Source organism: Grampus griseus, assembly GCF_964374135.1.
Source record: "Grampus griseus genome assembly, chromosome: 2".
Lineage (NCBI taxonomy): Eukaryota > Metazoa > Chordata > Mammalia > Artiodactyla > Delphinidae > Grampus > Grampus griseus.
Window position 1 is genome coordinate 90,549,057 of NC_139018.1, and position 144,179 is coordinate 90,693,235.

Here is a 144,179-nt window from a genome sequence, read left to right on the forward strand (position 1 = left end):
GGATTCAAGATTTAGTTAGAGGGTTCAGCTTTAGACTGTGGGAGAAACACCTCTTTCATTATATCAGGAGAGAAGCAGGTGAGGATGGGTGAAGACACAGCAAATGCCTAGGTGAAGAAAGGGAGGAGGAGGTCAGTATAGAAGTTTCAGCCTGTTGGGAGAGTTCCCATGTATTGGCTTCTAGTGTCTCTCAGTCTGGAGAAGCAAGGTTATCTGCTGACACTGATAAGAAATATGATAGGAGAGAGAACTTTGGGAGAATGACATTTTGAAAGAGCCACAGTGGAGAACAGGAAAGAAAGCTGCATACGATCAACACACTCCAAAAGACCCCAACACCTTTTCAGATAAACTCTGCAGCGGTAGGAGTGAAATCCAGGGGGGAGCAGTTGTCTCCTGCTGTCCATGGCATTCTTGGCGACATTTTCTGAGTTTTCCAGCCCTAACAGAAGTCTCTAACATGAACTAGATATTATTTCTGAAATCAAGGTAATGGGAGCTAGAAAGATATGGTCATTGTTTCATAAGTACATTTCATTAAAAATCAGTATCTTGGGCTTCCCTGGTGGTGCAGTGGTTGAGAGTCCGCCTACCGATGCAGGGGACACAGGTTCGCGCCCCGGTCCAGGAAGATCTCACATGCCGCGGAGCAGCTGGGCCCGTGAGCCATGGCCACTGAGTCTGCGTGTCCGGAACCTGTGCTCCGCAACGGGAGAGGCCACAACAGTGAGAGGCCTGCGTACCACAAGAAAAAATAATAAAATAATAAAATAAAATAAAAAGTCACTTCCCCCCCCAAAAAAAAAAATCAGTATCTTTTTATTTGGTAGGCCATAAGAGAAGGGTTAGTGGGGAAGAAAAATGTTTTGAAATAGAGTTCAAGCATCTCATCCAGACATACTTCCAGAATGTCTTACCCTGTTGCTGTGGATGAATTCTCCCCATCTTTCTTCATTTTACTCAGCTGTACTTGGAGTGGGAAATCAAGACCTACTGTATGAAATTTTCTGGCTCAGACAGCACAGGTTAACTGTATCTCATCTCAAAATTGTGGTCACGTTTGGGACATTTTTCTGTGATTGACTTCCTGGGTGTGGGTGAGAGGCAGATCCATTTTTCTTTGTGTTAATTTCAGCTGTAAGTGTGACCATTTTTGTCAATGACCATGGAGTGAGTTTCTGTGATTAGTCATTTAACTGTATGATAATTGCAAGCTAAATAGAGTGTTTACAGCAAACCTCTTGCTTAGGAGACAGAGACTATGTCAAATTACAACCTATGAAAACGACATAAATAAAAATTTGCATCTAGAATAGGGCTCTTCATAAAAATTATGAAAAGATTGTGGAATTTTTTATTTGCATTGTATAGTGGCTCCATCATTGACAAATTGTAACTATAGTCCATAATATTTTACATCCAACAATTATTCATCATAACTGCATCTATATCGCTTGATTCATTCTGAAAAGTAACAATCTTGGCAATCACATTGTTTCCCTTATCTTATTAGTGACAAAGTACCATAATGAGCATAACCTTCCAGAATGGATTCACTGATCGAATAAACAAAGCTAGGTCTTGGCACAGGACAGACCATGAAACGATTGGCTTGCCCTTCTGCCTCTTCCTGAGAGCCATAACCATACCACTTCTCTCTGCTGAATGTCCTTGATTCTAACTTGGTTTGGAATTTCAGAAGCATTCATTACTCTTTGTCCCATCATTAGGCAAGAAAAGATCTCTGCCTTTAATCCAAACAGGGAATTCCATGAGAAATTCTCAAAATGAGCATTTTAATTTAAGCTCTTGTGTGTAGGCAATTGCCTGGAAAGATTTTACTTTTTAAATAATCAGAGGAAAAGCTTCACACATCAGGACATTCTCCCTTCTTTTAAAAATCGAAGGGAAAGATTTCAGGGTGCAGTGGCGTCATAGTCAACTATGCCTGCGGGAATTTAAATTTGTCAGTGTACAGACAACATAATTCACCATCTCAAGCTCAGCAAGAGGGACAGGTGCCATTAAGTCTTACAAACTTGGAAGGATAATATTTGTTTCTCTGTAGAGCTGCAATCACTGTTACAGGACTTGTTCTGCCCAATTTCCCCACATGCAAACACATTCCTTGCTTTGAGTGTAGAAATTTCACATCTTTTGCCCTGATCTCAGGGTTTTTCTCATTTCCCTCCTCCCTCTTCTTTTGCTCTTTAAAGGCCAATACTTATTCTGAAAACACTATCCCATTTCTGAATTTAGCAGATTCAATATATCACTAACAACTAAGATGCTTCCATGTGTGTTTCTCAGGGACACCCACAGGTATATTACAATCATAACATCCTTGAGAGAATTCACAGAAAACATTAATGCATTCATGCTTTAAATTAGCCATTATTGGGTACCAATCGAACACGGACACTGTGCTGGGCCCTAGGCCTCAGGATATGAACTTCTGGGCACAAAGTGGGCATTTAATGTTTACTGAATAAGTAGCAGTGCCTGCTTCCAAGAAACTCCCCATCTAATCTGGGAGGCAGATTTGTACACAGAAAATTAAAATACAATATGATGAGTATTCTAGAATAAGTAGGAATAGCTACAATGGGAGCAGAAGGGAGCGAGTAACCAAGCATGGGGAAGTGGAGAAAGGCCCCGCAGAAGTGATGTGTAGATTAGATTTTGAAAGATGAGCAGGTGTTTATCAGGTGAAAAAGAAGATTGTGTCTGAGGGCATGTGTGTGAGTGTGAGTGTGTGTGTGTGTAGAGGAGGGTGAACACAGACATTTCAAGCAAGGGGAACAGCATGTGTAAAAACGTGCGGGTGGAAGTGGTGTGGTAAATTCTGGAAATGGTGTTTACTGCAGCTGGGATCCCGAAGATGTCCAGGTGAGGGGTTGAGGGATAATTAAGAAGAAAGATAGGTGCAAGATATTGAAAGACTCTGTGACCTTCATTTTGGCTTTGCAGGGGAATCAGATGATGGTCTAGTAAGAAAGAGACAACAAATCACATTTTTCAAAAGATAGCTCTGCTAGTTAGGTGGGATGGACTAAGTTGAAGAGAATCAGTGGGCATGACAGAGTTCTTTAGAAGACAGTTACAGCCGTCTGGGTGGAGTTGATGATGGCTGAAGAGCTCAGAGCAGGAACCTGGTTTAGAAAACGTTTCCTGAGGAACAGAGCACAGGAGTTGGGACTGAACACATGTGGTAGCAAGTCATTTGGGATCACGAGTGTAAGAGAAACATCCTAAGGTGTAGTGAGTGAAGCATCAAGAGAGAAGGAGCCTGGGTTCCTAAAAGACCCCTTGGAGCAGAGTCCCCATTCCAGCCTTCGACCAGCTCCCTCTGAGCAGTGTTTCTGAAAGTTTAGAAACTGGAAGTTCTGACAGCACCTGGAGGGCTGGGTGAGCCTCTGACTCAGTAGATGTGAGGATATTCTCAAGAATTTGCATTTCTTTAAAAAAAAAACAAAAACAAAATAATGCCATTTGCAGTGACATGGATGGATCTAGAGATTGTCATACTGTGTGAAGTAAGTTAGAGAAAGACAAATATATGATATCGCTTATATGTGGAATCTAAAAAATGGTACAAATGAACTTATTTACAAAACAGAAATAGAGTCAATAGATGCAGAAAACAAACATGGTTACCAGGGGGAAAGGGGATGGGAGGGATAAATTGGGAGGTTGGATTGACATATACACACCACTATATATAAAATAGATAACTAAGAAGGACCTACTGTACAGCACAGGGAACTCTACTCAATACTCTGTAATGACCTATATGGGCAAAGAATCTAAAAAAGAGTGGATATAGGTATATGTATAACTGACCCTCTTTGCTGTTCAGCAGAAACTAATGCAACATTGTAAATCTATACTCCAATAAAAATTAATTTAAAAAATGAAAAAAAAAAACTACAACAAAAAAGAATTTGCATTCCTGACAACGTCCCAGGTGGTGCGGATACTGCTGCCCTGGAGGTGCACTTTGAGAACCACTGCTCAGGACTATTATGTATTATGTTAGTCATTATGTATATGAGAGAAAAATCAAAGTTATCTTGTTTATGCCATTGTTATTCGGCTGTTATACCAGCCGAACCTGCCAAAGTGACCCGGAAGAGAGAGGGCCTAGGAGACATGAGTTTCTCTGACGGTCATGGGAGGACACCATCTCCCTCATGAAGACCAAGCCTTCCTCTCCCCAGGGCTTTATTCTGAACTGGCCTGCAAGTCTTGAGCTCACTTTCAGTCCACTTAACTAATATTTCTTGAGTGTATGTCAAAGCTTCCCCTAGAGTTACCATTGGGAAGTGGGGGAAGGGTGGGCCTGTTAACTATAATTGGCAGGTCAGGGTGTGGAGCCGATTAGGGAAGATTACAGACGCTCTCTGACAGTGTGCTATGCAGAATACTAGTTTTGCAGAATGTGAATAGGTACGATGTGCAAAAAATGTTTCCTGGGGTAAATAATAGTTTAAAAATCATAGATGAGATAAAGTTAACATTTCATTTATTTCAAGAGAACTCTGTATATATTATTCTCCAAGAATCTCTAAAAGGGGATTGTGCTGTGAAGCACCCACCACCGCCTCGCCCTTTGGTTCTAAAACCAGGAAACCCTTTATTTAGAAGCATCTCAGGGGATGAGTGTTGTGTCAGATAAACGTAGGGAAATGCTGCCTCTGAGTTCTTTGTAGAAGAAATTTACAGCAGTGGCTCCCAAAGAGTAGGTCATTGATTGGCACTGGGTCCGTGACAGAGTTATTTGTGAATCTGTAGCAATATGGAAAACATAAGGACACTGTCGCACTTTACAAAGTTAATGTTTTTTTCAAATTAAAAGTTATCTTTATTTTGAAACTATGTGCTTCCTATGCTTTGGGGGTTAAAATTTTCCTGTTCAGTGAAATGATGGTGGTGGGAGAGATGATCTCTTCTAAAATATTTTTATATGTTTGAAATTAAAATTGGCATCTTTATACCAGACCTTTTGTTTTAGCTTGATTGTATCATACTGTTCGATTCTTAGATATCATCTAATCCAAGCCCAACATTTACAGATGAAGAAAGTGAAGTCCTGAGGCTGATACAAAGAAAATGATAATATGTTTATTATAATTTATGCAAACGCTGTGTGTATTGGAAATGGCCATCCCACCCTCAAGGACTTCATGGCACGTATTTGGGCACTTTGATACCTTTCATAACATTAATTATAATAGGAAGTTGAAAGGTTTGTGCTGTCACAAGCAAAGCATGAAATGTTTAATGAATTGTTGGAAAATTAGAACCAGCAGGGTGCCATGTGTCCATTGCAGTATTTTAGTTCTAGGCAAATCCGAGACACATGATTGATTATGATTAATTGTATTTACTTACATAGTTCTTTTTGCGTATATTTCCATCTGCACTGAGAAGGGGTAAAAATTAAGCAGATACCTGGCGATTATTCAAGATCATAGCTAAAATTTTCCATTAATCTTTCAGATCACCCCCATTTATAAAATAATCCTAAAGTTAATCTCTGCATGAAAGCTTCTTTACCTAGAAAAATGAAAGGATTGGACTAATTTTTCTTCTGAAATCCTTCCAGCTATAAATTTCAAGGATTCTATGATTTAACTGGAGTTAAACAATAAATAAGGGCCATGTTAATTAGAGTCTATAGTACCTAAACTTCCTCCTTTTTCAGTGATTTATAGGTTACCACGGGAAAATAATGCTTAAGGCAGGTCAGTTATCTATTTTGAAATCATAAAGGAGAAGGAAAAACGTTTGCAAGTAAAGAACACATTGTACTTATATATTGTATACTAGTTTTCAAACTTAAAACATTTATTATGTATTCTGAGATGGGGTATCCATATAATAGACTTACCCACCCAAAGCTTGGCACTTGGCACAGACTGAGATGACTTTTCCTATCTTCCTAAGTCTGTGTTTCTCCGAATGACCATCTGATCAAAGTCACCTGGAAAGTTACTGAAAATAAACATTCCTGGGCACTAACCCTTTAGAGATTCAGATTTAGTAGAGCTGGGTTAGAGCTCAGGAATCTGCATTTTTAATAAGCTCCGCTAAGGGACGCTCATGCACACTTAAATTTAAAAACCACTTTCCCTACAATATAACTTATTGTGCCAGGGACATGATACTTCCAGATGCCCAAACAATAAATAGTAGAACAGGGTCAGAGTAAAAGGGGATTCATGTGACTAAGTCCTGAGAGTTCTTCTTACTTTATTCTAGCCAGTGGCAAGGAATTAGCTGCTGCTCTGTTTCACCCCCTGTCTTATCTGAAAGGTCAACAGATTTTCCACTGGAAGAAGCCTCTTCCTGAAAGTAGCTTTGAAGTCAGTATGGAAGTGAGGGTGGAGGGAAGCAGCAGAGGTTGTGGATTTATTGGGGAAGTACCTTGATTTTTTTTTTTCTCAAAAAAAAATTGAAGGAAACTAAGGGAAACTTAGGGAAACTAAGGTGATAGTATAAACTATACAGATGAATTTAGATGTCATCATGTAAGTACATTTCCAATGAAGATAAAGCACCAGTACACACTTGACAATCCAGTACAACTTAAAACATATACATAAGATTTTAAATAGATAGGAATTTCAATATGCTTTCAGACCTTGCTTTTTCTCTTTTCTTCCATTTTTGAAGTTCACTGTATTCTTGAATGTTGACTTTCTTTTCTTGTTTAAATCCAGTCCACTACTGTGTACAAAGTGCTGTTTCTGCCCTAAGGCTAAGAATGTTCTAGGTGAACTAATCAATCAATTTTTGCCCATTAAGAAAGAGCACTAAAATAAAAAGAATGCTAACCTTTTGATTGATTTGGTACCTGTTTGCTAAATACTTTTTTTTTTAGTGGTACAACACCAACAGGAGAAGCAGTCTCCTACCTTAAGGAGAGGAAAACTCCCAGGCCCCAGGGAACTGTGTGACATTTGGGGAAAATTTTTCAGATCCTGAAGTATTGATTAACCTTAACGTAACTTGGTGGTAGGGGTGTTATTTTTAATTAGGTCTTTCTAGCCCAAGTTGGAAGATACACATATTTAAAATGTAAAATAAATGTTTCTGCAAAGCAAACTGAGAAAAAGACGTGTTGTTCAGCTTAACTGAACACCTAACTCAGCGACAACTTTTGTACAATGCTGTTCAAAATACCTTCCTTCCATTTTCAGACTCTTAGGCTTGTAGAATTGATGGAGTAACTGATTTATTGTGTAGGCTGTGAAGCATCCAACTTGTTATTTCCAGGTTTGGGGTGTTATATGGCTGAACCTGTTGGTAGTGTGTTCTTTTCTAGCGTAACCGTTAAATTAGAGCAGTTCATGAAGAAAAATGACATACGATGTTGAATTTCATGAAATAGGATGTCTCAGCACAAAGAAAATTTTTTCTCATCTGTGGAGTGAGATAAAATAAGACATAGCAGACCAGAGGTCTTCAAGTTGTCAGAAGTTTAAAAAGAGTTTCAAACTACAATGTGTAGCCTGCCACAGTTTTCTTCAAGTATGCCGATGGATGTTTTTCCTCAGCTGAACGTATTCCAGACTTAAGAGTGGAATTAAATAGAGAAACTGGATTCAGGTTAAAATCCAGCTTGGCTTAAACCATTCTGTTACTTCCAGCAAGAGAAAAATGACATGTGGATTTACTAAAGTAATAAGCATACCACAGCTGTGTTTAATGCAGTATCATGGTGGCAAGGTCAGAAGTAACAAGAAATTAATCCTTTTTTCTTTTTTCAGGTTTTTGGCCATACAAACCAACCTTCCCCAAGGTAAACGACATTACATTTTTCTGTAATTTGTTGGGAAAATCCAGCATAATTTTATTGGCTTTGAATACATTTTTACTGTTTGGTGTCTCAAAGTCATGAGTGTGACATTCAAATGGTGCCCAGAATTAGGTTTTTATTGGTGGTGTTAGTAATGAAAGCATCCTACGAAAATGGCTTGATGGCTTGACTAAGCAGTGAACCACACACACACAGAGAGAGAGAGAGAGAGAGAGAGAGAGAGAGAGTCTTTTTCTTGCTTGGTCAGACCTTTTATGAGACAGCAGATTCTTCATATCTGTCTCTGATGTTCAAAGACAGAAGGTTTCTTTGTGAGTGACTGTGGAAGAGCCTGCACTGCTCCTAGAACCTACTTTGGAAGAATTCAAAAGCAGAGCTCCCCTGAGCATGGTCCCAGCTCTTTACTTGGCCTCACCCAAGTAAAGAGCTGGGACCACGCTCAGGGGAGCAGGTCCAGCAGGACAGCATTTGCCAAGTTGTTCAACTTTCCAGGAGTATCTATCAAAACCAGCAATTGAAGATGCATTCATCTTGTGAAAGAACGCCATAAGAACCCTTTTTTATTTCATTAGAAAATCAGGATGCATTTGATGTGCACCATCTGGTTTATGAATACAGGAATAAGTTTTTCAAAAAGGCACATTTCCAAGTTCTATGTTTCATATGCTTGGGAAGGAAAAACTCATAAGCAGCTCTATTTTTAATGAGAGCAATGCTAAAGCTAATAAGATTGAGGTGGATTTCCAGTATGTGCCATTTCTCCTAAACTACTACATGTGTTTGTAGTATGTTTGGCAGACTTGTCCTGTTTAGAGGATGGGCTTCCAATTGAAACATTTTAAGTTCTCCATGTGTTAATTGAAAAATAGAAAGAGGCAACATTGTAGCAAAGCAGCTGGCTTCTTAGGTATTAATTATGGTTCTATCCTAAAGTCTATTTTAAATGTATCTCCATTATTTATTATGTTACTTTCAGAAACGGTAAGTTTTCAAATCATAGCGAAAAATCAAGTTAAACTGTACTGTGTATTGAATGCTTTTAAAAAATGGTTTTTTGTATGTAATCACTGTTAATAAACAATAAGCAGTAACTAGACAAGAAAATACAGATTTGCTATTGGTACTCTCTGTTGAGTCCTTAAAATATTTTTTTTATTTAAATAAAAACTAGAGCTCTGGACTGTAGCCATCTCACTAATAGAGTATAGCTCTATATAGGAATGTTTTTGGACCAGAAAAGCTGCTTTAGAGGTATAATGCCTTCAGCTTCATACATAATTTTTAAAATCCTATACAGTAACAAACATGATTTGTGAGGCAATACGTTACACTCCTTAACCTCTCAGTAACTGGAGGCATCTTCTGTATGTATTCCACAAGTCCAGCTCACACACTGATGAAGGAAGCATAATTACATTACAGGCAATCTCATCTAAGGTCATTGCAGTTGTCGCCATCAATCCAATTAAAGAGGATAACCAGCTCTACTGAGTCAGAGCCACAAAGCTTTCTAACTAAGGCCAGGCTCTGGGATATGGGTGTGATTGAGGATTTTGAAAATTTTTATTTGTGAAAAACTTTTGCTTATGAAAATAGCTAACAATGTTGAGAGAGGGGTATAGTCAGGAGAGGTTGAATATTGGTAGAATTTTTTTCCGTTTGCTAATAAACTTCTTATTTCTAAACACATAAATCAGTGTAGATTCTCAACTTCAGAGCTTTAGGCCACATAAGATCTTTATGGAAAGGTTAACAAAGCATTACAGCATCATAATGGTCCACTGTACCCATCTGGCATCTCCTTCTAAATTGGCCCTCCATCCCATTATTTCTTCAGAGACCTTCTGTGTTGTTCCCCTTAAAGATACAGTGCACTATTTCCTGTCTTTGCACTCCATGGAAGGAAGTGAGCTTGAGTAGCACCTCCCTGGAAGCTCTTGCACTGGTTTATGTGGGGTCAGTGTGAGTGCCAATATGGTGTATCAGTAAGAATTACAGAGGCATAATGGCACGTGAAGATGATGCACATCTAAAAGACTTCACCTGTCTGTATGGTCCAGACCAGAATACAGGCATACCTCATTTTATCGTACTTTGCTTTATTGCACTTCACAGATATTGCATTTTTTACAGATTGAAGATTTATGGCAACCCTATGTCCAGCAAGTCTATCACTGTCATTTTTCCAACAGCATTTGCTCACTTCATATCTCTGTGTCACGTTTTGGTAACTCTCACAATATTTCAAACTTTTTCATTCTTATTATATTTGTTATAGAGATCTGTGATCAGTGATCTTGGATGTTATTATTGAAATTGTTTCAGGGCACCAAGAACTGCGCCCATATAAGAGAGCAAACTTAATCGACAAATGTTGTGTGTGTTCTGACTGCCCCACTGACTGGCTTACCCCAGTCTCTCTCCCTTTCCTCCAGCCTCCCTATTCCCTGAGACACACATTGTTGAAATTAGGCCAGTTGATAACCCTACAATGGCCTCTAAGTGTTCAAGTGAAAGGAAGAGTTGCACATCTTTCCCTTTAAATCAAAAGCTAGAAATGATTAAGCTTAGTGAAGAAAGCGTGTCAAAAGCAGAGCTAGGCCAAAAGCGAGGCCTCTGATGCCTAACAGTTAGCCAAGTTATTAATGCAAAGGAAAAGTTCTTGAAGGAAATTAAAAGTGCTACTCCAGTGAATGATAAGAAAGTAAAACAGCCTCACTGCTGATATGGAGAAAGTTTTAGTGGTCTCGGTAGAAGATCAAACCAGCCACAACATTCCCTTAAGCCGAAACCTAATCTAGAGCAAGGCCCTAACTCTCTTCAATTCTATGAAGACTGAGAGGTGAAGAAGGTGCAGCAGGAAAGTTTGAAGCTAGCAGAGGTTGGTTCATGAGGCTTAAGGTAAGAGGCCATCTTCATAACATTCAAACAAGGTGACGCAGCAAGTGCTGATGTAAAAGCTGCAGCAAGTTAATCCAGAAGATCTAATTGAGATCATTAATGAAGGTGGTACACTAAGCAACCAACTTTCAATGTAGATAAACATCCTTATATCGGAAGAAGGTGCGATCTGGGACTTTCATAGCTAGAGAGGAGAAGTCAGCGCTTGGCTTCAAAGCTTCAAAAGACAGGCTGACTCTCTTGTTAGGGCTAATATGTGGCTGGTGACTTTAGTTGAAGTCGGTGCTCGTTTACCATTCGGAAAATCCTAGGGCCCTTAAGAATTATGCTAAATCTGCTCTGCCTGTGCTGTGTAAATGGAACAAAGCCTAGGTAAAAACACATTTGTTTACAACATGGTTTACTGAATATTTTAGGCCCACTGTTGAGGCTACTGCTCAGCAGAAAAGATTCCTTTCAAAATATTACTGCTCATTGACAACGCATCCAGTCACCCAGAGCTCTAACGGAGATGTACCACGAGATTCATGTTGTTCTTATGCCTGCTAACACAACATTCATTCTGCAGCCCATGGATCAAGGAGTAATTCTGACTTTCAAGCCTTATTCTTTAATAAAAACATTTTGTAAGGCTATAACTGCAAGAGATAGTGATTCCTCTGATGAATCTGGGCAAAGTAAATTGAAAACCTCCTGGAAAGGATTCACTATTCTAAATTCCATTAAGAACATTCATGATTCATGGGAAGAGGTCAAAATACGCACATTAACAGGAGTTTGGAAGAAATTGATTCCAACCCACATGGATGACTTTGAAGGGTTCAAGACTTCAGTGGAGGAAGTAACTACAAATGTGGTGGAAATATCAAGAGAACAAGCATTAGAAGTGGAGCCTGAAGCTGTAAATGAATTGTTGCAATCTCGTGATAAAACTTCAACAGATGAGGATTTGCTTCCTATGGATGAAGAAATAAAGTGGCTTCTTGAGATGGAATCTACCCCTAGAGAAGATTCTGTGAAGACTGTTGAAATGACAACAAAGGATTTAGAATATTACATAAACTTAGTTGATAAAGCAATGACAGGGTTTGAGAGGATTGACTCCAATGTTGGAAAAAGTTCTGTGGTGGGTAAAATGCTATCAGACAACATTGCATGCAACAGAGAAATTGCTCATGAAAAGAAGAATCAATTGATACTACAAACTTCATTGTCTTATTTCAAGAAATTGCTGCAGCGTCCCCCCCCCCCCAGCCTTCAGCCACCACCTCCCTGATCAGTCAGTAGCCATCAACACCAAGGCAAGAGCCTCACCAGCAAAAAGATATGGCTTGCTAAAGGCTCAGGTGATAGAATTTTTTATCAATAAAGTATTTTTAAATGAAGGTACGTACATTTTTTTATACATAATACTATTGCACACTTAAGAGACTACAGTATAATATAAACACAACTTTTACATCACTGAGAAACCCAAAAATTCATGTGACTCACTCTGCTGCAGTATCTACCTGATTGCAGTGGTCTCGATCTGAACTGGCAACATCTCCATGGTATGCCTGTGTGAGCCTTGGGTTTAGGGTTTAGAGAACCGGAAATGAGAATGATGTCACTCACTGTGTCTAAGATTGAGAAAGGGCCCAAAGAGGGATTGTATATGCCTGAATTGGATGATGTACTACTAGGTCAAGATACTGGTGCTTTCTGGGTGGTTATTTATGTATGAAGAGAACGTAGGAGATAAACTTCTGAGTCAGGGGTGGAAGGGGAACATTTGCTGTCTAATATCAATGGCCCGCTTAGTCACCACTCAGCATTCTTTTCCACACCCTGGCTTTTCTCTTCTATATGTGGAACCTTCCACCTGCCTTGATTATTCCCTTCTCATGTGTTTTTCATGTTCTCCCTCAGCTACCCACACTCCTTATCACACTTGGATGCCTCTTCTCTTTGTCCATGTAGGTGCTTCCAATCCTACTTTAGAACTTAACCTTTTTCAGAGAACCAATTCACCTAGAAGAGGAAGAGGGGGCAGAGAAAGGACTTGGTAGAAGGGGAGCTGGGCCTAGTTTTATATTCCACTCCCAACCAGCCCTGTGATACTGAACAAGTCACCAAAGCTAGCTGAGGCCCAGTTTCCTCATCTGTAAAATGAAGTTGTTAACTTGTATCCTACTGACCTCACTGTAAAGAGTATCTCAAACAAAATTATAAATGTGGAAAAAGCTCTTCATAATATATAAAATTCCACACATATATGAGGGATTGTATATGCATAGATTTGCTGTTATTAAACCCAGTCCATTCCCTTCTGTGGATTCCCCCAGCTCTTGCAATTTAAATGGTACTTCTTACAGTAACCTGCTTTTATCCCTTAGTATGTTGTTTCTGCATTTCTGTTTCCTATTGAGTGTTTAAGAAGCCTGAAGGCTGCCACCTTGTTGCTTGCTTCTTTTCTTTCGTTTAATTTGTTCTCTGACTCCCTGCCACAGGATGATCTGTTGAGGGATTGTGTAGTGTTTGTTCTCTCCTTAGTTTTTCTCCCACCACTGCAAGCATATCACCCAGCTTGGTCTGGAAGAAAACATGCTGCAGTAACAAAATAAGCACATAAAGGACCAGTGTCGGAACGGAGGGCCAGAGGCCCTCCCTGATGCTTTGGCAATGATTAAGACCATGGCCAGATGCTGGGAGATGAGGGAGGAGGAAGCCTCGATACCAACTGAGATTGGATTTCTTATCTGTCTGGTAAAATGGAAATCAGGAACCAAATTAACTTGATTCTTTTTAAATGAAGAAATAGGATATTTCTTGCCCATCTGAGCTTGTGGACTAAAGCTTTACATAAAGAACTGCTCAACATATAATTATTATTAAAGAACATAATTTCTGGGGCTTCCCTGGTGGCGCAGTGGTTGAGAGTCCGCCTGCCGATGCAGGGGACACGGGTTCATGCCCCGATCCGGGAAGATCCCACATGCTGCGGAGCGGCTGGGCCTGTGAGCCCCGCAATGGGAGAGGCCACAACAGTGAGAGGCCCGCGTACCGCAAAAAAAAAAAAAAAAAAAAAAAAGAACGTAATTTCTAAAAAGATTCTAGAACCCATCTGGTTGGGGAAAAAAGTAAAGCATTGAGAAAAAAATAGAGCCTAGAAAGTCTTGATCTACTTAATTTCTTAGGCATAGAGGTGGATACCCTTTCCACTGTTTGTTTAAAGATAACTAAACAAGAACGCTAATAATTTCAATGAAAACAATAGAAGAAAATAGTCTTGGAGAGCTACTGAAACTTGAAATTTGGTTGTAGTGAATTAGCTGTTACGAGTATTTGTGATTTCTGCTGACAAATAATATACATTAAACTTAGAATGTATGTTTGTTTTATTTGAAAATCTGAGGGTAATTTGTTGGATTCTTTCTTTTTTTCAGACTCTAGGATCCACCCTTGGTGGATTTTATGACAGGGACCTTAAAATGGAGTAGATATAAGGAAACATGGACTGTAATAATCATCTATTGCTGTGTAACAAATTACCCAGACACTTAGCAGCTTACAGCAACATGCACATATTATCTCACATAGTTTCTGAGGGCTGGGAGTCTAGAAGCAGCTTGGATCAAGGTCTCACAAGGCTGCAGTCAAGGTGTGAGTCCTGCAGTCACTTCCACAGTGGCTCATTAACATGGCTGCTGGCCCCGGGGCCTCAATCCCTCATTACTAGGACGGTCCATAGATTACTTGAGTATCCTCGAGACTTTGCAGCTGACTTCCCCCAGAGTGAGTGATCTGAGATAAAGAGAAAGTGAGAGAAAAAGAACGAAAGAAGCCCGAGAGGTATTTTTTCTCGTACCATCCAATTGGGTATCCAGCAATTCAATTCAATTCCGACAGCAACTCCTGGAGTTAGTGAAAGCTTCATAGTTATAGGACTCAGTCCCACAAGACTGTCTCCACTTCAGATGTCCGGCTATCCATATTTCTGCCCATCCAGCTGTAAATTCAGTGGTTCCCATGATCCCCCCCTCAGGTTCAGTCATTTGCTAGAATGACTCACAGAACTCAAGAAGGTGCTTTACTTACTATTACTCATTTATTAGAAAGGATACAACTCAGGAATAGCCTAGTGGAAGAGACGCATTAGGAGAAAATACCCTGGGAGGGAGTGGCAGGGTATGGAACTTCCACACCCTTTCCAGGCACACCACCCTTGAAGCACACCAGTATACTCACAAACCCCATTGTTTATGGGTTTTTAGGGAGATTTCATTTAGTCGGCATGATTGGTTAACTTAACTTAATCATCAGCAATTAACTTAATCTCCATTCCCTCTCTCCTGGAGGTTGGGGCTTGGGGCTGAAAGTTCTAAGCTTCTAATGAAGCCTTGTTCCTTCTCATGACCAGCCCCCATCCTGAAGCTATCTAGGGTCTGCCAAAGAGTCATCTCCCTGGAACAAAAGACACTTCAGTCACCCATATCACTCAGGAAATTCTAAGGGTTTTAGAAGCTTTGTGCCAGGAACCAGGGACAAAAACCAAATACCTTTTATGATCTAGTTTCAGAAGTAACATACCATCACTTGTGCTGTTTTCTATTGGTCACACACACCAACTGACAGAGCATGCAGGGAACTACACAGGGGCCTGGGTACCAAGAGGCAGGGATTTGGAAACCTTGCTGGAGTCTAACATCACATCTGCTGCGATTTTTCTTCCTTTAGCTACAGATGTGTCAAGGAAATATGGTGTCCCCTTGACTGTGGTTTGAATTCGATCGATAATGTGATTTCTTACCTAGAGATGATATAGTATCCATTCATTTTACTAACCTCTTGGTGGCCCTTGAACATGCGAGCTGTTGAAATAAGTCTTCTTGTGATCCTCACTAGAATTCTCAAGGCCTAACAATGGTCCGTGTGTCCAGCTCAAGCTTCTGAGGGTCGCATCTGGCAATGGAAAGGTCACTAGGCACAAAACTTGGGATCTGGGCTCTGGTACTATTCTTGCTACTGAGTTGTGCCTTGACCTCAGTTTTTCCATCTCTAAAATCTAAGAGTCAAGGGATGGCCTACATTGCACCATCTAGTGCTAAAATGTATGCATTTCTAAGAAGGCTCGAAGAAAATTGCTTAAATCAAGTGATAAGGATTGCATCAGATGAGGTCAAGGGCATTGGAATATGTTTTGTTGATTTGAGGGGAATAAGATCTTATATTTCTTTTTCTAAAAGTATATTAAAATCATATATGACTCCCCCTGTCAGTCAATCACATCCTCTGACCCTCCAAATGGTATCTCTAGCATGACATTTTGGAATTGGCTGGTGTGGATGGATCACAGATCATCAAACAACCTTATACATTTGTCACAACCTTTCCTACACTCTCAACTTAAAGCTCTAGGAACTGAGGCCCAGAAAGGTTAAGACACTGCCGTAGGGCTGCAAAGCAAGATATTGACCGCAGCAGATTGCGTTAGAGAACACCTAAATCCTTGTCTCTTTCTACATATTAACTATACTGAGCAGTTGGAGTATTTTTCCTCTATTACCAGAAGTAAATATCTGTTTATCTTTTATTTAAAACAAACACACATGTCAAGAAGTAGAGCATTATTCGTTTCAAAGGGAAAGTGCCAATGTGTTTAAAAACATATTTTCATTGAACAGTACAGACTTAATTAAGAAGTAGTTCCGGATTTTGTAAATCTTGCAAATGAGAACTCTTGTTCTTATGAGAAGCAGTTTCTTTGGAGAATCATGCAATATGGCCTTATAGTCTATTTATCTTGTTGTGTTTGGTGTTGATGAAGCACTGGCAGGGGTTCTCTGGCATTTCTTAGACGAGAGAGGAGATGGTGCTGGATGAGGAGTGAACGCAGTCAGGCAGAAGGCCTGGGGGAGAGGCCAGGCTTATGCTGGGCTTCTACGAAGCATTCCTCTGGTCACTTTGTTTTCCTGTCTCTTCTCTTTGTTCCTTTCTTATCCCTTTTCAGGACTCTGTACTGTCTTTGTTATAACTGAGGTCATAATTTGGCCTCAGAGTGTAGTATACTCTCAGTTCTCAAGATTATTATTTAAAAGTTTCCAGCTGGGCTTCCCTGGTGGTGCAGTGGTTGAGAGTCCGCCTGCCAACGCGGGGGACGCGGGTTCGTGCCCCAGTCCGGGAAGATCCCACATGCCGCGGAGCGGCTGGGCCCGTGAGCCATGGCCGCTGAGCCTGCGCGTCCAGAGCCTGTGCTCCGCAACGGGAGAGGCCCCAACAGTGAGAGGCCCCCGTACCGCAAAAGAAAAAAAAAAGTTTCCAGCTTACATATAAACAAAAATGCTCCTCTTTTTGCAGTCAAGATAATATTATTCTGGAATGGCTCATTTGGGTGCCAGATGGGCGTAGACTTGGATTCTCGGCCATTTCCTTAAACGGGCATTATGGCAATTTACTTAGATGATTTAAAGGATGTCAAACTCTTCATTCCATAGATTATTGATTCATAAACTTCTCTTCCTGATGCTCTGTCACTAGCCATTATCTTTCCTAGATTAATCTAATTACCTGATAATGACCAAGAACTAGACTAACTATATATATTAGGGCTGGTTTTACTTGTAGAGGAATTTTCAGCTGTAAATTTTAGCAATAGAATACGAACTTCCCCCTTACCGCTTTTGGAAAGAGAAAACAGTTCTACAATACCTGATTTGCTAGATTTCTATTAAAATTGCAGAGTTACCAACTATTGTCTAGAAGGAAGGAGGCCACTTTTTTGTTTTCTCTCCATTACTCTCTTAATAATGTATTTTCCCATAGTTAAATAACAGTGTGTCAAGAACTTATAAGCATCAAATAACTTCCTATATTTTGGTATGAACATCCATATTATTATTACCTATAAATGTATATTATTTACAAAGTAGAGATGTATAACTCTTATGTCAGATTTTCTTTGGATCCACACTCAACAAAATATATCCTGCAAAAATCAATATTTCACTTACCTGACGTATGTATATTTAAACCATACTTTCAGCACCTTGTGTGTTTCTGGTACAATTAAAGGAACATTCATATGTTGCATTGTTTTCCCTTTGAAATCCATGGTAATCTCTAATAATTTCCTAAAGGAAAAACTATAAATTGATGAAAATAATGATAAACACATTTACTCCTAGAATTATTACAAACACTCTGCTTTTGTTTAGCCTGTATTCATATAGTTTATTGTGGTTCACGCTTTCAAAAGAAAATTAGGCAAATAGTGAAGGATTTGATGTGTTCTTCCTATCGTCAGTAAAGGCCCATAAACACTAAATGCAACAGTTTAAAATTGTATTGTGAATTTTCACTGACGTTAGACTTGAAGTGTTTAAGTGCCTGCACTAGTTGTTCTGCTGATTTGGATTGTGTAACACAGAGAAGAACAGAGTAGCCATAAGATTAGTGACTGTCCCTTATGCATCTATGTTATCTGCACAATCCATCACATAGAGCTTAAAAAGTAAAACTTTAAATAAACAAAATAAAAAGGCATAGAGGGAGGGAGGGTGAGCGTATACCATACTGCAGCAGGAAAAACCATGTTGAGATACATATTTGGGGCATAATTCACTAGTTTATTGTTACCATCATATTCCTGTGTATACAGAGCTTGATCTAAAGTACAAATACCAGCTTAAAAACAAAACGCAGAAGCCCTTTTCAGAGCCCATTTTATCAGTCTCTTCCTATTTGAGTATGCATTAGCATAGCTGCCCCTCTGTTGACTAATGACTCTTAAATACTTGAAGGTAAATATGCAGGTCTTAATTGACCCCAAAGGAGGTCTTTGAAGTTCACTGCTTCTAAAATGTATTTAAAATTGAAGTCTTTCTGCACTAAAATGGCATAGGTATGTGATATGTAAATCATAGGACTTAACTAAATCTTAACACCCATAGCCCCATTAACCTGGCTCAGCCCCCTACAGGAACTCTGGTATGCTGTAAATTTCCGCCTTCCCCAGTCCTGCTGGGAGTTCCCAGGCAGTACCTCACGTGTGCTCAGGAACACCTTTCACAGCACATGTATTTACTTGAAGCTCCACCAGGGATGACCCCACCTCCCACTACCTGCTGCTGCCCCTACTGTTCTCATGGTCCCAACTGCCTTTTACAATAGACATTGTACATATGTTGTGTTCTGCCTAATGGCCTTGTCTTTCTTGCTGCCCTGTCTGACCTGATCATTGTCTCCTGGTGGCTACTTTGAAAATATCCAGACTGTCCCATAGCTCACCGTTCAGTAAGAAGAATGGATTTCCTCTGTAGTTAAGAGAGGTCCTAAAGAAGTGCGGCTTGAACCCCAGTGACTTAGTTTAGATTCTTTCCATTTTAGCTTCCAGTCCCCACTTTCCCCAGGACCTGGCTATGTTTCCAGGATTCTGGGTCAGAGACTGATTGGAGTCAGAGACCCCACACCGTGGGCAGACTCCCTGCTTCTCACCAATACCCAAGACTTTTACATGAGTAAGAGCATCTCAACTGAGTCCCTCCTCCATTAGGATGGGTTCTTTCCAGGAAAAAATTTAGTGTCACTGCCAGCCTACCCCTACTAGACTTATACCGGGTCACCATGTAAGTTCAGCACCCATTCCGACAGTGGGTTCACCTTTAACCACATCCCCCATCCCAAGAAAAACTTTGGGTTCCACATGAACTAATGTTTCTTGTATCTTCACTTACAGCGTGATAAAGATTTGCAGACATGTCTGAACCTTAGCAGTGGGGAGTAACAGGCTGGGGCTCAAGCTACATCCCCTCCACAATGTACACTTACAGTTTTTACTGTTTTGAAAAATTTCCATAATCTGCTTCCTTCCTAGATTTATTATCTTATTCATAGTACAATAATTTATTCTTGGTACAATTTTTCTTTGAATCTTAATAGCAATTCCCTGTGCTGAAATATTAAAAAGGAAAGTTTTTCAGCATTTACTTATTTTTCTACGGCTAAAGAATATAGTTAATAAACTACAGAAATGCCTGATATGATTGTTTCCAATGTAGGGCGCAGAATGAAAGAAAGCAGGATGGGGAAAGGAAACAGATACACATATAGCTCACTTCAAAGTGGATTAAGTTATTTAAGGAATGACTTTATGTTATATGGCAGCTACAAAGATCTTAAAACAGCTAGATGTGTTCAGAACATATGTCTTTATATGGCAAATGGCACACAGATGACTGAGGTTCTGTCGTCATTCCTTATGTATGCGGTACCTGAGTGAAAGCATATAAACCCCATCATAATGGAAGCAACAGCAAAGGCACCTGTGTCAAGGTTGCATATGATTGATTCACCTACCCACCACAGCCTTCCTACACACACACACACACAAATGCACGCACACACATACGCACAGAGAAGAGTACAGAACTTTGCTTCAGAATTTAAGATACCACAGTCTTTGCACTACTCTACATTTCAGCTGCAAGATAACTTCCCTTTTTTACATCCTAAATATCTAACAGTAAAAAAATGATTCCGCAATGACAATGGTATGTTTTTATGGCAAAATTATATGTGTTAAATTATTTCAATAAGTTTTTAATGACATGGGAAAATATTCAAGCTCAAACATTGAAAAACCAAATTACAAAACTTTATATACAATACAATGAACGTGTGTGTGTGCATGCATGTTTATACATATGAAATACATGACATGCTTATCATTAGGCTGATGTCATTACAGGAGATTTTTAAAGTGTATTTTTCCTGTATGGTCTGTATTTTCTGTAGTGAGCATATATTAGATAAAAGAAAAATGGGACGCTATATAGGAAACTAACTCTTATAATAGAACAGTGTTTACAGATAGTTAAGATGCATAGGTTATTGCAAAAGCCACAGTCCTGGAGTGCTAGGAAACGCATTAAATAGTTTCTGAGGAAGGAAAGTTCATCCAATAAGAGCCACTAAGGTGAAAGTTCAGAAATCAATAGTCAAAATGTTATGTTTTCAGAAGAGGCTGTGGTGTGGATTAAGCTCAGGTAAAGTAGCCACCTTTCAGGGGAGCCAGAGCAAGAAGGGGCATATATGTAAGAGCTGCTTGCTAGTGGCGTGAGGAAAGGGGGCAAGAATAAAGACGTAGGATGAAAGCAGAGCGTGAGCGAACAAAGAGGAAACGAGGGGGAATTGGAAGCAGGGATGGGAGTTTCTGCCCTTAGCCTTGTCCTCGGTTTAGGTAATCTTGTCTGTGGACCTGGAATTAGCTGGCTGAGAGTTGAAGCTGATTGTTAAGCATTGGAATGCAATGTTCTTGAGAGAATGTTACACCGAGTACCAATTTTATAACAAAACACTTCCCTTTATGCTGTCCTTGTGGCCGTATCATTGTCCCTTTGCATGTTTGGATTGGTAATAGACTCCTCTAAAGAACTGAAAGCGAATTGAATTATGGTGACCAAACCTCAAGGCTCACAGTGACTAAGACAGACCTTTCTACTGAGAAAATAAGCATTTTTGAAAATAAAATACATAAACAATGCGATCATCAGGTCTTGCCTACCTAAACAGAAGAAATTCAATGTATTTCTTCCTTTGGGGCAAAGTTAACACAATAAACGTTCACGTCGGAGAGTAATGCCCTTAAACATTGGTGCGGTGTGAAAAGCTCTTGTCCAGAATGATTCCAGGAGGGCTACGCTTGTGGACACCTTGTATTCCTTTCCATGGCTATTACTTCTTTTCTTTAATTTCCTGGCTCTCTGCTGCCCTTTCTCACTGTCTCCAAGCCCCCAAGCCCTCCTCATTTGCCCTTTGCATTGTGCCTGGTTTGGAAACTGCTGGTCAGCACTGTGTCACAGAACATGGGCCCTGGAGCTGTTGCGGGTAAAAGGCATGGGCTTTAGCACTCAGACTTTTATAAAGACTGTTTTGACAACACAGAGGCTTTTTGCTTTTTTTTTTTTTTTTTTTTTTTTTTTTTTTTTTTTGCGGTATGCGGGCCTCTCACTGTTGTGGCCTCTCCCGTTGCGGAGCACAGGCTCCGGACACGCAGGCTCAGCGGCCATGGCTCACGGGCCCAGCCGCTCCGCGGCATGTGGCATCTTCCCAGACCGGGGCATGAACCTGCGTCCCCTGCATCGGCAGGCGGACTCTCAACCACTGTGCCACCAGGGAAGCCCTCCTTTTTGCTTATTTTTTACTTTTCTCTTTTGTTGTGCAGAATTGAGATTGACAAATATGTGGCTTCTTGTAAGTGAAGGGATGCTCAAACCATTGTTCTCTCAGCAACTTGCTACAAATCTGGAACTTCTACAACTTCTTTTCTGGAACTTGGAGTTATAAAAACCTCAAAATGCTAACAGAGAGTGTACAATGCAAAACACATTGTAGAGCTGATGCAAGTGTGTTTATGAGACACATAGATAATGTTGTTTCATGGCAGTGAATTGTAAGCTATATGGAGCCTAAAACTACAGATTATTTCTTTTTCCATTATTTTAGGGAGAAAGAATGCCACCGACTATTCTAAAATCTAAGGAACATAGAAAATGTACATCTATGTAAAACAGAGCTAGATAACTGGCTATAAGCATAGCACTGAGGAAGCTCTACCCCACCACTCCACCCCTCACCCTCACCCCACCTCACACCACCACCAGCACACACACTTGGCATAATAAGCAGATTGCATCCCATCTAGCTCTGGCCTACTCCTTCAGTTGTTGGGGGTGGAAGGAGGTCTTTGAGCCTCATTTATTCATTCATTAGGAAATGTTTTAAGTTTCTACTATATTTTATCACTGTTTTAATTAATATGTCATTCATTCATCATCAAATATTTATTGAGCTCTTCTATGTGTCAGGCACCCCTCCAGGTGCTGGGCATACAGCAGTGAACAAGACAGACAAGGTCTTTTCTCTCAGGAGCTTAAATCTATTGGGGGAAGACAGCAAAACAAAAATACATTCATAATACAAAAATGCTAGGTAGTGCTCAGTTTGGATGGGTAACACCTGGCCTTTACCATTGTGGTGCTTACAGGATATGTTGTATGAAAGAAGATGCTATGAATGCAATATATCTGGACCATTAAGAGTCCCCTCTTTTTTTAAATGAATGTTATTATTTGGGGGAATATCTGAAATTAGTACAACTTAGTACAGTTAGTACTCTACAGCAATTAAGGCTTTTTATATCTAGTTTTAATTCCTTTAAAAACTTCAGCTAGTTTGCAGGTAGAGACCTGAAAGACCCCTTTGTAGAAATGTAAACAAACACACGAAGATTGAATTGGGGAAAGAAACAAACAAAAAATCCTGCATCATGACATGACTACAGAGTGTGTTCCAAACCACTTCATTGGTACCCTTCTGGATGATCAAGAAGCGGTGCATCTTTGTTTGTGAGCACCTCATGCAGCAGAGTTGTAAGTTTTCACCACGTTCCAGTCATGGCAGGCAATAGGTAACAATTCAGATGGGTCAAGTGGGTCAGCATTGCTATGGTTTGTCCTACCAAGTGCCAAACCCATTCCTTAAGTGGACAACCTGGTTTAATTCTTTGCAGCTCAAATCCCTTTTCCCCTCCAGCCTCTGGGTTTCCTCTGAGAGAGCAGAGCTTCCTATGTCGAGTTACTTGGATACTGCATGAGCCAGAAGACCTAAGTAGCCCACCAACAAGTCGCTCCACCCTGCCCCACTGTCTCCTACACACCTGTCTTCATAGCCCTCCTGATGGTGCTAAGTACCTTTGTACGCATATCAACTCCCCAGTACGATGCGAGCTCCCAAGAGTTCCCACCCTACAGTCTGTGTGGATCCAGAATCTAGAACAGGGCAGGACATACGGTAACTGAAATACAAGGTTTAGGAATCAGACCACCTGGGTTTGAATTCAGACTCTGCTGTTTAGGATGTGTGACCTTAACACTTTACTGAATCCTTAGAGCCTTGGTCTTCTCATGTATCAAATGGGATTAATAATAGTATCTTGCTTATGGGTTTGAGTTAATGATAAAATGAGGTACTATCACCATGTTTGCCAGTATTTGGCCACTGTTTTTAATTAGTATTTTCTCAATCCATTCAAGAGATACTTTATTCAAGGCCCTGGTATATGCCAACCACAACTTATTAAAGAATAAACCTGAAACGATTTGAACTCCGGGTGAATCTCAGGATCATTCTGAGGACGTTCCCTTGAATCCAAAACATGCCAACTTTCATGACTCTACCATAGGACAGCTTCCTCATAGTTATAACTGTAAAAATTAAACTTCATTTACACACACACAAACTGAGTGTCTAAAAAAAAAGTTCTCATGTGTTTAGCTTGCAAAATGGGGACATTTTAGCTTTTTTCCACCTATTCAGAAAAATATCCTTATCAAAGAAAACAAATAAGGAAGATCGAAGGGGTATGAATTCTAATATATTTGAGTACTTGGTTTCAAAATCTTTTATGACCACATCAATCCAAACGATGATAATAAAAGGAAAGGGAAGTGTGTCATACATACAAAAGAAGGGAATCCTATTTTTATTTAACACTCAGCAAGGCCTGGACAGAAAATTTCTCTTGTGAAAGCATTTGCATTAATAAAGCAAAAAGATGAAAACCATTTCAGATGGGATGTTAAAAATCTGAGATATACACAAGTTTTGCATTTTAAATCAAAATATATACAATGTCATGCAATAGCCAATTACTAACGAGTGCATTTCTCTTCTGATTGTCTAGTAATGTCCTAACACGTTTGAAGGCCCAATTCAGATATTCACATATATCACCTCCTTCCTGAAGCCTTCCCATAGATTAGCGGTATCCATTTGCAGGCACCTTTATTCCTCTGCGCACACTCAAATATGAGTATTTCATATTTGAATTAGTCAATTACTGATCTCTCCCTCTCTTTCAAGTGTGATCTCCTTTTTGACAAAAACATCTATTTCCAACGCTCCACCTGGCTGTGGCACAATGTGGATGCTTTAAAAAAAAAAGAGAGAGTATGTGAACTGTGGACTGCATGCCATTGCTCTCCAAAGAGCTAAGCCTGAAGACAAAACTGTAGATGAGCCTGGACAGTGAGTTATTTAATTGTATACATAGGTATGTGGTTAAATGATGCATGCATGAGAGGTTTGGGTAAGATGGCTTGGATGTATGCTTTCTTTGTGCTGGAACTCCTGGTATCCGAGATGGAAAAATAGATGTCAAAAATGAAAGACTGTACACTTTTCTTCCTTAACTCCTTCCTTAGCTCCCTTCCCCCCTTTACGGAATTCAAGCCCCAGCCTTCCCATCTTCTCTCAACCATTCTATGACTTTTAGACAGCGCTACACATCTGTTGAGAAGTATTTTAGATTCCCTCAGCTGCTTCAGCTCAACAGCTAAGAAACAGCTGATTTTGGCACGCGTGCTTTTTTACGCCTTAATTTCTAGTCACATTAGCCCAGGGCGAAGACTTGCAGCAGCAAACTTAGCTCCCAGGTGTGAACATTGGTAAGCGTGAACTATTGCCTTCAATGAGCTCAGCAGTGAGTTGCCTGCCAAAGCCATCACTCCACCTTGATCTCTTTGTTAGTTGAGTTCAGGGTTTCTCTCAGAAGCTGGAGCCTCATTACTGTTTCTCCAGTGTCTCCTCCAAGGTTACCTAGAGTCTGTGGCAGAGGATAAGAAGAATTCATCATCTTTCAGACTCCAGTCTGTTGCTTGAAAGCTTATAAGAAACTGACTGAGAAAATCACTGTTGTTAGTAGTTGATTATGGGACAATGAAAACTAAAGGCTCTAATGGGACCATGAAAAACAGTCACTAATGGAACAAGTTTTGCTGTGTATTGTATGATGAAAGTCACCCTCTTTGTTATCTCTTTAGGAGTCAGTTAATTTTTATATTATTTTTCAGAGCTGCTGTAGACAAGTTTTTATTTGCTTTGACTGTGACGCTGTAACAGAAAAAAGCTTCAAGGAAAAGAGAAAATAGCCAGGTTTATACATTTGGTTTGGTTTGGTTTTTCTGTATTTTTTATTCCACTTTAAAACATAAAGAAATATTTTAGAACATTCTTTCTTTGAGAAGCATTTAGCACAGCACCTAAGCATATCCTGCAGGGTTAAATTACTTGGTTTAGAGTCCAGACCTGTTGCCCTAGGGTAAAATTAGCCTGGGCAAGACTCAGTTTTTCACCTGAGTGAAATGGGATGGTACCTGACTCTTAAGGCTGAACTAGGGATTAACTGAGTTAGTCTGTGTGAACACTTAGAATGGTGCCTGGAACAAAGTAAAGGCTAGGTGCAATGTAACTATTAGGTACTCTTAACATCTCCCTCTCCTTTGAGTTCATTTCCTCCAGTTGAGATTTCACTAGGTATCCATTTGGTGTGGTCCTGATAAGATGTCTCTTCCAATTCCTCTCTGTTCTTTCTTAATTGAGTTGATTCTCAAGGTTAATGCATCTTCATTGATTTATCCCTGTAAATGCGGAAGACAGTTCAGAGAATATTCAAACTGGGAGAAACAATTTGGCCCCAATCTAGCTTGCTGACCTAACCCTCTCTGGGATTTAACATCCTGTAAGGTGGTGATAACTCTATTGGTCCTCTTTCAGTGCTTGGATTGCTAACCAAAAAAAGGAGCATAGTGATTTGTAAACGTAAAGAATCAATAGGTACGTAATATTTGAAATGACTGTCCTGAAAGACAAGCCCACTTGTTAGAAAAGTGATCCATTCCAAGGAGAGGTGCTCAGATCCTGACCTAGGCAAGCAGACCTCTGACCGAGTCTCTAAAAGGACTGCCTGGGGAACCAGAGGACTCTGGACTAGCAAACCAATTGGCTGTTGCCATGGTAACCCTTTCAGATGAGACTTGCCTGTGGCTATGTCTACACAACCCTCTGAAAAGTAAAACATTCAATCAATGAGTTGTATTGTCCACTTGACTCTTCAGCCGATCAATGTGGCTGATCTCCTCACTGAATTAATTTGGTCGCTTTTCTGTGATGTCGCTATAGGGATTTAGGGTGTTTTTCCTATTATAGAAATAGTAGAGATAATCTCCTCTCTTTATTTAGCTTCACGTTTGACCTTTGCCACCTCTCTGTGTTGGAAAGGGTAGAAAGAGAAACATAACTGAATGAGAATAATCTCAAAAATAAGTGTATGGTGCAGCCACGGTAGAATGACTGCTGTGACACAGAAAACTTTCTGGATAACACTGAAGAAGTTTGCTGGGTGTAAATATTTGTTTCTTCATCTAAAAAATGGAGCTAATAAGAACTTTTTCCTAGGATAGGTTTGAAGATGTGTGTAAGCATGCTTTACAAATAAGATAGTCTGATAGAATATAAATAACTCTCTCTGTTCATCTGGGTCACTTCCTGGATGGAAGTAAAGGTGGCGTTTCTAGAGTTGGACCTGGGCCAGAAGAGCTGTGAGCTGGTGTCCTTCTGAGTAAAGGTGGATCAAGGGAGAACTCAGCTGATAACTGCACTTGCTGCAGGACTCAGCCACAGGCAGTTCTGCAGACTAGGTGGTTTCCAAGGCAATAAAACTCCGGCAGAAACAGGCAAACCACTAAAGGAAGACCTATATTAGTCACCATTTAGTCTAGACAAACACTGCTACCCTCTCTCTAGAGCCTTCCCTCCTTATATTCACTTCTCCTCTTTGGAGGGAATTAAGCTACTAACAACGAGTATGTCAGGTGGGTAGTGAAGGAGACCATTATATCCACCTTCAAACCTTTAATTAAAGCCATGCAACAGAGGATGGGATTGTTCAAACCCACGGATGGCATATGCTTTGATGTGCAAGTAGAAAGGATGTGGCATCTGGTGAAAAGTTACACTTGGTCAGTGGGTCTGCAGACCTGAACCCATGTTTGAGAAAGTGTTTCTTGGCTCTGGACAAAATAAGTATAAGTACAAGGTGGTGAGTTCCAACCAAGCTAATTCTACTTTCTTTACAGCAATGTTCCCACAGACCAGCAGAATCAGCATGACCTGGGAACTTGTTAGAAATGTAGAATTCAGGCCCCCAAAGCTATAAATCAGCATCTCTTGTCCTGGTGATTCAGATGCTCTCTAAAATCTGAGAAACTCTGGGTTGAAGGACTGCTCTTTAGGCTGAATTCAGGGCATTCAAAGGCCTTTCTTTAAAATGAAATGATGATAGAAGTAAGTGGAGTTTTGTCTGTGTTTATTATAGCATCCTTACTAGGAAATATATAAGATTAGCAACCCTACCTCACTTTTGTTGGCCTGGGAAATCTAAAGGTCAAAGAACTTCCAGTGCTCAGATTTTATTATTTTAATTTATTTTGCCTCCCAGTTCATGCTACAACTGTCGATCGATACAGGATGTGAGGGAACAACATGTCTTAGAAAAGGGGTGACAGTGAAACTACGGGGTTAAAATACGGCACCCAGATCTGAACTCAGCTCTTGAGACATAGTTCTAGCAGGTCACAGCTGAGTGACACTCTCATCTCCTTCACCTGGACCCTAAGCATCTATGAATGCAACCTAAGGCTGCACTCACTTCACAGTGAGCAGTCTCACAAGGTTGGTGCCTAGTGTGCACCCACCCTGGGCCCGTGCAGCGGGTGTTTTTGAACTCTTTAAACGGGCATGTTCTTTTGCAAGGCTTCTGACCACCTTGTGTGGTGTGCCGGGGAGGGAGGGTCCGTGATGGGCGGGGGCAGGCTGAGGAGAGACAGCATCCACTTCAGCGTGTCAGCACTGAGCTCATTTTGTTCTCCATATCGAGGTAATGGAGACCCTTATAATTTCAGGACACAGGGGAAAGAATAACCAATATTTAAAGTTTAGAAACTAAGGCGAACATGCAGCCTCTGGTCACTTATTGATCCACTCCTGGGGGTTTTTTGTTGTTGTTGTTGTTGTTTTGTGGTATGCGGGCCTCTCACTGCTGTGGCCTCTCCCGTTGCGGAGCACAGGCTCCGGACCCGCAGGCTCAGCGGCCACGGCTCGCGGGCCCAGCTGCTCCGCGGCATGTGGGATCTTCCCGGACCGGGGCACGAACCCGTGTCCCCTGCATCGGCAGGCGGACTCTCAACCACTGCACCACCAGGGAAGCCCCCTGGGTTATTTTTAAAAAGCAAATCAGCCAGCTGTGCTGACACTCAGTGTGTTCATCTTCCCTACTTGATCATACTGTCAGCACGCCATGATCTAGTGGAAACTAAAAGCAATAAATTCGGGGGGGGAGGTTGTGGTTGAGTGGCTGTGCTTACCTCTTTTTTAAAATTATCTTATGTTTGTGCAAATACTGTTTCATTGTGGGTGTGTTTTTAACCTTGGGAGTGGAGGGGTTCAGGGGAATATATCTTAGCTACCCACTCTCCAATGTGGCAAGGGGAAGCTAGGCAGACCAAACTCTAACCTGACCCCCGGCTGTCTGACTAGTGACCATTGCTGGAAAGAGCTACCCAGCCTGAGTGTCCTGCTCTATGCCATCCTGTGTGCCAGCTCTTGACAGCATAGATCCCGAGTGTGTATAATAGGAGGGACCTAATGGAAGGCGCAGAAGGACACTAGGCAACACAGGGTTGTATGAAAAGACACTTGTGTGGTACACACGATGGGGTATAAACTCACATAGATGGGATCTTATACCCTTGTTAGTTTACAGTCAGTGGTGAGAAAATATCCTGGAACTAACCTAGCCTGTTCCAGTCTAGATTGTCAGCACTTTCTCAAACCTCCCCTGGGTGCAACCACTACACCAACAGGTGAGGACCCCACCAGCTAAAATCTGCACTGCTCACTGGCATCATAGACACTTGCCCCTAACTTTTTTTTATTGGAGTAAAATTGCTTTACAATGTTGTGTTAGTTTCTGCTGTACAATGAAGTGAATCAGCTCTATGTACACATATGTCCCCTCCCTCTTGGACCTTCCTCCCACCCCCCCCCCACCCCATCCCACCCATCTAGGTCATCACAGACGATGGCCAAATGTCATAAAGCACAGCCACACCCAGAAATAGAAAGGTGGGAATTATAAGCTCTACATGTCCAAACTCTTCTCCCAGAACAGAATCTTTATTTTAGCTGAATTAGATAAATACCTAAGCCCATGAATCAACAGTCATGACTCACTTTAAATCTTCCTTGACAAGGAAGTCTAGACGTATGCAAAGAGAGCATTTGGGTCGGATAGAGCCAGTTTGGGGCTTTGGGCAATTTCTGGAAACCCAGGAGTGTCTGAGCTCACAGCCATAATTTATCTCACTTCCACATGCTGCTCCTGGATGCTCAGGGTCCTGGAGAATGGAGAAGTGGTTAAGGTCTCTTCCACACTCTCCAGCCCCACCCCCTCTGCACAGAGCATACAATATGGAGACCCTGGTTCGATTCAACTCTGAGCTCCACATCTTCCCTTTCTGTGGCTCTCAGGACCTCACTTGACCTTTCTTTGCCTCAGTTTTCTCACTTGTTAAATGGACACAATTCAATCTATTCGCCATATGGAAGCACACTGCATCATGAAAAGCTTATGAAAACTAAGAAATTATTAGTCTTCAAGCATGACACTTTAACCCCACCTCTGATTTCCAGACTAGGAAAGCTGGAGCTGCTGCTCCTTGACAGGTGGGGTAGTAACATGGAAGGTTCTGTTAATGAGGTAGAAGTTCCTAGTGGCACCACTGAGAGTGATGATTCAACAGGACCAAAAACTCACCCAGGAGTCATCAGAGTAGATTACTGGTGGTTGAGCTTATAAATGACTTCCTGATCAAAACCTTTTGTGGTTTAACCAGTGAGCCTCTTGGATCTGTGCAGGTCAAACCCAGCCACTGAAAATATGGGAGGGATTGCTGATTCAGCTACCCTCATTCACAAGGAATCTCAAAACTTGAGAATAAGAGTAACTGAAGTTCAACTTCCTTGTCTCCAAACAAGGCTGAATTTCTGCTTGCTTTCCATGAGGTTCATTCTATGTTGCTTCTGTCCTCAACATGAAAGAGGAACATACTAGAGCTGGGAAACTCAACCTATCCAAAGCAACCATCCCAGAAACTGCTAGAGACTCAGTCCAGGACTAGAGGAACTGAGGTTGTCTTTAGTGCCCTTGGCCTTTGAACATCTCTCTCCAACTCTCCATCTCCTTGCTCCCAGCACCCATCTAGGAGGTTCTGCAGAAGTGGACCCTGAAACAAGAACTTGAGTGTGGGTGATTTACTGTGGAAGAGTTCCAGGAGAAACCAGTAGGGAGAAGGAAAGCAGGAAAGGGAAGGAGAAGTCAATCAAGTGTATGAGTTCAGGCAAAGTCCCAGCCCCAGCCTGACCCCATGGGGAGCTCTGAGCATAAATGACACCTTAGGGTTTGTTCCACGGAAGGCTCTGAAGCTAAGCTTCCTTAGGCCTGTACAGTCTACAGTCGGCCATTGGGAAAGTCCCATGGAGGTCGTGAACTCTCAGGCGCTTCTGGTGCTCTGCAACTGCAGACCCAGGGCCTCCAGTAGCCCTTGGACAGCCCTTCGAAGAGAGCTGCAGGCTTTTAGAAGTTAAAGAACATAGAAGCTGGGGAAAGGGTACATGGAAACAGTAGAAAGGGACACAAGGGGATCTGGACAGGGCTCAGTTAAAGTCCTCTACCCACTCTAGTGTCAGCTCTTTGCTCCAAAACTACCCTTCTCTTGCCTTCTCCCCTTTCTGACAGCTGTTTTTAAGTCAAAAGGAGAGTTATGTCAAGTCATGTTTCTGTCTGCTTGAATGGCATCAGTAGGTTTACTTGCAGGGTCTCATCCAAGCTCCATATCATAGTATATGAGCGCTCCCTGACATGGCCGGGCCAACCTCTGAAGGCTCATCTGTTGCCCTGCCCAGGCTCAGTCTTATGTATTGGTTGAATCTTCTGTTTTCTGTAGCTAAAATAATTATAATAATCACAACACAATACTCAGCATTTACTGAGTGCTTCTTTCTGCTAGGCACTAGTTTATGCACTTTCCTCACATTAACTAATTTAATCCTCACAATTATTCCATTATATAGGTAAAATTATCATCCTTATTTTACAGATAAAGCACCCAAAGCAAAATAATGTTTTCTGATAACCAGCATACCCTAACTGATATTCCAGCCAATAGAACAGTCATTCTTAGGAATATACTAGGGTGTATCATCAAGTGAATAATTAGCAATGGCTTAGAAAATGAAAGCTGCTTTGATACCAGCAGTATCTTGTGAAGAGCATGTAGTTTAATTTTCTCTTATAATAGACTGGTAGCCATGATCAACAAGGGAGAAGGTACAGATGTGATGTATCTTCTTTCATGTGCTCAATAAAATATTTTCAAGGGCTTATGCCAGGTGATGAAAGGGAAACAGAACTATGTCCCGTTTCAGAGTACTTGTAGCCCAGAAGGGAAGAGAAGACATCCATATAGATAGCTGTAATATTCCCCTGCTTCACATCTTGCCATCTCTATAACCCATTCTTCACACTGAAAGGAGATTCATTTTTAATTTTTCTATAAAACAATCTGTGGGTGTCAGGATCCTGCTTTAATAGTCCTTCAGGGCTTCCCTGGTGGTGCAGTGGTTGAGAGTCCGCCTGCCGATGCAGGGGACATGGGTTCGTGCCCCAGTCCGGGAAGATCCCACATGCCGCGGAGCGGCTGGGCCCGTGAGCCATGGCCGCTGAGCCTGCACGTCCCGAGCCTGTGCTCCGAAGCGGGAGAGGCCACAACAGTGAGAGGCCCGCGTACTGCAAAAAAAAAAAAAAAAAAAAGTCTTTTAGTGTCTCTCCAGTGACCTCAAAGTCCAGACTCCTTACTCTGGCTGACAAGGCCTCTCATGAAATAGACCTGCCAATCTCTCCAACCTCAACTCTCACCAGTACCCTGAATCCCCTGTGTCATACAGAACTGCTTTCAGTACCTGGAAGAAATATGATCTGTCTCTCATCTTCAGATCTTTCTACCTATTGTCTTGTCCCTTTTTACCTGTCTCAGTGTAGATGTTACATGTTCTTGGAAGACTTCCTTGATCTCCCAAGACTGTGTTAGGAACCATACCTGCATGCTTCCATAGTTCCAGGTATTTACCAATATTATTGCACTTATTCACTGCTTTGCACATTTCTTTTAGCCTAAGAAAAGAAGATAAAAGGAGTTATTAGTGATATTGACCTTGGAAGCTCTAGCAAACACTTTCTGGTAGGGAACATGTCATTTTTTATCACCTCTATGAAAAACTTACAAATATATTCATCAAATTTGTACATAATATTAAATAAGATGGGGTTACCAGAATTCTAGGGTGAGGAAAATAGAAAGTGTTCTTGAAAGATTAGAAAATGATTTCATCAACAAAGCTGAAATGCAATATGGCAAACGCCAGGTCATCTTCCAAAGAACACAAATCCAGTAGCACAAATATAGGATGGCTAAGCACAAATATAGTGGGGAAACACTTAGAATGCATAACTGACCATGAGATAAATGTGAGTCAGCAATGAAATGCTGCTACAGAAAGAAAATGCAGGACACATTCAGATTTCCCAGATGCATTAACTGAGGTTTGAGGTATTTGGCTGGGAAGGGATTTTACCTCCACCGTGGCTTCAGCAAAGTGGGGCATCCATTTTCAGTCACCGAATCATAAACGAATCAAATGTATTTTGAGGAAATATTGAAGAACATGAAAATATTTAGCATAGACTGGAGAAGGGAATTACTGCTCCTGAGAATCAAACAATGTCTGGAGTTTTAAAAACTGTTCCAGTTAACAACATGCTACATTAACGAGCATTATCTTATGCAGCCTTGCAGGTTAAATATTATGGTCACCATTTCACAGATTTTTTTTTTTCATGAGAAGGTTGAATTGTTCTTTTGTGTTCAGGAAAGGACAAATGAGCTTAAGGTTCTGGTAGACAAATCATTTTGCTCCCAAAGATTCTTTCAGGGAAAAAGCTTTCTCATGGGGAAGAAAAATAATTCCAAGCCAAAGCCATTTACCTAGCTTCTAGCCTAATGGTTATGTGCTACAATAATTTTTAAGTGATTGAAGTGAATGAATGCATTGTCACCGACAGTGATAAAATGTTTAGATGAGTCAATGCTAAAAGTTGTAAAAATCTTTTTCCTTAAAAAGATAGGCAGTCATATGCCAAGCATGGTTTAGGTGGGTGGGCTCCACATTTTTCGTGTTTGCTTCTTGATTAATAAAATATCTATTGAGAATACATACAAAAATATGAACATTTATTTATAAATTATATGCATGATTATGAACTACTAAACTTTATACAACATTTACAAAAAAGGAACATAAAAGGATGTGATGTACTACAGACAAATATACCTTCATGTATTTTCTTCCTATCGCCCAATATAATGACTTTCATAGCCCTGAAGTAACCACGTCTCACCTTGGAGACCACTAATTTAAGTGTCCACTAGCTGAAGATTTTTCAGGGCTTGAAAAGGCAAGGAGTTATGAAAAGCCAGGAGGTGGGTGAGAGGGGAAAGAAAGAGAAGGAGGGAAGGGAGAGAGAGACAGAGACAGAGAGGAGAGAGATTGAGCATTAGCAGACTTTTTAAAGATATAACTTGTGCCTAGATCATCAACTTTCCAGACATAGAGTTCCTAAGCCAGAAGACTTCTCCAGTCAAGCTGTCTGATAAGAATTGGCCCCTGGGAATGCATATGCATTGCTCACCTGAGGAGTTGTGAGGGGACAGCAGAAAGTACTGGCTCTATCTGAAACCAGGGTTCTGTGGAAGGCTACTTCCCTAACAAACTCAGGGACAGAAGAGTAGGCATGGAGTTCCCTGGGTGTACTGATGCTGTGGTCTATGACATAAAACAGTGTGAGCTCTCTGAGTGTGTGGCCGCCCTCCAAGGCGCATGTCACTGATACTCCAACTACGAAGTGCTCTTCTTAATAAAAGTGGCCAGTAAACTGTGTGGACTTTCTGCATGACTATTGTCATCAGCTTCCCAAAGCCTTGGAGAAACTGAGGTGATTCAATAAAACCCTACATTTGTCATCTTTAAAAAAAAAAATAAAAGTGAGAATCTCAATATTTTTACTTGACCGAGAAACCAAGAAAGTTGCATTAAAGAAGGGCCCTGAAACAATAGGTTTGTTGTTGCTGTGGCTGCTGCTATCGTTGTTATGTTTTCCTGAATTGCCCTTCTACACACACCTTTCCTGGGCTTTTCCTTGTCCCTTTTGTACTCTGTTAATTTTGGAAATGCATAACAAGTCCTCTTCTTCAAGAGGGTTGAGTGTTAAACAAGTAAATGGGAGTCAGCCTTGAATTATCTACCAAAACAATTCAATGCTTTGGCTGATGGAGATGTTCCAAAATGCATGCAGTTTTCTGTTTAAGGGATGTTCAGAATTTAATTTCCTGATATTTAAAATCATTTGACAGAACAGGTGGCACAAAGGAACTCTAACAGTCGGGACATCATATGAAACAAGAAAAGAGAAAGAATTTCTTACCAAAAACGTTTAATTCTACAAAAGCACGCTGGTAGCAGAAAGAGAACTCAACTTCTCACCACAGCAAGCTCTCCTTGTTTAGAAAGATGAGTGAACAGCTTTCTCAGGTGGTGGCACTGACTTGCTTAGCGATTACTGCCAACCTCCTCCCACCCTGGTGATGTCGGTTGGAGTTGGGGAGAGGGAGAGAAGGTATAAAGAAACAAAAATAAATTCATCTTTGTCTTTGACATGGTTATTCTCAGATCCATTTATAGCAAATTCTGCTTTGAGATAAGTCTAGATCTTAAAGGAACACCACTGAGAGTATTTAAAATACCCAATAAGCAAAAATCAGGGCGATGTGGAATTAAGTAAATGAAATAATTGATCACATTCATCTGTCTTCCAGCTTTTTTCAGTTTATCAGAGTTGAAATTCTAGCTCTGCCTCTATCAATTATGTTTCCTCATTCAATTTGATTCTCATCTCTAAACCGTTGGTATTTCCCATCTATAAATTAGGATAATCATACATAGCTCAAAGAGATATTGTGGGGATCTATGCTATAATATGTGAAAAGCATTCAGTTAAATGGCTGCCACATAGTAGGTGCTCAATAAATGCTAATCCTTCTCTCACTTCCATTTGATTATTTTTAATTAAATATTTTAATTTGAGATAATTGTAGATTCACAGTTGTAAGAAATAATACAGAGAAATTCTCTATACCAGATTTTCTATACCAGTAATTCTCTATTAGCAGTTTCGTCCAACGGTATTATCTTACAAAACTATGATACATTGTCACAACCAGGATATCAACATTGGTACAGCCAGGATAGAGTACAGCTCTATCACCACAAGGATCCCTCTTCTTGCCCTTTTATAGCCACACCCAACCCTCTCCATCTCCCTTGGCCCCTGATGCCCAGCAATCACTCACCTGTTCTCCATTTCCATAATTTTGTCATTTCAAGAATGTTATATAAATGGAATTATACAGTATGGAACCTATAGGGATTGGCTTTGTTTTCATCCAGAATAACTACCTAAAGGTTCATCTACATTGTTGCTTGTATCAATAATTTGTTCCCCCTTTTTTTTACTGCATAGTATCACATGCTATCCTGTCCTATTAATCTACCCCTCCACTAATACCACACACTATTAACTACATGCAATGGATGTACCAGTTTGTTTAACCACTCACCAACTGAAAGACATCTGGGTTGTTTCCAGTTTGGCGCTATTACAAATAAAACTATTATGAATATTTGTACACAGGTGTTTAGTGTGAACATAAGCTTTCATCTCTCAGAGTTAAATCCCCAAGATTGCAGTTGCCAGGTTATATGGTAGTTGCACATTTCGTTTTTTAAGAAACTACCAAACTATTTTCCAGAGTAGCTGTAACATTTTACATTTCCACCAACAAAGTGTGTGATCCAGTTTCTTTGCATCCTCATCAGCATTTGGTGTTGTCACTATTTTTTATTTTAGCCATTTTGATAAATGTGTAGTGGTATCTCCTTGTGATTTTAACTTGCATTTCCATAAAGATTAATGATGTTGAGTATTTTTGTGTGTGCTTATTTGTCATTTACGTATCCTCTTCAGTGAATTCTCATTTTCTAATTGGGTTATTTGATTTTTAATATTTAGTTTTGACAGGTTTTAATATATTCTAGATCCTATTTTTCATCAAATATGTGGTTTGCAAATGTTTTCTTCCAGTCCATATCTTGTCTTTTCATCTTCTTAATGTGGTCTTTTGCAGAGCAAACATTTTTAATTTTGAAGAGGACTGATTTTTTTTTCTTTTATGGATTGTACTTTTAGTGTCAAGTCTATGAATTCTTTGCGTAGTCCTAGATCCTGAAGACATTCTCCATTTTTTTCTAAAAAGTTTATAGTTTTACATTTTATATTTAAGTCTGTGATTCATTTTTTGAGCCAATTTTTAATAGGTTTTGAGATTTAGATCAAGTTTTTTTTTTGCTCCAGCACCATTTGTTGAAAAGGCTGTCCTTCCTCTATTGAATTGTTTTTGCACATTTGTCAAAAATAAACTGGGGAAAAAAAATCTATTGGCCATATTTGTTTAGTTCTGTTTCTAGGTTCTCTCTTCTGTGCCACTGACCTATATGTTTATTCCTCCACTAATACCACACACTCTTGGTTATTGTAGCTATATAATATATCATACAATTGTATTGGCTATTTTTCCCACTATATACTAGGCTCTAATTTTGGAAAGAATGGTTCCTTCCACTTTATTATTTTTTTTCAAGATTGTTTTAGCTAGTCTAAAACCTTCACTATTCCATACAAATTTTATAATAAGCTTGTCTTATTATAAAAACATTGATGGGAACCGGATACGAATTGCAATAAACCAGTAGATGAGTTTGGAGACAATTTATATTCTAACTATGTTGAATCTTCCAATTCATGAACATGGTGTATCTCTTGATTTATTTAGGTTACTTTAATTTCTTTTATCAGCATTTAAAATTTTCATTGAACAGATCCTCTACATATTTTGTTAAGTTTATCTAAGTATTTTATTTTCTTAGGAGTGATTTTAATGATACTGTGTTCTTAATTTCAGTTTCCACATGTTCATTGTTAGTTATGTAGAAATGAGATATTGATTTTGTATACTGTGACCTTGCTGAACTCATTAGTACTATGAGTTTTTAAGGCAGACGTTTTGAAATTTTCTATTTTCATAATTGTATCATCTGCAAATAGGAACAGTTTTATTTCTTCCTTTACAGTTGATTTGCCCTTTACTTATTTTCCTTGACTATTGCAGTGAGTAGGACTCTCAGTACTATGTTAAATAAGAGTAGTAAGAGTGGACATGCTTGCTTTGTTCCCAATCTTAGGACAACATTCCATCTTTCACCATTGTGTATGATATTAGGTATTGTATTTTTTGTAGATGTTCTTGAGCAAGTTTCCCTCTATTCCTACTCTGCTAAGATTTTTTAATCATAAATGGGTGTTAGACTTTGGCAAGTGCTTTTTCTATATTAATGGATATGATCATGTGATTTTTTTCCTTCTTTAGCCTCTTGGTGTAGTATATTATTTACATTGATTGATTTTTGAATTTTTAACCAGACTTCCGTACTTGGATTAAATCCCACTTGGTCATAGCACATATAATACTCTTTATATATTGTTGGATTTGATTTGCTAAATTTTTTGAAGATTTTGCATATAAATTCATAAGAAATATTGGTCTGTAATTTTCTTTTTTTGTACTGTCTTTATCTGGTTTTGGCATCAGAATAATAAGAATAAGACTTGTTCTTTGACCATGAGTTATTTAGAAGTGCAATGTTTAATTTTCAAATGTTTGAAGTTTTTTTGTTGTTATTCTCTTTGTTTTTGATTTCTAGTTTGATTCCATTGTGGTCAAAGAGCATGCTCTATGTGATTTCAATTTTTTTAAATTTGTTGAGGCTTGTTTTATGGCACAGGATATGGTCTATCTTGGGGAGAGTACCATTGGCACTGTTTTTAAAAGTGTGTTCTGTTATTTTGTGGTAGAATGTTCTACACATGTTTTGATTAGATCCTGTTGACTGATTCTGTTGTTCAGATTTTGTATAGCTTTGCTGATATTCTGTCTAGTAGTCCTATCAGTTGCAGAGAAAGGGGTGTTGAAGTCTCCAGCTATAATTGTGCAATTGTCTGTTTCTCCTTTCAGCTCTACCAGTTTGGGGTTCATATAGTTTGAAGATCTTTTGTTTGATATGTACACATTTAGGATCATTATGTCTTCCCAGTGGATTGATCCCTCTTTGTCTCTACTAGTTTTTCTTTACTGTGAATTATATTTTATTTAATATTTATATAGCCACTTTTGGGTTTTGGGGGGATTTTTTTGGTAACTGTTTACATGGTATATCTTTTCTATCACTTTATTTTTAACCTTTCTATATCATTGAATTTGAAGTGAATTTCTTGTAGACAGCATATAGTTGTCATGTTTTTTTTCCTTTACCCACTCTGCCAATCTTTACCTCCTGGCAGGTATATTTAGACCATTTACATTTAAGATAATTATTGGTATATTAGGGCTTAAGTCTATCATTTTATTATTTGTTTCCTGCTTCCTGTGTTTCTCATTCCTCTGTCTCTTTTTTGTTTTTTTGTATCTTATTGTGGGTTATTTGAATATTTTTAGGATTCCATATTGATTTATTTATAGTGCTTGTAAGTAACATCACTTTCTATAGTTTTCTTAATGGTTGCTTTAATTATTACAGTATAGAGACATAGTTATCACAATCTGTTAGTATCATTGTTTTACAACTTCAAGTGAAGAATAGGAACCCTACTTCAATTTAGATTCCTTTACCCTCCTCACTTTTAAAGCATAATTGTTTTATGTATATCCTTTATCTATATTGAGCACCACACCATATGGTGTTATACCTTTTCTTTCTGCAATGAAATATGAGTTAAGAAACTCGTGAGAAGATATTCAATTATATTTACCCGTATTTTTATCCATTTCAGTGTTCTCTTCTTTCTGAATTTGCAAAACCTTCTGTTCTTATTTCCTTTCTTTATCCATATTTCCTCCTTAGCCATTCTTTAAGGGTAGGTTTCCTAGCAACAGATTCTCCTAGTTTTCTTTTGTCTGAGAATGCTTTATTTCCCCTTCAAGTTAAAGGATAGTTTCACTGGATATAGAAATCATAGTTGACAGTCCTTTTAGTACTTGAAAATGATGTACCACTTCTTCTGTGGCTGCTTTCACAATTTTTTCCTTGTCTTTAGTTTTTGAAACTTGAATTATGTTTCTTGACATGGATTTCATTAGATTTATCCTATTCAGGGTTCACTCAACTTCTTAAATCTGTAGTTTATGTCATTTGTCAAATCTATGGAATTTTCAGTTACTATTTAATTGAATACTTTTTCAGTAGCATGCTCTTTCTCCTTTCTTTCTGAGATCTGAAGATAAAATGTTACCTCCTTTGTTATTGTCCCACAGGTCCTCCAAGATTCAGTTAATTTTTTCATTTTATTTTCTTTCTGTTGTTCAGAGTAGATAAATTCTATTAATCTGTTCTCAGGCTCATTGCTTCTGTCCTCTGTCATCTCCACCCTACTACTGAACCCAACCAGCAAGCTTTTATTTTAGTTCTTAACACTTTTCAGTTTTGTAGTCATCATTTGGTTCTTTTTTTACAATTTCTGTTTCTTTGGTTATTTTCTTGTTTTCATTTGTTCCAAGATAACTCATAATTACTTGTCAAAACATGTTTATGATGGCTCCTTTAAAGTCCTTGTCAGATAATTCCAATATCTCATTCTTCTTGGTTTTGGTGTATTTAGAGTGTCTTTTCTCATTCATGTTATGATCTTCATGGTTCTTGATATGATTAGTGATTTTCTATAGTCTCTGAAATATTTGAGACGTTATATTATCCAGATTCTAGATCCTATTTAATCTTCGTTTTCATGAGTGCCCCCATTGTAGTATATAGTGAAGGCCAGGTAGGTGTGTATGTTAAGCTTCCTGCTGGGCCCCACCAACACAATACCAGCAAAAGCGGGGCATTTACTCATAATGCCTAATTGCAGATGGGTGGGGTGTGTATTCAGCTCTCCCCTAGGTGCTGGCAAAGGTTGGGCACCAACCTGCACTGCCTCATTGTCTTGAGTTGGATGGAAGATTACCACCCCTATGGGCCCACTGCCACCATGGGAGAGGAGGGGAGGACACAGAGTGCCACTAGTCCTTCCTCAAACCCTCATGAAATCTGGGTAGAGGTGGGGGCTCGGTTACCTACTACACTCCATGAGACACCACAGGTAGGGGGAACAGGAGTATCAACTAGCCTTGTTCAATCCCATTGTTACTGGGCAGGTATGGAGGCCTAGCTCACTGCTGACACTACTGGTAGGGGAAATTGGAGCACTGCCTGTATTTTCCAGGTGGGGAATAGAAGTGCAACTTCCTACCCATCAACACCACCAGGCAGAGGAATCAGAGCACTGCCTGCTTCTCCAGAGCTGGGGTATAGGGTGGAAGGTCTACTGAAACCTCATAGGGGGTGATGGTGCAGATTTTTCCCTTGGTGTTTGATAGGAGTATGGCATGTATTGCCAAAAAGCTTTTCTGTTTTTGGCCACTCATTTCCTGTTTTTTTGGCTAGGACAGGATGCCTTTTTTGGAGCTTTTTTAGTCAATCCCTATTGGCTTCTGAAGCCCCCTGTAAAGGATATATGGGAGACAATAAAGAACTTCAGGGAACTCACCACTTTGTCATTCCTCAAGACCCAACATCCATATGCAGTCTGCTTTCTTCATCTTTCAGAGCCTTCCTATGCTTTTTGTTGTGTGATGCCCAAGGATTTTAGTTGTAAGGAGGATCTTGGAGTAACAGGGCTACTCCATCTTGGCTGAACCAGAGATTCCCATTTGATTTTAATATTCTCTGTGTGACTTTTTTAGAACGAAAATCTCTAAAGTAATTGCCAAATTTAGAGTGCAATTCTCACAAGAAGGTAGGACTTCAAAGACATACATATATTAAGCGAAACATATTTTAAGTGGTCCAATCTTCAATTGGAAGATTCCATGAGAGGGATGTATTTTCATATGTAATTGTCACTTCTCACTTTACATAAGTTCTTATCAGTGAGGATGACATATACTAGTCATTAGAATCACAGAAATAAACAACAAATGAATGGACGGAACCACACTGACTCTTTAAATGGGACGATGAACACCAGAACTGTTGATAGCATGGAGCTACCTTGAGCTGCCCCACTGGTCATCTCAGTGCCATGACCCTTGAGCATGGAAATTCACACCTCCATGACAAGCACCACATGGACTGTGTTTTCTCTATGACTCTCTAATGGAGACCAGATGTTATAAAACTTTAACTCTCCTTTAGGATATAATTATACCATTTCATGGCAGATTTAGAAGGCACAGACTTGGCTTGAGATCCAAACACTCTCCACTGAGATCAGGATAGGTGTTATTCCACAAATCTATCTTATCACACTCTCTTTCCCAGACCTTGGGTTGGCAGTTCATATGAAACGGGTCAAGCTTTGTTGTACAAATGTATACTAAGTACACATGTCATAAACCAGAGTGGTGAATACCAGATCATGAGATATATTTATTTTGGTCCTCAGTGATTTTTGAATAAATTCCTTGAATTACTTGCCTACCTCAAATTCTTTGTAGAATAAGTGAGGAATAAAGAATCTTTGCTAAACATACATGTATAACTGGATTTTTCAATGAAACAGTTATTTTTCTTTCCAGGTTAACATTACAAGAGAGCAGATTTGTCTGTGAAATTTGAGGATAAGTAATATACTGGCACTGCAATGCCTATTTCACAGTCTCTACCTACAACAGTTTGACTCATTTTTCAAAACCTAGCCCACAGGCCCCCACGTTTGTAGAGCCTTCTTCAATCCCTCCAGCCAAAAGCAATTGATTCTTTATTATATCTTAGTAGAATAATAAATCTTCTTATCATATTTCTTAGTTTTATAATGTATGCACCCATTTGTCTGATCCTAGACCCTATTATAAATCCCTTGAGGAATTGGAGTAAGTTTTTTTTTTCCTTTGTAATTGCCATAAAGTCCAGTATAGCCCCTGCTAAGTGTATAAAAGGTGATCAACAGATATTTTACAGTGATTATCAACTTCAGCTGCACTTTAGACTTGCTTAGAGCACTTTGTAAATTATCCATACCGAGACCCTACCAAGATCAACTAGATCAAAAACTAGATATAGGGCTTCCCTGGTGGCGCAGTGGTTGAGAGTCCGCCTGCCAATGCAGGGGACACGGGTTCGTGCCCCGGTCCGGGAAGATCCCACGTGCCGCGGAGTGGCTGGGCCCGTGAGCCATGGCCACTGAGCCTGCGCGTCCGGATCCTGTGCCCCGCAACGGGAGAGGCCACAACAGTGAGAGGCTTGCATACTGCAAAAAAAAAAAAAAAAACTAGAGATAGAGCCCAGGAACTGGGACTTTTTAAAATGGTCCCCAGGTATGATCTTTGTCCCCAGTTCCTGGCACAGAGCTTCTAAAACTCTTGGAATTCCCTGAGCGATAAAGTTGATAGGCGCATCTTTTGTTCTAATGAGGCAGCTCTTAGTAGTCCCTATACAGCTTCAGGATGGAAGCTGGTCACCAGAAAAATCAAGCCATCGTTAGAAGCTTGGACCTTTCAGCCTCACCCCCAACCTCCAGAGAGAGAGGAGGGGCTGGAGACTGGATTAATCACCAGTGGCAAGTGATTTAATTAACCTTGTCTATGTAATGAGATCTTCATAAAAAAACCCTAAATGATGAGGTTCAGAGAGCTTCCAGGTTGGTAAATGTATCCATGTGCTGGGAGGGTGGTGTATCCCAACTCCATGGGACAGAAGCTCCTGCACTTGGGACCCTTTTGGACCTCATCCTATGTACCTCTACATCTGGTTGTTAATTTGTATCCTTTACAATATCCTTTGTAATGAACTAGTAAAAGTAACTGAAGTGTGTTCCTGAGTCCTCTGAGCTGTTCTGGCAAATTATCAAACCTGAGGAGAGGCTTGTGGGAACACTTGATTTATAGCCAGTCAGTCAAAAATACAGGAGTTCCAGGACTTGTGACTAGCATCTGAAGGGGCGGGGGTAGGGGAGCAGCCTTGTGGGACTGAGTCCTTAAGCTTTGAACTCTGGGTAGTTGATGTCAAAATTGAATTGAATTGTTGAACACACAGTTGGTGTCCAGGAAATCAGAGAATTTGTTGTTGGTGTAAGAAAACACCCCACACCAGGGCATCAAAACGTGCAGCCAAAACTGAGGCTCTTCTTTTTGGCAGGCAGACAGCCATGTCAGCAGGTACACATAACAGATGTTATGCCTGTTTTAACTAAATACAGAGTGACAGTCAGAAATTCTGTCCTGGTTGTCAGTATCAATAAAGACTGCCCTTGACCAAACAATTACAATTTACAAAACTTAAATACTAAACAGATCTCATTACTCCAGAGGATCATTTTATTCAGGGGCCTCAAGCACACATTGTTTTCACAGCAGTAATCTTGAATATTCAACACGTGTATATTGCTTTTGCTCTCAAAACTGATGCAGATGGGGCTTCCCTGGTGGCGCGTAGTGGTTGAGAGTCCGCCTGCCGATGCAGGGGACGGGTTCGTGCCCCAGTCCAGGAAGATCCCACATGCCGCGGAGCGGCCGGGCCCGTGAGCCGTGGCCGCTGAGCCTGCGCATCCGGAGCCTGTGCTCTGCGGTGGGAGAGGCCACTATGGTGAGAGGCCCGTGTACCGCAAAAAAACAAAACCAAAAAAAACTGATGCAGATGGGGAGCAGGACTGACTGCAGACACAGGCACAAGAAACCTTTCAGGGATGATGGAAATGTGCTAAAACTGGATTGTGGTGATGGATACGCACCTTTATACGTTTATTAAAAATCATTCAATTATAAAAAATAAAAGAGTCATAAGATGAATTTTAAAAGCACTACAGATAGAATTTACTCTTTCCTGAGTTAAGAGCAGTTTTTCAAACTTGAATTATATTCTTAAAAATTAATGTTGATCATGGATGAACCAGCATAACACCCAAAGGGAACAAGAACCAAGAACGCACCTCTTTGTCCCTGGTACAGCTCTTGTTAAAACCAAGCATGGGCAGAGTTGTGAGAGAAGTGCAGGCTGTTTACAAGATTCTCTCTCTCCCTCTTCTCCCTCTCCCTCTCGCTCCTTTTCAACAGGACAGAATCCAGTATACTGGCTTATTCCCTTTGACCCTGGTACAGTGCTGTCTAGGAGAACCAGTAAAACTACACTGGGGTCAAAAAGAGCATCTTGTCTTGGCCATGAGATGTTCTTGCTATTAGGAGTCATGGAATCATATAAGGAAATAGTAGAAGAGGACTGGCCAGAAGGCATCATGTGGGATCTGGGTAATGGCGGACCCCTGAGAGTGTACTCCAGCCAAAGAGGGCAGGTTCAACTTGATGAAAGAACTGGAGTATTCAACAGACCATAACCAGGAGAATATCTGACTAGAAAGGTTATGCTGCTGGCACAACCAGATTATCTGTAGGGTATGTATTGTATTAGCAGATTTGACCAAGAATATGAGGGGAAAAAACTCATTCAAAACTGTATGCTGGAGAGAGTGTGGAGAAAAGGGAACCCTCTTGCACTGTTGGTGGGAATGTAAATTGATACAGCCACTGTGGAGGACAGTATGGAGGTTCCTTAAAAAACTAAAAATAGAACTACCATATGACCCAGCAATCCCACTACTGGGCATATACCCTGATAAGACTATAATTCAAAAGGACACATGTACCCCAGTGTTCACTGCAGCACTATTTACAATAGCCAGGACATGGAAACAGCCTAAATGTCCAATGACAGATGAATGGATATAGAAGATATGGTACATATATAAAATGGAATATTACTCAGCCATAAAAAGGAACAAAATTGGGTCATTTGTAGAGAGGTGGATGGACCTAATATACAAATATTGTATATTAACGCATATATGTGGAATCTAGAAGAATGGTACAGATGAACCTATTTGTAGGGCAGGAATAGAGATGTAGACATAGAGAACGGACATGTGGACACAGTGGGGGGAAGGGGAGGGTGGGATGAATTGGGAGATTAGGTTTGACATAAATACACTACCATGTGTAAAATAGATAGCTAGTGGGAACGTGCTGTATAGCACAGGGAGCTCAGCTCAGGGCTCTGTGATGACCTAGATGGGGGGCAGGGGGAGGTCCAAGAGCGAGGGGATATATGTATACATATAGCTGACCCACTTCATTGTACAGCAGAAACTAACACAACATTGTAAAGCAATTTTTCTCCAATTAAAAAAAAAGCCGTTGGCTTTCCTGGTGGCGCAGTGGTTGAGGGTCCGCCTGCCAATGCAGGGGACACGGGTTCGTGCCCTGGTCCGGGAAGATCCCACATACCGTGGAGCGGCTGGGCCCATGAGCCATGGCCGCTGATCCTGCGCGTCCGGAGCCTGTGCTCCGCAGAGGGAGGGGCCGCAGCAGTGAGAAGCCCGCGTACCGCGAAAAAGAAAAAATTCTCATCAAAAAAAAAAGCCACTACAGCTCTGAAAATAAATAAATAAAGTGTCTGGAGGTACAAACGAACTTATTTACAAAACAGAAAGGGTCACAGACGTAGAAGACAAACTTATGATTACCATTGGTAAAAGGGGGAAGGGATAAATTAGGTTGGGATTAACATACACACACTACTATATACAAAATAGATAACTAATAAGGACCTACTGTATAGCACAGGGAACTCTACTCAATATTCTGTAATAACATATATGGGAAAAGAATCTAAAAAAGCATGGACATACATATATGCATAACTGATTCACTTTGCTGTACACCTGAAACTAACCCAACATTGTAAATCAACTATACTCCAATAAAAGATTAACAAAAAACCCCTGCATTGGTCTGGTGACTGGCTATCTGTGCTGCTCGTTTCTTAATTTCATTTTGCTTATATAAGAGAAAACCCTAATTTCTCAGTTCCCCAGACTCTAAAGCAACACATTCGTAACAGTTTCTCTCTGGGAATCCTTTTGAGAAATGATGACATGATGTGTGATGATGCCACTATATTTAAGTAATATTCCCTGAGAAAGTGAACCTCCTCTCTGAGGCCTTGCACTAAAGAGGATAAAAGGGGAGTAAGACAAGTCAGGATGTGAGATTCTTTGAGATCCTGCAATGATAAGCACAGTTAAATTAAGGATTATTGTTAGACATTGTGTGTAGCTCAATAGTCTCGATTAAACTTGAAATTTTTAGAACGATATCAGGCTACTCAAGTCACTGCGTTAACAAAACAGACATTAGCACCCCATAACAATGTAAGAAGTGTGTATGAATCATTTATACGATTATTTTCTGTCAAACGATGTTTGACAATAATCAGATGATAATGAAATGTATAATTAATAATAAAAATGCCAACATCTGTTAGCTTGTTATTACAGACTGATTTTTCAGTGTACTATTTCAGATGTGTCACCATTAACCTAATTTAAATTAAAATCTGCTAAATACAATCTGCTTTCATTAGTTGTTAATTTGGGTTGGCACATGACACCAAGGAGATGCTTCTCTCTCTGCCATCCCTCCCTACTTCTCTCTCCTGTCCGAACCAAAGATTCCCCCCAGTGTCTTTAAAAACGGGTTGCCTCAACTCAAACATTCTGTCAGCAGATGGATCAGGTTGGCTGGCTGGTTGTTCTCAGCAGCAAAGGATCAGTTCTCCCAGCCTAAGAAAGTAGGACTTGGTCTCAAGAAGAGGGCTGGCCCTCAGCTACAACCTTTTGGCCTTTTTCTGTCCTGTCACCTGCATGTCTGTGGCGTCCTCCCTCACATCCACGCACAGAGGCCACTGGAGCCTGGCCACTTTCTCTGTCAGGAGGATACGACTCTGCTCCCACCAGGTACCAATCAGTGTGGGGCTTTAAACTACATCCATTCTCAGGCTCATTCAAAGGCTGGGGACAAATCTCTTTAAAGGGACAATCACTGTTGACCAGATGTTTTTCACCAAGGAAAAGCATGTGTGTAAGATGAGCCTGGAGCATCTTGTAGTGCCAGAAAGTAAGGACCTGCTTTTAAAACAATAAAAAAAAAATTAAGCCAATATATTGATAGGGATATGGGAAAGGGGCACAGAAGCCAACAGAAAGCTCCCAATGGCCAAAGCTGGAACAACTGGAGGAACAAAGAAGTAAAATAGTGTTGACTTATAATTCAAAGTATAAAAGAAATATCCATGAATATATGCCATTATAAATAAATAATTAACTGTGCTAACAAACGGAGAGTAAGAGTCAAACCTCCCATGCAGAAGATTCCAAGTAATTTATGGAGGTACCCCACCCTCAGGGAGGAGAACGTAACTCCCCATTCCTTAAGGTGTAGGCTGCACGTAGTGACTTCCTTCCAAAGAGGACAGAATGGAAAGGGGGGGAAAAGAGTAAGTAAATTTACAGTGGAGAAACCTGAGAAATCCTACCTCAGCTAGGTGATCCACACGAACATCAGCGGTTATAAATCATGTTGACAGTTTGTACCTTTGATACGATGTGATGAAAATGACACTTTACCTGTGTGGTCTTCTTCCCAGTAAAACCCATAGCTCCAATCTTTATTATGAGAAAAACATCATATAAATCCCAAGTAGTGAGACATTCTTCAAAATACCCGATGAGCACTCCCCAAAACTGTCAACATCATCAAAAACACTCTGAGAAACTGCCACAGCGAAGAGAAGCCTTCGGAGCCCTAACTAAATGTAATGTGTTGTCCTGGATGGGGTCTTGAAACAGAAAAGGGACATTCGGTAAAAACCAAGGACCTCTAAATAAACTATGGACCTTAGTTAATATAATGTATCAAAATTGGTTCATTAATATAACAAACGCATCATACTAAGGTGAGCTGTTAATAATAGGGAAAACTGGGTGTAAGGATGTGTGGGACGTCTCTGTAGCTGTCTTTTACATTTTTCTGCATATCTAAAACTGTTCTAAAAATAAAGTCTACTTTTTAAAAAGCATGTGTAATTCTTTTTCAAGAAATATTGGACACCAGGGATAATTCATAGTGTGAGGAAAAAACAGGCTGGAACCGAGGCGAGATTCCCATGTATGAGTCATCTCACCATCTGCAGGGCTTTCCCTGCAGATGGATGAATCAAGGTGTCTCAGGAAGGGAATTATAAAGAATTGGACCCGCCTTTTAAGATACAAATATGTGTCTGTTATCTTCAGAAGCTTGCTGTGGTTCTAGAGCCACCCTTGAAATCCTGCCTAACTTCACCTTAGAGAGAACTTGTGAAGTCATCTGAGCCTGGAGGGAGCTCAAGGTAATGTCTCATACTCTAGTGAAATTGGTGGTTCTCTCACAAATAGGAGATCAGCACCCCTGAAAATCAAGCTTCCGGTGCACTTAAGGGATCACCATAAAGGAAGTTGCTTATTAATTAATTACAATGAATTTTATACATCTATGAGATCTTTTAAAATATTCTGTCTTAACAGCCTCAGATGATACAGTGGAGCTATTTCCTTTTCTCTTTTATGAACTGAGTGCCGTCAGGGTTGGCTGCCTGACTCCTCACTACTTAGGAATGGAGCAAAGATGATGTTACATAATACACTTCTCAAGTCAAGAGTTAACTAGTCACAAAAAAACATCTAATTATGTGCACCCAAAGGAATATAATATTAATGATAATATGATATTAATATGACCGTAGCGAGTCTGGGAGAAAAGCTGAAAATTACATACCTTTTTCTTTTTCTTTTTTTTTAAAGATCATTGCTTGAACAGAAAGTGGTAATAATAATATTACACACCTACACAGTCCTTTGTATTCAAGAAACCTCAAAGCACTTCACCAATTATTCTTCAAATCCACAGGGCTCACATTTCTTGGGAAAGGAAGTCACAAGTGATAAAAACCCAGCCTCCAATGGCCTGCCTTTTCAAAGCCAAGTTAAATGGAGCAGAGTGGGAGGAGGGAGGCATTGCTCCGGATCCCCGCAGCTTCTTCTGGCCCTGCGGGTCCCTCCTTTATCCCTTCCCACATGTTTATGCAGCTTGGGGACCAGGGTGGAATAATGAGTGGCCGTGGTGAGGGGCAAGGACAGCAGGAAACAAAAATCGTTTACAGAAATATCATGGCCTTAAGCAGGTTTTCAAAACACGTGGGAACTCTTCAAGATGTAGGACTAAGAGAGAGTGAGAATTGGGTTTGTTGGCAGAGGGTCTAGCTGTGAATCCTGGGTCTATTATTTGTTGTGTGTGTGTAGCCTTAGGAATGTCTGTCTCTCCGTTTCTCTATTTCTGCCTCTCTTTGTCTCTCTGTCTCTTTGTTTCTCTGTCTCTTTGTCTGTCTGTCTCTCCCTGCCATTTCCAAAATTTCTGATTCCTAATTCCTTCCTGCCTCATGCTGCTGAAAGTACCTGGGGTAGTGCCTGGAGCTCAGTGAAGTTTAGAGAATCTGCATCTTGGTGAGGTTTGGATCCAGGCTGGCTGGGCTCTTTGGCCAGGAGTTGGTGGGAAATATGGCTCCTTCTTGTGCCACAAGTCCCCTGGCTTGTGGCATCTAAACTCCCGTTCCTTAGCCAGGCATCCGGTTTGACAGGACCATTGCTCCCTGCTCCTCTCAAGTCCTACCTGCCTTCACACCTTTGAGCTCTTCAGGCACACTGAACTGTTCTCAGTTCCCATAAATCTCATGTCTGTACCCACCGCTCCCCTACCATGAAACACTATGCTCCCCAACCCTGCCCACTGGTACTGCTCACTCTAGGAAATGCACCTGAACGAGCACCTGTCTGATAATCCCTAGCACTCAGACTGTCGGATAGCACTCAGTGTGTACCGCTAAGGTAGGACAGAGCCTGCAGTACTACAGTTGGTTTCTTTGTCTGCCTCCCTTCTAGCCTTGAGGGCTATATCGCCAGAGCTCAGCACAGTGTCTGACACATGATAGCTACTCAGCAAGTGTTTGCTGAGTGAATCATGATCTGTTTCCCAGCCTTCTTAATGGAGGCGGCCTACCTAACTTGGTGATGATAACAGGATCAGATCTTTCTGTATTTTAGAACTCAATTGATGAACATTATAGTTCTGTACAAAGATATGTCATATGCCTATTAAGGTAGATTCTAAAGCAGCCAGTGCCAGTAGTGGCTTTAGCTGTGAGGACCAACAGAAATAGAGCAAGTCTGAGCTGGAAGAAACAGAGATAACTAGTTCAACCCTCTCTTTTTACAGATGGGTAAACTGAGGTACAGAGCTTAAATGTCTTGCGAAAGTCATTCAGAGAATGCTGTGATTTTTTGGACTCAGATCCGTGTTCTTTCTACTCTTCTTCACCCTGTGATAGAAACAGATAAGCACACACACGCTCATTAAATACCTGCTGAGCACCCACTATGAGGACAGCAGGGAACATGGCTTTTAGGGCACCCAAAGCCACAGGCCTTACCCTCGAAGGCTTCTCCGTCTAGCTGGACAGGCAGGGCATGCACACATCTAGATACAAGCAATACAGCAATCCAAGGGGAGCCACAAGGAGTCAGAAGACCTGGAGTGGTCCAACCAGAATCTGTGAAAGAGAGCGAAGGAGACAATGTAGTGAGCAGAAAGAGAGTGGACCGTGGCCTCCAGGGCGATGAGGCTGAATATGCAATGATGGTGGAGAAGCAAGGACAGAGCAAATAAGGCAGGAGGGGTTGGGGTGATGTATGACTTTATCCTGTGCTTTTCCTGTGAACCACTTTGGATACTGTTTTAGAAAATGGCAGAGTGACTAGGTATAATGAGCGGTGGAGATGGCGATGGATTCAGGGATAGGAATAGAGATGGAGAGTGAGACAGAGGTCGAGATGGAGATAGAAATAGAGCAAAAGAGGCAGAAATAGTGCTAGAGATAGGGATTATTCCAAAGTCCCACTCCTAGGAAGGATTCCCCAAGTACACAAGAAAAAAGAGGTTACAGGTGTGCAAATCTCTACTCAGTCATGTATGTCAGATGTCTTTTTCTGTGGTCGCCACAACTTGTATTGACAGGAAGACAATTCGTGATGGATACACCACACACAGTGAGTCCAGAGGCTTAAATCTAGTACTTTGCCCACACGACCTCTGCTTCTCTGATGAAGAACGTATTTGGGACTAATTACCATGAATGGACTTGGCTCTCTGTGCCACCTAGAGCTTCCAGGGCCTGCATGCTCATTGCTTTGGAAGATCTGACAAACTGCTTGCACAGTGCAACCTCTCAGCGCCTCCAGCAAGGCTTCGTATGCAGGTTTGAAGGAGACAGGGGCAAGGCTTAGCAACCGGTTTCAAATATATAACCCTGCTGCCGTGTCTGTCACGGTAGAGCAGGTCTTCTCAAACTTTTATATATATATATATATATATATATATATGTACGTGCTGCTCACCCGGGGACGTTATTAAAATGCAGATTATGATTGAGTGGATCTCTCCTAGGGCTGGGTATTCTGCCTTCATAACAAACCTCCAAGGGATGCTGACACTGGTCATAGGCAAGATTGTAAAGCATGTCTTTTAGGACAGTCAGTTGATCCCCCGTGGTCTAGATTAGTGACCCCCATCCCCGGGTCCACTTGGGGGACTTTTAAAAAATACCTATGCCAGGTCTCATCCCAGCCTTTCTGTTTTATTTGATGTGAAGTATTGAAAATCATTCAAAGATGAAAATACTTGTACCATTCTTTGTTCTCCTAGTTAATATTTAACTCCTTCAAATATCTTATACTTTTAAACAATCAGTTTTTGGCATGTTTGGTTTCTGAATGCATGCATGGTTGATAAATGAGTGAAAATGACATACAGATGTTAAGTGCATATGCAGTTACACAGCATTAAAATCATTGTGTCATGGATAATGTCATATCATTTAAGTAAAACTAATTATGATAAAATTGGATTACATCAACTATACACTTGGATGGAATTAATTCTAGCTCTCCTCTCACTTATAATAAGGAGGGCTTTTCTGTGTCAAATAGTTGGTACAGGTGGGTCACGGAAACAACTGAAGTGTTTCCTTGGGCCTGTCCTGTTCTTACCAACTGTAGGTGTTTCCTTTTGGAGGCCTGATTTAGTCTCAAAGGACTAAGTGAAGCTTACCAACATTAGGAGAAGGACTAAAATTTGCTTACTGGAGATTTTTCAGGGACACAACGTGCTGATCTGTGTGTCTCTAAAAGGGCAAACACATCTGTTTCCAAGATGACAAAAGAATACCCACTCTGGTGAAGACGTTGAGATCAGCCTCTCACATGAACTAGGCGTGTGGGTGCTGGGACTCTATCTGAGATCTGGTTGGGTTCCAAACCAGTTTCGTTGCTGGCAGCTTTGATAAGCCAGAGAAGAAGGGAAAAGGAAGCTTGGCCAAATTGGGATGCTTTAGCCCCTTATTGGAAACATCTTTAAGAAAACAGTCAAGTTGTACATAATGAGCATCTTCCTTTCATCTCCTTCCTCCTCTTCTCATCTGTTGTGTTATTGCTGTCGTCATCACTGTAACAATTTCCAACTGAAGGCGCCACTTCTCCCTCTCTGAAGGCACCAGCGTGTGCCGTCACATGTGTTTCCCAAAACATCCAGGAAACAGTGAATCCTTCCACATTTGCTTCTCGTCCAGCCCACTCCCTGGCCTTCTTTCCCAGTCTTCTCTTTACATAGACTAACTTACTTGTAGGTGGTCACAGAATGGGTGTGAGGTGCGTGCCAGGCAGACTGAAGCAGGATATTTGAGATCATGAAGCCTATGTAGACATGAGAACTGACTGAAAACATTTGGAGGTCTCTCCGTTTTAAAACAAGAAACAGACACTTCTAAAGAAGGTTACATTAGTGGAATCATTTGAGGGGAAGAAAAAAAATCTCCTAATGGTATTTTCAAGATTTTTAGAGTAGAAAGCAGAAAATGAAATTGCTGTAGCTAAGCTGGCAATGTTCTGTGAGCAGAGTGATTGTGAACCACTGTATTCTCTCGAAGCCTGCAGGGCTAAGTATATACTGACCCATATTCACGCTTAGGACTCTGCACTCCCTCTCTCAGGTGTGGTGACAAAAGCAGCAGGAAGTTGTTCAACTTCAGGATAAGAGGGAAAGGAAATGACTGCTTGTGTGAGGAGGACTGGATTTACTTATTCGCCAGGCAAACGTGTCCCCTTTGGCAAAATATGTCACTAGGTGAAAAATGTGTCACTATCCATCGTCTTCTCTGAGAGAAAACCGTGGTAAACAAATTTCATGAAAGAACAGGATTTTCGGAGAGGAGACTGAAATTTCGGCATTTAGGTTCCGTCCAGACTGAAGCTGTGACCAATAATAATCAGGCAGAACCGTGGTTAATGGTGCAGCTACCTACACCCTCCGGATTCCGCTAAGTCCCCGGCGGGTGGTCACTTTGTTTTCTCTCGTCACTGCTGATTCAATGACAGGTACAATTTTAGCTCACTGTGGGTTTTCCAAAGACAAGACAAAGCAACATAGTTTGGCTACATAGTCTAAACGTTGTAATTGCAGTTTTCCTATGAGAGCAATATTTTGGATATAAAGTGTACTTTACAATGTAGTGGGCTTTAACTACCAAGATATACACCTTTCTAAGTAGGCCGTATTAAAACAAGTTAATAGTATGTCAACAAGTACCAACATGTACATAAAAATGGAATTGTGTGGTTTGTTTTCATGCAGAGAGCTAGTGCTGCTGGCGTCTGTCAAGGGCTATTGAAGCTCACTTTGAGCTAACAAGATTACATTATTGGAATTGTATTAATTGAAAACCTTTATTTTTCAGGCTGACAAATGCAATACCTGATAAGTTATGGGGGGGTACACTTAAGAAATATTGAGTATTTTTTGCTAGTGCAGATGTGCATGTGCATATATTTTTCCACATTAACACAAACATACGGATGTTTTCATGACAAGACACATATACATAAAAAAAAGAGGAGAAAATCGGAACACATTCATTCTTAAATCAGTCTGCTCAAGCGCAGATGAGATTAATTTCACACATTGTGAATCTTTAAAGTTCTACTGGAGCTTTCCTAGATCAGAATTCACCCTGAGCACACCCAATCCAACAGTGGACAAAGGAAGTCGGCACCGACAGCCTTCATGAAGGCAAATTATGCAGCGAATCTAAATAGCCTGAATGTATTCTGTAGATTGTAAGGTGGTGATAGTTTATAACCTCCCACAGCTCAGAAGCAGTGGGACACTCCCTAACACTGGAATGGAGACTTCACATTCCATCCCAAAGCGGAACAGAGGGATGGTAGCTGAAATATTCCTCTCCATACACTCACATGCTCATATTCTGGACAATTGGGGGATATAAAACCCAACAGATAACAAAAGAAGACTGTAAACCTACTTGATGATACAAAACATATGATATAGCTATGAGTAATATACATCCACCTGTATATTTATGTGTAAATATATATATGTCTTTCTAGCAGCCTGTTTTAACATGTCAATATAGTGTCAATGATACAAAATATATATATATAAAATACATCCACATGGGTATGTATGACCACGTATGTATATCTGCATATAAATGTGTATACATGTGTATGTACTTCGAATAGGCCTATTTTAACTTATATTTATAATACTGACATCATTACCATGAGAAACCCATTTAACAGTGGGAATAAACGGGCATCCCTGTAGCTCTGTGTGGCTGTCTCAATGGTATAAGGAAGAGAAAGGCTTTAGGTATAAAGAATTGGATACAAGGCTTTATGTGTCACTTAAACAGAAGCATAGAGTCAGACAGATGGAAGAGACACATCTCAGAGATGTATCTGTGGGGCAAAATGTACTAAAAATAAATGCCTGACACAGATGACACTGACTCATTCAAAGCTGAACTGCACTGAGCTATCAGACCATTATCAGCTGACGGGAGAACAACTATCCAACACCAATCAAAACGGCCTGCACAGGAAGGGGCTTCCCTCAGAGACTTTCACAAAAATAGAGGGGAAAAACGGCACCAGCCACAAGTCATCAAAAGAAAGGGCTACTACTCTTCCTTGTGCAAATGCCTGCAGGACCAACAGATGGCAGTTCACTTTCATAGAAGCCAAATCCCTACAACTTTTCAAAGATATTGCCACAAAATAGCTCCTGTAGGCAGTTTCCATAATGAAAGAGTGAGGGCTGATAGTGTACTCTTAAAACTTCCTTCTTGGGCTTCCCTGGTGGCACAGTGGTTGAGAATCTGCCTGCCAATGCAGGGGACATGGGTTCGAGCCCTGGTCTGGGAAGATCCCACGTGCCGTGGAGCAACTAAACCCATGCACCACAACTACTGAGTCTGCGCTCTAGAGCCCACGAGCCACATCTGCTGAGCCCGCGTACCACAGCTACTGAGCCTGCACTCTAGAGCCCGCGAGCCACAACTACTGAGCCCGTGTGCCACAGCTACTGAGCCTGTGCTCTAGAGCCCGCGAGCCACAACTACTGAGCCCACGTGCCACAGCTACTGAGCCTGCGCGTCTGGAGCCTGTGCTCCACAACAAGAGAGGCCGCAATAGTGAGAGGCCCGCGCACTGCAATGAAGAGTGGCCCCCACTTGCCACAACTAGAGAAAGCCCTCACACAGAAACGAAGACCCGACACAGCCATAAATAAATAATAAATTAATTAAAATTGCAACCTCTCTTTAAGAAAAAAAGAAAAACTTCCTTCTCCACCAGCTCAGAGTCTCGGCTAAAGAAACATTACAGGCAAAAGTATAGGCTACGCTGAAAGTATTTCTTGTTAATAAAGCTGCTTACCATCCCCAGGGAATAAAACAGAGGCTGGAGCCAGATTACTGGTCCCTGGTGTTCCTTCTCAACCACTATCGCCAACACAGATAACATATACTGAGCACCAGTGATGGGCCAGTAACGTGCTAAGCCCGTGGAGGCACGTCCTCCCAGCAATCTTGGGAAGGAGATTCTAGCATCAAATTAACTGACTTGCACAAAGTTACATTGCTAGTTAAGTGCAGGGTCAGGAGTAGACCCAGGTTTGCCTTACTTGAGAGACCTAGCCCAGAACTGCTGTGCTACACAACCTCATCCAATGTGTCCATGTACCATAGACGATGCCAAAGTCACCTGAAGGGGGGGTTCATGATACAAAAAGCATGGCAACATCTCATCCAAGAAACCACTCTGGCTGCTTGGGAACTCACAGCCGAGTGATTTTTGCTTAATTCAAATTTGAAGATATGCTGCCTAGCACATAAGAAATAATATAAATACTAATATATATTGTGATATGTATGTGCACATATGTGTGTGTGTGTGTGTGTGTATATATATATATATATAGACATACAGCTGACCCAACTCAGTAATTAATTGCTATTAATTGCTGATTTCCCTCTCAATAGATCAAGGTATCATGCATTTGTATAGTAGTTTGTATCACAGGTAGCTTTCATTTCAAAACTCACATTTATTAACTCATTTTATCTTTACAATAACACTGAAATATAGGCAAATCAATCATTTTTGTTTCCACTCTACAGATCAGGAAAATGAGGCTCAAAAGGGTTAGGTAATTCACTAAAAACCACAAGGCTGGTACCACACCTACCCTGGGGCCTGAGTCCAGAGTGGTATTTCTCTACTCTGCTGCATCTCAAGTCTGTTCAGATTTCCTGGGAAACAGGAAAATGGCATTCACATTTGCTGACATGTTCTAAGAAGGAAATTTAAGTATCTGGAAGTTAACGCCGATCATTCTGTGTCATTAGAACAGTCAATGTTTGTATCTGTTCTTTGTTTATTGCTTGCGAGTGAGTGTTTGTAATCACCTATATGCTGTTTTCTTATTTCTGATCTTATTAATAACTTTCAGAAAAAGCTTTACCTTAATGACATGAAGGGGGTCAAGGTCCATTTTCCTTTTCCTTTAGTGTCTGTCACCTATAAGCCATCAAAAAGTTAGTAAGCTTCAATGAATGGGGCACAAACACAAACACGAAATACACAAATCCTGCCATCAAAGAGCTTCTACCAGTGGAATTCAGTCTGTCTGATTCCCAATCAACGCATGACTGATCTGGCTGAGGTCTTTAAACCAGAGTTAATCCACCCTCACATTATAAATCTTGACAGGTCAGGAATATTCTAGAGTAAGGCGGTCACCCAGGATCTTCCCGTGCCCTGCCCCTATTTTCAATCCTAATTTATTCTCAGTAGATCTTCTAGGTCTGACCTCCTGATTCTACTATATATTCTTCCCATGTTACCTACTGGATTTTGCACCCTTTCTGATGTTCATCTCAGCAGTTTTGCAACTTCTGTGTCCTACACATTTTCTGATATACTATTAACAGTACTGAGTGTTTAGTAGCAGCTAAGTCTTTGAAATCTTCATTTGCAGTTCATATAACAGTTGTGTTAAATTGTACTATAAAGTAGTCCTGTTAAAAAGAAAAACTTCTTTAGTACGTGGCTTGTAGATATTTTTAAAAGTGAACTTGGGTTTGTTTTCTCATGCAGTATGCCGATGGGTGCTATCAGAGCCTCTCTACCATCACTATAATGTAATATCATTATTACACCACACTGAAGTGTATTCATAATCGGAGGTTGTTTTTAGCTTTATTCTTTCTTCAGAGGTGTTATATATTTACTGATGATACTGTGCCTTCCTGAATATATGAACACTCCAAAGAGTTTATATTGGGGAGATATTGAGGAAGAATCATATTTGTAAAAGATGAAGGCTGTATCTATTTATCTTCAGTTTTTCATTTACATTCTTATGAGGGTGAGATGCATTTTTCTTGTTGTTCAGTGCTTTATCCTTTTCATCTGTTGTTCTGTGGTCACAGTGACCTTAGCTATGTAGCAGCCTTCCCCAAATGTATTGAGTGCAGAAAAATAGTTACTTGGAAAGATCTGACCAAAAAAACAAACAAACAGAAAAACAACTACACAGTTTCTGATATGTAATTGGCAGTGCCTCTGATATGCTGTTGACTCCTTGCCTTGCTATCTGGTCCCAAGGAAACCCACCCATCTACCCCCATGAAGGGCTAGGGTTTCAAAGTGCTGGTTCATTTCCATAGGACAATACCCATATCGTAGGAGACACCCATTCATGTTTGTTAAATGAATAAATGACCATAATCCAAAATACATTACAACACAAGTTTTGTATAATAAAAAGAAAAGCTAATCTTCACCATGAATACCTCCAGGAAAGGAAACTGTGACATCCAAACATTAGTTCCTTTTAGATCTGAAAAAATCATATGTCAACATTTTACTAATCTATTAATCAGTGTTATTATTTTGTATTCTCCTCCTCTCTTCCAAGATATACACGTTTTGCTAAACTGTTAGCTAAAGAAGTTACATTTCAAGTGCATAGTAGAGGATTCTCTAACAAATCTATTTGTACTTTCCTACTACTGGTCTAGTCGATATGAGGAATACAATGAAAATAAACAAATTAACGTCTCCTGTTTAGGCACTTAAAGACTTGGAACTAAAAACTAACAAACACTCAAGAAACAATTAGAGAACATACTGGTAAGGAATAAACTGACTGGTTACATGCTTTGGACAATGTGTTCTAGGAATTCAGAAAAGTGACAGATCATCAATAAAAATTTAATGGAAGTCAGGAGTTGAATTGAGTCTAGATTGTTCTCTTGCCCCAGGTGCCAGGCTCTGCAGATCAGTGACCAAGACCTGAGGGTCTGTTCCTTACAGTCTCTTTTCTATCCATCCCCTCCTTCTTTTTCCCACTGCCACCATCTCAGTTCAAGGATTTGAGCCCTAATGGAACCGTTGGGACTGTGGTGACTTGGGAGAAATCCCTGGACCCTAACTTGGTATCACAGAGTAGTATTTGAGTTCTGGTTTTGCCAAGAGAGGTGTGAAATTCTCTGGGTCCCAGTTTCCCCCACTTGTATTAAATGAGATAAATGTGGAAGCACTTTGTAAAAGGTCAATTTCTATAGGAACGTATAGGTTTATTGTTCTTAACCCTCAGTCTGCACTGTGTGCCCCCATTTTCCTGTCTCCAGACAATACGTCACACCAGCAAGGCAATCATTTTCCTCAAGCGTCCCCTTGATTATGCACTTCTTACGCGGGCCTCTCACTGTTGTGGCCTCTCCCGTTGCGGAGCACAGGCTCCAGATGCGCAGGCTCAGCGGCCATGGCTCACGGGCCCAGCCGCTCCGCGGCATGTGGGATCTTCCTGGACCGGGGCACGAACCTGTGTCCCCTGCATCGGCAGGCGGACTCTCAACCACTGCGCCACCAGGGAAGCCCGATTATGCACTTCTTAATGAGAAAGACTTCATCAGGCTATACAGTTAGGCCCCAACCTCACCTCCCTGCCCAGCTTTATCAACCACTGCCACCCTGTGTGAATCTTCCTTCAGCCCAGCGGTACCAATCACTCCCTTGTGCTTTGCAGCCACTGCATCTTGCCTCTGCCTGAGCACACCTTGGATGATGAGAAGTCTGTGTGCCATTCAGGAATGGCCTGCTTAAATACTGGAGCACTTCCCTAATTTCCCAAGTTGGTGGTGATCCCCTCCTACTCTTACTATTCATAACTTTGTCTTCTGAATCCTTTTTAGGCCCCCCGCACATCATATTTTGCTCTACCTTCACCAGGAAACTGTAACTCCTGGTGGTCAGGAAATAATTCTTTTATTTGGAATTCCCTACTCTTTTTAAACAGTACTTTGCATATAGGAGGTCCACTCAGTTAATGTTGAGTGAATGAATGCTTCTAAGATATAAAAAAGATGAGAGAGAAAAACAAAAACCAAAATCTATTGTTTTCAGAAGCTATGCCACCACATCTTTCTTTGTGTGGTTTTTTGAGCTTGCAGGGGACTAGTATGTGAAGAGTTAAGAAGAGTTTTACTAACAACGGCAGCTGTTTGTGGGGGAGCTCAAGGACATTATGAGATTAGCAGGAATAAGACTTTGAAGTCTGTGCTAGTCGCTGGAATTCCCCAGTCCCCCTCTCCACCCCCAGCTACCCCCTTCTCTTCTTCAAAATCCCCACCCCTCTCCAATTCCCAGGGAGTATTCAAAATGCAACTGTGGAATTATGTAGCTAGATAATGCTGAGTACGTTTGGGGTCATATTTACAGCAAGAAGTCCTTGCTGGGCATTCTTTGGTCCACCCCAAGTGTAGGCTGTGCTCCTGTGGCATGAACTATTAAAATAATCGTGATGATGATGATGATGATGATAAACAATTTTACATGTTGCTTGTGTCCCACACATCTCAAAAAAAAGCAAGGTCCAAACAAAGATTCAAAGCAAGGTTCAAACAAAGATTCAAAGACTGGCTCGGTGCTATAATTGGCTCATTGGTGTCTCATTTATTAAAGAAAGTGATCATTTTAGTCTCTGATTTGCCTCAGACTTAGATATTCACCATAATGCTGTTCACCATCTGTGAGTGGAAGTATTTTTAAGGGGCCTTCGGTCCAGCTATAATAAAGCTGATTTTTAAATCAAATCATCGGTCAGTGACAGCAACCAAAATTATCTAAGTATTGAAACATACAGGAGCCTATTACTCCTTGTACACAGAGTTTGTGGTGCCCAGAACTCAAGAACCCCGATAGACTTAACCTCTGCGTATACTTAATACTCCCAATTCTCCTTTGCTAGGAAAGGGCATGATAAAAATATTTGTCTTCTTAACAGATAAACATGCCCATACACCTGGCAAGGTATAATTGAGGGAAGATCAGTTTACAAGGAAAATGCAAGATAATGAGAAATTTTCTTAAACCAAGGCTTTACATAGAAAAACTTTAAATAGAACTGTAACCTGAAGCTATTCACATGTAAGCATTCTTAATGTGCGATGGAATCTTCACATAAAAAGAAACTTGACTCTGCAGGAAATAATAGAGACTCTTCAAATATGTGATGAAAATAAAAAATCACACAAAGCAGAGAAAATCGACTGCTAGCGCTTATTCCCTAGAACCCGTGCGCTCTTCCCTGATTCGGAGAAAATGCCAGCTCCTTCACAGCAAAGCCTGACTAGAATAGAGCTGATACCACCAGTGTCTCCTTCATCTGCTGAATGTTCCTTTGACTGACTTGCTCTTTTCTATACAGAGCCTGAAGGTTCTCCAGCAGCCACTTAGAGACCCAGTGCCTCTGCAAAGCTTTGCCTAAACACCCCCAACAGCAGTAATTATTATCTTTGTGATTCAGTGAGGTGCACTTAAAATAATTATTTAATGTGGATTACTAGTAATTGGTATGCCTTGTCTACGCAACAATATTGAAAGTTCCTTGGTGGTAAAAAAAAAAAGAAAGAAAAATTCTTTTGTATGCTGCATAGGAAACAGCCACACAGAAGGCATGCATGTGTGCTGAAGGTATGCTTATCCATGAATAAATGAAGAATTAATCAAGGATTAAATAATGCCTCATCCGTTCCTAAATCACTGTAAGGCATCATTGATACATTCAACACATGAGACTTACTTACATTGTTCCAGGCACAGTAACCAGGTTCTGGAAAGTCAGGGGTGAACAAAGTAGGGTACCTGCCCTTGGGCATTCATAATGACTTGGAATCTTATCTCCCATATTGATGTGACTATAAATCTTCTACCAAAGTCATAAGCTAAGATGAGGAAGAAAGAAGGGATGATGATAACCTTTCCATTCCACTCCAAACTGGGAGACTCGTCCTCTTTCAGTTTAAGTCAGTGGTGGTAGATTACCACTTACGCCACTGTTCAGCCAGTTTTTAATTATATGATGGGTCTTTACCCTTCTCTCCATAACTTGCATGACCCCTTATCAAGAAGGGTGGAGTAAATGGGCTTCAATGGTTACACAACCCTTGGAATTCAATGGGTCTCAACCTGGCTCCACATTCAAATAACTTGGGATGCTTTTAAATAAATTACAGATGCCTTGTCCTCACCCACAGAGATTCGAATTAATTGCCCCAGGTTGGGATTTGGGCATTCATATTTTCTTATTTAACTTCCTAGGTGATTCTGACGTGAAGCCAGGGTTGAGAACTACTGTCATAATTCCTGTCTGTTCATAATGATATTCTTATATCTTTCTGAATAGAAAGTCAGGAACCTAACAGGGAATAGTATGTGCACATGTATTGTTTCTATAAATACAAGTATCTTAAATAAGATTATAAGAAGTACAGGAAATTTACATGGATCAATATCATATTGTTTTTAAATGACCATGCACATTATTTTAAATATTGCAAATATTTGGAAAACCATCGTAGGGGGAACAGAGGTCATAGGATTAAACAAACAAAGCCCTACAAATTATTAATGTGTTCTTCAAATTCTCTATTTCAGAGCTTCTCTATACCTCAGCTTTCTCATCTATATGTTAGGGATACCAAAGTTTATCTTTGAGAGCTACTTTAAATGTTAGATGAATACTCAAATACAATTGATCCTTACTGTTCACAGATTCAGTAACTGTGAATTAGCCTACTTGCCAAAATTTATTTGTAACTCCAGAATCAAAGTTGTGGCACTTTCCTGGTTATTTATGGACATGTGGAGTGATGAAAATTTTGAGTTGCTTAACACTCCCAGCTGAAGTCAGACAAGGCTACGCTTTGCCTTTTTGTTTCAGCCTTCATACTGGAAACAGTTGTCCTTTCATGGCCTATTTATTGCCTTTTTTTTTTTTTTTACATTTTTTTGCTTTTTTTAGGTAATTTCACTGTCTCACAAAATGGTCCCCAAGTACAGTGCTGAAGTACTGTCTAACGTTCCCAAGTGCAAGAAGGCTGTGATGTGCATTATGGAGAAAATGCGTGTGTTAGATAAGCTTCACTCAGGCATGAGTTATGCTGTTGGCCATGAGTTCAATGTTAATGAATCCATGAACGATGAACGATATATAGTAAATAGGAGCCTTTAAACAAAAACACACATATGAAACAAGGTTATATATTGATCCGTTGACATAAATGTTGTGACAGGCTCACAGGAACTTAACCCTGTGTCTCCCCAAGGAGCAATTGTTCAATATTCTCTACTTCAATGTTTGTGGTGACTTTATAGAGTATAACTACTATGAATAACAGGAATTGACTGTATAAAGTGTCTGGAACATAATTCTTGCTAGAAAATATTAGTTTCTGTGCTCTTCTCATGCATTACTAGGAGTTGTCATCTTTAAATTATTTTAGAATTAAGCCCAGATATCAATGGACACATTAATTCTATTTGTAATAGAATCCTTATCTGTTAATGACAATTCCATGTGAGCTTCTGCTGTCTAGAATTGAGCCTTCTATAATAGTGAGACTTCAAGAAAGTCTTCAAACTCAAAAATAGCTAGAAAAATAAAAGAACCTTTTTAGCAGCGAAGAAGCATCCCAGCACCAAATGCAGCTGATATAAGCTGCCATATGGATGGGAAGAGCCCCTTGCTGAAATATTAAGCCTGCAAACAGCTATAAAACATGCAGAGAAGGATGATGATCAGTGGATGGTGACATCAATTAGAAGCACAGACAGGCATGCAAACCAGTAGACACTCTGACAGTGGAAAACAATGAGTGACAAAAGAGAAAAAAAGAGAACAGCTACAACTATTAGGGCGCAAAGAATGCCCTATGTAATGCCTATAACCCTAGAGAATATCAAGCTGCCATGTTGAAAACACGTCATCCAACAAAGTACTCTCTTGTTCGCCCATTATACTGAATGACAGAACTACTCTAAATACTCTGAAAAATAGAATGTGTGCAATCTCTGCAGTAGATCAGAACATTGGAAAAAAATGGGCAGTTTGATTTGTCTTCCTCTAGTGAAAAGATGGAAGCAAAACAGTAATGCTGATAACATTTATAGACAAAAATGGGTGAGCATAAATGAATGATAGCAAGTCAACTGAGTAGTAAGCTTTTAAGCCCTAATATCAGAATTAAGAATGAAAAGCTATTAAATATTTGTAGGTTCTGAGTGCCTTAAAACTGTACGTAGTGACACATTTAGGATTTCTATATAAAGAAGCGATATGATTCCCTATGTGTTGAAGTTGCTTTTATGTCCTTTAGCAGAGTTTTATGGTTTTCTTCAATGCAATCCTACTCATTCTTAGTTTTTTCCTAGGTTTTTAACATTGTTACTATTGTCATGAACAGTACTTTTTCCACTTTAATTTTGAACTAGAGGTTAAAAGTATACAAGGAAGTTAATGATTTTTGCATTTCCTATTTTTTATTAAATTTACTTTAAAATTTAATTGAGAAAGAGAAAGAATATATCTAAAAACAATGCATGTTCTCCTCCTTTGCAACATTTATACCTTTTTTTCCTTGATCCAACAAAACTTAAGCTAGAATTTACAGAAAAATTTATTCCATACAGTGACAGAAGTGTTTAATTTCTTCATTCTGACGTGGATGTAACATTTGTCTTTTCTAAGAAATATGGTGGTGGTTGGTTTGAGATAGATATCTTTATGATGCTAATGAAGTATTATTCTTTACCTAATACGTTATTGACCTCTTTAAAAAATTAGAAGACATTAAATTTTACCCCAAATTTTCAACATCTTTCAATAAATTCATACATTTTATCATTTGAACAACAAATGTAGTTAATCATATTAATAAATATACTAAACCATCCTTGCTTTCCTGGAGGGAAAGGGGAGAGCCTTCACAGTTGTAATGTATTATAGTATCAATATTTTCTCAATTCTTAAATGCCATCAATAATTATGGTAAAGAACCTTTCAAAGAGAAAAAGAAACATTACTATGTAAGATATGTATATGGTTTATAAGGTGCTTCTCAATTTCAAAAACATTAAAATGTGAAAAACTGTATAACTTAGAATTAAAGAAATAAAATAGGAGACTTCTGAATTTAAATTTCAAAGATTAATTTTTATTTTAGCCACAAAATTCATAAATGGCAATGAACAAAGCTATCTTTGTCCAATTTTGGTATTGGATTATGCAGTCTTTGCCCCCGCAACACTTCTAAAGATTTGGTCCGTCATCTTCTAGAATCTATTATGATATCTTATGTAATCATAGGTTATCACATTAGTCACAATAGTTATACAATAGTAGCAATTTTTGTTAAAAGAAAAAGTTAAATTATATTAGGCACATTCTGTTTAAGAAAGCATAGGAGACTATCATTCAACTTCCATAGATACACATATACACACACACAAGAGCACACAGACACACAGCAGTTTAGAATATAAAACTGTTTAGAATATAAAAAGAAGAAATGATATCATTTTAAATAACAACAAAAATTATTAGGAATAAGCTTAACAAGAAATCAGCATGATTTGTCAAAGAAAACTATTGAGGAACAAAAGGAGCATACCTTATCCTTAAACAGGAGGTCTTAGTATTATTAAGATGTCAATTTTCAAATTAGTGAATTTTCTAGAATCTAAATTAAAATACCGATGGAATATTTTAAATTAGAAAAACAGATTCTAAAGTCCTCATGGCAAAACGAACACATGGGAACAGTTAGAAAAGTTCAGAAAAATAATAAGTGAGCTGTAACTCAATTGCTGTATAAATGTATTTCCACATTAAATAATTTGGTACTAGCACATTATGTACAAACAGAACAATAAAATAGGATAGAGTCCAGTTCCAAATATATTTAGAAAACTTGGTATATGATAAATATAATGTTAAAATCAGTGGAGAAACAGGAGTTGTTCAATAAAATGGTAATGGGAAAGTGGCCAGCCATCTGCAAAAGAATAAAGCTACATTGTTACCAAATACAAATGGATCCACTAGTCAAATGTTTTTAAAAAATGAAAGCGTTAGAAGAACATACGGAATCATAATTTTTGTGTTGTTGTTTTGTTGTTGTTGTTTAAAAACTTGGGAGTGAGAAAGGTTTTTGTAAGCACAAAAAGATGACTGATAAATTTGATTACAAAATTAAGTCCTCACATGACTAAAATATTTTTAGATGACAAATTTATATTTGTATGCCATAACAAAGGGATGATTTCCTTTATATATACAAAATTGGTTTTTTTTGTTTTTTTTTTTTTGCGGTACGCGGGCCTCTCACTGTTGTGGCCTCTCCCGTTGCGGAGCACAGGCTCCGGATGCGCAGGCTCAGCGGCCATGGCTCACGGGCCCAGCAGCTCCGCGGCATGTGGGATCTTCCCGGACCGGGGCACGAACCCGTGTCCCCTGCATCAGCAGGCGGACTCCCAACCACTGTGCCACCAGGGAAGCCACAGTCACACTTTAAACAATGAACCAAACCATACTGCCAGATCGTGTGCCTCTGCTTAAACAGATCACTGACAAAGGGCTTTGTGATTGCCAATCTTGCTAAAACCAATCGTTGTTTATCCTCTAGAACTAGGGGAGGGACTCAACTTACCCAAGTATATTGTGTGGCCACCAAGACAAAGTCAGTGTTCTAAATCTTAAAAAAGAAGGAGGAAATAGCTGTTGGGTAGGCAAATGAAAGTATCTGTGATAGATAAGTGCTACTGTTGTCCCCAGTAAACAAATAAGGAAACTGAGACATAGAGTAAATGACTTGCCTGAGGTCACGCAACTTGTGAGGGACATAAGATATTTCTTGAAAAGTTGTAGTAAATGCCTGGAAATGATCTAAATTGTATGAATAGGAGGCCAAATTAAATAAATTATGGAGATTGGCGCACTATGATAATGTGTAACAGTTTTTTTACATGGGATAGATCTATATGTAAATGTATAAAGAGACTTATTATATGTTCTAAGCTTAAAAAATAAGAGTATCAAGATACAGAAAACTGTGTATGAAATGTGGGCCAAAATAACATGTAGAGGTATGTAGCCTTACATGCTTGCATAGGATCTGTTTGCCTGGTTCTGGACAGATATACAAGTAACTAATAACAGGACTTGCTCTGAGAAAGTGGACCCAGTGATCAGGGAATGAAGAAAAATTACTTTTGGGGGATAGTTTTTTGTAATATTTGAATTTTTGCCATATACATGTATTGCTTTTTCAATTAAAATATTTAGTTTATTTAAAAACTAATTTTGATGTTACAAGTGACATTTTTCTGTATCCAGCATCTCACAAGTTTCCTGAAGATCTTAAAGAGTTGATTTTTTGCTATATTTCTTTACACTTGTTTGGACAGTTTACAGGAACTCATGTTTTCAAACACAAATTTAAATAATTTGAAAAGCAATCATAATCTGCTGCTTTCATCTGTTAATAAAGTTAGGTTTTGGATAAAGAAACACAATAACATTTGCCAGATGTCTTCTTAGAGCAAAAGAGAGCCAGTCAGTTTTGGACTCTTAGTGATCGATATCAGTTCTTTTTCGTATTTACTTAATTTTCTTAGGAAGCCAAGTAAAAGAAAAGTAGATTTTCTTTCTTAATCAACTTAGAGTACCACTTTCATCCTTGCACATTTCTTGAAGGAACATTTACCTGACAGGCCCCCTTCCCTCCTCCCTCCTCCGTGAAATTTCCAATATGCTCTTCCCCTGGGAAACTGTTTCATAAGAGATGCATATGAAGACTGAACTTGACTCTATTTGTTTTTGAGGTGGCCTATTTTAAATGCCTTCTTTTTAGATTCTTATACATCTTTTTTTTTCTACTTAAACAAAAATGAAATCAAAATTGATGATAATGAAAATACTGATGATGTAATCTCGGTCTACCAGACTAAATTTAAGATTTTCTAAATCCATTTTGGCGTCAACACCTTGGCACTGCCCTGCTAAATCTACAATCCTTAAGATTTTCTGGGTGAGGGGTGAAGCTATGGAAACTGCATGAAAAGCTGGCTTCTTACACTCTCTCCTGAAGGGAGGAACTCAGAGAGAAAAGCAGTATTAGTGAAAAGCTCATTCCAGGAAGTGAACAGAAGAACTGAAGCTCTGGCTCTGTGGGAAAATGGAGACTTTGAAGGTAATGCTTGTGCGTCCAAGAAGAATAATGACCAGCTTGTGTCCTGAGAAGGTGATGCTGGAGTCCTTTTGTTCAAAGCAAAACCACGTTGCCTAATTACAGAGAGATTTTGCTCTAAGTGTCAGAAGTTTAGGCAGGAGTAGAATTAGAACCCACATCCCTAAAACAAAGCAAAAAAAAAATTTTTAATGATGTTAATACAAAACTTTGTTATTCAGACACATTTCTTGTCCCAGCTGGACAATCATCCCAGGAGTCTTGCACAAATCATGGTTAAAAGTGCTCAGTTGCTTCTTCATTTCATTATTTGATATTCCTAACACTAGCAATGAATTGACCTGAGGCCCCTTCCTAGCTGGTCACTACAGACTTTAATTGTGGTATGCAAATCCCAGATATGTACCTGATTTGCCTCACCTTGGAAGCACAAGAAGAGCTGGTGGGGTTGTATGTTAGAGTGTACCAGTGTGTGTCTAGGTGTTTGGGAAGGTGACAGGTTGCGGTGTTTCCAATGCTGTGCATTCAAAAGAGATGCAGTGTTGGAGCAGCAGTATTAGCCCCTCCCACTGTCTCCCCCACAAACAGGCAATCAGAGTAATATAGTTTGATTGTGTTGTGTCCTCGCAGTCCTTACGTACCATCTACGAGAGCAGCAAAACTACTATCAGCAGAACGACAGTTCAAATCATCTCTGTGATTCTGCCATTCTCTTTGAATGAACCACTGAAACCTAAAATTAGCCAAGTCTTGATGAAATAGCATTCATCTCTGTTTTAACTGCTAATGACAGTGTTGTAAAATGATAAAAGCCAGAAAATTCTGTTATTAGCTCATCACTCTTTGTGGATTCTTCTTAGAATTTACCTTCCTTGGTCTCTATATGAACCCTAAACGTGTCCAAATACATTTAATTGGACAAATACCAAAAGATTCAGCGATAGCCTGCCCCAATAGGCATTCTCTTTGTTTATATATTTACATAACTTCTTAGGAGTTAATTTCTTTTAAACTTGTATTTTAAACGAACAATATATGAATTCAGTTCAACTCAATACATGTATTTTGAGTTGAATAGAACACAACCTTGAGTCTAGTAGAACACAAAAAAGTTTCTTTTAAGCAGATGGCATTTCACCTAGATTGAGAGGTTAGATTGCAGGAGACAAGAAGGAGATCAAAGTAAGTGGTTATTGTTCACACAAAGAGATACATTGCCTCATGTAGAATGATGACAGTTATAGATATGGTAAGTCAAGAGTGTGTATTTTGGGAATGGCAAATAGTTCAGTTGGGATGAAACAGCCCTATGCTACATGTTGGGGAGAAGTAGGCTCAAAAAGTAAGTTAAGACCATACTCCAGAAGTCCTCAAAGATCAGCATAAAGTACTCATAATATATTTTAAAGCAATTCTGATAATCAAATGAAGTAACATACATAAGGCATTTAATAGTGCCTGATACAACGTGGGTGCCGAACAAACATCAACTCCTTTAATTTTGTGAGTAGTTGGAGCCCTTACAGATTACACAGACACTAATAATTTTCAGAAGGAATGCTGCAAGAACATTGTTCATTGTGAAAAAGGCCAAGCGTGTTCAACAAGGGAAAAGTACTTCATTCCAACTAGTAAGGTACTTGAAATCTTTCACTCCTCTGGCCACTAAACTGTTTATTCTGACTCAATGCAGTGTCACTAAAACTGAGTTACCTTATTTCCTGATCCTGAATTAATCCGGGATTGATGTCTGAAACACCTGAGTCAGGATTTTGCTCTGTTTTGTTTCCACGGTAGTAATTGGGTTGGGAGCTTTGAAAAGAAACCTTTAAATGTAAACTGGTGCTGGAGCTTCCGGTGTCCAGAAATAAAAATCAGTGAAATTTAGTGTCACAGGAAGGAAGCACCTGGAATACAGTGATTATAGTTCTTCACCAAAATTCTGAAACAAAATTCATCAAAAGATCTCAGTGCTTCTTTGAATTGAAGGCAGCCTGTGAACTGTAATTTGAAAACTGAACTGCTGGATTTTCCCAGATATTCTAGCGGTAGATGGGAGAAGAGAAAAGAAGTTTGAAAATGCAGCTGTCCTTCAAAAAATCTAGGCATATGGACATGATACTGAAACTCATCTAACCCAGCTCTCTTGTTTGGAGATGCAGAAATGCAGCTCCACAAATGCATAGTGGTTGTCCATGGGCTCCCAGACCATAAGGAGCACTCATGGGATCAGAACCTGAGTCTTTAGACTTCTAGGTCTGTTCTTTTTTTTTTTTTTTTTGTGGTACACAGGCCTCTCACTGTTGTGGCCTCTCCCATTGCAGAGCACAGGCTCCGGACGCGCAGGCTCAGCGGCCATGGCTCACGGGCCCAGCCGCTCCGCGGCATGTGGGATCCTGCCAGACCGGGGCACGAACCCGTGTCCCCTGCATCAGCAGGCGGACTCCCAACCACTGTACCACCAGGGAAGCCCGGTCTGTTCATATTTTACTGTGTCAGATTTCTTCATCTTGGCTGAGTAGGTATTTTTCTTATGAATAAAAAAATCTAGAAATCAGTGTTAAAACAAATCTGAAGACAAATGACACTGGATACATTAATAGAGCCTCAGAGCAAAACAGTTTTCAACCCAAGGTATTATGTCTACAGCAGATATTACTTATTGGGTTGGCCAAAACTTTCATTCGTTTTTTTTTTTCCATAAGATGGCTTTAATAGCACTTAGTTGTCTTTAACTTCATTTGAAAAAGCAACATTTTCGGCATATTATGCTTTATTGTTTCAAGAAAGGTAAAAACACATCTGAAACGCAAAAAAAAACGATTTGTGCAGCGTATGGAGAAGGTGCTGTGACTGATCAAACATGTCAAAAGTGGCTGGCAAAGTTTCGTGCTGGCGATTTCTCACTAGACGATGCGCCACGGCTGTGGTAGACCAGTTGAAGTTGATAGCGATCAAATCGAGACACTAACTGAGAACAATAAACGTTATACCATGCGGGAGATAGCCGACATACTCAAAATGTCCAAATCAAGCGTTGAAAATCATTTGCACCAGCTTGGTTATGTTAATCGCTTTGATGTTTGGGTTCTACATAAGTTAAGCGAAAAAAACCTTCCTGGCTGTATTTCCTCATGCAATTCTCTACTGAAAGGTACCAAAAACGTTCCATTTCTAAAACAAATTGTGAGGGGTGGTGAAAAGTGGATACTGTACAATAATGTGGAACGGAAGAGACCGTGGGGCAAGTGAAATAAACCACCAGCCACACCAAAGGCCAGTCTTCATCCAAAGAAGGTGATGTTGTGTATATGGTGGGATTGGAAGGGAGTTCTCTATTATGAGCTCTTCCCAGAAAACCAAACGATTAATTCCCAATTAGACCAACTGAAAGCAGCACCCGACGAAAAGTGTCCAGAATTAGTCAACAGAAAACGCATAATCTTCCATCAGGATAATGCAAGACCACACGTTTCTTTGATGACCAGGCAAACACTGTTACAGCTTGGCTGGGAAGTTCTGATTCATCTGCCGTATTCACCAGATATTGCACCTCGAATTTCCATTTATTTAGGTCTTTACAAAGTTCTCTTAATGGAAAAATTGTCAAGTCCTTGTTAGACTGTAAAAGGCACCTGGACCAGTTCTTTGCTCAAAAAGATAAAAAGTTTTGGGAAGATGGAATTATGAAGTTGCCTGAAAAATGGCAGAAGGTAGTGGAACAAAATGGTGAATACGTTGTTCAATAAAGTTTTTGGTGAAAATGAAAAATGTGTCTTTTATTTTTACTTAAAACCTGAAGGCACTTTTTGGCCAACCCAATATTTATAGTTAGTCCTGCTCAACTTACATACATTTATACCCACATATACACATAAAATGGTGACACTCGTTTTACATTTATAAAGTGCCTACCTTATGCTTTACAAATGCAGGCACAACTACAGAGGAATTTGCTCCGATTGGGTTCTTTTTGAAGATTCCTATATATATAGCTGAGTTCTGTTTATAGAATATCTAGTGAGCTCCTACTACATGTGCCAGGCAAAATTCTAGGGAGCGGTGATTCCAATTAAGAAATCTTCTTAAGTCTTCTTAAAAAAGGCAGTAAAATAGTTATTTAGACCCATATCTGTACTATGACATGAACTGAACCATTTATTATGTGTTACAGCCATAAAATATTCAAAAACAAATAAAAGACCAGTGTAACTATAATTGGTACCAGGTGTCTAGCAATCCCTCCTCAACAGGAGGTGAACCTAGGCAGATCTGTTAACATCTCTGTGAAGTCACTTCCTCAGGAGGAATGAGTTCCCTTTCTTGGTCCTGCTTTTCATTTTCCGTTTCCTGTGTCCAGTGTACACCTCTCCTGTCCTCTTCACTTGAACCTCACCCATCTGTAGCGATTAGCCACTTCCTAGGATCAGAACTGAACATCTAATTGCAAATTTTCCAAGCATTTTCTTTGAGGTTGTTCAAAGCTCATCTCTAGAGTTGGGTTTTACCAATCAACTCCTTATGCTATTCACAGCATTTGTACGAATTGGACAGATAGATGCAAATTCTGGGCAGGCTCTGTGAACAGCTTCAGCAACCATGGCTGCTACAGAACTGCTATTGCCACGGAAGGATTGTACGCACCTCCCTAGCTTTAATGGGGAGTCGGGGAAGTAGGTAAAACTTCCCAGGCTGAGCTGTCACCAAAAGATCCTATCTCCTCTAAGAAGCACTTTATGCTTCGTAAGTTAATGTCTTTCTCTGTCAAATACCCCCCTAGCCATAGCAAATGTACATTGACTTGGTAGGGTTTGTCATTTAACTTTTTAATTTAACTTGTGTTTATGAATGATTCTTGGTATTCTCAGCCCTTGGGTAGGAAGAAGGGAGGGTCAAAGGAAAACTGTTCTCCACTCTTTATGCGGCTTTAGACCATCTCCTCTACTCTTGTGTTATAAGCTGCTGTTTTCCATCTTCCCTTTCCATCCTTTCTGCCTTTTCTTCCCATTCCTATCTTATTCATGTTTTGTCTTTTATTTTCTGCATTTCCTGCCCAGTCTTTCTCCCATCCTCTCAACTTTTTAGGAAGACAGAACAGCAGGTGGGCAAAGAGTACGATCATGTCAGAGACAGGGTGTAGGCAGACTTTGCCTTGGGTAAATATGTTCAGTCCCTTTTTTAAGAAACGTTTACCCTTAGTGACTAGGCTAGAAGAACTAGTCAGCATTAGATCAGTTTTAGCACTCACATTTTTACAGATGAAGAAACAGCCTTAGGGAATTAAGTTTGGCAACAATATAGCCAAGAGTATCCAGAATAAATTCAGAGTTCCGGGGCTCTTCCTATTGTTGGATCATGTGTCCCAATTCTTAGAGTGTAAAATATTGCTGTCCTAAAATTAGGTGGTTGTCACTAATACTTGGATGGTCCCAGTAGCATGAGAATTCAGATTTCCAAAACATTTATAGTCAAATTTTCAGCCAGCAGTTGAAAGAAATTTTACATGACACCTTTTTCTGAACTTACAAAAATGCTTTTGTTTACCAGTTCCTACCCGAATGTTCTGCTCTAACAGTGTTTATTTACATCTTCACTGTGCCATGAGAGTTCTGTGAAGGAAAACAAGAAATAGAACTGTCATCCTGTTTCAAGAAGTTGAGCCCAGACATGTCTCTATATATAAAGGCAAGGCCAGTGCCCTACGAAAATTCCCTATTTTACCCCTGTTGAGTAATTGTACTAGCAATTATATTTAACACCAGCCTGGCTTGGGTAAATTTATGACATTTAATGGATAATCCCTTGCTTAGTCACCAACTCCTTTATTTTCATTTAGGAGAACTGGGGAGGCTGCACCTGAGAGAATGTTTTCAAAAAGGCAAATACTATGGATTTGTGGCATCTTTCCAAAACCAGAACTGTGTAGGGGGAGCAAGACAGAGACAAGGATCATAGGTATTTACACCCCTCAGTGTGCAGAGTACAGGGGTGAATTTTTTCTGCTCTAATAGAATTTTCTTTTCTTACAGTTATCAAAATGCAGGTAAATTCCTCCCACTATGACCCACTTGTAAGAATCCCCTGATCTTTTTGTTCTTGCTCCCTAGTCTCTATAATTCGGGAATGTGTGTTCATCACATGAACAGCAAATGAAGCTTTACAATGTGAATGTATTTTAAGTGTTTGAAAAGTACTTTCTACATGATTACCATCATCATCATGGCCCTTACATGATCTTAAATGGCCCTAAATAAGCTGCCATGTAGGATGTTCAGCTACCCCGAGGCTGGGAGAGAGCCCAAGCCACGTGGAGAGGCCACTCCTAGGCACTCCAATCAGCAGTTCCAACCGAGTTCGACCCTGGAGTCATTGCAGCCTGATTGTCCAACATGGGAGTGAAGAAGCCTTCAGATGATTTCAGCACCAGCTGTTCAGTCACCCCCAGCCTTCAGGTCTTTCCAACTGAAGCCCCAAAAATCATGGAGCGGAGCCAAGCCACCCGCACTGCACCCTCTCCGAAATCCTGAACCCCAGAATCTGTGAGCATAACCAAAGAGTCGTATTGTGCCACTACATCTTGGGGTGGCTTGTTAAAACCAAGAATAACTGGAACAATCACTGCCATCATCATTAATGAACTTGTCATTCTGAAGTTTTAATTTTCTGAAGCCCTAAATGGTCGTACAGAACGCTGGGGGTATTTAAAAACACGTTTCAAGCACGACATAATCAAATTTTGTGTGGAGCTACAAGCATTCTCTAGAACATCATGCTTCATAGAAAGCTACATGAAGATTGGATTGGGTGATCCCCATGAGAATCCAGATAGTTCCATAAACTGTGACACTGAGGGAGGTGTCCGGGGTTCTGGGGACCCAGTTGGGCAGGCTCCAAGATAGGAAAGTTTTTCCTTCTCTTTTTATTCCCATATACGTATTCTCTGTTTCTGTTCTGACATTTAAAAAAATTTTAATTCTCTCTCTGCTTAAAAATCTTCTTAAACAAATACAATTAATTAAAATGTTCATGAAATTTGTTTTGGAAAAACTAAAGCCTTAGTATTACTACTGTGGAATATTTCTTCATCTCCAAGCTTACTCCAGAGCGTCATTGATAATTAATTCCACTGACTTTGTTTCCTCTTTGATATACCTTGTAGCCTGGAATATACTCTGTAAAAACAGATGCACAGTATTAATGGCTCTGAAATAACTTGGGTCAGTTTGTTCTGTGTCATACTATAAACATCTTGTTGATCTAACACTGGAAAGCGTTAGACTCAAATGAAGTCAGACCTATCCCAGCCTGGTCTTGGCTAACTTATTCCCACTCTGCTGTTTATAACATGTACACTATTCCAACAGCTTATGTATAAAGAGCTGGGTAATATATGGGCTCTATTCTGCTCCCAGCTGCTTGCTCTGGTTTCGTACATCTCAGAAATTACAAAATCAATGAGATGAATGCCTCCCTGCCTTCCATCTACCTCTCTCTGCATGCTCCACTTCCAGAAACCAAAAGCTTATTTGAACCTGTAGAGTGAGACCCTCTGCAGATTGGGAAGCAACAGTCTCTTCCAATACCTTAATGTCATTGTTCCTTGACCTAATGAATAGTTTCTTTGTCCTTACCACAGCTGGCCTCTTTCTGCCACTGCAGCTTCATCTCTCCCCTCTTCCCCATGTTGCATTGAGGTGCTATCCTTTCTGAATGCTGTTCCTTCAGTTCCCACCCAGGCTGAGTCTTGCCGCCGTGCTCTTCCTCTGCTGGAGTACCCTCCCGTCTTCCAGCCGTCCCTCCACCCTCAGCCCTTGCCTGCTCCGCAGTAAATGTATTACAGTTCTGTTCTCATTGTAAGGTAACTCCTTTTGAGTTTTTAAAAAATTCAAACATACAGAGAAGTTAGAATATATTACAGTGGACATCCATGTAGACTCACCAACCGTTATTTTACTGCCTTTGGCCTCATCTTCATCTTTCTTTTTTTTTTTAATTTCATTAAAGAACTGTTGATTTATTTATTTTTATTTTTTTTTTGGTACGCGGGCCTCTCACTGTTGTGGCCTCTCCCGTTGCGGAGCACAGGCTCAGCGGCCATGGCTCATGGGCGCAGCTGCTCCACGGCATGTGGGATCTTCCCGGACCGGGGCACGAACCTGTGTCCCTTGCATCGGCAGGCGGACTCTCAACCACTGCGTCACCAAGGAAAGCCCAAGAATTGTTGATTTATAATGTTGTGTTGATTTCATCTGCCTCTTTCTATCTGACTTTTGTTTTCCTTTTCTGAATGGTTTAAAAGCAAGTTGGGCAGAGCAGTCAGGCCATTTTATCCCTGACTATTTGGGCACAGAGCTCCTCAGAACAAGGTCATTCTTAAAGCACCACCTTTTGAAGTCCTTCCTGACACCTCCTCACAAATGGAACCCTTACCTCAGCTTTTGAGCCTCCCCCTCCCCATTCTCACACATACACCTTGATTTCAGCATCTGTAACTCGTACCTGATAGAGTTGTTTATAAGACTGTATCTTCTTAATCAGCTGTAAACTCGTAAGAGCAGGGCTCCTTTTCTTATTATTCTCAGTATCGTCAGTGCCCGGCCCAATGCCTGGCATATGGGACATGCTTATTAACTGTCAGCCAAATAAATGAATGGCTGAAGGAGGACAGTCCTCTCTTGGTTTCCTGTCCCAGAATTCCAAAGCCATTCATCCCCTTGGATATCAGCCATGCCTGCCTTGACAATCTGAAGGCTGCTTTCTGATTCTCCAGGGCTACTATTCAGAACTCTTATCACCCTCTCACCCCAGCCTCATTTCTTTTACTATCAAAAGATGACCCAGCACGTCACTTCACACATATCTGTCAATTCCTCTGTCAGTTCCTTCTCCTCCATGCCTGTATCTGTCCTTTCCTTCTAAGTTATTTCAGAGAAAGAAACATCTTTCTTCCTTTGCTGTACAACACTTGCATCTGTGCTTCATCACATCCTGTTCTATGTGTGTAGAACAAACCGCCTCAGGGTCTGACCTGGACTTGAATCCCAGCTCTAACGCGTTGCAGCTGTTTCCAGCCTCTCTTCTTCTAGAATATGGGAATTATGTTGTTACCGTAGGTAACTGTAAGTTTCAGTAACTTTTGTGAAACAACGACCTGGCATTCACTCGCTTGCCAGTCAGTTTGCACTAGTCCCCGTCCTTCCCCAAAGCACATGGAGTTACTTCCCTCATTCTGCACCTTTGAGCATGTCACCCCTGCCTGAAATGTCCTTAGCACTTCTCCACCTGGAGAAATTCTGCCATCTTTCAAGATCTCGTGCAAGTGGCACGCTTGCCATGAAGCATTCCTGGATTATGACGCCCTCCTCTTGAACACTCAGGAACAAAAACCAGAATGAGTCAATCCCTTCTCTATGCTCTCTTAACCTTCCATAGACACCTTTACAAAATATTCTCATGTTGCATTGTGAACACCTGTGGAGGGTCTGTCATACTCACTGCTCTGTGAGCTGTAGTGTCTTCGTTTGTCTTACACACACACGTGCTAACGCCACCACCAGGAACATGATATGTTACCTGAGAAACAATTATATTTTGCTAAGTGTCTTGAGTGAGAAGGGTATGGTTCCTGGGTGTCTGTCCTTGCTTGGTTAGCGGTGTACTTGACTGGAGCCCCAAGGTGAAAACTCCCGGGGAGTCTTGGCCAGTGCACAGCAGAAAGCCGGTGAGAAATGGGGAAGCCATTCTTCAATAATATCTTCCTACCACTGTAGACTCCCTTGAAATAATGCTTAGGAAGTTTTCTATTCCCATAATGAGCACAAGAAAAATTTCTAAGGGATGAAAATAGTTAAGGAATTGAGGTTTGAAGAACAAAAGGAATCTCCAGTGCCTCCTTCCTGTATGTACACACACACTTCAGCACTTAGGAAACCACTCACCTCCTCCTTTTCTCCCTCACTTTTAAAGGGCTGCTATTAAATTCCCATGTCCAGTGCTTTTCTTGTGGGTATCTGCTTTTTCCTCCTGTTGTGTTAGTTACCCAGCATTAGCCAACCTAATTTTTGTAGTGAGAAATATTACACAGTAGTATTTTATAAGGATTTTGCTTTCCATTTAATTACTTACAATAAGTACATTTTGTAAACCAAGTTAGCATTCCTGAGAAAACAATGGTATTGTCAAGATGATAGCTTTGGATTTAGATTATATTTTGATAACAGAATATGGAAAAATATCTTTGTGTTTTTATTCCATTTTCAAAGAAATTGGTGGTGGGTTTTTCTCTACTAATTTAAACATTTCCCTGCAGTGTTGATAACTCAAAGCAAATCTCATTATATGCAGTGCATAAGAACTAGAAAGTTCTGCTGAATTGAGTTGAAAAATGAAACTGAGTAGTTTTGGCTAGATATGATAGCTGTTCCAAGAATTTTAAAAATACCTATCATTTGGCTTGTCAGTATACTAGGTGATGTAGGTTATACAAGAGAACCGTCAGTAGTGACCCATGCTCTCAAGGGTATATACAAATGTGGACATAGGTCAAATTATAAAATAATGCAGTACAGTATCTGTAACTATGGCAAGTGTATAAAAGATATAGATGAAATCCACAGGAAATGGCATAATGAAAAACATTTGAGAACTAGAAAGAGAAACTTAAACAGAAAAGCAGGTAGGGTTTGAATAGGTAGGTAGGGAGACTTCGGACAAAAGAAAAGATCATAGCTTTGGGGAGCACAAGGAATAAATCAGGCCTGCTGGAGTACTGGGTAATGGAAGGAATAACATATTTGAGGCTCAGAGATGGAAAGCTTGGGTTGACAAAGTAAGGATCCAAGTGGTAAGTGAGCAGGAAAAACGTGTCTTTTACTACCATAAAGGATGGATTGGAAAGGGAGAACATTGCAAGCAGGAGTAGCAGTTCACAGGCTATTACAGTATTTTAAGTTTGAAAACCTGGTGGTGGTAGCAATAAAATGGGATCAAAGAGATGTGAAGGAAGAAGCTATACAGCTTGGTAACTGGGTCGATATAAGGGCAAGCAAGAGAGAAAGAACTTGAGTGGCAGAGAGGAATATGGTACCAGTGCTTACAGTGGAATAGGGAGTTGAAACATCCTGATTTGAGGACGAGCATATGTGATTATGTTTGTAAAAATACTACTATTATTTGAGCATTTACTGCATGCCAGGTAGTCTGCTACTAATAATAGCAAACATTTACACTGGAGTCCTATGTGCCAGACACTGTTCTAAAAACACGACCTGTATGGATTCATAGAAGACCTTCAAATCCCTGTGTGATATTATTATCACATGTAATCCTTATACTATTTCTACATGATATTTTTATCTCCCTTTTACGAAGAAAGGAACTGAAGCACAGAGAGGTTAAGTGACTCGCTAAAGGTCACACACAAAACCAGGACTCAAAACCAGGTAGCCTGGCTCCAGAGCCTGAACTCTTAACCTCTCTGCTATGCTGCTAAGCATTTCACATGCCTTAACTAATCACACTGGACAGAGCCCAACAACAGTGAGAAATGGCTTTCCTGATCATTCCCATTTTATACATCAAAAGCTCTTACAAAGTGAAGTATTGGGGGGGAATGCCACTACTCTATTGTGTATAGACCGCAAACAATTATGAGAGAAGGCAAACCCTAAGATATATGTAAAAGTCAACTGCATGGAAATTGAAACCCTGAAAGTAGTGGAAATAGTGAGGAATAGGGTTAAATCCTGAGCTTTAAGAAAAATATATGCCAATAATATTTTAGTTAACTTGAAGTAGTTAAATTACTGATGTAATTTATTCTATCACCAAGTTTTATTAAAATGTTTATTGGCAATCCTGAGTACATGTATTAATGATATCAATAAAAACGTTTGGACTAGATTTTATTTTCCTAATTGCATCAGCTTCTCTTTCTGGCTAAATAGTGATAATTATATAACATCAGTATGAAAATTTCACTCAACCTGAGTTGCTTCTTTTTATTTTTCCACTCTAGGCAATGTATGAATAATTATCAGAATAATTCAGTGCAACATAATAAATATGACCTAATAATATTTAATCACATTAATAATGTAAGTGGCAAAAATTAAATGACATTCAGAAATGTGCCTACAATTTTAACAAATCAGTTGGGTTATCAGAAAGACAGGGAACTTTTTCAAATGGGATTTGTATTGCAAGCCAACTCCTTTAGCTTCTGATGCCAGAGACAGAAAGAGACAGAGACAGATCCGCTCTCTCCCTGGTTGCTGTTGAGAACAGGGGAGGGCCACTTCTGCATGTTTCACTGGGTCCTGAACAGCATATGCCCCTAACCTGGCAATCTTCCCTACCCCTAGAAAATCCCCCAGTGGCCAGATATCCGTCTGAGCCACATCCCCACAATTACTCTTTGCGAAGGGAAAAAAGAACTAAATTATTTACAAGAGTAAAATCTGTACCCAATCATAAGAAGCCCGAAGCTAAAAATCTGCTGTATACTTTTCTTCTTTCTGAAATAATATTAAGCTTGGGCATATATAATTATACAGGAACCACTAGGCTAGGAAGGATGAGAAAATATAACACAATTATCTCTTCACAGACCTTAACTGAAATCTGACAGAAATCAACATGAGCTGAGAACACTCCCCCTCCCCTTTTCCCTCTGCCACTTAACCCCTGCTTTCAAACGGCTGTCTACCAGAATCCACATCTGCAAATGCTGCCTACACTCCTGTCACAGGACGACTGGGCCGGTCCAGAAAGCATTCAGCAGGAGTTGTCACATTCAATCCAGGGATAAGGTTTGCAGGAAAGTTTGTTGTTTTGATGCAGTGGCAACACTGTAAGCTTCACCATCAGCTGAAAACCAGCCCAGTCTATGGGGCAAAGGCAACTCTGCTCAGGAACTTGCAGTGAGATAGGAAAAGGAAGAAGGAAAGCTATCACATGGGCATGTTGGGGGCAGGGGGGATTAGCACCAGGAAAATTGGGAGAAGAAAGATAATGAAAGGAAACCAAGGAGTTAATTTCTAATTTCCCAACTAGCCTGATGCCTGCAGAAATGCCCTTCTGCCCACGTAGGAAAACTGGCAGGCATAGCATATAAAGGTCTCTGTGGGAGAAGTAAGGCAGTGATCCCATCCCTTTGGATACGTCTTCAGGCGGTGCCCTGTGTGAGGTGCTTTCTCAAGCTAGTTTTTCTGCAACACCTCTGTCTTTCACCTGGTTCAGTCTTTGCATACTCTCCTTTTGGCAGTGTCACCTACCTTTGTCCCCGGACACTCTGTAGCTCTCCCATCATCCTGTGCAGCCTATGGGACATACCCCCCCTCCACACCAAACCAGCTCTGGCTCCCGGGTCCCCATCCTGGGCAGAATGTCCCCGAGACCCATTGGCTTGAACCCCTATAAAGTGAAATATGCTGTTGCTAGCAGAATCGTTTCCAAATAAGAACTCAGTGTCTATTTCAAAAATCAGTTTTAGGGTAATGTTCAAATCTCTGAAATATCCTCAAGCCGGGCTTTTTCTCCTGGTAGAAGGGAGAGTGACAAGGAAGGGTTGGTAGGAAAGAAGTAGGTTGTAGAAAGCACATCTGATTCCTCAGCCATCATCATCATGTCACCAGAAATCCCTGGGACCACGTTAAACCCTTGTGATCCTACTTGCATACAGCACGGTTTTGAGAAAGCTTGATTCATGATGAAAACATCATCAATTAACTATTGTTTGATTAAGAGCATAACTTGAAATTCCCACCCAGTGGGTCGCTTTTGCCCCCTTCACTGATGCTCTGATTGCCTCAGCTTTCTCTCACCCTGTTTGTAGCCATGGTGGTTGGAAGGATGAGCATTCTGTTTATCACCACTCAAGATCACTTACTAGACTTTGCCTTTTAAACCAGAACACTAAATTACATCTTCAGAAGTAGCACAGTCCAGCCAAAAGCAAGCTTAAACGGGAGGGATGGCAGCTGGACAAGGCTGGGGCTTTCGTAGTCTCAGAAGGAACTGTGTATGTTAAGGATTAAGGTGGAGCTAATTATAGGAGCAAACTATGGAGGCAACACTGTTTTGCAGCTGCCCCTTTATTAAGGATTCACTGGGCCTCTGTATCCCTTCCCCAGGAGAAGCGGGAATTCCTATTAGTTGAGGGGTTAACGAATAATTAGTACCTGCCAAATTTTAGGTCTCTTGGAAGATCTCTTGGCTCAGAGATCTAAGTGAAAAACTAATGGTGGGCCTGCATGTAAGCAAATAAAACAGGCTGAGCACATAACAGCATATCAACAATGCAAAATACAGAGCAGGATTAAGAGATGTCTAATCAAGGAGTGACCACAGTGTTATAAAGCCATGTAAAAATGTTTCTTAGATTATTTGCTTTTTGGTGTTATCAACACTATTATTTCCTAGCTAGCATATATAATTTAATTGACTTAATCTCCTTACCCCCTGTAACTGGCTGAATTGTGTCCCCCTGAAAATTCATTCATTGAAGCCCTAACCTCCAGTACCTCACAATGTGACTGTATTTGGAGACAGGGCCTTTAAAGGGGTAATTAAGTTAAAATGAGGTCATTCGTGTGGGCCCTAATCCAATCTAATTGGTGTTCTTAGAAGAAGAGAAAATTTGGGCATATAGACACCAGGGCATGCAGACACAGAGAAAAGACTACATGAGAACATGGTAGGAAGGTGGCCATTTGCAAGCCAAGGAGAGAGGCCTCAGAAGAAACCAAACCTGCCAACACCTTGATCTTGGACTCCAGCCTCCAGAACTGTGGAAAAATAAATTTCTGTCGTTTAAGCCCCCCAGTTTGTGGTATTTTATTATGGTAGCCATAGAAAACTAATACACTCCCCTCCCTAAGAGGAATTAACATCAATTAGCATTGTGTTTTGCTGTATATAAGAAAAATTCCAAAGTAACAACTTACAGGCAATCAATATGTATCTTGTGTGGCAGTTCCATGGTCATCAGGGGCTCAGCCTCCTTCTATCTTTCTTTGCCTGATCCCAGCACTGGCTTCTATGGTGGTTCCGGGCTCATTTGCTGTTAGAGCCATACCTACCCCTTTCCCTAATCTTCCCTGTGCTGTAGGGAAGCTGGCCCCTGCAGCTTCTATTGCTTGGTTCCTGGAATCATTGGCTTCTGACTGCATTTAACCAATGGAAGGCATTGGCTAGAGTTTGGGGCACGGGAGGAAGGAAGAAACTTTTCTGCCTTTGTCTGCCCCTCTGGAGCAGCTGTGTCTCTCTGGGGCTCCAGCTCCAGCAGGAGAGGTCCACTGTGTTACAGTTTGTGTGGGGTGACTCTGCACTCTGTGCTCCAGCAACACTGCCTCCTTCCTTTGCCTTCTATTGTGGCACTGGTAGTGACTACCTGCTCTTGCTAATCTCTAGGTCTTCTCACCATTCAGTTTAGCTTCTGAGCTTTTGCAATACCTGTTCAAGCGATTCCGTGCTTTGAATTCAATCAGTGTTAAATGCAGAGTGTGGTTTTGTTTTCCTGGTTAGACCCTGCCTAAAGCAACTTTTGTCCATCATATCACCTCATTGTCCAAGCTAGTTGCTGGAGCTCCACCCATCCTGTCTAGTTCTAGGACAGAAGAAGAGGGAAATTGAGGAAGAATGAAAACATCTTACCTCTCGTCCAAGGCAGCTCTTTTAAGCAACCTTTCTGAAAATTACAGAAATGCCCTTCTACCCACGTAGGAAAACTGGCAGGCATAGCATATAAAGGTCTCTGTGGGAGAAGTAATGCAGTACTTCCATTACACCTAAATTTTGGCCAGAATTTAGTCACATGACTACTTCTAGCAGCCGAAGAAGCTGAGAAATGTACTATTAGCTGATTTTACTTACACTCTGAGTAAATTAGGGTTCTGTCACCAAAGAAAATGGGGAAAGTGGATATTGGGGGGCAAATAGCTGTTTCTGCCACTGCATCTTTAAAAAGTACTTCTGCATCTCCGTACTTGATTCCTTTCTTTTTAAATTCTATGAGGTCTGATACTTTTAGGGACAGATAGCCCAATATTGGCAAGTTTTCCATACAAGCAAAAGGTGGGAAGTTACAATTTGTGCAACTTCAGAAATTCTGACATTAGGTTGTTCCTCCAGTCAAACTCAGATTGGCTCTCACTTTCAATTCTGTGCAACAGTGGAGGGCTAATTCTATTACCCTGCTAATCCCAAATAGCCGTTCTCAAACAAGCTATTAGTGTGGAATCTGAGAACCAATGAAGGGTAGAGTACTATTCAGATTACTGAATCACATTTTGCAGCATTACACTTTCAATTGCTCTATTACAAACCACCCCCAAACTTTTATCTTGAAACAAATATTCATTTGCAGGTAGGCTGGACCCAGATGGGGAGTTTCTCTCTTAGGGTGTGACTCACTGAGTCACAGATGGTGGCTGGGGCTTCAGACGTGTGAGGTTTTGCTCAGCTGGACATCCAACTCACACTCTCGGCTAGGAGTAGGTGCTGGTTATAGGCTGGGAGCTGAGCTGGAGCTGTTGACTATATTGTCTAGGCATAGCCTCTCCGTGTGGCTTGGGCTTCTCACAACACTAAAGCTGGGTCCTAGAGGCCCACTAAAGCATCCCTAGAGGCCCAGGCAGAAGGTGCTAAGGTCCCTCATAACCTAGCCTTGCCATTTTCCCACATCACTGCTACATTCAGTTGGTCAAGCAGATTCAAGGGGAGAAGAATTAACCTCCATATCTTAATGGGAAAGTGACAAAAATCACACTAGAGACAGACACGTGGGAATGGGTAATAATGTTATGACCACCTTTAGAAAATGCAATTTGTCGTAGTTACTAAGAACCAGGAGTTTGGGGTCCATTACTCTGTGACTTTGGTTTAGATGCCTTCCCTCTCTGAGCCCCAGGAGCTTCAATTCTTAAACGAGAGAACTGAACAAGATACTTTTTACAGTTTACTCACACTAAAGACATCCAGCGTTTGGCTCCTTGTGAAAAACGACATCTGTATCTCTCTGAAAACCAAGAAATAGTATAAAAGGAGAAGCTTAAATTGCCAGCAATTCTCATAATGTAGCTTTTAGACAGAGAATGTAAGAAATTAGATGATTAAAGACTTTTCACAAAAGCACACCATGTTTGAAAGCTGTAGAGCAGCAAAGAAGCATTACAATTCTAAATTAAAAGCTTCAGTAGAGAAAAGGAGTGTGAAAATGGGGAGGATCCTTTCTCAGCGAGGACCGCCCTGTGAACATTAATTTTCTCCTGCAAATCTCAAAGCATTTGACACATTCACCAGCCTAAGGTTTTACTATTTTCTTTTTATTGGAGAGGCACCACTGGCACAAAGAATGTAGTTTTATCATAGAAAATTAGAGCTGAAGGGGACCTCAAGGTCATCTTATCCAGTGCAGTGATAAAGGGCAGAAGAGTACAAATTATATACACCCACTGAGATCGTAATCTAGAGATTAAATGATTTTCTCAGCATCAAACAGAGTCAGTGGCTGAGCTGCGGCAAGAAGGTAAAGTTCCCAGCTTTCCAGCCACAGATGAGCACAGTTCCCTTTCTTAACCCCTGACATTCAAAAAGTGCTTTATGGTTTTCAGATGTTTTCATTCTGTCCCTCCCTCCCTTCTTTCTTCCTTCCTTCCTTCCTCCTTTCCATCCTTCCTGTCTTTCTCAATCCTTTCTTAGGGATATGTTATATATCAGAAAGTGCTATCTAAATTATTTCATTTGATCCTTACACGAGCTATAATACTGCTAAATACTATTGTCCACATTTTACATCCGAGGAAAATGGAGCCTTTGTTAAGTGAAGAGACTTGCCAAAACCACATAGCTAGTAACCTAGAAGCGTTGAGGATGGGAGTGGTGAAGTACTGATTTCTATCCCAGCCCACTTTCTCTTTCCCTTTAGTCATAATTATTGTTTTAATGGCTAAGGTTTACTAAGTCTTTTCTATGTATTGGGCACTGTATTAGATACTTTATTTTTAATATTTTATTTAATCCTACACCTAATTGTATATCTTGTATAGGACTTTCTGTCCTTACCCTCAAAGAAATGAGGTCAATGGCATAAATATAGTTACCTGGACACATCAAAAGTTACGTGGTGGGCTTCCCTGGTGGCGCAGTGGTTGAGAGTCTGCCTGCCGATGCAGGGGACACGGGTTCGTGCCCCAGTCCAGGAGGATCCCACATGCCACGGAGCGGCTGGGCCCGTGAGCCACGGCCGCTGAGCCTGCGCGTCCGGAGCCTGTGCTCCGCAACGGGAGAGGCCACAACAGTGAGAGGCCCGCGTACCGCAAAAAAAAAGAAAAAAGTTACATGGTTATTGGCAAGGTGGAGCCTTGCCCACTGCTCAAACGAATCAGTATAGACAGTTGCTAGATGGTATAATAGAAAGAGAAAATATATGCAAAACCTACATCTGACAAAGGTTTAATATCTAAAGTATATAAGGAACTCCTAGGACTCAGTAGCAAAAAGCAAATAACCTGATTTTAAAATGGGCAAAGAACTTGAATAGACATTTCTCCAAAGAAGATATACAAATGGCCAACAGATACATGAAAAAAAATTTCTCAGCATCACTGATCATCAGGGAAATGCAAATCAAAACCACAAGGAGATATTACCTCACATCTGTTAGGATGGCCATTATCAAAACAAAAAGAAAACAAAGCAAAAACAGAAAACAAGTGGGGGCAAGAATATGGAAAACTAGAGCCCTTGTATACTGTTGGTGGGAATGTTAAATGGTATGTTATCTATGGAAAATAGTATGGAAGTTGCCGAAAAAATTTAAAATAGAACAATCATACGATCCAGCAATCCCACTTCTGGGTATTTATCTAAAAGAATTGAAGTCAGGTAATAGAGATTTTTGCATTCCCATCTCTATTGCAGTATTATTTACCTAGCTAAGAGGTGAAAACAACCTAAGTGCCCATTGAGAGATGAATGGCTAAAAAAATGTGGTATATACATACAATGAAATATTATTCAACCTTATATTACTCAGCCATAAAAAGAAAGGAAATTGAGTTATTTGTAGTGAGGTGGATGAACCTAGAGTCTGTCATACAGAGTGAAGTAAGTCAGAAAGAGAAAAACAAATACCGTATGCTAATGCATATATATGGAATCTAAAAAAAAAAAAATGGTACTGATGAACCTAGTGGAGGGGCAGGAATAAAGACGTAGACATAGAGAATGGACTTGAGGACACGGGGTGGGGAGGGGGAAGCTGGGGCAAAGTGAGAGTAGCATGGACATATATACACTACCAAATGTAAAATAGCTAGTGGGAAGCAGCCGCATAGCACAGGGAGATCAGCTCGGTGCTTTGTGACCACCTAGAGGGGTGGGATAGGGAGGGTGGGAGGGACACACAAGAGGGAGGGGATATGGGGATATATGTATTCACTTTGTTTTACAACAGAAACAAACACAGTATTGTGAAGCAATTATACTCCAATAAATATCTATTTTTTAAAAAAGGAAGGACAATCTGACACGTGCTACAACATTGATGAACCTTGAGGACATTAAACTAAGTGACATAAGCCAGTCACAGAAGGATAAATACTGCATGATTCCACTTATATGAAGTATCTAAAGCAACCAAACTCATAGAAACAGAAAGTAGAATGGTGGTTGTCAGGGGCTGTGGGGAGATGAAAACAGGCAGCTGTTGATCAATGGGTAGAGTTTCAGTCATGCAAGATGAAAAAGTTCTAAAGATCTACCATACAACGTTGTGCTTATAGTTAACAGTACTGTACTTAAAGATTTGTTGAGAGGGTAGATCTCATGCTATGTTATTTATCACGATAAAGAAGAAAAACATTTCAATGAATGAATGAATGGATAAATGAATGCCTGCTTCAGACCAGCCTTTGTCACTCGATCACTGTCTGTCATTGGACATGATATTTCACCCCTCCAATCCTTAGATAGTAATATCTTTTAAAAAGTGGTGATAGATAGAGATCAGACTTGTGGTTGCCAAGGGGGAGTGGGGAGGGAGAGGGATGGACTGGGAATTTGGGGTTGGTAGATGCAAGCTATTACATTTAGAATGGATAAACAACAGGGTCCTACTGTATAGCACAGGGAACTGCATCCAGTCTCCTGGGATAAACCGTAATGGAAAAGAGTATTAAAAAACGAATGTCTATATGTGTAAAACTGAGTCACTTTGCTGTACAGCAGAAATTAGCACAAATTGTAAATCAACTATACTTCAATTAAAAAATAAAAGTAAATTTTAAAAAAGTGATGTGAGATTCAAATGAAATGATTATTAATTGTAAAGGATTATAAAATGAAAGGTCGGTTATCATAAATTATATTAGTATTTCTCCACCTGAAGAAGAGATTGTCATGGGGGTGTGGTTGATGTTAGCAAAGGTTTTCAAACGTAATTGGGTCATAAAAGTATTTATCATAAAAAATACTCTCTAAGAAAAAGCTTTTAGGTCTAATGGCCTACTTGTTTCAAATAATATTCCATTTTTATAGAAGCCAAATTTCAGCTCCATAACATTAGTCTTACTAAATGTCACTAAGTAAGGTGTGATTTAGGGGACATATATAAACCCTGAAAAGGTGAAGTTAGCTCTTAGGTTTCTTCTCAACCAGTTAATATGTCAGGAGGCAAAGGTGCCACAGCCCATCCCCAAAGGTGCCATTTTTGTGTCAGTTATGTCTGTAGCACTCACATCACTTTCAATCATATCTTTGAATCAGAAAAGAAAATATGTGAAGAACTGGTGACCTCAGTGACTTGATTCCCTCTTCATTCCCCCATTTCCAGGACTTGGTTTACTTATCCCGCATGGCTTAGCCGTATCATCCTGTGCAAACAAAAGACCAATAAAACTATTGCAGATCAATTGGTATTGTACTCTAAGAATAATGCAGTGCTACCAGTAATAATATCCTAGTTAAACTGAAAATTAAATCATTTTTGATACGAGTTCACATGGCCTGAGCGGTACATAAAACTCTCCTCATGAATGTCCACTGAGAGAAATGAAGATGAAAACCCCAGACACGACACAAATACCATTTGAGAGGAGGAGGGGAGATTTCCCCAGCAAAAGATCATGCTCAACACTAATGCTAAGCATATAAATGCTGTTGATTGTTTTCCTGAGCACCGTGAACACACTCAGGTTTAATTCCCACGGCTGCATTGAGACTCCAAACAGCAGACCACAAAGAGAAATGATTAGTCTGTGCACATACTTTTATGAGAAGATCTCCACCTAAAAGCGGTGATGTCTAACTTCTGAAAGTAGAAAGCTAGTAGTTTACAAAAATTTCAAAATTCTCAAATTTGCATTGTATTATAAACTCTACATTTGGAAAGCACAGCGCTTTGGTGTTTAGTACCTACTGGAAGGCGATATTAGTTGTATATCTTCTCTTCATTCTTTTCAGAAAAAACCAACTTTGAACATTTTATTTGGTTTGTATTGATATTTGCTTTGTTTTTATAAACAGACATCGTACATCTGAAGTATACTAGTGTTAGCATCACACACCAGTATTAGTATGGCTGTACTAGCACATGAACGATTCATTCTTCTCTGTGAGTAGAGGCACTGGGGCCATGGCTGAGTGAAATATTGACGGCACAGAAGAAAGGCATTGTGTCTTCACTGAGTTCAGTTCTGATAATGTGTAACTAATCTCGCTTTTTTCTAGCAACATGCCTTTAGTGACCCTCCTATTAATACCTAATGATAGCAAAACCCAAGAGATGCTGAGGACAGATGACAAAGAGGCAGAATTCCTTAAAGGAATGGATATGTTTTGTATTAATCCATATGGAGTCAACTTCAGGAAGAGAGACTCCATGTTCTTCACACCAAAGCAGTTTTAGCAGAAAGAAATGCATTATAGGCCCCATTCCGCTCTCCCTAAAAGATGCTGATACCTTCCTACTGCCACATCAAATACTGCCTGCACTAAGGGGATAGTCATGCTTGCATTAGCTTCATGTGGGCTATGCAATTTTATGGAGTATTCCCAGACTAATAATAAAAACAACAGCAATAATAACAGCTACTAGCATTTATTCAGTGTTGACTATATGTTTGTAACTTTCTTTAAAATTATGGGTATGTGTGTGTGTGTATGTGTATATATATATATATATATATATATATATATATAGAGAGAGAGAGAGAGAGAGAGAGAGAGAGAGAGACCATATATATATATATTTATGACCATATATTCCCATTTTTTTCATTTAAAAAATGTGAGCTAAGGACTATACCCATTTAACAACCAGTATTGAAGCACATAGACATGAAATAGAATGTAAGCTCCATGAATGCAGGTGTTTTTGACTAGTTTGCTGTTTCCTAGAGTCTGATGTCTGCCACATACCAAGGTTTCAGTAATTTTTTTTAACATCTTTATTGCAGTATAATTGCTTTACAATGGTGTGTTAGTTTCTGCTTTATAACAAAGTGAATCAGCTGTACATATACATATATCCCCATATCTCTTCCCTCTTGCGTCTCCCTCCCTCCCACCCTCCCTATCCCACCCCTCTAGGTGGACACAAAACACTGAGCTGATCTCCCTGTGCTACGTGGATGCTTCCCACTAGCTATCTATTTTACATTTGGTAGTATATATAAGTCCATGCCACTCTCTCACTTCGTCCCAGCTTACCCTTCCCCTACCCATGTCCTCAAGTCCATTCTCTACGTCTGTATCTTTATTCCTCTTCTGCCCCTAGGTTCTTCAGAACCACTTTTTTTTTTTTTAAGATTCCAAATATTTGTGTTAGCATATGTTATTTGTTTGTCTCTTTCTGACTTGCTTCACTCTGTATGACAGACTCTAGATCCATCCACCTCACTACAAAAATAACTCAATTTCGTTTCTTTTTATGGCTGAGTAATATTCCATTGTATATACGTGCCACATCTTCTTTATCCATTCACCTGACAATGGACACTTAGGTTGCTTCCATGTCCTGGCTATTGCAAATAAAGCTGCAGTGAACATTGTGGCACATGAGTCTTTTTGAATTATGGTTTTCTCAGGGTGTATGCCCAGTAGTGGCATTGCTGGGTCGTATGGTAGTTCTATTTTCAGTTTTCTAAGGAACCTCCATACTGTTCTCCACAGTGGCTGTATCAATTTACATTCTCATAAACAGAGCAGGAGGGTTCCCTTTTCTCCACACCCTCTCCAGAATTTACTGTTTGTAGATTATTTGATGATGGCCATTCTGACTGGTGTGAGGTGATAGATACCTCATTGTAGTTTTGATTTGCATTTCTCTAATGATTAGTGATGTTGAGCATCCTCTCGTGTGTTTGTTGACAATCTGTATATCTTCTTTGGAGGAATGTCTATTTAGGTCTTCTGCCCATTTTTGGATTGGGTTGTTTGTTTTTTATTTGATACTGAGCTGCACGAGCTGCTTGTAAATTTTGGAGATTTTGGAGATTAATCCTTTGTCAGTTTCTTCATCTGCAAATATTTTCTCCCACTGTGCGGGTTGTCTCCTCCTCTTGTTTATGGTTTCCTTTGCTGTGCAAAAGCATTTAAGTTTCATTAGGTCCCATTTGTTAATTTTTTATTTCCATTTCTCTAGGAGGTGGGTCAAAAAGGATCTTGCTGTGATTTATCTCAAAGTGTTCTGCCTATGTTTTCCTCTAAGAGTTTTATAGTGTCTGGACTTCCATTTAGGTCTTTAATCCATTTTGAATTTATTTTTGTGTATGGTGTTAGGGAGTGTTCTAATTTCATTCTTTTACATGAAGCTGTCCAGTTTTCCTGGCACCACTTATTGAAGAGGCTGTCTATTCTCCATTGTATATTCTCACCTCCTTTATCAAACATAAGGTGACCATATGTGTGTGGGTTTATCTGTGGGCTTTCTATCCTGTTCCATTGATCTATTTCTGTTTTTGTGCCAGTACCATACTGTCTTGATTACTATAGCTTTGTAGCTTTGTAGTATAGTCTGAAGTCTGGGAGCCTGATACCTCCGTTTTTCTTTCTCAAGATTGCTTTGGCTATTTGGGGTCTTTTGTGTTTCCATACAAATTGTGAAATTTTTTGTTCTAGTTCTGTGAAAAATGCCATTGGTAGTTTGATAGGGATTGCATTGAATCTGTAGATTGCTTTGGGTAGTATAGTCATTTTCACAATGTTGATTCTTCCAATCCAAGAACATGGTATATCTCTCCATCTGATTGTATCATCTTTAATTTCGTTCATCAGTGTCTTATACTTTTCTGCATACAGGTCTTTTGTCTCCTTAGGTAGGTTTATTCCTGGGTATTTTATTTTTTTTGTTGCAGTGGTAAATGGGAGTGTTTCCTTCATTTCTCTTTCAGATTTTTCATCATTAGTGTAGAGGAATGCCAGAGATTTCTGTGCATTAATTTTGTATAATGCTACTTTACCAAATTCATTGATTAGCTCTAGTAGTTTTCTGGTAGCATCTTTAGGATACTCTATGTATAGTATCATGTCATTTGCAAACAGCTTTACTTCTTCTTTTCTGATTTGGATTCCTTTTATTTCTTTTTATTTTCTGATTGCTGTGGCTAGAACTTCCAAAATGTATGTTGAATAATAGTGGTGAGAGTTGACAATCTTGTCTTGTTCCTGATCTTGGAGGAAATGGTTTCAGTTTTTCATCATTGAGAACGATGTTGACTCTGGTTTGTCATATATAGCCTTTTTTATGTTGAGGTAATATCCCTCTATGCCTACTTTCTGTTGGGTTTTTATCATAAATAGGTGCTGAATTTTGTCAAAAGCTATCCCTGCATCTATTGAGATGATCATATGGTTCTTCTCCTTCAATTAGTTAATATGGTTTATCCCATTGATTGATTTGCATATATTGAAGAGTCCTTTCATTCCTGGGATAAACCTCACTTGATCATGGTGTATGATCCTTTTGATGTGCTGTTGGATTCTATTTGCTAGTATTTTGTTGAGGATTTTTGCATCTATGTTCATCAGTGATATTGGCCTGTAGTTTTCTTTCTTTGTGACATATTTGTCTGGTTTTGGTATGAGGGTGATGGTGGCCTCATAGAATGCGTTTGGGAGTGTTCCTCCCTCTGCTATATTTTGGAAGAGTTTGAGAAGGATACGTGTTAGCTCTTCTCAAAATGTTTGATAGAATTTGCCTGTGAAGCCATCTGGTCCTGGGCTTTTGTTTATTGGAACATATTTAGTCACAGTCTCAATTTCAGTGCTTGTGCTTGGTCTATTTATATTTTCTATTTCTTCCTGGTTCAGTCTTGGAAGGTTGTGCTTTTCTAAGAATTTGTCCATTTCTTCCAGGTTCTCCATTTTATTGGCATACATTTTCTTGTGGTAATCTCTCATGATCCTTTGTATTTCTGCAGGGTCAGTTGTTACTTCTTTTTCATTTCTAATTCTTTTGATTTGAGTCTTCTCCCTTTTTTTCTTGCTGAGTCTGGCTAATGATTTATCAATTTTGTTTATCTTCTCAAAGAACCAGCTTTTTTTGTTTTGTTTTGTTTGTTTTTTAAAGAACCAGCTTTTTGATTTATTGATCTTTGTTATTATTTCCTTCTTTCTTTTTCATTTCTTTCTGATCTTATCTTTATGATTTCGTTCCTTCTGGTGACTTTAGGGGTTTTTTGTTCTTCTTTCTCTAATTGCTTTAGGTGTAAGGTTAGGTTGTTTACTTGGGGTATTGTTTCTTGAGGTAGGATTGTATTGCTGTAAACTTCCCTCTTAGAATTGCTTTTGCTGCATCCCATAGGTTTGGGGTTGTTGTGTTTTCATTGTCAGTTGTTACTAGGTATTTTTTTATTTCCTCTTTGATTTCTTCAGTGCTCTTGGTTATTAAGTAGTGTATTGTTTAGCCTCCATGTGTTTGTATTTTTTACAAATTTTCTCCTGTAATTGATATCTAGTCTCGTAGCATTGTGGTTAGAAAAGATACTTGATATGATTTCAATATTCTTAATCTTACCAAGTCTTGATTGGTGACCCAAGATATGATCTATCCTGGAGAATGTTCCATGAGCACTGAGAAGAAAGTGTATTTTTTTGTTTTTGGAGGGAATGTCCTATAAATATCAATTAAGTCCATTTTGTTTAATGTATCATTTAAAGCTTGTGTCCTTTTTTATTTTCATTTTGGATGATCTGTCCATTGGTGGAAGTGGGCTGTTAAAGTCCCCTACCATGATTGTGTTACTGTCGATTTCCCCTTTTATGGCTGTTAGCATTTGCCTTATATATTAAGGTGCTCCTATTTTGGGTGCATAAATATTTACAATTGTTGTATCTTCTTCTTGGATTGATCCCTTGATCATTATGTAGTGTCCTGCTTTGTCTCTTGTAATAGTCTTTATTTTAAAGTCTGTTTTGTCTGATATGAGAATTGCTACTCCAGCTTTGTTTTGATTTCCATTTGAATGGAATATCATTTTCCATCCCCTCACTTTCAGTTTGTATGTGTCCCTAGGTCTGAAGTGGGTCTCTTGTAGACAGCATAATACGGGTCTTGTTTTTGTATCCATTCAGCCAGTCTATGTCTTTTGGATGGAGCATTTAATCCATTTATATTTAAGGTAATTATTTATATGTATGTTCCTATTACCATTTTCTTAATTGTTTGAGGTTTGCTTTTGTAGGTCTTTTCCTTCTCTCTTGTGTTTCTGGCCTAGAGAAGTTCCTTTAGCATTTGTTGTAAAGCTGGTTTGGTGGTGCTGAATTCTCTTAACTTTTGCTTGTCTGTAAATGTTTTAGTTTCTCTGTTGAATCTGAATGAGATCCTTGCTGGAGAGAGGAGTCTTGGTTGTAGGTTTTTCCCTTTCATCACTTTAAATATGTCCTGTCACTCCCTTCTGGCTTGCAGAGTTTCTGCTGAAAGATCAGCTGTTAACCTTATGGGTATTCCTTGTATGTTATTTGTTGTTTTTCCCTGCTACTTTTAATATTTTCTCTTTGTATTTTATTTTTGATAGTTTGATTAATATGTGTCTTGGCATGTTTCTCCTTGGATTTGTCCTGTATAGGACTCTCTGTGCTTCCTGGACTTCATTAACTATTTCCTTTCCCATATTAGGGAAATTTTCAACTATAATCTCTTCAAATATTTTCTCAGTCCCTTTTTTTTTCTCTTCTTCTTCTGGGACCTCTGTAATTCGAATGTTGGTGTGTTTAATGTTGTCTCAGAGGTCTCTGAGACTGTCCTCAATCCTTTTCATTCTTTTTTCTTTATTCTGCTCTGTGGTAATTATTTCCACTATTTTATCTTCCAGGTCACTTATCTGTTCTTCCTCCTCAGTTATTCTGCTATTGATTCCTTCTAGAGAAGTTTAATTTCTTTTATTGTGTTGTTCATCATTGTTTGTTTGCTCTTTAGTTCTTCTAGGTCCTTGTTAAACGTTTCTTGTATTTTCTCCATTCTACTTCCCAGATTTTGGATCATGTTTACTATCATTACTCTGAATTCTTTTTCAGGTAGACTGCCTATTTCCTCTTCATTTGTTTGGTCTGGTGGGTTTTTACCTTCCTCTTTCATCTGCTGTGTGTTTCTCTGTCTTCTTATTTTGCTTAACTTACTGTGTTTGGGTCTCCTTTTTGCAGGCTGCTTGTTGATACTTTCTGTTGATTTTGGTGTCTGCCCCCAGTGGCTAAGGTTGGTTCAGTGGCTTGTGTAGGCTTCCTGGTGGAGGGGACTGGTGCCTGTGCTCTGGTGGATGAGCCTGGATCTTGTATTTCTGGTGGGCAGGAGTGCATCCAGTGGTGTGTTTTGGGGTGTCTGTGACCTTATTATGATTTTAGGCAGCCTCTCTGCTAATGGGTGGGGTTTTGTTCCTGTCTTGCTAGTTGTTTGGCATAGGGTGTCCAGCACTGTAGCTTGCTGGTTGTTGACTCTAGCTGGGTCTTAGCATTGAGATAGAGATCTCTGGGAGAACTTTCACCGTTTGCTATCACAGGGAGCCCGGAGGTCTCTGGTGGACCACTGTCCTGAACTCGGCTCTCCCACCTCAGAGGCACAGACCTGACACCCGGACAGAGCACCAAGACCCTGTCAGCCACATGGCTCAGAAGAAAAGGGAGAAAAAATAAAGAAAGAAAGAAAAAAATAAAATAAAATATAGTTACTAAAATAAAAATTATTAAAAATTTTAAAAAATTAAAAAGAAAAACAAAAGAAAGAAGGAAAGAAGAAGCAACCAAACCAAAAAACATATCCACCAATGATAACAAGCACTAAAACTATACTAAAAAAACCCCAAAGAAAATGGCCAGACAGGACCCTAGGACAAATGTTTAGCTATGCAAACAACATCACACAAAGAAGCATACACGTACACACTCACAAAAAGAAAAAAAGGAAAAAATATATATATCTAAAATGACAAAAAAGGAAGAGAGCAACCAAATCAATAAACAAATCTACCAATGATAATAAACTCTAAATACTAAACTAAGATAAACATAAACCAGACACAAATTAGATTCAGAAAGCCAACCCCAAGTCTACAGTTGCTCCCAAATTCCACCACCTCAATTTTGGGATGATTCCTTGTCTATTCAGGTATTCCACAGATGCAGGGTACATCAGGTTGATTGTGGAGATTTAATCCGCTGCTCCTGAGGCTGCTGGGAGAGATTTCCCTTTCTCTTCTTTGTTCGCACAGCTCCTGGGGTTTAGCTTTGAATTTGGCCCTGCCTCTGCGTGTAGGTCACCCTCTGTCATCTGTTCTTCACTCAGACAGGACGGGGTTAAAGTAGCAGCTGATTCGGGGGCCCTGGCTCACTCAGGCCGGGAGAGGGAGGGGTACAGAATGTGGGGCGAGCCTGCGGCGGCAGAGGCCAGCATGATGTTGCAACAGCCTGAGGCATACCGTGTGTTCTCCCCGGGGAAGTTGTCCCTGGATCACGGGACCCTGGCAGTGGCGGGCTGCACAGGCTCCCAGGAGGGGAGGTGTGGACAGTGACCTGTGCTCGCACACAGGCTTCTTGGTGGCTGCAGTAGCAGCCTTAGCGTCTCATGCACATCTCTGGTGTCCCTGCTGATAGCCGCGGCTCGCGCCCGTCTCTGGAGCTCGTTTAGGCGGTGCTGTGAATCCCCTCTCCTCGCGCAACCTGAAACAATGGTCTCTTGCTTCTTAGGCAGTTCCAGACTTTTCCCCGGACTCCCTCCTGGCTCGCTGTAGCGCACAGCCCCCTTCAGGCTGTGTTCACACAGCCAACCCCAGTCCTCTCCCTGGGATCTGACCTCCGAAACCCGAGACTCAGCTCCCAGCCCACATCCGTCCCGGCAGTGAGCAGACAAGCCTCTCGGGCTGGTGAGTGCTGGTCGACGCCGATCCTCTGTGCAGGAATCTCTCCGCTTTGCCCTTTGCACCCCTGTTGCTGCGCTCTCCTCCATGGCTCTGAAGCTTCCACCCCACCACCCCCCATCTCCGCCAGTGAAGGGACTTCCTGGTGTGTGGAAACTTTTCCTCCTTCACAGCTCCCTCCCAGAGGTGCAGGTCCTGTCCCTATTCTTTTGTCTTTTTTTTTTCTTTTTTCTTTTGCCCTACCCAGGTATGTGGGGAGTTTCTTGCCTTTCGGGAAGTCTAAGGTCTTCTGCCAGTGATCAGTAGGTGTTCTGTAGTTGTTCCACATTTAGATGTATTTCTGGTGTATTTGTGGGGAGGAAGGTGATCTCCATGTCTTACTCCTCCGCCATCCTGAAGGTCTGTCTTCAGTAGTTATTTGTTGAATAAATGAATGGATTAATATAGCTTGTCTAAAGGTTAGTATGCCAATAATTTACCAGTTATAATTAAAAGTTGAATGTTTAGCAACTTGTAAGACTAATATGAGAATTCTATTTTTAAAAATTTATATTGGCAGATTTATCACAATTATAATCAGTTTCAATTATCAATTCCTATAATTATTAATTCCCATGATATTAATTAAGATCAAATAATGTTTTGAAAGACTCACAACCTTATTCCAGTCTGTCTCAAATGTTTCTACTGAAGAATCCCTAGGAGCAGAGAGAAGGAAACTGTCTCTCCAAGGGGTCTAGTTGTACATCGTGAAGGGCCCATTGAAAGCATTAACTATTTTTGGCGACTCACGTTTAATCATAAAATTTATGACATTTTTGTGAAATATCATCCAGTGAGTTTTCTCAGAATTCCTAGAAAACAGAGCCTGAGGCAGATTCTCTCATGCTAACACTTCACTGGTGAGTGCAATCCCAGGGAGGCAGGAGGGAAGGAGAAAGGGGATGAAGCGGAGAAGAAGAGAGAGTAAAGATGAGGGGACATTACCAAGTTAACCATCACTTGTAGCAAACAGAACTGATTTCCTGGTCTGACCAGAAGTCTTGATAAAGGCAATATGGGGACAATTGTGCTGGAGAAAGTTCACTGGAGGGGGTGGGGGAGGGGACAGGGAGGAATTTGTCTAGTGGTTCCTTTCCATATTATGAAAATTTGTCCCACAGGAGTTAACTCCCCTGCATTCAGGATTGGACCACATAGCCCCTTCAAGAAGCCATGGAGCAACCCATATGTCCCATAGGTGAGGTAGTTCTTTATCTGAGTCCAGAAGTAGGGGGAGAGACCTGAGATCCCTAGTGGGAGCCCCAAACCAAAACAGCTAAGGTAGGGCATGTGACTTAGGATCCTGGAGACAGGTGAAGCCCAGAGGATCTGAGGCTGTCATATGAGGAATCTAATACAACTCGTGAGTAATGATCTCAGGGAGATGTGCCACATTCCTCTATGGCTTTGCATATCCTTTAAACTCCATTCAACACCTTTGGGAGAACTAGTAACCAGAGAGAAAACACAACCTGATTAAGAGAAGCATATCTGAGAATGGGCCAGTGGAGAAGTATATAATTACTGCCACAGAGCCCAGTGGAGAGCAGAAGGGTCTGGATTTGCAGAGAGGAATAGAAATGAAAATATTGGATATTGTATATTTAAATGAAAATGTGGATATTCACTCTCAGCTATTGTCCAGATGTAACAAGTGGATGATGCATTCCTGTACAGGTATATTATTAAGAAGACTTCAGTCATTTATAATCTACCTTGTTCCCAGGAGAAGTCATATTATAAAATCCTTTGCAATGGTTCACAGTAAAAATTAAGTAATGAATTGGGGGCAAATAGAAAAATACTTTCAGTGTTTACAGGTTTTAGAAGAGTCTTTTAACTAAGTTCCAACCTTCTGAAACTTTCTAAAAGTGCTTCAATGACAGTTTCATACCTAGACATGAAGGGTTAGGTATCTAAGCATAGTTAGACCAAGTGCAAAAAATGTTTAGAGGAAAGATACACATGATTACATGGTATGAGATTCTGCAAGAAAAGCTATGTCAAAGAGGTTTAGGACATTCTCAATAATAATGCATTTACCTAGGTTGCTAACATTATGGACATATAAAACAGTGAAAAAGCGTCACACAAATTCACTGTTGCCAAATGTGGTGAGGCCTCAGGGTAGCTCCACGGTTATTCTTTTCATCCTCTTGGTCAGCCACCCTCCCAGGCCCTCCAACTCTCCAAAAACAGCTGTTTTTCAGCATATGATCTCATCATTACTTCAATATGTGTGTCAAATTTCTTGAATGAACACACAGAAGATAGTCTTAACCGTAGATGACTTAAAACTAAAGTAATGTTAATTATGACAGACAAAATACCCAAAAATAATTTGAAAGACTTAAGCAATGGAACAGATCTAGAAATATGAAGTTTTTACAGAGAGAGAATGGAAACTTCTACAAATAATTTTGACTATCTGCTATATGTCTGCCACTGTCTGGGCCTGTAGATACAGTGACGGGCAGCACTGAATGCTATCCTGCCTCAAAGCTCTTACAGTCCAGCAGGGATTCTAAGCAGGGAAGGAAGATTCATTTAGCTAGCAGAATTAAAATATGTGGCTAAGTGCTAAAATAGTAGAAACAGTGTTGGGATACCTAACTTATCTGGTGGATATCTTCCAAACCCCCAGAAGGGACATTTAAGCTGGAATCTAAAGAAAGATTGGGAATTAGTAGGTAAGGCAGAGCTGTAGAGTGTTTCAGAATAGCTTGTGGCATGGTTATTCAAAGAACTGGAAAGTGTAGCAAAAGTCAGACCACGAAAGTCCTCTTAAGCCACATTAAGTGATTCGGTTTTACTCTAAAAGCAATGGGAGCACACTGAACAGTTTTAAGCAAGAAAGTAATATGGTCAGATATGAGTCTTAAAAGTATCAACCTGGAAGCTTGTGGAAAGTAGGCATGTGTAGGAGAAATCCAGGCTGAAGAGTCTGATAACCAGTAAGAATGGAGAGAAGACATGCATGAGGTTGAAGCAATTGGATGTGCTTGCTGAGTTACTGAATATGAGATATAAGGAGATGGGGAAACTCATTGATGATTCCGACATTTCCAGCTTGAGTATATATGATTATGTCATTCAGTGAGATGAAAATATTGGGGGACAACAGTTTAAGGAGAGAAAATAATGACTGAAATTTGAGTCATATGGAATTTGATGTTCTTATGGGCCATCGAAGTACAGATGACGAAAGTACAGTTGGACATAAGAATCAGGAACTCATGAGGGAGATCTAAGCTCATTGACTGAGCTATGTATTTGAGAGTCAACATGTACATGATGACTAAAGCCATGGGATTAAAGGAGGCCAGAGTATTAGAGATAGAATATATAGGAAATAGAGCTTTAATATACACACACTAAGTTCACAGAGTCAACAACACAATGTGGCTACCAAACATGAAGTAATGATAGGATGCATGAATACAGTATTTGCTTCCAAATTAAGACAGTGGAGAGTTCTGTTCTTCTTGAGGCTGATCAGATCATGCTGAGCATCATGCTAACTGTTGGGTACCACACTAGAAGCAGATTCAGAAGAGAGGGTGGTGATGAAGAGACTGAAAACCAAGATAAAACCTAAGAGTTACTGAAGCAACCATGAATGTCCAGTGTAAATAAAAGATGACTCTTCTTCAAATATTAAAAATATAATCAGATAGAAGCTGGATTAAAATTATTTTAATGATTATGATGAAAAATAATAAAAGTATTCATTTATTTCACAATTATTCGTTAAAGTCATGGAGGTAGTACATTCCTTGTCACTGGGGGCATTTAAGCATCGGCTCGGTGAAGACCTGGTAAGAATTTTGTGGTAGGTTAGATGGATCAGATGGATGGGTAGGTTAACAAACCTTTAATGTATTTCCAACCTTGAGATGATTTACACTGACTGGGGATGACAGAGAGACATATATGAGGCAACATAATTTTAGTGGGCAACCAGAAGAAGACTTATTTTATAAATCACCATTTAATAGTGTAACCTCACCAGACTGTGCTTCAGTTTCCTCACTGAAATATGAGAGGTTGACAAAATGTTTGCTAAGGTCCTTAAATTCTGTGAAGGTTTTGCTAATATTCCTGGCTACACTTTCTATTCATATATAACGAATACACTTCAGTTATGCAGATTTATCACACACATGTTTTGGTTGGATGAAAGGACTTTAAAAAACAAAGAGGACTTCTGGGGAGGCAAAGGAAATGAGTCTTGACTAATTGTGCACGATGGCAAAAAAGGTGTACACCAGTTGAGTCATAGATAAGCCATTTTGAATCATGACAATGATTCAAATATTTTAATGGATTTAATATTGCTCGAAGACCCACCCAGGAAGAGGAGGGGCTCCAAATTGGTGGGTGATATCAGCTTAGACTTTACATTGCAAAGTGTATCGGTGATATTTGTTCACATTCATCATGCTCAACAGTTACACTTATATTCAGATTTTTCAAATGTATGCTTCTAATTTTAGTCACCCCTTTGAATTTCATTTTTTTGTGGATAGTTGGAACATCTCTAGGCCCTGCTGACGTGTTCAAAAAAGGCTGAAATCCTGAACGTTGCTCTAGGAAGACAGTCTCAGACAGCATGTAACTGAATTCCATAGTAAAAATTGGTTTGGTTCCTTCCCAAATGAGCACATATAAAATTATACCAATCAGATGGCAACTCCCAGAGAATTTTGTCAGGCTTAGCCAACTGGTTATATCTTAGAGTAGGGGTCCTGGCCTTGTAAGGTCAGCTTCCAGTTCACTGAGGTGATTGGAAAGAACATTAGAAGATAAGCAGACGCCTGGATTGCTTTCCGCAGTATCTTTTTCCTAATATCACAGTGTAAGGGCTTGCCCTGGGCATTGGATAAAATGAAGAGCCTTCAACGAAGAACCCCCATCAACCTAAAAGCTCTAGCAAAAGGGGAGATTTGGCCTCTAAGATGCCTAATTTTCTCTGGCCCCGCCACCAACCTGCCGCCGCACTGCCAACTTATTCGGGAAATGAGCTGACTGCATATTTCAGAGCAAGGTCCTGACTCCATTCCTGCCCCTTCTCGTTGGCATGCCTCTACTCAAAGTCTCAGCCTCCACAATAGTCTGATGAAATGAGCTTCCTGGAGCACACAGCTTTTCTATATGCATAAATCCTGTTCATCATCATCTCTTTTCTATTCACAGTCCTCAGGGGTTTCCTGGGCAGCAGGAGATTTGCTAGGGGGCAGGGAAAGCAGGGCTTTAGAGCAAAGTGTTTCCCTGAAACATACTGCCTGGGGGGGCTGGTTCTGCTGTTAAAAGCTCCTCCATGGCCATATGCCTCCATTCCTTATTAAGTGGAGTGTTACTGTCATACAGAGGTGCTGGCTCCCTCCATCAGTTACACTCTGTGCTACCCATCTGCATGCATGGCGCTTTGCCCATTTATGAGGTATAGGCTGGCTACAATATGGAACAACTTGTGTCTATGGTAAAGCTCAGAAGCCTCAGAACCTAGGTGATTCTCCCTCGTAGCTTTGAGAAGTCACTGTTTCCAGAGTCTGGCTCATAGTTAAATGATTGTGAACCTTTTCCTGGGGTATTTCAAGTGTGCTGTGTATGGTAAAGATAGGGAAGGGGTAGCATTTGAATTAGCCTTTCAGGATAGATGGAGAAAAGAGGAACCACAAATCTTAGAGATGTTATAGTTGTCACATAGACAATTAGTATCCACTTCCTAGCTTGATTCCAGACTTTATCCACATTCTCCACAAGAAATTCATTTTCCCAAGAATAGCAGGGGTGAGGGTGAGGGATCGAAGACTCTCCATTTCCATTCATATGTGTAGAGATATCCTGTAGACTCCACAAGTTATTTTTCTTCATTCCTCGTCTAAGAAACACAATAATAACAAAGCACTACCAAACTGTACCTTCAGAATCCACTAAACAGACTTTGGGTCCCAGTGGCACCAAACTTAGAGTTCCCAAATTACAAGCAAATTTCATTCTAAATTCCCTCTGTAGGTTTTTCTTTCAGTGTTAGTTTTTAGAAATTGGAAGATCTTTTTTTGTTTTTGTTTTTTGTAGAAACTATGCTGTTTCTTAACATTACATCTGTAATAATTTTGAACTTTAAAAAGTTACAAAAATACTCAGACTTCTATTATACCTTTCACCCAACTTCCCTCCTCATGTTACATAACCATAGAACAATAATCCAAACCCCGAAATCAACATTGATACAATAGTACTAGTAACTGCTCTGTTATTGGAATTTCACCAGCTGTCCCACTAACCTTCTTCTGGTTCAGGAGGCAATCCAGGGTCTGCCTTGATCCTCCTTAGACTCCTGTAATCTCAGACGGTTCCTACTGGCCACATGACACTTTTGAAGAGTACTGGCTAATTATTTGTTAGAATGCACCTGTTTGGAGTTATCTATGTTGTCTCATGATTAAAATGAGGTTATGCATTTTTTTCAAAAATACCAAAGAAGCAATATTGAGTCCATCTCAGAGCATCGTATCAGAAGATACAGTACTTGATGTCAATATGTCTTATTCCTGGGCTTCCCTGGTGGTGCAGTGGTTGAGAGTCTGCCTGCCGATGCAGGGGACACGGGTTCGATGCAGGGGACACGGGTTCGTACCCTGGGAAGATCCCACATGCCGCGGAGCGGCTGGGCCCGTGAGCCATGGCCGCTGAGCCTGCGCGTCTGGAGCCTGTGCTCTGCAACGGGAGAGGCCACAACGGTGAGAGACCCGTGTACCGCAAAAAAAAAAAAAAAAAAAAAAGTCTTATTACTGATGATGTTAACCTTGATCCCTTGGTTAAAGTGGTGTCTCCCAGGTTTCTCCACTGTAAAAGTTACTGTTTCTCCCTTTGAACCATTATTTTTTAAAAGCTAGAGTTCCAGGATGATACTCAAAAGCCTATGTAACCCATCATAGTAACCACTGTGCACCTCAGGGTGTTTGAAACAAAGGGAAGGCAGAGAAGCTGAACCATGCTCTTTCTCATTTGTATCTATATTTACTGAAGGTGATAGGAAGTGTAAACACTTCTTGCACCTTTGTCATTGTCACTTGGTGCTTTAGTCTGCAGTCGCAGGGGAATACATTGAATTAAGGAACAATAGTTACTCTCATGATAAAATGAGAATGATGTGTCAGATCATCCTTGGTTTGAATCATAGGTATGTGGTCTTGGAGAAGTTATTAACCTTCTCTTTGACAACATAGTGATAGTAGTATATATCTTGCAGATTGAGTTGAATATTAGACATTATAAATATAGGGTTCCCATGTAGGGCTGGGCCCATAATAGGTACTTAATAAAAAGTATTAACCATGTCTGATGGGAGACTGAGTAGATGTCTCTGTTCCAGTCCAACATTGGTCAGCTGTCCATATTCATGAAACCTTTATTAGACTGGTTGGTTCATTCATTCACTCATTTATTCATTCAAAACGTCTATATTGAGTGCCAACCAGAGGCCAGGTGCTGGGCATATAGTCCTTGCCTTCGTGGAACTTACTCTCTAGTGAAAGAAAAACCAGTAAACAAATGGAAACATATAAAATGTGAAACTCTTATAAAAGAAAAGTGGGAGAGGGAGCATATGTTGATGGAATGGTAAAAGAAAACTTCATTCAAGAGTTGACATTTACCATGAAACACAAAGGATGACAAGGATTGTTTTGTGCAAAGAGCCAGAGGAAAAGCATTTCTAGCAGAAGGAACAGAAATGGCAAAAACCTTAAGATGCTTGAGATGTTTGAGAAAAAAAAAAGATGGCCAGAGTGACTGGAACACAGTGAAGAATTTAAGAGCTACCTGTACTGAATAGCCAAAACTCTTCAGAAAGCTTATTCACAGATTTTTTTTCCTCTTAATTAATGACCATCTAGATTTCTGCTCAGCTTTAGCCATTCATCTAAGTCACGGGTGGTGTTAGAAATGCACCCCACCCCAGCCCTTAACTTAATTCTGCTCATAGTTGAAAGTGTTATTTCCACGGAGTTTTCCCTCCTCCACCGTGAACATATCAGAATATTGGATGTACACTCACTTACCACCTTTGCTTTCCCACATCTTCCATGCCAGCCACCACTCTGCTGCCCTGGTAATGATCTTGCTAAGGTCCACTTGTGATTACACAAATTTCTCTGCTTAGAAAAATCCCTAGGCATGCTGCAAACACAGCATTCCTTGAGCACAGAGAGTAAAGCTGTGAAAACAAGGTTGTCTAGCGCCTTAAATATTGTCACGTTACATTAAAAACACATTATACCTGACTCTCCAATGCTCAGAGGAAAGTAGAGTCATGTAAACCTGTCAGAAAGATTCTTGGCTGGCTGAACTGGAAAGGGTGTTCAAGTTTTCTTGGGGTCCAGTTTCAGATGTGACCATCACAATGCATAACAATGACCATCTATTTTCTAGTCGTGTAGCAATGACCCTGGGACCTCATTCTGTATCTCACTGCTCTGCCTCAAAAGCATCTTATGAAAAGTGCAATCTGCAATCATAGGCAAAGAAGACAATATTTACAAAAGATTGGTTTTCTACAATTATAAAAGGCTTTGGTTTGAATGGAAAATCTGCTGAAAGAGTCTTCCTCCCAAGGATATTTGCTGCCTTATAAAGAACAGTATTAGTGTTATGGATTGAATTGTGTTCAAACCCCAACTCCTGCCAAATTAATATGTTGAAGTCCTAACCCCCAGTACCTCAGAATGTGACCTATAAAGAGGTAGAACCTTTACAGAGGTAATCAAGTTAAAATGAGGGCCCATTTCGGGTGGGCCCTAATCCAATATGACTGGCATCCTTATAAAAAGGGGAATTTTAACACAGAGGTGTGCACAGAGGGAAGACAATGTAATTAGACATGAGGAGAATACCACCACCTACAAGCCAAGGAGAGAGATCCGGAACAGATCCTTCTCTCACAGCCCTTGGAAGGAACCAACCCGGCTGACACCTTGATTTTGGACTTCTGGCCTCCAGAACTGTGAGACAACAAATTGCTGTTGTTTAAGCCTCCCACTCTGTAGTACTTTGTTATAGCAGACCTAGCAAACTAATGCAGTTGTTCATCACCTGGGATAGAAGAAAAAATGAGATGGATAAATCATTGAAAGTGAAAGGGGTCTTCTATCTCAATACATTCCCTACCCCCACTATCACCGTGACCCTCCTGTTGCTCCACCACAGTTACTCAGCTATGCCTGCACATTACTACAATCACCTGGAGAGTTTTGTAAGAAAATCTGACTGCCTGGGCACTCCAGACCAATTGCAATAGAATTGAGCTCTGCCTCCTGTCAGCATTATGGTGAGTTGTATAATTATTTCATTGTATATTACAATGTAATAATAATAGAAATAAAGTGCACAGGAAATGTAACGCACTGGAATCATCCCGAAACCATTCCCCCACCCTCCACTGTCCATGGAAAAATTGTCTTCCACGAAACCAGTCCCTGGTGCCAAAAAGGTTAGCGACTGCTGTTTTACATGATGACAGCTCATGAGAATCTGAAAAATTACGGACCTTTTCCACCAACAAAAATGTATATGTGCACAAAATTTTGTGTTTAATATCAGAGAGTGCATGGTCTACCTTTCTGTTCCATGGACATCTCCAGGTCAAAAGATCCCAGTTTAAAAACTTGAGACTTCTCCTCTCTACCTCCAACTCACCAAACCATAAATTTAGAAGAGAGTTTTTAGCCCCTTTCTTAATTGCAAAATAAGCAAACTTCCAAGAAAAAGTCTTCTCCCCTGCCCCCCCTCACATGCCCGTCTCCAGCTAACTCAAGGGCTGCTTAGAAGAAACCCAAGCCTCCTTCTTCTGGCCATCCATACTGAGGTTTCCAGGCCTGTGGTTGAGCTGTGCATTCACTCACCTGATACCAATGGCAATATTTTTCCTAGGCTCACATGAATACAAATAACCCAGCTGTGAAAAGATCAACGCATGTGTCTGTTGTGGCCAGTCAGCTGCAAGTTATTGTTTGCAGCAGGGCATAGGAAGAGTATGACGGCTTTTCTCCAATCAGAATCATTTTTATAAGAAAGTGACAAAGATGAAAGGTCATGGCAGAGAAGGTTGGAAATTAAAATACATCTGTGTCCAATTAGAGTCTGTGTTGCAGTTACTGAGATAGTGATGTATGCCAGTTACAGGAAGAGGATCCAAAGCCCCCAACAGGATAGGCTTTTGAGTCGGGCATTGCCTTAGGCAAAAATTGTTAATGTTGATGGAGATGATTTATTCATTAAATGGCAACACTGTGCCTGACACATGCCCCCAGGGCTTAAAACCTAAGTTATGCAGACGAGCAAATTGCCTAGCAGACAAGCAAATTGCCTAGCCACTGGTGGTCCATACATGTTTGGTGCCTCTTCTCAGTGAAGTCCCTCATCTGAGTCCAAATGTAAATCAAACTTCTGTGGACTCAAGCTGATTTGTAATACCAATGCCAAACCCAAATCTACTTTTTCAAATCAAGAAAAGGAAAAAGAAGTACGTATTCCTCTTCCTGTTTGCCTTTAAGAATCTTGCTAGCATAGCCATGTAAATTATATTCCCTTCAGTGAAGTTCTCTTTCAGGCCCTAACAGGTTATGTGGTTTAACAATGTAGGGACAGTTTGGGAACCTTCATTCCCTTGCAAGGTGCCATGAATGGTCTCAGCTAAAATCAGCTGGAAGAGATTTGCTAATATGAATTATGAAGCCCTGATAACTTCTAACTAGGAAGAGAGGAGTTGTGTGCACACATATGCACGCACACACACACACACACACACACACATTTATAGGTCTTGTTAAATGAAGTTCTTAATTCTTATCATCATCTGATGCCTTCCCTTCAACTGTCAAAATTTCCACATGAAATCTAAACATAACATTTATTATTTTTCTATCTAACAAAAGATAAAATGTATTTTAATCCCCAAAGCTAGTACAGGAAGAAAAAATGAAGTCACATGAGTGAAGGTCCATATCGGTGTGGGATTTGAATGCCTGGATGTGACAGTAAGTTGATTCATATTGGATTTTTGTATATTCTGGAACATGTAATGAGTTATTGATCTGTGATAAACTAAGCTGACATTTTTGCAACCAGTATGCGATCAGTATATCCAGTAAGCATAAGTTTCAGAAATATATTGTTAGGATCACGTCACTGGTAGTTTTAGTAAACATTTGCAAACATTTGTTGCAAAAGAGAACATAAATATATTTACAAGTGTGCGTGCATATCTACAATGTTTAATTCTGTCCTTTACCCACTAGGAAATATATTTTTCCTTAGCACAAGAGAAGCCTTCTCTTCACTCACCTCCAGTGTGCTTCCTTGATATCAGCTGATGCTGGATTAAGAGGGTGATCTGAACTCCACTTTTCCCAGGCTTTTACTAGGGACTTAAAAACGTGCTTTCAAGCCAAACTCTCTTCAGATAACTCAGCCTTCAAATCCACCAGGTTATATTATCTCCTCCAGGTGTTGGTTGGACGTTCTGCAGTCTCCACCCATCCCCAGAGTCAAAGTTACGTGACCTGACACTGAAATTCTGAACGTCTCCTGAGCGACGAGACCACTTGCTAAGTTCAGGATGGAGGCGGGACTTTCAGGGGTTTCTCTCAGCCTCAACAACACACTGTAGACCTTGCTCTCAGGGACTGCAACTCTCAGCAGCTATTTTTAGAAGTAGGGGAGGGAGGGGGAAGCAAGAGGGGTTCTCTGTGGTGAGAAAACTTGGCAGAAGCTCCTAGTGACTTCTCTTGCTGCCAAGATGAAGAGAAAGGATGGAGCCATGGTAAAGATCTGACATCTGCTCTGCAGCTTATTGGAGGCCAAGTGCTGTGAAAGGCACTTCACCCACAACCTTACCACGTGGGAATTGATACTCCCATTTTGCACATAAGGATCTGAGACTCCAAGGGTTCAGTTATTTTCTCTAAGTCACACAGGTAGTGACAGACATGACATTAGAACCACTGCTCTAGGGACAGCCTACACATCTCATGGATGTATATACAATGCTGGTGATAATAATGCCTCTCTCATGGATTTGTTATAAAGACTAACATTTGTGAAGTATCTGTTTAAGTACTTGACACAATAGGGACTCAATACATGGAAACTGCTATTATTATCATTATCATAATAATCAATCATTATCACCTTGTTAGTCCTACCCAGGCCCCTATTACTATGTGATAATGTGCTTGTCACTTCATAAGTGTCTAATAAATTTTATAAAATTATCCAGTTACCAAATAGGAAGAGGATGTATTTACTGCTTCTCTTCACTCTCACACCAGGCCCAGGTTTTAAAGAACATGCTACGGTGTGTCAGCAGCACTCCCCTTGTGCAGGAAAGGCAAGGGCAATGCAAGTCTGTGAATTTGCTGGAGACGAGAGAACAGGGTGTAGGGACCTGAGTATCTCTCCTCGCTGCCATAGCAGAGAAGCACAGGAAGGCCATGACTGTTCGCACAGGTATCCTGATATGTACTCTGAGGGTTAGCAGTTACCCTACTCTCCTAAAAAGAGCAAATCCTGCCTTGCCTTCCTCTGTGAACTTCTCAGGACACCCAGAGTGCCCACAGTGATGGGTTGCTGCCCTAGTTAACCTCTTGCCTCTTCTCGTCTCCCACTAGCAAAGGTTGTGGCATTTGCTAGTGGGAGAGGTTTTCCCATTGGCTGATTATTGGCTAACACTCATTGGATTCCAAGGTTGATCCTAGTTTTACTTATTTTCAGATAATAATCCAATAAACTACATTTGTTAGAATTCAGACTCCAAAATCCCTTTAGCCCATTGTTTTTCAAATGTCCCTCAGTCTCTTTCAAAATCTTTCTTCCTATATTGAGAAGCTCTGCTGACTTGAGATTAATTCTAATTAATCTAATTTTATGTGTAACAGTGATTAAACCTTCTTCATTTTTCCACCTTAACCTACCTACCCCTTTCCCTTAGATAAGCCTCCTAGCATCTTACTGCATATACTTACCATCTTATTTCTGACACAGCTCTTTTCAGGGGCAGTAAATTTGGTAGCAAATGTTATGACTTAGTGCCAAGAAACTTGGATTCCATTTCAATATGATGCTTACCTCACTCACTAAGGCCAAAGGATCATTCACTTCCCTGAGCCTCAGTTTTCCCATTAGTAAATTAGAAGACTTGGTCATAGATGATCTTTAGAATCCATTCAGGTTTCAATCTGTTCTATCAAAAATCACTTGACCTTTAACATATGCATGTAGAAACTATGTGCACTTTTTCATTTCCCCTCAAAATAACTACTTTTTATTATTAAACTATGGGTTTGGTGAGATCCCTTTGGGATTACACATTTTTTGCATAATCCACGAAATTTAATATTTGGACAGTGCTCATGATGAAGTCGAGGGGATGATCAATAAACATTTAAATGCAAACTATTTAAGATGTTCTGCCTCTATCTTTATGTAACCAATGGAAGAGATGAGAAAATGAGAAAAAGAGGGCCAGTGTAAACTAAGGTATTTTTTAACAGACAAAATAATCGAACTCTCCAATGGCAAGAACAAAATTTTATAAATGCTTTTTGCTTCTACTATAAAACCTCTAGCAATAAAAAATAAAACTTTCTTAAGACTTCTTTAAGGCATGGCTATTAAAATCTTCCTACCAAGGAAAACTTCTCAAGAGGGAAATGAATTTTTTTTGATGTGGATGGGACCTAAAAATGTGAATCTACTAAATGAGAAACATTTATAAACTTGATTATTCCCTTCCTGTCTGTAAATCACCTGTTACTTTTTCCCTTCCTCCATTTTTCCCTCTGGTTTAGCTGTTTCACACATGTGAAATAGAAATACATGGAACACAGGCATCTAGTCCTTCTTGCTGCACCCATGGCAGGCATAACTAATCAATCATAGTACTCTTTCCCCATGCTTCTTTCTGTAGCCATAATTTTGCTACATTATAGCAAATGTAGCAAATTTTGCTAATTTTGCTAATTATCTATATAATTTATTGAACATCTACTCTGTACCCAGACCAGAGATAATGAGTAGGGTAAGCCTATGCCAGCCTTTGAAAGGCCTTTATTTCACTTCTCCTTTTATTCACTACTATTCAATGAGCACTTATAGTTCATCTCTGAAACTAATCCCTATGTAATCATAATGATCTCAGAGAGACAGAAGTGAGTGGTCCTGAAGAAAGATCTTAGTTCCCTGTCCAGGAATTGTACCTAGCGGCTAGTCCACCAGGGGCTAGAGGCTAGAAGCAAAGTTCCCTGGTTCTTACCTTGTTTGAAATCAAAAATGTTTCAAGGAGGCAAAAACTGTAAACACAGGTACAAAGTTTATTATTTATTAGAGACCCCGCACAACATATGGGAGAGCACACAGAGAAACAGTTATTTAAGACTGAAGCAAGGCAGAAATACACACCCAGAGAGAAAGGGTGTGGGCATCCTTCCTAACGAGGGGGAGCCAGTAAAGAGGTGATTTAAATGCCTTATATAGGACAGTCCTTCTGGGTCTTTGTTTACCTTTGACCAATTATCTCGTTTCTTTTCCCACACCTGACCTATTCTAGGACCCTCCCAAACATGTGTGCGCAACTTTTTGCTAAGATGGATCCCACTGCAGAGACCTTTGGGGGTATTACACACTTATTATGGGGTGGCACCCCCTCCCTTTTTGACCTTCAAGGAACCTTCCTGCGCATGTGCAGACAGGGACGTTTTCCTTGACCTCAGGAGTGGTCATCTTATCTCTTTACTTCAGCAGAGCTCAGCTTCTGCCACTAGCTTTGTCTTTGGAGTGTCTGGGGGAAGCAGAGCTTCAATTTTACTCCACTTGACAGATACCAGCTGTCCAGTCCTGGAGCCTATCTATCTCCTACCTCAATAGGATTTAGGTAAAAGAACATGAGACCTAATAATTATTGCAAGCCTGCTATGTGCCAAGCACTATGGTAGTGCTTGGCCAGTGATATATCATTAAGTCTTTAACAACCCTATTAGGATTGGCATTGTTCTTATTTTATACATAAGAACATTAAAACTCATCGAGGTAATGTTTCCAAGAAATTGGGATATAAACCCAGCTTCATTTGTCTCTATACAGTGCTCTTTCCACTATACCAAATTACCTCTAAAAAGACCTTAGCTATTTGGCACTCTTTTTATTAACATATCAGAAAACTGAATCCTGGAAACATAAGTTACCAGAAACAGAGAGCAGTGGCTGTCTGTCCAAGCCATACCTACACATGTAGCTTAAGTTGCCCTCTTACATTTAACATCAGTCCAGTAGGAAAGGAAATGAAACATCTAGGGGAGAAAAGAAAACAGAGGAAAAGCCAGAAAACCTAATGCGAGATATTCCTACTTTCTAATCCCCCACTTACAGCACAGTGTTTGTCAGTGCTTCCCCAAAATGACTGTGATGCAATGTGTGTGTATGTTTAAAGAAAAGGACGGATGGAACATTTTTGAATATAGCTCCATGAATTTATTATTAAGAGTAAAAAGTTCTTATTTCATATTGCCATGTACACCTTTTTAAAAGAAGACACAGTCTGTTGAAATAATCCTCCAGAAGAACTTCTGAATTCTAAAGCAGGTGTACAATTGTTAATCAAGAGTTTAATGTTTACTGTAGCTAGCCCATTAGCTTTAGCTAACTGTAATTTATGTCCTGATGGATTGTATTTTTATAAGCTATACATTCATTTTATAGCACTTCAGGGCCTTTTGTGTAATCAATAAAAATATTTGCATGCTATTTTTATAGGAGCTGAAATATAATTTTGCTATTTAAAGTAAATATAAAGATGCATATTTACATATTTTAATTTATGACATTGGCTAGAGCTGTTATTTATGTCATAATCAATAACATAACACATTTTTGGTCCTCTATGTTAAGGTTCATATATGTCACTATTTTTATGGAAAAAGAGAAAAGAACCCACCATTAAACAACTCACTTTCTGACAACTTCCAGAAACTTCATGGAGGGAAAAATGATGCCTGTAAGATGGCTCTTACTCTTTGAACTTATATTTTCATAAAGGAAAGTAGAAAATTAATACAATAATCTAGATAAATCTGGCAAAATAAAAAACGCTCCCTGAAATAGCCAAATCAATTAGTAGAGATAAGAATAACATTTCAGTCCAACGCTAAATAATGGCCCAGTTTGGGCTTCCCTGGTGGCGCAGTGGTTGAGAGTCTGCCTGCCGATGCAGGGCACACGGGTTCGTGCCCCGGTCTGGGAAGATCCCACATGTCGCGGAGCGGCTGGGCCCGTGAGCCATGGCCGCTGAGCCTGCGCGTCCGGAGCCTGTGCTCCGCAACGGGAGAGGCCACAACAGTGAGAGGCCCGCGTACCGCAAAAAACAAACAAACAAAAGTAATGGCCCAGTTTTCTTTCTCTCTTTTTTGGAGAGGAGGGAAGATGGGGTAGGTTTATGTGTGCATCATTATGTGGGAACATATTGAAAAGTTTTACAAGATTTTAGATTTTCTTAAGATTAAGTTTTGGCTGCAAATAAAATTAATCCCTACTCAATGAAAGAAGAATACTTCTGATAGTACATGGAAGTGTGTAGAAGAAAGACAATTACCTGTTTTAAAAACTTAGGGGTTTTAACATTTTGATTTATACACAGACGCACACCCTCCTCGTTTTGGTTTTGTTTTTCAAAAATGAAAACGTATGAAATAAGAGGTTCTACAGCTTATCTTTTTATATTAGTATATAGTAGATGTATTTCTATGTACAAAATGTTAACATCTCATCACTTTAAATAGTTGTATGGTATTCCAGTGACTGAATGCACCATAATTTAAATATTCTCCTGTTAATAGATATTTTAGGCTGTTTGAAATTTATTGCTATCATAAATAGACTTAAGTATACATACATTTATGGGCAGTTGCCTAATTCTTTTTAAAAGAAGTAATTCACAGAGGTGGGCCTTCTGGTTGAAAGGATAAGCACATCTTACATTCAAATACATAGTGTCAAATTGTTCCCACCAATATACACAAGAACGCTCATGTGCCCATACATATTCAACTTTTGATTTTATCATTCTTTATAATTAATGCCAACATTATTGAATATAAATAACTCATTGTTTTAATTTGCATTTTGATTACTAATGAAACTGTTACCTTTTTATAGGTCAATTGGCCGAACTTACCTGCTCAATATCATTTGCCTTTTTTTTTTTTTTTTTTTTTTTTCCTCCAGTACGCGAGCCTCTCACTGTTGTGGCCTCTCCCGTTGTGGAGCACAGGCTCTGGACGCGCAGGCTCAGTGGCCATGGCTCACGGGCCCAGCCGCTCCGCGGCATGTGGGATCTTCCCGGACCGGGGCACGAACGCGCATCCCCTGCATTGGCAGGCGGACTCTCAACCTCTGCGCCACCAGGAAGCCCCATTTGCCTTTTTATTATTGGCATATTTGCATTTTTTATTATTGAAGTGCACTTAATATATTAAGAATATTAGTCCTTTCATTTGTAAAAGAATGAACGTGGACCCCCTACATCACACCGTATAAAATTAACTCAAAAATGAATCATAGCCCTACATGTAAAAGCTAAAACTATTATAACTCTTAGAAGAAGACATAATGCCTTGTCGCCTTGGATTAGGCAATGGTTTCTTAGACATGACACTAAAGCACAAACAACAAAATACAAAATAGGTAAGTCGGACTTCACTGAAATTTTGAACATTTGTGCTTCAAAGGACACCATCAAGAAAGTGAAAAGACAACCCATGGAATGAGAGAAAACATCTGCAAATCATATACCTTATAAGGGGCTTTCATCCATAATATATAAAAACCTTTTATGACTCATTAATTAAAAAGCCTAATAACCCAATTTATTAATGGGCAAAAGAACTTGAATAATTTCTCCAAAGAAAATATACAAATGGCCAATGAACACATGAAAAGATATTCCACATCTTTAGTCATTAAAAAATGCAAAGCAATACCACAGTGAGATTCTATTTCACACCCACTAAGATGCTATGATCAAAAAGACAGACAATAACACATGTTGGTGAGCACAAAGAGAAATTAGAACCCTCATACATTGCTGGTAGGAATAGAATATTATGAAGCCAATGTGGAAAACAGTTTGGCAGTTCCTCAAAAAATGAAATGTAGGGTTATCTTAGCAATTCGACTCTTAGGTATATACCCAAGAGAAATGAAAGCATATATCCATGCAAAATCTTGTACATAAATGTTCACAGCACTATTATTCATAATAGCCAAAAAGTAGAAATAACCCAAACATCCATCAACTGATGAATGGATAAACAAAATATGGTCTATCCATACAAAAGAATATGATTCAGCCATAAAAGTAATAAAGTACTGATATGTGATACAACATGGATGAACCATGAACCTTGAAAATTTTGTGCTAAGTGAAAGGAGCCAGACATAAAAGGCCACATACTGTATGATTCCATTTGTAAGAAATGTCTAGAATAGGCAAATCTAGAGACAGAAAGTAGATTCATGATTACCAGGGACAGGGGAAGGAGGGATGTGGAGTGACTGCTTAGGGGTACAGGGTTTATTTTAGGGGTGATGAGATGGAATTAGATTGTAGTGATGGGTACATGACTCTATCAATATGCTAAAAACCACTGAATTATATAATTTAAAAGAATAAATTTTTTAGCATGTGAATTATATCTCAATACAGCTTTTTGTTTGGTTCGGTTTGGTTTGGTTTTTTTTTGCGGTATGCGGGCCTCTCACTGTTGTGGCCTCTCCTGTTGCGGAGCACAGGCTCCGGACGCGCAGGCTCAGCGGCCATGGCTCACGGGCCCAGCCGCCCCACGGCATGTGGGATCTTCCCGGACCGGGGCACGAACCCGTGTCCCCTGCATCAGCAGGCGGACTCTCAACCACTGCGCCACCAGGGAAGCCCAATACAGCTGTTATTTTAAAAAATAATAATACTTTTGTTCTTGCAAACAATTTCTAGTTAGTATTTTCAAGTTTTATTGTATTTTTCACTATATATAATCTTCCGTATTTTTATAGTAAAAATATCAGTCTTTTTCTCTATGATTTTTGGTTTTGTGTCATATTCAGAAACTCTATCCCTACTTTAGGTTTGTGGAAATAATCACACTTCGTTATAATCTCTTTTTAAAATTTAGATATTTGATCCATTAGAAATTTATTTTTTGGGTAGGCAATCAAATGTGAAAGAGAATTCCAGCTTTTTTTTCCAAAATGGATAGCCAGTTGTTTTGGGTTGGGTATTTAATAATTTATCCTTTTGCTGTTGCTTGAAATGCTACCATATTTATGTTTAATTGGCATATTAGAATGAATTTAATTTGTACATTAAAATGTGTGTCTATCCATATCCTCTGCTCTGGTCCACTGACTTGGGTGCTTCTTCCTGCATCACTGTAGCACTGTTTTACTTGTAGCTTTTTTTTTTTTTTAACATCTTTATTGGAGTATAATTACTTTACAATGGTGTGTTAGTTTCTGCTTTATAACAATGTGAATCAGCTATACATATACGTATATCCCCATATCTCCTCCCTCTTGCCTCTCCCTCCCATCTTCCCTATCTTAGCATGGACATATATACACTACCAAATGTAAAATCATTGTAGCTTTAAAATACATGTTATTACATGAGTAGGCAAGGGTTATTTTCTTTGTCCAGAACCATCCAAACTAGCCATATACTATAATTCTAAGTGTTTTTTAAAGTCGTCTTCAGTAACCCAACACCAAAAAAACAGCATTGGGAATTTAATTCCAATTACACTGTATTTAGAGATTAATTTAGAGATCATAGACATAGTTATCACACTGAGACTTCTTATGTAGGAATTAAATCTTCTTCACTTACCCATCTCCTTTCATGTTCCTCAGAAAAACATTACAGTTTTCTTCATATACATTCAGCACATTTCTTTCCAAGTTTATCCTCAGGTAACCTATGTGTAACTAGCCTTTGTGAATGGAATATTTTCCCAATAAACATTGCAATATCTGTGTGGTATTTGGCTTATAGGAAAGCTCGTGATTTTTTCATTATTTTATGAACTATTAATCTTGCTAAACTCTCTTGTTCTTCTAAAATTTCCATGTTTTCCTCCTTCTTTCTAATATATTGATGATTATATTTCACTTTCTTGATTTATTGCTTTGGGCAGCACATTCAAAATCATAGTAGATAATAGTAGCAATTGATGACTGATGTCCATGGCTTTTTTTTTTTTTCTTTAAGAGGAATTCTTGGATTTTACCACTAAGAACTGAGTTGGATTTCGATTTGAGCAGTTGACATTTGATCATGTTAAAGCATTATCCTATTGTAGTTTTGTTTCAGAGCTGTACTCAAGATGTATTTCAAGTTTTTAACAGATGTACGGTAGTGGTAGAAGTAATTCACCTTTCTGGTAATAATTTCTGTGTTATCACTCAAATCGTCCTTTCAATAAATATGTATTTAGCCAAACACCGACCTAAGCACTAGGGATACAAATATGGCCCCTGCTTTCTAGCTCTCACTGCCGGAGGTAATTTCTTTTACCCTCTTTACTACTCTGAGAAACTTATGAGACACAGTATAACAGTGGGTCACTAAAGCAGTGGTGCTCATGAGAGAGGAGAGAAGGACACTAGAGGGACAGATCAGCACTGGAGAAGGAAGAGAGGCAGGTGTGGTGCGTAACATTTAACAAAGCACCCCATGGTGCTGTATGGCCACCATGTTGGTCTCTGAACTTTAGTAATATCTAACCTTAATGTAGTCTTTTACAGTTTTACTCTATAAAACTTACATATGTTCTCACAAAATTAATTACTTTACTCCTAATGATAACCTCATGTTACACATATTATCAACATTACAGAAGAGGAAACTGAAACTTGGCATTGTTGGGATACCAAAGGTAAGCAAAACACCAAAACCTGTGCTCTTTGCACTCACCCTAAGAAAATAATTGAATAAAACAATATATGGTTTAATAATTTCCATCATCTTTGGCAGAGGGTTTTAGAATTCATTCTTCCCTGATTTTTTACCCCCAAGATTTTTTACCCCATTTCCCACTTTAACCAGACAGTCACTTGTTAATCACACCAGGCCTTCCCAATCATTGCTTTTCCCAATCCCTCTGAATTGTAGGAATCCCTAAGGCCAGACCTCTGTGAAAGTCCTGTGTTCTTGTCCCACAAGTACTGTCTTGACTTGGGCTGATCAAGAGGCAAGGGAGGGGATGTTCCAATCAGGGCCAAATTCTCTGCTGCAGCATGAAAAAATGCTGGCTTTCCATCAAGCCCTCAAGGCTTCAGGCCATTACCAGGGAGTCAGAAACCTTTGCTGGGTAGCCATACTCCTCAAACCAAGGGGAACCTGCTCCTTCCCCAGAGTGGGGATTGCCTCAGTACCCAAGTCCTTTTCTTAATTGTCTCCATTTACTGAGCACACATAAGAGACTGTTTGGGCAACAGGATGTTGTATTTCTTTACCTCTCTGCAACTTAAGGAGTGTCAGAGGGAGAAAAGTGGTAGAGGGAGCTCAGGAGGCCAGATCAGCAATTCAGTCCCTGCTGAAAACTGCTCCAGATCTCACTGCTAAAGTGGAATCTTGAGAGCTCTCTGGCATATTAAATATTCATCAAAAGCCAAACACTACTTTGTCAACATTTGACTGACTAATACAAGTGTAGCTTTGTCCCATCTCTACTCTTGGATTGCTCAGATATACATCGCACTAAATTACAGTTTTAATGAAGTCGGATTAAAAGATAAGGAAAGAATCCTTTGTAGTTTATCCCCGCCTTTCATTTCCTCTTAATTTAACCATAAACTAAATGGATTCATAAAATGTTCATAGAGGGCAATAAAGTGATGTTTTTAATAGAAAGGTTGCTTATGTAATTAAGCATACATTCTATAACATTCTGTGTAATTTGAAATGGTTTGCATGAAATTAACAAATACTTATATCTGTTTTATTTCTTCTTCTATTAATGGCAAATAATAAAAAGAAAAAAAAGTAAGTACCTACGTATGTAAGCACCTGCAGTTTACAAATTGAAACTGCAGATGTTGCTAAAGGCTATATCTTTTTCTTGGAAATGTGTCATTAAATTTAATTAGATTTCTTATTTGTCTTCCTTTTCTTTCACTTTTTTGCTCTACTTTTTCTTTTCTGCCCCCCTCCCCATTTGCCCTCCTCTCTCTCCCCGCTAAACACTAGGAAAACACTATACATTTTCAAATGACACACATAATATAAATGAAAACTAATCACTATAAGAGAAAATAAAGTGGCCATTTTTCTACTCCTCTATGACATTATAAATTTTCTTGAAAATACTGTTACTTCAAAGCTCACCCTGACCATTACATAATATCATAATGATCGTGGCCCCCCACACTCACTTTTCATAACCTTTCTTTTTCTAAAGAAAAAGGAAAACTGTCCTTGAAGTATTAAAGTCATATTCAATTTTTTCTAGAACTTTTCGTAAAGAGAATTGGAAGTGATCTAATCTTTATTGTTATAGAATTTCATCAGCTGGCTGTCAAGATGTGATTTCTTACTCTGAAATGATCCACTCTCTATTATATTTCATGTTAACATTTCAAATCAAGTAAAATGGTGATGTTCATGTTGTCCAAGATAACTGAGAGAAGAAGCCACTGAACTGTATTTCTTTTATTTTTTTTAACATCTTTACTGGGGTATAATTACTTTACAATGTTGTGTTAGTTTCTGCTGTATAATGAAGTGAATCAGCCATTTTTATACATATATCCCCATATCCCCTCCCCACTTGCTTCTTGCTCCCACGCTCCCTATCCCACCCCTCTAGGTGGTCACAAAGCACAGAGCTGATCTCCCTGTGCTATGCGGCTGCTTTACACTAGCTATATATTTTACATTCGCTACTGTGTATATGTCAATGCTACTCTCTCACTTTGCCCCAGCTTAAGCTACCCCCTCCCCATGTCCTCAAGTCCATTCCTAAGTCTGCGTCTTTATCAGGTCCTGCCCCTATGTTCATCAGAACCTTTTTTTTTTTAGATTTCAAATATATGTGTTAACATATGGTATGTGTTTTTCTCTTTCTGACTTACTTCACTCTGTATGACAGACTCTAGGTCCATCCACATCACTACAAATAACTCAATTTTGTTTCTTTTTATGGCTGAGTAATATTCCATTGTATATATGTGCCACATCTTCTTTATCCATTCATTTGTTGATAGACACTTAGGTTGCTTCCACGTCCTGGCTATTGTAAATAGTGCGACAATGAACACTGTGGTACATGTCTCTCTTTGAATTATCATTTTCTCAAGGTATATGCCAGTAGTGGGATTGCTGGGTCATATGGTAGTTCTATTTTTAGTTTTTTAAGGAACATCCATACTGTTCTCCATAGTGGCTATCTCAATTTACATTCCCACAAACAGTGCAAGAGGGTTCCCTTTTCTCCACACCCTCACCAGCACTTATTGTTTGTAGAGTTTTTCATGATGGTCATTCTGACCAGTGTGAGGTGATACCTCATTGTACTTTTGATTTGCATTCCTCTCATGATTAGTGATGTTGAGCATCCTTTCATGTGTTTGTTGGCTATCTGTATATCTTCTTTGGAGAAATGTCTATTTAGGTCTTCTGCCCATTTTTGGATTGAGTTGTTTGATTTTTTGATATTGAGCTACATGAGCTGCTTGTATATTTTGGAGATTAATCCTTTGTCAGTTGCTTCATTTGCAAATATCTTCTCCCATTCTGAGGGTTGTCTGTTCACCTTGGTTTTCTTATGGTTATCTTTGCTGTGCAAAAGCTTTTAAGTTTCATTATGTACCATTTGTTTAATTTTGGTTTTATTTCCCTTTGTCTAGGAGGTGGGTCAAAAAGGATCTTGCTGTGATGTATGTCATAGTGTTCTATGTCTTCCTCTAAGAGTTTTATAGTGTCTGGCCTTACATTTTGGCCTTTAATCCACTTTGAGTTTATTTTTGTGTGTGGTGTAAGGGAGCATTCTAATTTCATTATTTTACATGTACCTGTGCAGTTTTCCCAGCACCACTTATTGAAGAGGCTGTCTTTGCTCCGTTGTATATTCTTGCCTCCATTATCAAAGATAAGTTGACCATATGTGCATGGGTTTATCTCTGGGCTTTCTATCCTGTTCCATTGATCTATCTTTCTGTTTTTGTGCCAGTACCATACTGTCTTGATTACTGTAGCTTTGTAGTATAGTCTGATGTCAGGGAGCCTGATTCCTCCAGCTCCATTTTTCTTTCTCAAGATTGCTTTGGCTATTCAAGATATTTTGTGTTTCCATACAAATTGTGAAATTTTTTGTTCTAGTTCTGTGAAAAATGCCATTGGTAGTTTGATAGGGATTTCATTGAATCTGTAGATTGCTTTGGGTAGTATAGTCATTTCACAATGTTGATTCTTCCAATCCAAGAACATGATATATCTCTCCATCTGTTTGTATCGTCTTTAATTTCTTTCATCAGTGTCTTATAGTTTTCTGCATAGAGGTCTTTTATCTCCTTAGGTAGGTTTATTCCTAGGCATTTTATTCTTTTTGTTGCAGTGGTAAATGGGAGCGTTTCCTTCATTTCTCTTTCAGATTTTTCATCATTAGTGTTTAGGAATGGCAGAGATTTCTGTGCATTAATTTTTTATCTGGCTGCTTTACCAAATTCATTGATTAGCTCTAGTAGTTTTCTGGTAGCATCTTTAGGATTCTCTATGTAGAATATCATGTCATCTGCAAACAGTGACAGTTTTACTTCTTTTCCAATTTGGATTCCTTTTATTTCTTTTTCTTCTCTGATTGCTGTGGCTAGAACTTCCAGAACTATGTTGAATAATAGCAGTGAGAGTGGGCAACTTTGTCTTGTTGCTGATCTTAGAAGAAATGGTTTCAGTATTTCACCATTGAGAACGATGTTGGCTGTGGGTTTGTCATATATGGCCTTTATTATGTTGAGGTAGTTTCCCTCTATTCCTACCTTCTGGAGAGTTTTTATCAGAAATGGGTGTTGAATTTTGTTGAAAGCTTTTTCTGCATCTACTGAGATGATCATATGGTTTTTCTCCTTCAATTGGTTAATACGGTGTATCACATAGATTGATTCTGTATCTTGAAGAATCCTTGCGTTCCTGGGATAAACCCCACTTGATCATGGTGTATGATCCTTTTAATATGCTGTTGGATTCTGTTTGCTAGTATTTTGTTGAGGATTTTTGCATCTATGTTCATCAGTGATATTGGTCTGTAGTTTTCTTTCTCTGTGACATCTTTGTCTGGTTTTGGTATCAGGGTAATGGTGGCCTCGTAGAATGAGTTTGGGAGTTTTCCTCCCTCTGCTATATTTTGGAAGAGTTTGAGAAGGATAGGTGTTAGTTCTTCTCTAAATGTTTGATAGAATTGTCCTGTGAAGCCATCTGGTGTTGGGCTTTTGTTTGTTGGAAGATTTCTAATCACAGTTTCAATGTCAGTACTTGTGATTGGTCTGTTTATATTTTCTATTTCTTCCTGGTTCAGTCTCGGAAGGTTGTACTTTTCTCCGAATTTTGCCATTTCTTCCAGGTTGTCCATTTGATTGACATACAGTCGCTTGTAGTAATCTCTGATGATCCTTTGTATTTCTGCAGTGTCAGTTGTTACATCTCCTTTTTCATTTCTAATTCTGTTGATTTGAGTCTTCTCCTTTTTTTCTTGCTGAGTCTGGCTAATGGTTTATCAACTTTGTTTACCTGCTCAAAGAACCAGCTTTTAGGTTTACTGATTTTGCTATTGTTTCCTTCATTTCTTTGTCATTTATTTCTGATCTGATCTTTATGATTTCTTTCCTTCTGCTAACTTTGTGGGTTTTTTGTTCTTTCTCTAGTTGCTTTAGGTGTAAGGTTAGGTTATTTGAGATGTTGCTTGTTTCTTAAAGTAGGATTGTATTGCTATAAACTTCCCTGTTAGAACTGCTTTTGCTGTATCCCATCGGTTTTGGGTCATCATGTTTTCATTGTCATTTGTTTCTAGGTATTTTTTGATTTCCTCTTTGATTTCTTTAGTGATCTCTTGGTTTTTTAGTAGCATATTGTTTAGCCTCCATGTGTTTGTATTTTTTACAGATTTTTGCCTGTAATTGATATCTGGTCTTATAGCATTGTGGTTGGAAAATATACTTGGTACAATTTCAATTTTCTTAAATTTACCACGGCTTGATTTGTGACCCAAGATATGATCTATCCTGGAGAATGTTCCAAGTGCAGTAGAGAAGAAAGCGTTTTCTGTTGTTTTTGGATGGAATGTCCTATAAATATCAATTAAGTCCATCTTGTCTAATTTGTCATTTAAAGCTTGTGTTTCCTTATTTATTTTCATTTTAGATAATCTGTCCATTGGTGAAAGTGGGGTATTAAAGTCCCCTACTATGATTGTGTTACTGTCGATTTCCCCTTTATGGCTGTTAGCATTTGCCTTATGTATTGAGGTGATCCTATGTTGGGTGGATAAATATTTGCAATTGTATCTTCTTCTTGGTTCGATCCCTTGATCATTATGTAGTGTCCTCCTTTGTCTCTTGTAATAGTCTTTGTTTTGAAGTCTACTTTGTCTGATATGAGAATTGCTACTCCAGCTTTCTTTTGATTTCCATATGCATGAAATATCTTTTTCCATCCCCTCACTTTCAGTCTGTATGTGTTCCTCGGTCTGAAGTGGGTCTCTTGTAGACAGCGTACATATAGGTCTTGTTTTTGTATCCATTCAGCCCATCTGTGTCTTTTGCTTGGAGCATTTAATCCATTTAAATTTAAGGTAATTGTCAATATGTGTGTTCCTATTACCATTTTATTAATTGTTTGGAGTCGTTTTGTAGGTTTTTTCCTTCTCTTGTATTTCCTGCCTAGAGAAGTTCCTTTAGCATTTGTTGTAAAGCTGGTTTGGTGGTGCTGAATTCTTTCGGCTTTTGCTTGTCTGTGAAGGTTTTAATTTGTCCGTCAAATCTGAATGAGATCCTTGCTGGGTAGAGTAATCTTGGTTGTAGGTTTTTCCCTTTCATCACTTTAAATACGTCCTGCCACTCCCTTCCGGCTTGCAGAGTTTCTGCTGAAAGATCAACTGTTAACGTTATGGGGATTCCTTTGTATGTTATTTGTTGCTTTTCCCTTGCTGCTTTTAATATTTTTTCTTTGTATTTAATTTTTGACAGTTTGATTAATATGTGTTTTGACGTGTTTCTCCTTGGATTTATCCTGTATGGGATTCTGTGCTTCCAGGACTTGACTGACTGTTTCCTTTCCTATATTAGGGAAGTTTTCAACTATAATCTCTTCAAATATTTTCTCAGTCCCTTTCTTTTTCTCTTTTTATCCTGGGACCCCTATAATTCAAATGCTGGTGCATTTAATGTTGTCCCAGAGGTCTCTGAGACTGTCCTCCTTTCTTTTCGTTCTTTTTTCTTTAGTCTGCTCTGCAGTGGTTATTTCCCCTATTTTATCTTCCAGGTCACTTATCCATTCTTCTGCCTCAGTTATTCTGCTATTGATTCCTTCTAGAGAATTTTTAATTTCGTTTATTGTGTTGTTCATCATTGTTTGTTTGCTCTTCAGTTTTTCTAGTTCCTTGTTAAACATTTCTTGTATTTTCTCCATTCTATTTCCAAGATTTTGGATCATGTTTACTATCATTACTCTGAATTCTTTTTCAAGTAGACTGCCTATTTCCTCTTCAGGTGTTTGGTCTGGTTGGTTTTTACCTTGCTGCTTCATCTGCTGCATATTTCTCTGACTTCTCATTTTGCTTATCTTACTGTGTTTGGGGTCTCCTTTTTGCAGGCTGCAGGTTTGTAGTTCCCAATGTTTTTGGTTTCTGCCCCCAGTGGGTGAGGTTGGGTCATTCAGTTGTGTAGGCTTCCTGGTAGAAGGAACTGATGCCTGTGTTCTGGTGGGTGGGGCTGGATGTTGTCTTTCTGGTGGGCAGGGCTGCATCTTGTGGTGTGTTTTGGGATGTCTGTGAACTTAGTATGATTTTAGGCAGCCTCTCTGCTAATGGGTGGTGTTCCCGTCTTGCTAGTTGTTTGGCATGGGGCATCCAGCACTGGAGCTTGCTAGCTGTTGGGTGGAGCTGGGTCTTAGTGTTGAGATGAGGATCTCTGGGAGAGCTCTTGCCATTTGATATTACATGGGGCTGGGAGGTCTCTGGTGGTCCAATGTCCTGAACTCGGCTCCCCCACCTTAGAGGCTCAGGCCTGACACCCGGCCAGAGCACCAAGACCCTGTCAGCCACACGGCTCCAAAGCAAGTTTTCCGTGATGCTCCCCAGGTTATAGTCATAGAGATTTGTCTGCATTGTATTTCTCTAAGTTCATTTAGACTTAAGCAGCAAGTATTGATAATCAGAGCCTAAGGGTGCTTAATTTTACCTGGAGTGATAATGGTTTAAGTAACCTAATTTTTGGACATTTTTCTCATCTACACCACACTAAGAAAGACAAAATTTCCCTTAGCAAATCTAACATGATGATTTTGGATAACTTCACAAAAAATTTTAAAAGTATCTATCAGCATTTTCAGTAAAAGTGTCAGGCTGAAAAGATAGCACTGAACAGTCAGCTCAGAAAAGTATTAGATAAAATATGATGAATTGCTGGGTCTACTTTTTCTGTGTTTGTAAGACATGATTGAGGAATGGGAATTACTCCATCATTGTACACTGTATGGTTTCCATGTTGGAGGAAACAGTCCAGAAAACGGGAAGGGTAAAAGTTTCTCACCTCAATGTTTCCGAGCACGTGCAACTTCAGAGGATATGTGGGCTAAACTAGTCGTTCGATGATTTCCTCTTACTTTCTTGTAAGCATTTGGCTTATTTAGATTTTGGTGTTTCTCTGGAAGATAGAAAGTTCTTCTGTCCACTAGCTGTAATTTTAATAAGAATTTCCAATTTGTTGCTGGGTATCCCCACAGGGACACCATACCAGCACTTTAAGCTCCACTTAGCCAAAACCAAACTCAGTTATCCCCCCTGCAAACCTGCTCCACTTCCTGTGTCTCCATCTCTTACAATAATTCAACTTTTCTTAAATTCAGCCAGACAGAGAAACTTGGAAAAATCTCCCACACCTCTACCTCTGACATTCAAAGATCAGCCCACTCTGGTGCGTCACTGGTATATAACCCTACTTTTCCATTGATTCCACCACTAAAGTCATCTTCTGTCATGACCCCTATATTAGCATCCTTTCTTCAGAAGCCTCCTGTTTCTCTAAGCTGTGCTTCTCTCTGGTTAAGTGCTGTCTCTCAAAAGAACAACCTAGATTAGCATGATATTTTCCTCAAAAATCTATGGCTTCTAACGGTTCTGAAGAACCTAGGGGCAGGACAGGAATAAAGACGCAGACGTAGAGAATGGACTTGAGGACACAGGGAGGGGGAAGGGTAAGCTGGGATGAAGTGAGAGAGTGGCATGGACATATATACACTACCAAATGTAAAATGGGTAGCTAGTGGGAAGCAGCCGCATAGCACAGGGAGATCAGCTTGGTGCTTTGTGTCCACCTAGAGGGTTGGAATAGGGAGGGTGGGAGGGAGATACAAGAGGGAAGGGATATGGGGATATAGGTATACATATAGCTGATTCATTTTGTTATAAAGCAGAAACTAACACACCATTGTAAAGCAATTATACTTCAATAAAGATGTTAAAAAAGAAAAAAAACGATGGCTTCTAAACACCCTGAGAAAAACTTTTGAACTCCAGGAAGTGCCAATTCAGAAATCCCATACAGAACCCTAGCCCGTCCTTCCGGTCACATCTCCTACTCTTTGCCTCCAGGAACGGCAGGCACGCCCCAAGTCCACCACACCCCTGCCACCCCCTCCCGCCTTCGCTGTTCCACAGTCCACATTGGCCATAGTCCTCTACCTTTGACACTCGTCTTTCAGAGTGCTTGGCTCAGCTCATATGACCCCGCATCATGAAGTCTTTTACAACCTCACTATTATTCCCACCCCCTTTTCCCATCTGTCTACAGCACTCTTTCTCTACTTCTGGATTCAGCATCTACTGCCACATATGATGTTAGCTTCTGCACGTTCTGTCTCTCCAGTTAGGATGCGCACCCTCTCACTCATTATTGCATCCATCAAATGTCTGCAGGATTCCAGTCCCAGCCACTATTCTAGACAATAATAATACAAAGTCCTACTTCTCTCTCTCAATAAGGTCAGTCTAGTATGTGATAAAACATGTAAATAATGTGATATGGTGAGATAAGTATAATAAGGAAGTCCCAAGGGCAGGAAATAGGGAGACAGTGTGATAAGCGCCGGCCTGAGATTCAGAAGACTCAGGTTCAGGGTCTGGCTCTGCTAATGTAACTAAGTTATGATGAACAAATCTCCTTGTTTCAGTTTTCTCATTCGCAAAATTAAGATCCCTACCACTTAGTGTTCTCTAAGACTCAAAATAAAATTAAATAATGAATTTCCACTTGCTCCACCAGATTCACTCTCTGTCCTTTTTCTCTACTCTCTGCCTCTAGAAGTTGACCTCTAAGCAAGGAGGTCCTCTCCACATCGCCACTATGTCTCCAGGTTCTGCTAATTGCTCCCTCCTCTGGCTGCTTAGGTCCTAGGGGAAGTTAGGCCCCAGGGTAACTCTCCCTTGTGGGTTCCCTGCACTCTACCCACACCTTTACAAATAATCTCTTTATTAAAGGCTCCTCAAATTACCCAAGTCGAATGTGCCGTCTGTTTCCTGCCAGGACTCTGATAAAACTGCTTTTCAAACTTGAAGTTGCTCTCTAAATGCGAGATATTTCTCATTTATCTCTGCACGTTGCTTTACACAAAGCAGATTGCAGCTATTCATAATGGTAAAATGAATGCATGCAAGGATAAATGAGTGAATGATCCTGCCCTTTTCCACTTCACTTATGTTCTCTGGGTGATATCTTCTCGTCACCTTGACTGGATTTTGTAATGCCCTGGTTTGATTTCTGTTCCCTTTAAACTCACTGTCTCTTAGGGGAAACCTTTCTGCACATAGTCTATCTCAGGCTTTGTATGTTTCTAGCAGTTTAACTTGGAAGGGTTAACTTTGTTTGAAATTTCTAGAAATATCTCCCTTCAGTAGGCTGCACACTTGCCTGATATCAAAATGGATTATTTGTTCATTTATGTATACTTTTTGTTCATCAACATAAAAGCTGGCAAATAAGTCAAAAGCAAACAAATTGAGTGTTCTCCTATCACATGGGAACCAAGAGCATATTTAAGGAATCAGCAACCCAGATTGGGGTAGTTTTTTCTAAAGCACAATAAATAAATATGGGGCAAATAATTGCCTCGACTGACCCCTTTTCTAGGCAAAAGCCCAGCCAGTGACTGGACAATCGGGTATCTTCACGAAGGGATCTAAACAAAGGTAAATCACAGAATTCAGTATCTTGACATTTATGAAGAGCTGAGATCATGACTAATTAGACTTTAACATTAAATTAATTTATTTCCAGCAATTACAGACTATCTTTTTCTCCTGAATCCCCATGTAGCTCGATAAAATAAGAGATAACTTTTCCTCTTATTTTAACATTAGGTTGATGACATAAAAATGAGAAACTGACCTATGGAAACTATCTTTAGAAAACATAATTTTGAGTAAACATACTTAATGGTATGCTTTGGTACTGAGCAGCTATTTTTCATTAGCAAATAATTGCATAACTGGAATTCTTAATTAAAATTTGTGATGAGAAGTGGATCTGTTTATTCTGTAATTATGACCCAGAAATTCAGAACATATTGGGATATGAGCACAATTCCCCAAATTTTAAAATAGTAAAAGAACTCACAAAGCCTTTCAATAGGGACTCTTGGAGAAAAATTACACAGTCTGTGTGTGTGTGTGTGTGTGTGTGTGTGTGTGTGTGTGTGTGTGTATCCAGATGCAGTAATATTTGAAAAGTCAACTGTTGAATATACTATAACCTGGAAGTATTCTAACTTAATGGCTGTGTGATACTGTTAAAAATTTCTAAACAGTCCTTCTGGACGTTTCTGGATTTTCCAGAAAGGCTCTTAGCCAACAGTTTCTTCTTTTAGCTTAGTAATTGAAATACAAATTCAGACAATGGCAAACTCTGTGAGCCTCCTTTTTAAAGCTTTCCTTGATAATATAAGTTTGAAGTGATTTTTCAGCAACCATCACAATTCAAGCTTGTAGAAGACAGCCATGGAGGAGCCCATCCTGGCCCATAGTCAAGTGGATCAGATAATGTTTAAATCTAACTGGGTTACTAGGGCCACCCTGGTACGAAAGTCTGTTATAAAAATGTAATAGGCCTTATTGTTTTTCTTTACAGACTGTCAACAAGTGATATGTTCTAGGTTCAAAGGCCAGAGAGATCTGGGGATGAGGAGAACATGGGTGCAGACCACTCTGTGGAATCAGCCAAAGGTTAGATAAGTTGTAGGTTTCTCCCAAGCCTCCTTCTAGGACACAAATAAAACCCCTGTAACTGGGGCTGGTGGAGCAAGCATTACCTCCTGTCACCTAGTTTGTGCCATTGCTGACTCAGTGACACCATATCCCAGACCCAGATTTAAACACTTGTTAGCCAGATGTATCTCCCATGTGCTACTGGGCCTTGTCACTTATCACAGTTTAATAGGGCATTGGGGATTTTAGACAACTCCTATAATTACAGTGGAACACTAACAGTGTTTGCTATTGATTTTTATCCCAGAATGTCAGCTTCTTCCTGTCACCTGTACACATAATTTCCTGACTCCCTTTCATACTAGCAGTGTAATTTTTTAAACGACTCTAATATATTCAATATTAATAAAATGTCCATAATAGTAAGCATCCTATCTGAGAAAGCAAAAGGAAAGAAAAAAATGTATCCTTTGTGTGCCTTTATTTGGAAAGACAGGAATTACCCAGAATCCTAGTCTTTTTTTTTTTTTTTTAACCAATAGATGGCCCTAGTGGTTTCTGGCAAAGAATTGGCTCTAACATATAGAAGTTCCCGTACTTAGAGCATTCAACAATAATAATATTTGGCCCTTATTATTATTATTATTATTATTTTGCCAAAGGTATGATCATATAGCCCTAACCATTCATTGAAATACTTGTGGCTTAACCAGTGAGGTTGATTTTAACATAAATTCACATGCTGCTAAACAGGTCTTTTATCTCTTTATTTACAAGCGATCCAAGGGAGTTACATGGGTAATAGTATGCATATAATGTATAGAGGTTTAAACCATGCTATAAACCCCATCGAAGAGTTCCTGACACTCATTTATATGTGACAAGGTTTTTTAATGTTTTTGTTTCCTTTATTATTCAAGACATATTTTTTTAAACTTATGCTCTTTCCATTTTTCAGAGCATTGTGTCCTAGAAAGAAAATTAGGCTTAAGAGCCAAACAGACCTGTATTAGACTCTAGACTCTATCATCTACAAGGGCTAAAAATCCTGACAAGATGGTTAACTTAAGCAAGGATGGGTTTCTTTGTTCCTAAATGATGCCTGTCTCCAAGAGCTGTGGTAAGAATTAAGTGATACTATTGTGGCTAGCCAAATATTGGCTAGCCACAGTTTCTTCTCCCTTCGTTGATTTGAATTTTAACATTGGCTCAAGCAAAGAAAATAATGTTAGGCAAGGAGATCTGTTTTTAAAAACAAAGTAAAAAGTTATATATTTTTTAAAACAGATAAAATGTTCTAATTCTCTGCCCCTTTTGATTATTTTCATTTTCATTATCTTTCTCCTTGGACATTCTAACATTTAAAAGATATTATTTGGTCCCAATTCTTCAAGGTCAGAGGCTTGGTTACTGTAAATTTGTGGAGAGAAGGCTGTCAGGAACTTACACAGAGTCCCAGATTCCTTACATCTGCCAAGATATAAGCTGACCTCCCTGTGTCCTAAGTATTCCTTCCCAAAGTATATATAAGTAAAATTAAGCAACTCACCCTTCATCCAAAAAGTTTATTGTGCTTCTGTTTGTTCAAAAGATCTTTGATAAAACGTTGATAGCATTCCTGCCTCTTGTCTGTTTTCAAAAGAGCTAGTATTATTAAAGGTTGTTTGCTGTTCATCTTTTGGATGGGGAAAAAAAAAAAAAAGCCTGATTCTTTTTATTTGGCTTGAGCACTCAGTGTCCTTCCACACAGTGACACCTGAGGAGTCATTAGCAAAACTAGATAAGTAACTGATGTATTATTTCCATACATGCACGGTGCATTCCCCTTACTCAGAGTGCACAGCAAAATTATTCATGTTAAGATAGAGCAATCACAATGACTACAAAAGCACATTTTACCATTCCAAACATAAGCATAGCTGTGGTGGTGTACTATCATGGTGCATGATAATAGAAATGAATTTTGTCAGTAAAAGCTGAGGTTTAAGCTTTACCATGATAAATATGTTTCATTGAAGTGAAGTGTCTTGACAGAGTCACTTTCCTATGCAGAATGCTGAAATAAGGAGACCAGCCGTGCCCATGCAGATGCCCAGGTTTGGGTCTACATTATTAATGATTTATCATGTCGTGGAGAGTTTTGAAAGCACTTTCTATAATGTGCGAACACAAGGAATACTGTATGTGCATTCCAAATTAATCACAGAAGCTGTAGCTACCTTTGAAATTTCAATACCGATACTTTTTTTTTTTGAAACATGAAATTCTACATTCTAAACTGTATGATTCATTAAAATTCATACAAAATGTTATTTCATATCAACCGCATACTAAGTAGTGTATGTAGCTGAATTCATAGACATATATACATAGATGAGGGAAAGAAGGAGATGGAATGGAACAAAAATGTTTTGTAAACCTATTGTGTACCATGTGCTTTCCCCTGAAGTCTCACATTTAGTGTGAGGTTGGATTAAATTTCTAATCCAGTTCTGCAGGATTCCAAGATTGATCTGCCTACAGGGCACATATAATAACATTGGCTAATATTTATTCAGTGCTTGCCATGTTCCAAGGAAGATGCTAAACACTTTACATGCATTATCACATTCAGTCTTCATAAAATCCATTTGAAGTATTGTTATGACTCCTGTTTCACAGATGAGAACACTGATGCGCAGTGTAGTTAAATAAATTATCCCAAGAGAGGGGGGGAGTCTGGATTTGAATCCAGGTTGTCAAATGTTTCCAAAGCCTTCACTATTTACTACTGCTACTAACTGTGACCTCACTACTAACCATTACTACAACTAAGAGGTTAGGGTTCACCTCCTATGCAGTTACTACCTGTGTGGCCTTAGGCAAGTACCTTAAACCCTCTAAGCTTCAGTTTCCTCTTCTACAAAATGAAGATAATAATAGTACTTAAATGAAAGAATTGTTGTAAGCAGTAATACTTATAAAATGTTTAAAAGAGGCTGGCAGATAGTAAGCACTATTGCTTTCTTTAATAACTGTAATAGTTAAGGAGTGGTACTCTCCAATGATTGATGACATTTTATTGACTATTACACACAGATTTTCTATAATTTTCAGATACATTTTATTCTTAAAACTAGATTGGAAATGAAACATAGAAATAAAATTTTGAGCTTTTCCTAAAGTAAACAGAGAAACAAAAAATAGACTGTGAATAAAGTTACTACTTATCACTCCTGGGAGATATGCGATAACGGCAAAAGCATAACCACTAATTATCTAAAGCACTGACCACTTTTAAGTATTCTTTCTAGGTGTGAAAAGAGCCAAAATCTTCTTTATTTCCTTCCGTCCTTCTTCCTTTCTTCATTTATTCATTCTTCACTCATTCAGTGAACATCCTTACACGGATACTATGCTTGCCCTGGGGACACAAATGAATAAATCCCTGCTCTGGAGGAGCATACAATCTAGAGATGACTATACTCCCTGATTCAGCACATAAAAGAGTGTGAGAAAGTTGTGGGTTTCCCTGCCAGATCTGTTTAACAAATATTTATTGAGTATCTATTAAATGCCAGGCACTGTGCTAGGCACTGGGGCTGTCCAGGTAAATAAGACAAGATCCCAGCAGTTAAGAAGCACCTAGTAAGGAAGTCATCCTAAACAGTTATTTTCCCTTCCCTGTGATAAGTTACATATCTAATCCTTGGCTCGAAATAACCTATCAGCATATTCTTCTGCAACCTAAAGGTTTTTTTATTCCTGAATTTAAGAGCTTAATCTCAGGTAAACTGTACTCTCTGGGGTGGCGCTCTGTAAAGCTGGCCATCGCAGAATTTCAGCAAAGAATTCAAGAATCTGGAGAACTGAACTTTTTTTCTTCTCTGCTACTTGTCTGCTACTGCAGACAGAAGACAGTTCATAAGCTTTCTGCCTCCAGGTGGGTGGCGATAGGATTCCTCAAACCACTGGTCACCCTCTTGCATCTTCATTCAGTGCACAGAGCCCTTTGCCTGCAGCGGGGCTTGCTCCCTTGATGGAGAAAATACGGAATGACTGGACACCAGTAAAACAGGCACAGCTTTCTGGGTCAGAAGTTGGCTGGGAAAAGGGCCCGGACTGCCAAGTAACTTGCAATGATGTCAGAGCCCAGCACAACCTGAAAACACCAGCCAGCCAGCCAACAAAAGCCTTAACAACAACAGAAAAATCACAAAGCTGTGTTGCCAAAGCTGTTCTTTCCGCCCCCTACCCCTTACTTCGAATGGGAGGAACAGCAGGAAGAGAGTTATATTTTAAAAGACTCCCCTTCTTCCTCCCTCCTTCTTCCTTTTGGTAACAAAGTGTTGACTAGCGAGGAAACAGTTCTCTGGGTGAGTCCTGCAGCAGTTCCTTGGGGTGTCTTTTTTGAGTTCCTTTTCAAGGCTGTCGGTGGAAGTTTTAGAAATAACTCAGTACAGGGTATTTTTCCTAAATGTAAACATGTAACTGTGCTGAGGAGAAAGCAGGAACCATTGAGGAAAGGAAAATCCTTTCTCTGCCCCCTTCTCCTCTCATTCACGGTAATTAACCATACTCAAATGAAAATTAAAAGTTTGGCGGAAATGCTCCCTTCTTTCTTTTTCTTTAAATGAGGGCATCACGGTTCATTCCAGCCATTTAGACCCCTCAGTGATTCATAATTCAACTGGAAATTTTAATAAAACACAGCCTGTTCTTGGATATGAAGTTTGGATTAAAATCCTCTTGTTTTTAAGTATGTGACTTTTTTCCTTTCCTTTGTGACAGTCAATTTGAAATGATGTCACTTCAAGGACATTTTCATTTCTCCCAGAACATATTACACGACACACTTGCCTGTAAAACCGGCTCATTAGCCTGCAAAATTATACTGGACTGAATGGCTTTCATTCAAAGTAGAAATGGGATTTTTAGTAGGCAATTTCTGTATTTTATAAAGATAAAACAATGTTTGATTGCTTCTTCCTAGCTGTTTTGCTTAGTGGTTGTAAAGAGAAATTGGGGCGAGGGGACGACAAATGTAATATGGGGGCGGGCTTGTAAGGATGTGCTTAAAAAATAAATCTTAGATGAGGAAACTAAGGCATAACTTTACGGAGCAACTGCGCCTGCAGCTCCTCTGGGCTGCAACGCCTTGTCCTCTAAATGTCTGGAGGAAAGCTCAAAAAAAGTGAGGGAGCGAAAAAAAGAGGGAAAGAGGTAGGAAAGCGAAAAGGCTGCTTCTCAGGCTGCAGCAGCCACCGCGAGCTGGATGACTGAGGCGCTGCGAGTTGCTGGAAGGAGCAGCTCTTCAGAGGTGGCAAGAGGGAGGGCGCGCAGCAGAGCTCCGGGGAGGAGGGACGCGGAGGCCACCGAGGGGTCAGCCGGGCCGCGGCGCCGGGCTGGGGGCCTCCAGGCGGCGCTGGCCGCGGCGCTCGGGAGAGGGCGAGCGCGCCGGGCCGCCCGCGCCTCTTGCCCTCCGCGCCCGGGGGTGGGCCCCACGCCGCGAGCTGCCGAGTGCGGGGAGGGAACGAGGCTCCGGCTCGCCTGATGGATTGACTTGAAGATGGATCGAATTACACCATTTGCCGTGCCTCGATTTGTTTGGCTCACGCTCCGTCCCGCTGCTGCTGTCGTTGTCGCTGCCGCTGCTGCAAGGACTGCTGGTGGCGAGTTTCAGGATTATATCGAAGAAGCCAAAACCTAGAGACACAGGGATATATCTCTTTTTTTCTAATTTTTTCTTTATTTTTTATCTTCTCTTCTCTCTGAGCGTGACAAGCTTTTTTTTTTTTTTTAAACCAGCCTCCCCCCCTCCCCCCATGAGGTAAGACAGCCCTATAAAAATTTGCTAATGCTCTAGGCGCCTGGTGGGGATCGGACCCTGATCCTTAGAGCCTGAATTGCTTCTGGTGTATGTGTACGTGTGCGTATGCGTGTGTGTGTTGGCACTGGAGAGTTGATTTCTTTTCCAAGCTGTTCTCTCCGACTGCCGTACCAGGGACGCGCAAAGGGCTGGAGAGGTTTGGCGGTCGCGTCAAAACTCGCATTGCTGGAGGCTTGAGGGGAGTGGGCCCCCCAACACTGTGCACCCCCCTCGGGGGAAATAAAAAGCGGAAGGAGGGAGCCAGCAAAAGTTTCTCGCCAGGCAGCGCCAGCTCCGCGCTCCCCCGCACCTTACCAGGGGGAACCCAGCTGCTTCGGTGCCGGGCACCACGTCCCCAGCCCGCGCGACCGCCGAGCCAAGGCTGAAGGAGCCGGCTGCTGGCTCCGCCGCCCCCTTCCGCCCGCCCGCACGGGAGCCGACTCTGGGACCGCCGGGCCAGGCTAGCCGTGGATGGGCGAGCACCCGCCCGCGCCAGGAGAAGGGGCGCAGCTCAGCAGCCGACGGACGAGCGGCTCACGGCGGACGCCGGCTACCTGTCAGTGCGCCCCCGGCTCGGACGGCCCACCGGTAGCGCCTGTTGGCTAGGGGCGGGGGCTCGGGGGACTCGGCCCTCCCCCACCCCTCCAGGCTCCGGCACCGGCTTCTGCCCGGAGGGTGGCCACTTCCCAACCCTCCCTCTCCCCCTGCTGGCCGAGCGCGCCGCGGGCGGACTCCGGGGCCCAGAGCTGCCCGCCTCCCACCCGGCGCCCCGTTTCTCCTCCCGGCCGCTCTCCCCCGCAACTTTCCGTGCTTTGTTCTCCGGCTGGAAATGATTTACGGAAGCGTCTTGGACAGGGTCTCCGCCAGGCGGCAAGAGCCCAGCGCTGAGATGTGTTACGTTCTCATCTACCCATCAATTATGGATGGAAACAAATAAGGACGAGTCAATTTTGCATGAGCCCCTTCTCCGGCGGCGAGAGGCATTCTGCAGCCGGGAGGGAGCCGCCGCTTGCGTCGGCAGCCGCTGGCAGGGGGATGGTGAGGCGAAAGGTAGGGAAACTTTTATCTCCCGTCTTGACAGCAATGATGTTTGTTCCTGGTCTGCAGAAACTGATACAGCGGCCGCCTTGGGTAATTTGGAAGGGCTTAAAGCTTCCTCTGTCGTGTATAACTCTTGGATTGAAACTAAAGGTCATAAGGGACTTCAAGGTGCGGATGAGAACTGGGTTTGAAAATTTTTTGTTAAATCAGCTCTCGGGACCACTGCTGTCAGGTGATTCTCTAAATCCCGATCTTGTAAAGAGCTAATGGTCATGGAGCTAGAGAGGAGTGAAGTAGCGGAGTTGCAGGAACCCAGAGTAGTATTCCTCATTCCGAGGTGACCAGTCAGTAACCCAGGTTCCGGCATCCCCACTCCTCACTATGTTCAGCTGGGATATTCACACAGAAGGAACAGTAGATCATTATTATAGATATACAGACTTTGCAAACAATAATCGGACCTTATGTCCATCGCTATGGGCCACGGCTTTCCCTTAAAAATAACGGTAGTGTTTCCAGTTACTTGGGAGAGGAAATGTGTAAGGCAATTTTCCCAAGAACTTCTGGCGCCTAAGAATTTAAGTCTGCAGTAAAATGTTTAGTTGCTTTTTAAGGATTGTCCTTCCCTCTACTTGATATTTGGGGCCGTAAAGTGGGTGCTTTTATTTCAAGGCTGAAGTCCTGGGGAAAGGTTTAACATTTTTAAATCTGGTTTGGTCTCCGTTCCTCAGAATTGGAGAAATAATTGTTTGGAGAAATGTTTCAAGGTTTCTTCCTTGTAGAATTGAGAAAGCTTATCCCAGACAGCTCAAGGTGAGGACTTTACTATTCTTTTGGTGGTTTAACAGTAGGTTTTGATGCTGGTTTATCCATGTTGTTAAAAAAAAATCCCCTCGCTCTCTTTGATATCTAACTCAGGAAATTAAGTTGTGTGTCGTCACATTCAATGTAGTGAGTGACAGGCATGTTCTGTCAGGCTGGCCAATATGACACAAACATTTACGCTGGCTTAGATGAATAGAAATTGCCAAGTAAGCTCTGAGATTTGGGCCTATATTACCGTGAAGTTGAACATCTTGAGGTAAATAAACATAGCTGAGTTTTGTTTTTAAAGTTAGTGTCCATGCTTTGACTTAGGTCCCTAGACTGTGCTCTCAGAAAGACAAATAAATAACCCTGAGATTTCCAAATGGTGTTGTTTAGCAAACCATTTTCTTCCAGTGGTACATTTGCTGAAATTAACAGCCAGTTACTGTTTCTTACTGGATTCTAGTTGTTACCTGTCCTTGTTTCTGTTAGGGATGCTACACAGGTAACCTTTTTTGAGGAACATCTCTGTGATGCAGGACAGTGTGCCTGGAATATCGTGGCTTCTCCTTCACCAAACAGCTAGTTGACCTGAATTTGATTTAGATCTGTGGGCAGTCCGCCCTCTTTCTCTTTATTTATTTATTTACGTATTTATTTATTTAGGTGCCCTCTAATAGCACCATCTGGTCTTGTCTCCCCTCGTTTGGATGGATTTGAAAGATGGTTGTGATGCAAACCTATTAGTCCTTAGAGTGAGGGTAACTTCCTTAGAAATCCAGTGGACTTAAGTTCACTGGCTGCTTGCTAAACAGGAAGGATCTGTCCAGTAACTTGTGCTCTGCGTAAGTAGGCCCCTGAATCCTGTGTGGTGGTTTCTATTGCATGAAAGGCACACAGACAAAGTAAGCAGGAATTGGAGCTTTGTTTCACAAAAATGCCCATAATTGTTAAGGACTTATTGAAACTGGAGAAGTTCTTCACTTCTTGCTGCTCCATCAAAATAAGCCTTGGTAATTAGCTTAGTCATTGTTCTTGCATTTGAGTTCCACTAAGAGACAAAGAGTGAAAAATGCATCTGAAATAGGGTCATTTTTCACCCTTCTGATGCATTTTATGCAGAGTTAAGAGCCTGGCTGAATGTCTAACCATTATTGGTGTAACCGTAGGAGGTGGACTCCTTTCTTAGCATATTACAAGATAAAATATTACCTTTTATTTCAGTTAATAGACTTTAAGCCTGCCCATTCTAGATTCATTTCTAGAGGAAGCAAGAAGTGCTTGAGGTATGCCAGCCAGTCAGTATTTATTGAGTCCCTGTCGTTTGCAAGGAGCTATGCTAGCCAATGTTCCAACATCAGGTGAGGCAGACACGTTTCTCTATGTTCAACTTAAGTAAGAAAGAAGAATCCAAAGAAACAGAGAGTGGCAAAACTGGATCATTTGGCAAGAAATGTAAATCTGCACCTTTTTTTGAAGGATGTTATTTCATCCTAAAGATTTTAAGGGAAGATTATCCATACCACATATTTACAGGGGGCCAATCTTCCTGCCTTTAACACTAATAATGCAATGTACTATTAGTGTAATTCACATGTTGAAACTCATTGGAGCAGGGGATCTCGCTTTCAGTGGCTCATGTGAATGGAGACTTAGAGTTAAAATCTACCAAAGCCAGTGTCTTAGGTTGCAGCTTATTTTGTGAACAGCTGCCAGCTTCCAGTTGTGGGGGGAAAAATGTGTTTTGATCTATTCCCATGACATTGTAGAGAGAATGAAAATCATGTAACTATTTTAAGCATATCATAACCCTTTTCAGTGAAGGTGGCGATTGTTGGGCTAACTTTTCCTCCTCAGACCCTGACAAGTGTCAGTGCAGCTGATAAGGGAAGCTGCTTCCACTCTTCCCAGTAGGATAACTAGGGAAACAGGCTTACTTTGAAAAGCAACCATTTATGTAACCAAGAGTGATCAAATCAGTGGTCCACTAGATACCTCACAAGGTATACTTTTCTCAAACTTTTCTCTTCTATCAAGCTTTTGTTAACTCACCCAGATTAGCATTTTAACAACCCTGAAGTGAACTTCTGCCATTCTCTCTACTTGGACACAGTATGTAGATCATCCATCATTCTGTCCTTGGCTACAACAGGCTGCTGGCTCCGTCACCGTTTAGAGCTACACAGAATCCATCCGACTGTGAACAACACAACTGGCTACAGCAATTTTTTTCTTCCACACCACTGGCAACATTGTCTGGCTGTGGTAGCTAAAGTTAACACCCAGAACAGGACGTTTCCATTGTCTGCCAACCTGTGCTGGGCCCCTCACCCACTTCTGGGGGCACACCTGCATAAAGGCCCTGCTGGCTTGCAGTGGCATGTTCCACTTCAGAGCGGACTTGCCTCCACCTTACGTGACCCACAGGAAAGCCTCTTTAGACTTGATACGATTAAACCACCAGAATTACAGAATTAGAAGGAGTCATTCACACCACTCATCCTAGACCTTCAGAACTCAGTCTATTGAAAGGGGGAAGAAAAGAATGAAGTAGCTTTTAGCCTGTGATCCCAAATGACTGAAAACAGGAAAAGACCCTGTCTCGTTCTTTGGAGAGCTGAAGGTATCATTGCTTCATCTCTTTTCACAAAGAACCTGTGATGTACCTAAATCTGGGACCCGTGAGTAACGGAACCCAATGCTTTCTATCACATTTTTTGGTTTGTTTTCTTCTTTTTACTCACTAAGATATCTGTTACAGTAGTCATTGCTTGTTAAAGCAAGAATGGCATAAATTAGGTGGACATGTTTATTAGGTTATGTTGCCAAGCTTTAAAAACAAAAAAGACTTTTATAATTAGAAGTACTGCTTTTGGAGTTTGATGTGGGAAGGGGAGACTGCCTCATATTTTGGTGGGAGATAGTCTTCTCACCTCTTTTCCTAATGTTTACTAACGAAATCAGCCACAAAACAGCTGAGATGATGGGATGCTCCTACTGCTGATGATAATGGGAGAGGAAGAAGAGAAAGCGGCACCCACAACAACTATACTTATTGTTAGTCCGCTTACTAATTTCTAGGCACACACTAAGACCTTTATCTTAACTATGTCATGTAACAGACAACTGGGGTGGGTGAGGCAGATTCTGTCATTATCACTGCTTTATCAAGAAAAGAACTCAAGCACCTGAGAAGTCAAGTCACTTTCCTGAGGTCTTAGAGCAGGGAAGTGGTGGAGTCAGGATTTGAATTCAGATCTCCCTGACATCTCAGCCCACCACGTCATCACTGCACTGAATTGTTTCCAGGAACACAGATCACCCTGCAATCTTTTGACTCCCTGATATTTCTGACGTTGTTTTTTCAAAAAAAGAGTCATACTTTGAGGGAAATCTTTGTATTGAATGAAATGGTATGTACAGAATCGCTATGCTCTTAAGTTTTAACATTTCTCTAAACTAAGTCATATGGGCGTACTCTTCTTTCATTTTTATTCCTGTTGGCCGAATAATTAATGACACTGTCTTCTTTTCAAGTGTCCTAGAACAGCATCTTCGCCCACCATTTTTCTCCATGTTAGACTCTCCTGTCCAAGGTTGCGTGGCATAGGACAAATGGCAGTATTCATCACTCGCCACCAGAAAAGTGCTTCTGCGTCAGGGTGCGATTGACACTCACTTCCCTGATCTTGGCAGGTGAAGATCCGTTATGTATCTCGGTCCCATTTCCCAGGAGTATTCATGGGCCCCATCAGCAGAGACAGTGAGAGCTGCAGCTGTTCACGCATTAGTGGCGCGAGGATGGAAATTGTCTTACTGAAATCTGACTATGTATTGTACTGTAATATACATTTTTCTTACTTATGGTTGAGAGAGAATCCTTTTACCTCTGTGAGTCATCAGATACGTTGTTGAGAAATCGTCACCCACGCATCCGCATTTTTTGTTGTTCTTTTTTACTCAGGATTCCTATGGGAGGGAAAAAAACAAATACACATTACCACTACATAGAATGCTGAAATGTAAGGTTTTTAACATACATTTTTGGAAAAGAAGGATGGGTTTTAAAAAGTCCAATATGTTGGTACATGTATAATAAGGCCTCAGGAAGATCTGCAATTACTTAGCCTATTATTGGAGTCTGTATTTAAAAATAAAGTCAGGAGTTTCTACTCAGCTGAGGAACTGGCACATATGAACGAGAGCAGATGAAGCTCTTTGAGAAAATAGCACTTCCATTCCCAGGAGCCGGCTGTCATCAGACCAGGGACTCAGACTCCCCCAGCGCCTACATTGGCCTAGGCCTCTCTTGTCATTAGAAGGGTCTCTGGAAACTTTTTGGTCTGCAGAGTTGTCTCCATTTATCAGTAAGTCCCCAAACCTCCCGTGGGTAATTGGTGGATCAAGTAAATACATTTTTAAAAGCTATAGAAGAAGGAGGAGAACAGGCAGCCAAAGGGGGGATACAGCATGTTGCAGTTGCTTCTGTTTTTGTCCTTGCTAGGGTAACCATTTGTTCCTTCAGCCAACTTTTACCAAGTGTTGGCTCTGTACAAGGAGGTGCCAGGGTGGGGAAACGGTTCAAAGAGGAACTGACATGGGTCCAGAGCTCAAGGCTCTTACTAAGTGGTGTAGAAAAAACGACGTAACCACAGAGCCAAAGTAAAATGGTGAGTGTCTTAAGTGCCAGAAAACACACACGGACCTATGGTGATTGAGAGGAGGGAGAAGTTATTTCTGGCCAGGGTGGGCAGGGGAGGCTTTGTGGAGCCACTGATATTCGAGCTGGCCCTTGACCTAGGTAGGATTTGGACAGGTGGACAGCAAGGGCCAGGAGGGGAGGTGGTGAGAGGGAGGGCATTCCAAGCATAGAGAACAGCTTAGGCAAAGGCCCTGGGGTGCGGGTAGGGGTCTAGGTCACTTGTCCACGTTTGGGTCCTGACCTAGACTCGGGTTTCAGGTGTGAAGAAGCAGTTTGCCATGCAACCTACAAATAGGTTTTGAGTGTCTCTGGCCTACTGTACTTGGCCGATCAGCAGATGGCCCTGAGGCTTAAGCCGTCAGAATGAATGGGATCGATCTTGCGATGATTCCGGAGTTTGCTCCGTGATCAGAGCTAAAACCCCACATCAACTGCCAACGGGTTCAGTGTTCCACAGGAATATCGCAAGGGATCGCGTGACTTGCCTCGAATTACCCAGCAAGCTGGCTCCCCCCGCAGAGGGGTTTAGCAGAATCACACTAGAAGGTTGATGCTTCATGGACTTTATTTTTTGCTTTAACTTCAAGAGGCTCTGGACAGAGACTCTATAACAAAGAATAAGCTGCATACATAGATGTGGATTTGGGGAGGACGTGGAGATAGGAAGCCGAAGAGAGAGCAGAAACTTGTTGAAACCGTGAGAGAGGCATGAGTTGGACTCTAGGTGCTTGGGAGAGGAGCCCGCAGGCCCCATGAGGTTAGACTGCCTGTTCACGGCTGTAACTTAGCAGAGAGCGTGACACATAGTAGACGTGGTGCAGATATTTTAGTAAACATGTTAATTGAGTTGAACTTTTCATTCGATTGTGGTTATAACCTATCATGCCTGGGAAAGTTCGCAAGCAATGGGGTTAGAGCTATGGCAGCCTTTTCCTCATAGAAGGAGCGAAAAAGTGGCAGGAAACAACTTGGAGTTACTAATACTTCCTTTTAGAAAACCCCATCCTTGAGAGGCCCTGGGAATCCAGCATCCCTTTTTGGGTCTGAGCTTTCAGGATAAACTCACCCCCGTCAATGCCTCTCCACG